The following is a 121,896-nucleotide window of genomic DNA, read 5'->3' as shown; positions in this document are numbered from 1 at the left end:
GCAAAAGTACCGATTTTCCACCCGCGTTAACTGATTAAACAACGAGTACTATTTTCTAGAAAGACGAATAGCGTCTTATCCTTGTTCATTATTACGATATAATATTTCAGGAGCAGAAAAATCGAATTATTTGCCGTCGGTAGTAGTATAGTCACTGTTTGAAACAACTTTTAACAAAATTATAATTTTATAAATTTTGTCGCCATATAAAATCACCCATACGCGCGAATTCGTTCGGTAAACGGATATTCGCATGTACAACCGTCGTTGTGCGCGAATGACGAGTAAAAAAAAAAAAAAAACTCAGCGAAGTATCATACACAGACCGAGACCCGCGGGAATAATTGTTTAATCGTCGTTTGCTATTAAATTGCCAGACTACCGCAAATGTCCAAAATATTTTACGTTGCCGCGATGTCGTTTGTTTTTTAAAACCACTAAACAATATAATATCGAGTGGAAGCGAATTGTTTTTACGCATTATCGAATAATGTGTTATATAATACGGCGGCGTACGTGGAATATAATATATTTTATGTAACTCGTAATATATTACGTTACGCTCGTGGGTAAAAAAAAAAAAAAATAACAATATGACGATCGATTGGATTGACGTGGGTGGCGGGGCGCGGGCGTATCGGCGGTGAGCGTCGACGTGATATATTGAAACAATTATTATTATATTATTATCGGTGTACACCTGTATGGTGTATAATAATACAGGTGGTGGGTTTTCGATTTTTCTAGTAACTGTTTGGGGCTGTTGTGCGCCGCGTCAACGGTCTGAGCGGAAATGCAATTCAGAATTATTTCGGCCATTCGTCGCAGATAAACCGTACGGTAAAACAAAATGGACGAGAAGAAATTATCTCTTTTCCATAGCGGGACGTCGTCGGTACGCCGCGTTATTTGCGCGTAATAATATACGTACTTATATAATACATTGAAACCTAACGCAATATCATCGCGTCTATTGTTGCGAAACCCTCGAGTAAAATCATTCCACACAATAGCGCGCATTGTGAGGTACCACCAAGATTCCACCCGCCCACTCACACCGTATATACGTATACATGTGTACACGATAACCCTAATTAAAAAATGACCGAAGGTTAAATCCTCCAACGCGGAATTCACCGCAAATCGAGTGATCATAGTCGAACCTTTGGTAGCCTTTGCGTTTTTGCGCGGTGTATTTTATACGTCACGTTACACGGCACGATGATAATACCCACGTCGTACAGCATTGTTATTATACGACTGGTCGCGCTCCTATCTGTGCATGTATATTAGGCACGTACGCGCTCGTACGCAGGAAGGTGTTTTTGAATTGACCCAAAATGTATCTGTTTGGGCGAATACGTATATGAATAGGTTTATAGGGAAATCTATTTATAGTAAACTGTATAATAATGCACAGTGTCATTTGAAAAAAATTATGAAAATAATGAAATAAAACCATATACGATATATTCATTTAATTTATAAATGATATATTAATAATAGGACTCTAAACTTTTAAAATGTTATTTGTATAGTATAATAATGTAGTTTGGTAATTTATAGTCAAAAATTAACAAAATATAATCACATGCGCATTGAAGGTTATAAGTATTTTTCACATAAGCAAAAACAACTTAATTTGCTCAAACGGTATAAATGATATAGTCGTCCAAACGCACTATTATTTTTTGGTCGTAATTATCGCAATAAACGATTACCACTCGATTTTTGTTTGTCAATAATTACACGTAGTAATCAGTTGCTTTATTATAAGAAAACAACTATTATTGTAAGTATATATTATTTGTAATTTAAGTCGCCTTTTAGCCGGTACATTTAAGTTGGTGCGAAACGTCACGGGTGTCGTCATATTCATAGACTCAATGATCACAAAAAAGAAACCAAGCTGCAAGCGCAGGCGATGCGGACGTGTGTAATCATTATAATTATTTAGAAAATAAAAACGCCATTAATCATCAACGCCCGTAATAGATCTGTTGGGGACTTGTTATCGTTCTTCACACTTAACCAATTTCTTCTTTTGTTCTCGTTCACCACCCGGTCGAAATAGGAATTTTATTGATGAAAATTGCCAATTTAATGGGGTTTTCTTTTCTCTTTAAGGATTATTTTCGTGACAGTGAACGATGATGATAAATTGATTATTGTGCGTTGCGGTCTATTTACGCGGCTCATGTAAACATATTTTTTTGAAGTCATTTGTTTTATACAACCGATTATCGATAAATAAAGGAATACAATAACTGTACATTTCAAACTCTATATTATGATGTTTGTTTCGCTTGTACATACTCGGATTAATGAAAAGTTTTGAACTTAAAGTTCAGTCGGGTATAGAATTTAAAAAATATATATAATAATATAAAATATTGAAGAAATAGTCCAACAATGGATTATAATGACTTATCTTTCAACTATAAAAATATTGTGTTAAGAGACCGCGTCCAAATCTTTAAGATAAATAGGATTAGATCAGCCAAAAAATATCTAATCTAAGATATTTACTGATGGTTGAAATGTTCGAGTATAAAAAAAAAATAAACACAAGAAAACCAAAAGGCGGGTGATATAGGTTAGATGTAGAGGATAAAAGAAGTTGAGGAAATGCCAGGAAAGGAAAAAATACCAGAGGATAAATTTAGAAAAATATTTGTGAGCAATCCAAACATTTTTCTCCCCACGGGGTCATTATTTATCGTAATGGTACACTTCGTTGTGTGCATTATAATATATTGTATCAAGTACCTCTAACAAGTATACACTTCTTTCTTAATTAAGTGTATTTATTTATTTTACCGCTGTTTTTAGTCATATTTTCGTTATTTTATTATTTACTTATTTCATCCGTTTGATGGTTAATAAATAATTATTAAATAATTTAATTAATCTGTAATACTGGTAAGTATGAATAAATAAATTGAAATTTAAATATGAAATTAAAATAAAAAAATGATGTGATAATATTTACTTAATTATAACGCATTTTTCAAATTTATTTATCTTATGGTATAATGCATTGTGCATTTTTAAAACATTTTTTTAACAAGCTGGCAATTTTACCTTGTTCTCTTCTATTACGCACAAGCGAACATATTTTATAATATAAATTGTTGATCGTTGTTGTATCTGTGATAAATTAAAACTGTTACATATAAAATAAAACATTGAACACAAAGTAAAAATAAAATTTATTTATTATTTATCAATACGGGTTTTTAAAAATTATATTTAACCAAAACAAATATACAACAACATTTACATTATAGTAGTTATTAGTATTCATTATAAGAAATCATCCATGCTTGAGGATAGAGTCGTGTCAGTGTCTTCTGCCGAAGATATGGAACCGGGATAACGTCCTGGTCCCGAAATTTTACATCACAGTTCAATGGTCTCTGGACCTTTCCACGTTACTCCCAATCGCACCATATTGTAGAACTTTATTACGCTTAATAGACTCAACACCTGCTCAAAAAAAAAAAAAAATTAAAAATAAATTTTTATGTAGGTATATTATAATATACATTTCAATTGAAAACTAAAATTTAAACAAAAACGATTTATCGTTGAACTGGATTTTATAATTAATATAATTTCGTGCATAGTTTTTTTGTGTTAAATAAAATAACAGATCAACCAAAAATATTTGTCTGTATTATTCGGAGTATAATTTATAGCATTATAACGTTATACTAGTCTAACACTTAAATGCAATGTTCAATATTATAATACGTTATTGGTACCGTTTGGTCTTTATTAAATAACAAATGTATGGCTTTGTATTATTTTTCGGTCAATTGTTTTGGAAAATCATCTACGGAACAATATACAATATGGTCAATCGACGAGATAAATTATTAAATTAAAATCGATTTTTAGTGATTTGTATTTTTCGTAAATATTTTACAAATTTTCGATTATTGAATTGTTATCGTTAGCTTGGTGAAAATGTGCAGTTAGTGAAACTTTAATCGGCCAATATCTACCGGCGTACAGAGACGATACATTTTTTATAAACATTTTTGAAAACGATATCACATCAATGTATTATATGGTTTCGTCAGTCGTGACACCGCCAAGAACAATAAACGTACGTCAATTATTTTTTAAAAAAAGAGCTTAAATTGAATACCAGGTGTCAGCGGGTTTTTGTATGCTGGTTTTGACTCTAGCTATTTATTTATAGTTTTAGGGCGAATTTCCCTTAAATTTGTTTCCAATGTTACGGAGAATATTAAATGAACTATGAATTCTCTTGGGATTTTTTTCGTATTAAATGATTATTTGTCGATCATTCGATCAGTGGAATTTTTTTATTTTTGAAATTATATTATTTAAACATTGTTGTTTTGTGTGTAATTTCAGTCATGAAAATGTATCCCTTAAACCAGTGGTTCCCAATTGGTGGTCGGTGGACTCATCTCAAGTGGTCTGCGAATGAAAAAATTAAAATTTTTTTTTTGTAGCAAGTAATTATAAACTATAAAAGTATGAAAAATAAGTAAATAAAGAAGGTTGGTTGAAATCAGGTCGTGATCCATGATGATAAAAAATTTATAAAAGTGGTCCGCGCCTAGTGTTGAGTTGGTAACCACTGCCTTAAACGAATATTATTTTATCCCTAGCTGTCAATATTGTATTATATTTTTGTTGAACCGTTGATAATATTTTATTTTGCGTTGTTCATGACCTGGCATATTAAATCGAACGTTGGAGGTGAAAGGGCGTGATTGTATGTATATATTAAAGTCTGTGAGTATATGTGTATCAGCGAGCAAAATCTACCTACATAAATCTCCCATCATAGCAAAGGCTCTGCAGAGTAAAGGATTTTACTACATGTTTATTAAAACGAGTCATCCATACCGAGGAACTTTTTGCTGACACACATATTAAAGCGAAGAAGTCAAGTTGATTTATTGCATCGACCAAAAATGTTTTTTAAAAAATTAAAAGTTTTTATGGTTTAACCGAATTTTTGATTATTATCAAAACTTATAAACACTAAAATCAAAGCACGAAAAACGTATCTATAATGTAGATACTTAGACCATAAAAAATTCGACTTATTATCTATTACGAAATGATTGTAAAGTAATTTTATTATTATTTAAAGTACTTTATAGTATAATTCCACATTATAAATCTCAAATAAATTTGAACACAAATATTTTGTATATGATAAGAATAAGAACATAATATTTAAGTTACCCATAAAATCGAGTAAAATCTATTGCGATCCTATTCTGCTCTATTGTCAGTCCGATTTCAGCCTTGGAAGCTTCGCCATTCATGATACTAATATACCATATACATGTGTACGGTATATGATATCTTTAATGTCTCCAACACGAATGAAAATACTGACAAAGTTGTCCGTATCAATGTAGAGTAGCGTTTAAAATAGAGTTTCAGTATTACTCTTTTATCCATCCTGATTTATAAACCTAGTAATTTATTGGAACTGGTATATATTTGGCTTTAGTAGTCTAGTATATTCGCGCGCGCGCGCGCACACACACACACACACACACACACACACACACACACACACACATACATATACAATACATATAAACAACACAATGTATGTGCGTAGGCCATCCATTATTTTTGAGTGTACTGGGTATATTGTATAATAATGTGTAGACTTAGCATCTTGCAACGGTCAATATTATGATAAATATCTTATTTCAATTTTTAATTAAATATGTAAAATAACTCTGGTGTGCAGATTTTATAAACAGATTTAATGATGAAAAATCGTATATATAATATCTACACAAGTAATGGAAAAAGTTGAATGATTTGATTTTTAAATAATGAATTCGATTCGAGTAAAAAAAAACTTTGTTCCGAGTTTCAATGTTTATCATTATGTTGGTGGTAAGCATATTTTTTGTAAGTAGTATAGATATTTATGCAGTGTCAGAAGAGAACCTTAGCTCAAGTATGTTTGTTTGTACTGTACAATTTTGAATTCGCGTAATACAAACAGATTTAACTTTATTTTGTGGGTAACTTAAATATATTCTTTTTTATGCTTATAATATTTGTGTTTGTTTATTTGATATTTATAGTGTACAATTATTATACCATAAACACTTTAAATAATATTAAATTATTTTACAACTATTTCATAACAGATTATAAATTAGTCGGATTGTTAATGTGGAATTATTGTATTCATTATTATGTGTACACAATTATACTTAATTTTTTTTATTAATATAACTAATATAAGTATTATTTTTTTGCACTTTTAAATTATTTAAACAAAAATGTATTTTTTAAATGGTCTTTATTTTTTGACGTTAAATATTAAAAATATGTATTTATGTTTTGTGTTTACGGTAAAACTATTTTACTGACGTTTGAATTATTTCGAGAATCATTCTTTTGGTATTCAACAAAAATAATGTTCTTTTGTATATTTATCAAATTTAAGTAGGAAAATTTTTGTTGACATGAAAACCGAGTATGCAGCTTTCGTATTTTTTGTTCAATATTTTACTTAGTTCACGCTTTGTCATAATTCATGAACAATAAACTATAGTCTACTCTGTTGTTGCGTAACTGAAATACAGCTTCTATTTGTTTACGTCTGAATGATGGAACAAAATTTACATGAAAAAAAAAAAAATAAAAACAATAAGGTATTACCAATAACTTTAAGCATCTTCGTTGTGTATAGGGTACTTACACGAAAAATAAAATGTTGTACGCAAAAATGCACTTTAAGGTACAATAAAAACTTGTCTAATTATAAGGGGAATAATAATGAAAAAAACACAACAAACGATTTCGTAGAACTTAAAATAATCCACGAAATCCTTTATATTTCCCAACCCCACTTGCGATTTTGAAAAGCAGCGTTCTGTGTCTTACGACAAGAAGTATTTAATTAACGACGTACATATACTTTTTTTCTCTTTCTATAGTAAAAGTTTGTTATTGTTTTACCAAATGGGATTAATGCGCGCTGTTTACGTTATTCAATGTAGGCCAAGAGATGCCAATGAAATTTTCCTTGCACGTACAAGTTTGTTAAGAAAAACAATTTCAGGAATCGTAACAACTAAATTGTGGCTAAAAACCGCTGTAATTGTGCACATCAATCGACGAAAGTCATATTATTATAAACTAATGAGCCAATACAATGCTTATAATATGATGGAAACAGTCGAAGATTATTACACACAATAATATTGTTATACATAAGTATTAAGTATAGAATAATAAAATAAAGATAGACAAAAGCCGATAACAAAAATTGGGATAATAAAGAAAAAAGTAAGAAAAACAGTCAATTGAAAAACCATACTGATAGCAGTGTTAGCAATGATCGCCTGAACGTTACAGTGAGCTTAACTTCAGTTTAGTTTATCCATAGAAAAACACTTATTTTTTAAGAATTACACGAATGCACTGTAAAACTTCATATTATGTATATGTGTGTATGTGAACGTATAAACGATGCACAAATACATGCGTGCTACGTACTAGTGGCGCATCTATCATTTTATTAAAGGGTGTGTCACCAAAATATAAATTATATTACTACGAGTATATGCGGATTAAAATATAGTCAATGTAATAAATATATACATGAAAAAAAAAACGATCTCATAAAAACAATCAGTCAATCGAGAATATCATACTAATAATATATCATATACGCATGAAAGAAATAATATTAATAATAGTAATATATTTGTACTTAGTAGCAAAAAATTAATTTATATGTAACACATGTTAAGGGGGGAGGAGTTAAGGGAGAGTCATAATATTCCCCAAATACCCCTTGGTACACGCTACCACTGCAGCATATATTATACCGTGCGAGTACCTATACGACGCGGCCGATTAGAAATTTAGTCGGTTTGATTAATAGCAGAGTCTGGTGTAGACATGATGTTTGCCGGCGCCGCCGTTTAGCTCTGCAAGTTAAATCTCACGCATTTTCATTCCACCGCCATATAATAATATTATAATATTTGCGACTTTATTGTTCTTTTCGGGTGATTTCCGCGTACACTCAACAATATTATGCGCCGCAATTCTCGCGCGATTCACCGTCGATTAGTGCACTGAATATTGCTCCTTCGGCAAGCCCCGCCGTTCATTAGGAACGTGCGTCGCACACACACGGAACACACAACATCTCAGCCGTTCATTCCGTCACCACATTGTTTCTACTAATGATTTCATCTCAGTGTGTTTTTTACAGAACGTTTTTGGCGTAAGCGCCCAGATTATTAATAATTAAAATGTACGCCGTCGACGTGCAATAAATTAACGGAGACGTAACAATACAATATTATAATATGAACGCGTGAGCTCTTATACATACTCTCGACAACTCAAACACTTATGTACGCTGCGCAGGGTGATAAATTTAAAATCCTACACATGTTCTTTCTTTTGGAATATTATTTATTACATTATGTGCCCTTAGTTGGGCGGCTTAATCACTCGAATTTATTTTCAATAATTGCCCCCGTACTTTTGTATACGTACGTTTTGTTCAAGTTTATTTTGACATCTGCAGTATATCTGACCGTTTTATTAGTGAATATTATCGACCAGAGATTAGAAACTTAAGAGTTTAATTATAAATTTAAATATGCGAGTTAAAAAAGTAAAATCAGAGCTCAATTTAATTTATTATGCAGGTATGTATTATTATTTATTAATAACTAGAATAATTCAAATAAAAATTAGTCATTTTTAGAGATAGTATACATTTTTTTCTGACTAAGTTGCCATGGGAACCTAATAATAACAAAGTTGATTAGTTATAATATTAGTTACATCGAATAATCGATTAAATTGATTATACTCTTAAGGATTTCGTGTTACAGTTGTAATAGCAAACAAATATTAATAAATAGATAAATAATATTATTAATTGATTTCACGTTATGCGATGAACGAAAACCACTGAATCATAAAAATAGGCTTCAAATAACAACGATCACCAATGTAATATTATGTCATTATTATATTATGATATGTACAGTGTAGAAAATATCAAGATTTTTAAATTAAAAATATGGTAGCTATTTTAGTGACTTATAAATTGTATTGAATAATAATACACAATAAAATGTGTAAAAGTTATAGGACAAAGGAAATTAACCAGTGGGGAATTCAAGGGGTTGTGTACAGATAGAATATGATGAATTTCCATTCGAATTCGAGTTCACCCCTATCTCTATGACTACTGGCTCTTAATATTTCTTCAAGAATTAAATATTTGATTTATAACCTTTAAACCAATAATAAAAAGATCTGATATTAAAATATTATAACGGAGTGCATACCTATACATATGATACACTTTGTTTGGTAGCACACTATCTCAATAAGTTTAAATATTATCAGTTATGTGTGTCGATGTTTTTAAGCGATGAAAAACCGATTAGTTGAATGAAAAAATATCCATTATTCGTGTTACAAATTTTATGGATAGGTGGTGGACTAAGTACACATATAGGTAAGTTGATGACAGCGGTGCGAATAACGACGAACAACAAACTAATGTTGTAGGTAATGTATGACTGTATGATTACGCGCATAACTACACGGGGACGAATCTATTGTTTTGAAAAATGGATATTTTTCTTCGTAGCCCAAGAGATTTGGACCAAAGTTATTTATCGTCCTCATGAAGAATACAAAATTTTCTTTTTGGAATTATCCCTATTTCTTAACTGTCATGAAAACAGAAAACCCAACATTTATCTTTATCTCGTTTATTTTTCTTTCAGAATTATCCGGTGTATGTATGTATGCGAAATATGTGCGGGCGCGTTCATAAATATTGTTATTATTTTTTACCACGTTGGCGGTGATGGAGGCAGTGATGATTGCATTAAATTAATATTATTTTTCTATGTTTAAATTTGTGTTCATTAAGTAATAGGGTCACAGAGAATCGTAAATGCAACTTGACAATAATACATTGAATTTTGCTTACACTCACCCCTGTTTTCACTTTTCATTTTTTCAGACACGTCATTTTCTGATCCAGAGTTATATTTTTTGACAACAGCATAATTTTTATAAATAGGGTTGAGACGCATCTTAGATACAAGCTATGGAAAGTATGTAACCAGCCAAACCAATGTATTGAGTGTTTCATAACATTTTTCCATCAAAAAATATTCGATACATTTAAAATGTTCTTTAACATTTTAATTGGTTTTCTAAGGACTTACAATTGTATAACTAGGAATAATAGTACTTAGTTTAGGCATATTTTTATATTCTTTATTGTTTGGGTGATGATTAGAATTAATATTTTCAGTCGGTTCTATGCGATTTATGTAATCGTCGAATATTCATAATCGTTTTGCTTTACGAATCTTGTAACTATTTACGAGATATAAGAAGTCTTTAATCGCATTATTTTTACTCGCAGAGTCATTTGTGGTTTCGTATTTATTGTAGCAATTTATATTACCCAGTCTGTATGTTTTCAACACACACACAGTTCGTGTACAGTCTAGTTTCTAGTGTTACGATATTCTAAAAAAAAAGTATTTAGTATCACAATATTGATTTTTAAGTACCTTGTTCATATCTCTGATTATAAACAACAACTTATTACGGAAAAATTAATTATATATTATATAAATAAAAAATAACAAAGTAATACCAATCTAATAACTTATAAAATCATAAAATTATTTAATGCAAATAAATCAATGTTTGGTGTTGTAAAAATGAATTTATAATATTATTAGAAAATAAGTTCAGATCATACAACAGGAGTTAATTAATAATTATTATATGCATACAAAACGCGTCATCCTTATAAAAGCACCACCCGAGGTGATCGACCCACACTTTTATCATCGTAATACTTTACTGGATGACGCATAATAGTCTGCATACAGTACAGTTTCATTGCTTAAATAAAAATCACTTACAAAAAACAAGCTGAGATTAAAGTGCATGGAATTAATATTAATAGTTTATATTAAAATGCACTTGACGAAAAATTAATTCTTACGAATGCATTATATGAGGACGATTAACACATTTTTAAACATTCAAAAAGGTACATCATATAATAAAATATAAATAAAGTAGTAATAAATATTATTGTAATAGAATAGATTTACGATTTTAATGAAAAAAACTGTCAAAGTCTAATGAAATATTCGTTCAACTATCCTCTTTTACTACTCTTCGCAAACCATTAAAAAATTAATTGAAAACTTATTGAGTTCAATCAATAATAGACAGATATAAATTATTTTTCTTTTTATTAATTTATGAGTAGGTTTACTGTAAAGTGATAGATATAGTGCGTTGGAATGGTGAACTGAAATTTATTACTATTGTCGGGTTATGAAGGTAATTTTGTGGTTTTTCGAGAAAAAAAATGCAGTTATATTCATGTATGAACGTATCATAAACAGTGTCCGGGTTCCTGTAAATTACTACTTTGGGAGAGTCATTATTTTGCGTTATGTGTGAACATTATTGTTTAAAGTAATAAAAAATACATTTATTGCGAAGTACTATTATATTTGAGATAAAGCCAAATGTGAAATGACAATTATTGTAGCGGTGGTGAATGTCGGAGGGAAAGCATATTAATAAAATTCATGAGTTTAAGTACTTCTTTTTTATTCATAAGTAGTTTTCCGAGAATATTACTATGGAATATTTAGCGTATGCATTATTTTTGAATGATATAAACATAAATCTATATTTGTCTTTCTTAACATTAACAAACTTTATTTTTGAAACAACTTTTTTTTTGTTTGTATATTTTTAGTACAAAAATAATAACAATAAATACGTATTTTCCAAAATACGAATTTATCATGCGAATAATTTTAGTATTTCAAACTACAATTATTACTGTTGTTTTATGATTATTAATCCAGGATATTAATATTTTATTTTTTGTTATCTAAATAATACAACAATAGTAAAATGACTGCGAACTCACACCGTGCATAATATTATTATAGTTATGTAGTTTCATAGCTTAGATAGTTTCTTATTTGTCATAGTATATCCCCCTTATATCTAACCTTGCCACTCTCACGGTTTCTGGGAATTCCCCAAGAAGGCTTAAATAGAACTAGTTTCGTGACTTACTTAATGTTTAATGACTAAACATTTAAATTAGCAAAAAAAAACTATTTAGTCATCCTAGCTATTATAGTTGTACGAAAACGGAAAGTGGTGATATGTAATGGTTATACTTATTTATTTTATGTGATAATGAAATAATTAATATTTTGTAAATTAAATTTTCACAAATATTAAATGCATTTACTTACATTTAGTACTGCCCGTATCAAGTAAAATGTTACTTCAATTTTGCAGAACGAGTCAAATTTCTAGAAACAATAAATTATTTAATGTTTGATTAATACATCAATATATTATTTTGTGCAGAACTCAAGTAATCCGTAAGATATTACTTCTGATATTATATTATTTTATTGTATATAATATATATTATATGAACATGTTTATGTTTACAACTCACCTTATTTACATGGTCTCTGAGTACGTTCGAGTAAACAATGGCAACCGCTTCGAGTGCCATAAAAGTTATGAGACCGACAATCCATGGTACGATTAGGGATATTCGTTCCTGAAACCAGAATATGAATTTATTTAAATATTCTTGGTTTTACAATGATGTGTATTTAAACATTAATTAAAAAAAAAAAAAAAAAATTGTAAACATCTTTATGGTTAGATGCATTGCTCAGAAAGTTTCATACGCCTTTGTAGGTCATATACATTATTCATACATAGTAATAATTATAGCATTTTTATTGTTATTTTAAATTTTAAAACATAATACTTTAAACTGAATAATTGTTTTACCAAATATGTTAGCATTCATATTTCAAAGTACAACATACAAAATGGCATTGGGCCGATATTAGAAGCGGAGCGATACGAGAGTTCTAACATCCAGTTATCACTAAACGTTCAGTATCTTATCTGTAATTTGAATTTTGTTTTTATTTTACAGAAAAAAAAAATTAAGTTTACTTTTTATTCAAAATTCCACGAAAATATTAAGGTGTTTTAGAAGCTCACGTTTCGGTTTCGTGTTTTTATGATTGGTTTAAAAGTTATGTCACGTGCTCACAGAAGACGTGCTGGGCGGTCCACACGTTCAAAATCAACGTTCCTTTGTTTTTGGGAAGTGGATAATTAACTAATAATATTATGTATATTGTATAGTGTGTTCCTGTAGAAAAACGTAATTATCGCTATTTGATTTCAACAAAATATAATTTCATCTCTATGAAACCGTTTTTACTTTAATATACATACGATCACTACTTACATATATGCAGTTATGGTGAATGGTTCAGAATTTTGTGGCTTGAAAATATAAACGTTCGATTCATTAAATCGATTAAACGGCGTATTAAATAAAGAATTCACGTTTTCGTCGCTTTTTTTTTAATATAATTTTTATAAAAGTGAATTTAGGGCCGTATGCGTGATTAGTTTTGAAAATAAATTTAATTTAATTTATGAACTGCTTAATAAAATATACCGTAACTGTGAGTTTCCCAATTAGTAAAGTGGCTTATAAAATGTTAAATGTCTGTAAGCTTATATTAATTATTTATTTACCATAAATATTTTAAAATATAGCTATAAGTTATATAAGTTTTATATTATACAATAATAAAAATAGCTTTTATATTAAAAGGACATACTCAAACATTTTCAAACATAATAATTAATAGGATTAGGATAAACAATTTTAGAGCTTCAGAATAATTGTATGAAATGTATATATTTTGTATATATAGGACATAGGTGTATTAAACATATTATGGTAAATAATGCAAAGTATACACTTTGTTTTGCCATGTTAGCTTTATAACGGGAGTTAGGAGAGTACGGCAGCTCAGACTATAAATACATATGTAGCATGTTTTGCTTAGAATGCACACGTTCCCCTTTTGTCATTTTTTAATACATTTATTTAAATTTAAATTTTCAGGATTTCTAAGTACACTTATTGACTATATTTTTTAACTGTAAATTGTTAATCGGTTTATTTTTAAATAACGTTAATGCATCTATATTTGTTAATTTATTATAGATCTTATAGTTATAGTCTTACACAAAGTTTAAAATATGTTTAAGGTTTATTTTATATTTTTTCTAACAACCTTATAATTATTTCTAAAGTTTTTAAATTATTTAAGTTACCCATATATTATATGTAAACCTATTATAATTGATTATTAGGTATTATCCTCAGTAATAACCTTAGCTGTATTAATCAGAAAATACCCGTTATAAGATCACCTTATTAATAATTTAAATAAAAAAGGTTGCCTATAAAATAGGATCATTTACCATTGACTTATCTTCCGTACCCTGCCTTTCGAATCGTTTTTCTTTAACATGTATAATTTTTAATAAGTTACGATTACAAAATATATTTTAGATACTATTATACCTGTAATTAAAATAGTATGATTTATTATATATGATACCACATATTTTCCTCCAAGTTCTTTCCCGTGGGTGTTTACTGGGTTAATACATAACAATACTGAAAATAGTGATATCATATTATTATGTTAAAGTTTCTAAGTAGGACGAAAGCAAGTCACGAAAGCTAGTGGAGCGCATAATCGTTTTTAGTTACAACTGAAAATGTATAGCTGTAGAAATTATATTTTATGTATTATAATATTTATTTTGTGGTGATATTATTTTATTTTTATTATTTTGCTTTATTGAAAATTATTATGTTAGTATTTCAATTTTGCAGGTTATAAAAAAAATCTACAACATTTGTTTTGTGTTGGTATTAAAATATTACATGAAATTAAGAATAATATTTTGCTAATATATTGTACAAGATAAACACGCGAATGCTGGAAGTTTCGTCCGCAATAATGTCAATGTGTAATAATATATATTAATAAATTGTCATCGTCAGTTTTGAACTGAAACACTACGAATACGTTTCATTGTGATTGTATCCATTTATTATGTTGACACGTTAGTAGTCATTAAAATACCGTGTACCCTTTTAATTACCTACTGTGACCAATATTTGAGTATGTAATCGACGCGCATAATATTGATTTAGTCGTTTCGAGTTCGGATAATATTATATAGGCACGTGTAATTGTAAATTTATTTATTGTCTTCTTTACTTTTCTCGTGTGCTAATTACTGCTTTGTTCTGTCGTGTTATTTATGCTCGACGTTATGTGTAAATCTAATTTACCGACTACGTTACGGGTCAATAAATTAATACATAGTAAATAAACGAGAGATGGCTCATTTATTTTGTTTTTTACATTTAATTTCTTAAATGGAAATACGTTAAACATTTACACAGGGCATATATACGATATACTGTACAAAATGTATACATATACTGAGTGATCGTTTAACAGTGAACAGTCATTACTCATTAGGCATGTCAAATAGTATTGACAAATATTTTTCTTACATAATTTTAAATCTTTTACTGCAGTTTACACCATATTTCGTAATATTTTTAAAGTTTTTACCTATATAGATTGAAAATTTACATTTTCAATTTCATGTTCTGCTAATATTAGTTGAACCTAATATATTAATTATCGATACAATATTATTAATATTTAGTACATACAAATTTTGAAACTCTCGTGGCACTTAATGATAATCGTCATTCGTCAAAACAATAAATACTTATAAATAATTAATTACTTGTTAAAAATAATTCTAAGAAAAATGTTCTGCTTTGGAATATCAAATTCAAAATGTAAATTGTCATTTAAGTATAAAAAATATGATAAAAATACAAAATAGTAAAATTAAATATTTTTAAAAATGCAGTTTTGTAATGAATTCAAATTTTGTAAAAAAATATTTTTAAAATAAATTGTTTGTACATTTTGAGAAAATGAATGTCGATTGTTAAAAGAATCACTTTGTATATATTTACGTTTCATTATTTTGGTATGATTAAAAGCCGGTCTAAAAGCTTTGTGAATTTTTTTCTATAAAATATATATTTTATTGAACTTAAAAGTTTACACAGTTATTAAGATGTTTTTGCTTTATTCATACAAATTGATTGTATTTTAATTGCATATTTTATTTTGATCTACCAACTAATAATAACTTACAAAGTATTTTTAAGGTTTCACCATTATATTTATTACTTACTTCGAAACGTGTAAAAGAAAGTTAGTTTTTATACTTTCATTATTTTATGAGCTTTTATGATGAACACTGTTTGATCAAGAATGGAGATAAAATAAATATAAATTTGAATTTATAATTCGTATACAATGTTAATTTAGATAGGTATTTGAAAAGAAAATACTAGATTTTAGTAAGATTCGAATAAATAAGAATAATCAAAATTGTAACACTTATCATGTACAGTTAGTAAAAATTAAACATTTAAGAATATTATAGAAGGGAAAAAATCGAACCACACAGAATAAGTTTTACAATGATTTATCAATTAAATTTCTGTTTTGAATATTGTCAATCATAAAAATTAAAAAACTACGAAGACGTTAAAAGTACTAGCTGTAAGCTAAATTTAATTTGACGTTAATATATACTTATTATTATTCTTTAGACTATATTTCTTAATTTTCATACTTTTTTGTATAATTTATGTTACTTAACAATCAAATAATGTTTTTGTTTGTAATCAACTGGGATATAATGAATATTGACTTTAAATAATTTTACATATTATATTCTAATTTAAATCCTAAATAAAAATGTAATTTTATTTGTTTATTCATACTTAGCCATTTTTGTTGTATTAATAGTTTTTCAATTTTCAGTAGTTTCAACGTTATAGAAAAACAAGTACAAAGGCTTAAAAACCTCTCATGGTTTGTGGTCAACACGATTTATGAATTTCTAACTTCTAACTTGTTTTGGTTTAGATTTATACAGCACAACAGAATATGACATTTTATATATCTGAAACTAATCTAGATTGTCATTAGCAATTATTTTATTCTTAGGATTACATTAACTATTTCAATTCTATTATAATTATTCAAACAAGTTTAAATAAGTGACTAATTCTATACATATTAATATATGTATTTACTTTTATTGTTATTGCTTTACCTATTTTAATGTTTTTGGGTTTTATGTGGATTTGGGAGGATAAAATAAATGTTATCTATATATTTAAAAATGTATTATCTTATTAATAATATAAACAATAAATACAAGAATATTATAAAATTGATTGACAATGGAAATTTAATCTTATAACGATAATTGACGAATTGATGAATTATTACTATTATTGATAATTTTTAGAAATAATTATCTATTTTACGGACCATCAGAATAGTTTACCTATTATATTTATTTTATGTTCATAAAAATATTAATGAGTAACATTTTATAGTGATATTTTTGTTAATGGTATTATTAAACATTAAAAAGTCAATGATGTCGAAGGATAAAAACAAGGATATAACAGACAAGTTTGTACCTGATTTCCATTAATTATAAGTACCTATAATTATGTCAGTGCTTTTGTAATAATTGTATTGTACCTGTATTAGATCAAAATTTTTCCATGCAACTTTAAGAAAAAATAATAATTATAATGTATTTAATTTAAATTCGAATTCAAGATAACATGGTCCTAATATGATATTTGTGAATTATAATTATATTGTAATGTTTTAGATAACACAGATGATTAATAAGAATTAACACATATTTTTATTTGAAATATACACTAAATTAAATGTAAATTACCTAATTAAGTACCTAATGTGAATAATAATTAATTTTTATAAATGAAGAGTATGATGTTTCATAATTAAAAATCTTAAAATCGTGTCATCATTCTACCTGAATAATGAACAATAAGGTTTAAGTTTTGAACCACTGAAGAATTTATTTTTGAAAATGTAAAACTAAATGTTTACACAATATTTTTTTAGGAGTTGTTCAATTTTATAAAAGAGTATATAATATATATTTGTTTTACTTATTTGTAAATCCTTTTGTTTGTAGGATGAATATAGTGTTAAATATTATATTTCCAAAGTGACTTTATTTGAATTAATGTAGACGAATTTTTAAAATATTTAAGCTCTTTGGTATTCATAAAGTGAATAATATTTTATTATAGTATATGTGCATGTATATTATTAATTTATCATAATCACATAGGTAAATAAAATATATTCGTACATTGTTAATATATACGTATTCAATGTTTATGAAAAAGAGAATCATAATAATGACCTTGGATTTGTGTACCATGTTAAATTTTTTATTTAAAAATAATGATTTATTTTTCGACAGCTAAATTATTGATTTAATTTTATGAATACAACTTAAAAATGAACTAGCGTGTACTTATTTTATTTGTGTTTCAAAATACTACGTGGATATTATGTTTTAAGTATTTAAAATGTTGCATTTTTTGTCATGAATATTATTTTAAGTAAAGAATAAAATATTATTAGATTTTTTTTTTTTAGTTAGAAGAGTTTGAATAAATAGGTAAATCCATTATATTGAAATATAATAAAAGGAGACAGAAACAGAGAGTGAAATAAAGTTATTTTTATAAACCATACAATTATAGGTAAATCATTTAAAAATGTATATTTAAATACTTCTTTTCCTTTATTTACATCTACTAATATTTAGTAACTTAATATTATATTATTATAAGTAAAAGAGTTGGAAATAGAATTGAAGAACAGCTAGATTATGATTAATATGGTTTTCGAAAAAACAAAGATACCAGAGAAGCAATACTAAGCTTAAGAATAACACTAGAAAAACAAATAGATAGGTAAAAGAAAACCTTTATGGCTTTTGTAGATTTAGAAAAAGCTTTTGACAATGTCAATTGGAAAATACTATTTAACATAATGGACAATGTTGGAATAGACATTAAAGATAGAAACATTCTAGATGCAATATATAAAATTCAAGAAGTTGAAATTAAAATCAACTCCACAACAAAGACAGCTAATATACAAAAAGGAGTAAGACAAGGATGCCCACTGTCACCACCTTTATTTAATGTATACGTTGAACAAGCGATAAGAGAGATATAAAACAAAAGCTAGAAGAACAAATGATAGGAGTAGTAATAGGTGGTATATTAATATCAATGATACGCTTTGCAGATGATATAGTTTTTCTCACCACATCTGAAAACGATCTACAAATAGTACTTATTGAAATGGATAACATATTTCTAAAATTCAAATTAAATATAAATACGGAAAAAACAAAAGTAATGGTATGTAGTAAACAAAATAAACCAAATATTAATATATCCCTAAAAGGAAACAGAATAGAACAAATAAATCAATTTAAATATTTGGGAAGCATAATAGATAATGAGGGAAAGTCGAAAAAGGAAATAAAAAGTAGAATAGGGCAAGCAAAAAAGGCATTTCTACGTAAGAGTAAATTACTAACATCAAAAAATGTAGATCTAAGAATGAGAAAACGTTTAATTAAAACATACGTATGGAGTACAGCATTATATGGTTCTGAAACATGAACGTTAAACAAAAAAGATGAAACCACTCTAGCTTTTAAAATGTGGTGTTGGCGTAAAATGGAGAAAATAAAATGTACGGAATTGAAGACGAACGAAGAAGTATTAGATTTGGTCAAAGAGAAAAGAACATTGCTAAATAATTTAAGATCAAGGCGATGACATATGATTGGTCATACGTTAAGACATAATGGAGAACTTCATAGCCTCATACTGGAAGGTATGATAGAAGGGAAATGCAGAAGAAGTAGGCCAAGAACGTGTTATATAAGTCAAGTAATCAAAGATGCAAGAATAGATTCGTACAAACAACTCAAAGACAAAGCACAAGACAGAGAATCGTGGAGAGAAAATTTATTGTAGACCAATCTACGGATTGAATACTACAAAAAAAAAAAAATTATATTATTAATAACTATAAATTATAATATGTGAAGAGTTATTTTGTTGTTTAAAAGTAGTTTATATATATTTTTGAAAAAAAATTGTTTTTAGAAGCAATGAGTAATAATAAATAATTAATATTCTTATGTTATGGTTGGAATTGATGTTATTATTGTTGCTTAAAAAAATACAAAATGTATTTAATTTTAAATCAGTTATGTGGATAATCGTGTAATGTTTATAGTATACAATATTTGTATTTAAATAATACAATATATTGATGGATTCTATTGGTTTATTTTATATACATTGTGTAGTAAAAAGAGAAAATTAGTAAAATACACTTAGATTATAAAACCACTGATTTTAAATTTTCACTTGGAAAATTGTGTTTACTTTTACAAACTGAATAATAATATTTAGAGATAAATCAAAACACAATTATTCTGATGAACGGATTGTTCGAAAAATTTTTTTATGCCTAAATATTTTAATTTTAACATAGGTCATGGCACTTGATATACTTTTATATATTTCATTCAAACCGCACACACAAACACACTCATAAAATATAAAATGCTAAAATTTAAAAAAATTTTTTGAAATTCAATACTAGTTTAATAAAACAAATGTAATTTTTATTACTGCATACTATTACCCGGATGAGAATATGAGTTTTTTGTTTGTTGGGCGGAGAAAAGGGTTGCCTTGATGACATGAAAATAATTAACGTCAAGATTTTGTCACGAAACCTATTATAGCACGTTGAAACCTCTGATGTGACATTAACTTATCAAAATATAATTAACGACCAGTAGAAAACATTAAAAAAAAGAAATTGAAAATATAGCAAAACTTTAGTAACAAATTATACTTAAAGTATTATCATCGACCGGATATTCTATTTTTACTCTGCTAATTACGGTTACTTTTAACTTCTCATATTTTTAAAAAATGATGTAATATTGTATAAGTCATTTGAATTCAAATAAAATAAAATACGATCAAAATTATATTTTATTTTCATAAGGACTGAATCAAGTACCTCATGTCTGTAGTTGGAATTGTAAGCATACTATTAAAAAAACAAGAGCTCATAGGCGTCATTTTGACGAAATATTATACATTTTAAACATTAATATAAAAATGCAATTAAGAATTATAAGCATTTTACTGAAAATAAGTATGGTTTTTACAACACCAGCATTTTAAATTTTATATCGTATAATAAATAAAATGGAGAATTTTTTATGATATTTAAACGACTAGATTTGAAATTAAATTTAACTAATTACTTCATTTTTTATAGTTTATCAATTACGAAGTTATATATACATAGCATAGGGAAATAACTGAAGATATCGGAGAATAATTTGAATTAAATAAGTTAGTATCCAATATAATAAACTACAAATATATTAAATATCTATTTTAGATATCAAAATAGATTGCTTGGTAGAAATGTGGTCAAATAAATTTAATATCAAATAAGTATTTAATTTAATGTAAACAGTTGTTATTTATTGAATAATCAAAACATTTTTTATTTTGAATAATTTAATAACGCATTAGTAAATATTATCTAGTATAGTTCTAAATACTTTTTATATTTATGGGTTTTACTGGCTTAAGATCTTAGCAAAATTGTTTTTAGATTTTGATTAGAAATATATCTGGGTAAAGTAAGCAATGTGTGATGAATTCTTAACCACCTGGTTTTTGTGTCTGGTTTAATTTGTTAATTTAATATCTTAGCACTGTGTCATATGTAGTTAGAACTAATTTATGTATAATAATTTTCGTGTTTATTATAATTTAATAAAATAATATTTTTTTTTAAATATTAGACAGGGCTATAATCTTATTATTGTTGTTAAGTAAAATAATTTAATATATCTTGAATCTTGATATAGCTAGTTTAGATTAAATCGTAGCAAATTCTATTGATGTAGTAAAAACTCTGATTTGGAAAATTAACATAAAATTGAAAACAAGCGTTAAGTTTTACAGTTTGTTTATGATTGATTATCGTCTTGTAAATGAAAGAAGAACGAATAATGTCTTACATAAGTGTGGAAAGCATGACACAGATTGATTGTAACTTTATGAGGAATTTTTAGTTAAAATAATGCAGTTTATTATATACGTAGTACATTGATACGATGTAAGAGTAGGAATGTATCATTGTGACGTAGACTGATGTATGAAGGGACTCATTTACGAAAAATAAAATAAAAGGCGAACATACCACTGATCCAGGTTGGGCACAAGCTGATATATCACTGGGGTCGTTGCGTTAGAATTGGACGAAGACGAGATAGTAATGTTGGGGTTAATATTAAAGTTAAACCATGTCGAAGTAGTAACGGCGTAGCGACAAAGGTGGTGATATATAATCTCAATGTTATTAATTACAATAAGTACTTAAGGCTATGATGATTATTTAGCCGTACCTAATACAATAATATTGAGCATTAATAGAACATCAGTTTTGTGACAAATTTAATCAATATAGTGATTTTAGTTAATAAAGGTAACGTTACTTTTGAAATTTTATTTTTGTAAGATATCTCGTAATTTACTACGTTGGATATGAAATAATCTAAAAGTAGTATTCTATATTATTTATTTTTGAAAACGTAACTATATAAATATTTTAAATAGTTTTTTAGTGAAATTTATATTTTATGTACAGATATTTTAAATTACATTAATAATACAAATAAACGACGTAATAATAAATATTTAAATGATTAATTTTTAAAAATATTTACTACATTTTGACAATTTTGTATTGTTTGAGTTTGATAATCATTTTGAAAAACGTGTGCTTAGAATATTATATTATATTAAGTTAAACGCCTATTTTCTTTGTTACTAAAGTAGTAATTTAATTTTGTATAATATCTAGTAGGCCAAGTTCAATTTTAATAAGAAATATATAATATTTGAATCATCATTAATACTTCAATTATAAAATTATACCAGGGGTCGGCAATAGGCGGCCCGCGGGCCATGTCCGGCCCGCAGAAGGGAAATAACTGGACTGCCAAAAATTTTATTAATTTTCCGTTCGTTAAAGCAGTAGCGGTTTTGGTTGTATTTTTTTTTTTAGTGAGGCAACTTATGTATCACTTCCCCTCCCTTCGTAATAAAAATTAAACTAATATTGAAATCGATTTCATTAGGCGCTGAGACAATAATAACGGTTTATGATTATCTGTGTTGTTGAACATGCCGCAGTCACGGCTGCGGGCCGAGTCGGGTGATCTACTTTATGATTTTTTTGAAATTTCGATAGCGTCCATCGTGTACCGCTGTTTATTAGCTCAAAAAAAATAAATGTAATTTTTCTCATTAAACTTAAGTATACAATTTTTTTATTATTGTATGAATGTATTTACTTAATGTAATTACTTTAAATAATTAAATATTAAATACTTTGTCTTAAAATGTGTTTTTAATACAAAAATTAAGTTTAAGATTTTTTTGGCCCTCGAATTTTTTTTTTTTAAATATCTGGACTACCATATAAATGAATTGCCGATCCCTGAACTATACCCTATATTATATAATATTGTTACACTCTTTATCTCTAACTCGAGCTCTGCTTAAAAGAGATGGATAACCATTGTATTGTGATAATTATAAACTCGTGTATTGTAATTTTTAGATTTTCATTGATTAAAAAAAAAAATTATATTTTTTATAACAGTTATATTTAAAATTCTTTTAAGTGATCAAGAGATATATGATACGGAGATGAATTAATAAAAAAAAATATTTATAATAATAACATTATTATATTATATTATATTATATTATATACATAATGTATTCATTAAAATAGTAAATTATAAATGGACATTTAAATAACTATTATTAGGCTATTGGAGTATTGACAAGGTGATGCAAAACAGAGTTTAGAAATTAATAATTGGTAGCACATTTAATACTTAAACAACTATACATATATTGACATAAAGTGATATTTGAATATTTTGTAATTACTTTTTTGCTCATTAATCTGTCGTTAAAAGAGTTGAGTTATTCTTGGGAACATAAATTGGCAGGAATTTTCAATAATATTTTGGGTTGGCTGAGAATATAAGAATATAAATAAACCAAGTATATCATTAATTAATAAGTTATCTAACGGCGTATTTCAATTTTTTATTAAAAAATGAACATATAGTTAACTCACATGTGTAAAACAAAAAAATATTTAATTTATTCTAATTGTTTAATTTTTAAATGTAGTAATAAAATGATTCTAAAAACGTATTTAAAACAGCTGAATTTAAAAAGTCATTATACTCTTATTATTTATGTTTGTTGATCATTACAAACTACTTATGCTTAATAGTCCAGGCAAATTAGACTTAATTTTGACAAATAGCGGAAAAAAAGCAGGAAAGCTGAATTTTGGTTATACACTTTCATTGAAGGGTATTTAGTAACATACTAAAAGTCCCCAAAGACCGCTACCTCTGCTAGAGCGCGCTTTGTGCAAGAAAAATCAGTTTTTCTCAAATAACTCGGTTATTATAAATTATTTCGATGTCGTGTTATTCAAATAGGTACATTCCAGTGATGATGATACACCTACCACTAGTATTCAAAAACGAGTAAAATTTTATTAAAATTAAAATAATTATATTATAAATAAAGTTTTGTTTAAATTAATAAATAAATAATGTTTTAATTACTGTTTAATTATTTTATGTTTAGATAATAATTATATAAATTATGCATTTGTAACAGTATCATTTAAATTAATGTCATAATAATTATAACACAATAAACTGTTCATTTATAAAAATTTAATACAAAGAAAGAAACTGTGTTAGTCACAATTACGGACACCATAAGACAAAAATTACCAATTCTAAAATATTTTATGTCTGATTATCAAGGTAAATATTGATCCGACAAAATATATTGTATATACATTTTTTATAGGTAATTACTTCTTCTATAATATAGTATGTAGGTATTTTTCTTATAATCTCAATAATAACCGAGTTATTTGAGAAAAACTGACTTTTCTTGCACAAAGCGCGCTCTAGTGGAGGTAGCGGTCATCAAATCTTTGGGGACTTTTAGTATGTTACTAAGTATCCTTCAATAAAGATGTATACCAAAATTCAGCTTTCCTGATTTTTTTCCGCTATTTTATTTAATTTGCCTGGATATTTAAAAATAAAATGAAAATAACCAATTAATTTAAATCCATTGTTATATAGGTTTTAACAAAAAACATATCCAAATTTATATTGCAGCGTTAGCCAACATTAAAAAACAACTCTTCTATTGAATTTCCGAAAACTCATATCAACTTGATCAAATTTAAACAATATTTTACATACTTCTATTGTTAAAAATAGCTTAATTATATTGAAAAATGAGTAAGTTATATTAAATGCCATAAATAAGAACTTTTTATATAAAGACAAAATACGCTCTACTGGTTACAATGGTTACATATCTAGTTTAACATTCAGATTTTATATACCTGCATCGCAAATATTTAAATTATTTATATTTATATTTCTCTCAAGCAAACTATTAGTTGATAATTTAATTGATACATATCCAATTACTATAATTTTAAAAAAACCTAAAATAACTTAACAGTTATTCTGTGGTTCTATAGCAATAGTGTCATTGTTACTGCTTATTATAAAAATTAAATACGTTTGAGTGTATGAGACTAAGAACTCGGTTTAATAAACATTGATAAATTATATAACACCAGAACCATTCGCATTTATTTGATTTTTTATTTGTATTTATTATTTCGGTGGTACGAGTTACCAGTTCAAATATGGTTTGTGACATTTGTGCAAAGGCCATGTGTTTGAATGTAAACTGGCCAGTATGGTCTGAAACGTCTTGTGTACGAAAGATTGAGCGTTCGAACATTTAACGAAGTTATTGTGTAATTGAGATATATGATATAAATGGGTATCACACATAAAAAACTTATTAAACAAATATTTCTAAGAAATATATGTCATAGATAAAACTGAAATGAGGTTGAAAGTAAAACTTAGATGAAAAAAATTCAGAAATGTCAAAACGACTAATACGTCATGGCACAGAATAATAGAATAGGTAATATCCTGGTACGGATATTAAGTAACTATTATTTACATGCATGCGATTTCCTAACTGTATTTGTTTTACAAAAACGTTTCAACAATTATAAAAATATTGAAATGACTTGTTAGTTTGTAGATCATCAAAAAAATTATACATCAAATTTGAAATTAAAAAATATTACTTCTATAAATATATGTTTTATTTTTTTTTGTTTTTCCACAAACGGGTCTGTTTCCATGACTGAGAATTTCCTAGAATTTCTTAGAGTACCAACTGTAATTGTTCGAATTATAATTTTATTTAATATCTAAAAATTAAGATTTCTTAAGATGACTTAAGAAGTATTTCACCCATGGGTTTAAATGCGTTGAATCCGGTCATAAATGTATGTAACATTTAGTTTAGAATTTAATTGGATTTTTTAAACTAAAGAACAGGTGAATGATATGTTATGGCAATATAGTTGAATAGTATTGACTATTACATGTAAAAATTTAAATTCAAGTAAGTGATTATCTCTGTTAATATGTATATAATTATAATTCTATATAAATTATGCTGTGCATGTAACATTTAATATTTTGGATCATATAATACGGAATTAAGTAACTGAATAAACATGGTTTTTATCATTATTGACATAAGTAAGTAAATGTTATTGGATAATTGGATAAATTCCATTCAAATTACATATTATTTACTTGGGTAGAGACACGTATATAACCATAAATGTCTTAGTAATAAGCCATATGTCATTTAGTACAATTATTTGAAAAACAATTTCAAGTATTTGAATTTTAGTTAATGAGATATACCTTGAGCTGAAACATTTGAAAATATGTTTTATATATTATGGGTATAGTATGATGTGTTTTCTATACGGTCATGAAATATTTTAAGGAGGGTTAGTAATATGGCATATAAATTGTATAATTATGTACTTACTCCTTTGAAATCATTAAAATAAACATAATATGGTTAATATTTCAGTTTAAGAATAACAAAAATTATTTGTTATTTTAATATTTTAATAATTTTATTAGATATTTAAATGTGCTTTATTTAAGTTAATGTTTAAATTGTGGTTAATTTAAACATGATATTCAAATTGGTATTAAAGATAAATATAATTTATATGTGTTTTCAACATTTTTGTTTGAGTTGTTTAATATTTTATGAGTATTTATATAGTTGTGTATTAAATAATAAGTAATAAATGTTTTATTCAATCGTCCGCTCAATAAAAACGAATCGGAATACGTTTTTAATTCAATACGTCTTCACACATACAGTGTAGCTTACTTCTTCTTTCAAAATAAAAGTAAATAAAATGGATGTTGCCTTTAGTATTCGGTCTTGATTTTATTTGTAATAGAAACGAAAATAATAAATAAAAAAAAACCAAAATGAAAATAAGAAAAAGATACCGAAGGGAAAAGCATTGTAAAAGTCATGTTGAATTGTTGATAATGGCGTCTGTAAGTTATATGGATTGTTTGCCTTCGAAATAAAACGTTCTGAGTATAAATGAGTAATATTTACTTTGACGATCCCAAGGAGTAGTATGACACTGGCAGCGAAGATGAATAAATTTGTTCCAATTACAGCAGAGTATGCGATTTGAACACCTGTAATAAATTAAAAAAAAATTCGTTAGTTTAATTTAATAATAATAATTGTAATAGTAACACATTTGTATCATTAGCTGGTAGGTACTTTAAATATGTAACAATTATTATTTTCCCTGGATTAATCAAGCTTCAAATTCAAGACAATTGTGAATGCAGCAGACGACTTTAAAATAAAAATAAACTAACATTGGGTATGAGACTAATCTTCTCTCCACATAGAAATTATTTTCGAATATAAATTTAGATATATTATAGCTATTACATTTAAAGGTATTTGTGCAACTTTTTATTATTATATTTTAAATGTGTTAAAATATGACATTTATTTGTTTTGTAAACAAAAATTATTTTCATTAAAATTACAATTATTTTTATTTTTTGTTCCCAATAATGTAAATCTATTTTTAATATTTTTTTTCAAAGGAAATACATAAATTTTCTTTTATTTGAATTCGTTTGTAATTTATGAACAATAAATATTAGATTGAGACATTTTCGACTGAAACATATTATAAAATATTAATGTTTAAACAGATAAAAACTTATGAATAAAAGCAATTAATTTCAAATGGAGACCGAATTGTTATACAGAGTGTATCACGAATTTCTGACAAATGAAATAACTTGTGTTATAATCAATATATTTTTATTTTTATTTTTTTATGTAGAAAATAAAAAATTATAAATTTAATTTCAATATTTTGAAAAAATTCAAATTTGCCAATTTATTAACATATTTAAAAAAATATTTTCAATGTTTACGGTATTTAATTTGAGTAAAATCCGTTTGCGATAAACATTTAAATATTCGTTAACTTTCTGCTACTGTATAGTTTATTAAAACCAAAAGTAAAAACCAGTAGTCAAAACGAATACGATAACCATTTTCTTTATTCTCTATGACTTTTCAGTCATATGGCCACTACAGATTTATCTAAATAATTGTACATATTATTATCAGTATTCGGATAAGATTATCGTTAGATCCAGATAAAAAATTCGTTTTGACTACTGGTTTTTGCTATTTTGGTTTTGAAGAAATTTCACAGTAACAGAAAGTTGAATGAATATTTAAACGTTCATAAATCGATTCCGGGTGACTTAAATCAGTAAAATTAAATACTGTAAACGTTAAAACTATTTTTTTAATTAAAATATAATTTATATTCGATTAATAAAATGGCTATTTTGAAATAAGTTTAATAAAGTTTATATTATTTGTGTTTTACAAGTGTTAATTTCATGAAAAAATTTTTTTTAAGTATTGATTAGAATAAAAATTATGTCATTTGTCAGAACTTCATGATACACCCTACATATATTTTTTATAATGATTTTTATCAAATTAAGTATTTTCTAATAAAAATATTGTAAATAAAATTATTACAATATATTCACTAGGATGTGTATTAAAATAGTTTTATTTGGCTAATATTATATATAGATATAGATATTATATAATGTATTATAATTTATTATGTTATAATGACGTATAATATTGTTGTCCATATCAAGCATACAAATAAAAATAAAGTGTTAACAAATTAAGCTTAAGAATAATAATATTAATGGTTTGGAATTAATTTTTATTCCATGATGAAGTTTTAATATTGAATTAATTTGAATGAAGAATATTTGAATACTAAAAAATAAATTTTTCAAAATTGTATTATAAAAAAAACATGTACATAAATAATATACTTTATATGTAATACTATAATAGGTATGTAATATAGTAAGATTTTACATATACAATTATACAATTTTAATTTGAAAGTGTATTATGGCTGATAATTATTGAATTAAATACACGCAATCTTATAATTCATGCTATCCCTATATTTTTTTTTATATATAAATAATTGTATAGTGTAAAGTAGAAATATGGTAAATTTAATAGAATTTATTCGGCTATTATTATTATAAAATAGAAACGATTTACGATAAGGACATTTTGAATTTAATGTATTAATTTATTTTATTGTTTATGCTATTACATAAAATGTCTAGTACAAATTAAACTCTTGTCATTATATTTGTATTTAAAATAAAAGTACAAAATTAATGACACGGATTACCTAAAATTAGAAAGTCTGTAATAAAATTTGTAAAAACATGTTTTTCTTTAAACTAAGTTGAATTTTTATTGGTAATTAGTAGGTGGTTATTCTACTGTGTTTTACTAGTATTACAATTACATTTTTTTAAAACATTCCATGAAGAAAAAGGCATGTAGTAAATCTTAAAACGTACGTGTTACGGTCGAAAAAATAAGAAATATTAGTTTGAAACAATAGAAAAGGGCCCATTGATAAGTAATGTTTCGATCGTGGCATCCATTAATTGTATATAGGAGGTCAGGCTATTGTATTATTTTTTTTTTTAACTTGACGCAAATTTAGTTATAACATTAATACCTACATAAGTGATTCCCAAGCTATTCTATTCTACGCCCCCATTATAGATTTTCAAAAATCTCACGTTCCCCCTCCTATAAATTGAAAAAATCGATCACTTTTTTTGTATTCTTTAAAAATAAACTATACAATATTCGGAATGACTACTTTTTTATTGATGATAATAATTATAAAATATAAATAATAGTAAATAACAAAATGTTACAATCAATTAAGGTGAAATAGTATAGTAATGAATTAGTATAAAATATTAACAATAGTAAATAAAAAAATATATAACGAAATTAATAATTGATGTTAATGTTGACAACATTTTTCATTAGCCAGTTTCGTAATAACTGCTTGCGCCTCCCCAGCAATGTGTACCTATACGCCCTCTCACAGTTTGGGAACCAGTAAGCCCTAAATGGATTGCATGCTTTTATTTTTTTAATATCTTCTATTTTATTATCTTCTATGTTAAATCGAAAGAAGCATCATGATAAATTACTATTAAAGTTAACTTTTTTTTGTGAATTAAAAATATAATATACTATGATATTTAACACAACTATTTTTGATCCATACGATTAAATTAATTGATTAACATAATTTAAATTACATAGTTTCTGTTTATTTCATACGTTCATGTTATTCAATTCAATCATGAATACTTTTTCAGATCATCTCGTATTTAATATCTCTAAGATGAGATTAATAAAAAGAGTTATACTATCTTGAAAATAATATTGTTCCAACTGTTTGAATGAAACTGGAGTGTTGGTGCCGTATTTCCTATTTAAGCAGTGCTAACGTCGAGGAGATTTAAACAAATATTTGTTTGTTTTAGTCGATTGAATGTCTCAATTCCGATCAATTTGGGATGTATATTCTAAAGAGTTTTGAATTTTTACAATAAAATGTCAAACATTATTGTTACAAGATTCTAAAGATATTATTATATCTTATTGTAAATCCTATGTTGAAGGTTTAAAAAAATAGTAAGTATAGCAAGTAAAAGTAATAGCAAGTAATAGTTTACAAAGATAGTTAACAGTAATGTGAATGTGAACTTTCCATATAACAGAATAAGCGTTTATAAAATAGTAACCTGAATAATTTTATTGTAGGTCTCGGCGTATAAGATGAGTTAGTTATCTAAAGGGTCAGACGGTAGGAGTTGATCATGACATAATGCAAAGGTTATATACTATTGTATAGATTCAGTTCCATTAACTATAGTATACGTCAATTAAAATACTATGGTGACAAGAGATCAATATTAATTTAAAATTACATTATACAATTTTTATTTATTTATTTTCAAATAAAAATCATTCCAAGCCTGCCTAAATATTTTTAGTTACAGAATATTAAATAATGAAAGTTCTGCATTTTTAAAACAATTCAGATTTAAAAATCTTACAAAACTCATAAGTATAAAATACTGTTGAGCTTATATTAATAAATCGCTCAGTGAATTTAAATCATATTATTTTTAAATTGAAGTTTAAGCGATAAAATAATAATAAAAAATTACGCAGTGGGTACCACTTTAATAACAATTGGAGATTCAAGTCCTAAACAGCGGCTGAGTAGTAAATTATTCAATTCTTCTGGGTATTGGTTACAGAAATTCATTAATAATTATGCAGATTACTTAGCAGATAAAATGGAAACAAGATATTAATTATAACCAGCATACATTATGGATAACTGTCTTAACATAATTATGTAATATATTAATTCATCTAATTCCATTTATCTAATACATATTAAATCAAGTATAGACTATAGATATCTGTATGAATAGGAACGATTAATGAATGTTGACCACTTTAAAATAAAAGTGTATTATTATTTTTTAAATTATAAACAAATGAACATTGTATAATAATAAAAAAAAATATTTGATAGCCATCATGAGGTATTTGACATTTTTTATACAGTTTAAGAATCAAATTATAGTGCTGACAGTTGACAATTATTTGATTGATTTGAAAATAAAAAATTAATCGAGAAATAATATAAATCAATGTTAGATTTTTTAAACATTTTATCTTAAGTGATTTTTTTATGAAATACCAGTGCAAGTCATAAAAAAATACTCAACACATTTTTATAAGTTTATATACTTTGTTCCGACGGTTATATTAAATTGTGTCAAAAACTTCAACTTTTATGCCATGTTGCGATTTTTTTCGAAAGTTATTCTCTGGACCAAAGTTTTGGTGATGACTTGAAGTGGTGGCGGTTAACTTTTAATAGTGTTAGATTTAATTACTGTGTGAAAGAACACGTACACGTTAATACATTAAAAAAAAAATTGAAACGAAAATACGCATTTAGCCGCTCCTGTGGCGACTACTTATCATCTGAGTGTAAAAAAGTTTACCGAACAACAACTTGCGGCGGCTGCGGTGTCGATCATGTCCAAAAAAAAAAAAACAGTGAGAGTTCCACATAGCTACATAGGCTTGGATGTGGTAGAAGTATATGTATATGTGATGTGTATGATATAGACAGAGATGATGTGGTGTTTAGATGAGGAGGGGAAGAAAGATTGGGGGAGAGTTCATAGTGATACGATCTTATAACATAGAAGCGGTTGGCTAGCTTATGGAAGGTGGGTTGTAGCGGGGGTGGAAGTGATTGTATAGTGTGTACTATACGTGTCATGTGTATAATACATATACTATGTGTGTACACTGTACATATATAATGTTATACAAAACGCGGTCCAGCGAATTTAATCAATTAGTTTCGTTGCTTCCGCCGATACGTCAGCAGGATAAACTGCACCATACATTACATGGTTTAAGCAATTCATTCATTAAAGACGAACCGACAAATATTTCGCGTGCCTTACATATCCTGTAATTGATATACGTCGCACTAATGGCGAGCATCACCTGTTTTATCCATAATAAATAATTATTAAACACTATTTTATCAAGCTCGTGGTCATAGGGTATGGAGGGGAGCAAGGGTCATTATAGTCCCTTTAGATTCAACCATTGCACTTGCCTATTATACACTTATATAGCAAATTTTCAACTTAATATAATAAAATACGTTATATACATTGTGCGACCGAATAATAATGATGCAATAAAATATTTAAAATAAAATAATATTACATTGCACCAGACCTGTTATTCTAAATTTTTATTGATCTGAAAACTTAGTTTTATCAATTGTCTCTTTAATATTGAAATGTGTGCAGTGAAATTAGACAATATATACGCTTCAGCTAGAATAAAATTGTTGAAAACCGAATTTTCGTATAAAACTTGTAATACATAATTATTATGAAAAACACAAGAAATGTTCCTATCGATACCATGTGAATTCAAAGGTTATGTAAAGATGAAAACGATATAGTTATTTGAAAAATCTTGCATTCTTTTGGTTAAAATATTATAAAAATTGTAAAAAGAAAAAATTGTTTACTAAAAAGATTACACTTAATTATGTTTTTTATTTTATGGGACAGGGATTCTAACAGAATCCAAAATGTTCTATCAAAATCTAGCAACTTCTGCTGAATAATTTTACATATTTTTTTTTTAATTCGTGCAATGTGTTGGCGCGTCCATGAATATGGCACCACCGACATGTTTGTCTGTGGATTTGCAAAGTATAGTGGCTTTAGCAAAATCTAGCAAGTTTTAGCAAATTTTTGATATCAATTACATAGCCCTAATATAATGTTCCAGGCCAACTTGATGGACATATGCATAAGCTATTTTTTCATGATTAAATGTCAACTATTCAAAATGTATGATAATGATCTAATCGTAAATTTTTTGCTTGTTTGGTTGTACAAATAATACAAAAAATATATTGTACAAAAATTGTAAAAGAGAAAATTCTGTATTACATTAATGTATTGTTTATTAATTTATTATGAACGAATAATCATTATTGTGATTGCTTATGATTTATAATGTCGTGTATAAACATTTCAAAAGTATGAGATAATACAAATAATACAAATACATTCTTTTCACACTTCTAATAAGCTAGAAAATAAGATATGTTTATTTTGCATAGTTTACACAGTAAGCCTAGTCGATTGTTGATATTTTTAAATTAATAATCACTTAAATACCTATTTAAAAATAATATAATATTTTAATAATTTTAAATTATTAGTTTATTAGTGGTCTTGTTTCCGGCTCAATTCATTCACCAGTTAACAACATCCATTTTTAAATTATAACTGTAATTTGAAATAAAATTACATATTTTATTATCTTGAATGTATTCATTATATCATTAAAGTGAAGTAATTTAAAAAAAAAATTCAGACTTAATACATTTTATACAATTTGATGTTTTGAATAAATTGCTTAATTATTCATCATAACTAAATAACAATTAATCCTTTAATTTAACGACATATCCATCTTATTCGGGGAGATAAACTTTTTCTTATTCGATGACAACAACTGTAAGCTAATTTAACTTTCTTTGAAAGCCAAAGCATATATTACTGACACATATCAGCCAAATCTCCAACATTTAAATACTCTGGTTTGGTGCTTTTCAACTTTTCTGTTTTGCTTTTTTTAATGATAAGTTAAGCGATTTCGTGAAGCTTTATTTGCTTAAATAATGGTGTATTGTTATTATTTTTGTCCTGAGTAATTAAATATAAACTCAATACAATTTAATTTATTTTTCGTATTTGTGTCATTTTATTTTACCGATAATTGACGTACTAGTTAAAGGTATGAATAAGTTTTTTGTATAAATAGCTTACAATTTAATAACGTTTAGAAGGATAATATTATTCATTGTATATTTTTAATTTGTATGTCCCCTACGAATATTATTTTTGATTTACAATTAATTAAAATATTTATTTTTGTCAACATTTGAAATTCTAAATTTTATAAATATAACTGTGAACATAAGTTTTTGAAATTTTTTGATTGTTGTGAAAAAAATACATAAGGATTTTTGTATCTCATTTAGAATGTTTTTGCCTGATAATTAAAAAAATGTATCATAAATTAGTCGAAAAACCACTAAACGTTTTAAAATGTTTGTAAATTCAACAAAAAATTGAGCTTTATTTAAAAAATTATGTATCGTCTAGAAAATGCTTATATAATTACTAAACTCAATTTTCGAAAAAATTTTGGAAAATTCTATAATTTTGTTATAGGGCCTGAAATAGTATTATTAATCACCGCTCCCTATGTCATGAATTAAATTTATTGCTTAACTAAGTTTGTATTTGCTGGCACTAGTTGTCAGTGAAAATAACAATTTCTTGAGATAAACATTGATAATTGTTAACGAATACATCTTGTTTTAGTTTACCATAATATATTGCTAAAATAAATTGTATCCTTATTCTACGACTTCACTTGTAACCATTTCTTTTGCGGTACAATTTTCTTTATTTATGTAATGCCATTACGTTTTGAAAATATTAGATATTTTTTAAAATAACTTCAAAACTTTGTATTAAAAAATGTAGAAGTCTTATTATATGAAATGATAGCATGTAAAAACGAAATTTTTTCTTACAATAATAATTTTAGTGGTCCAGATTTACTAACGAATATATTTTCGATTCAACTTTTCTCTTTCCAAGGTTTAGTTCAAAAATTCAGTGAACACGTGTATTGCTTAGATTTAGCAACGAAGAAACTATTTGATAATATTAAACATGCACTTTGCATAAAATTAACGCATTCGCACTATTTTGATATTCTCGTATGAGTTGACATTATAAACTATACTATACAGTAATAAGAGTTACTTGAACATAATACAAGGTGCGTTAATTTTGTAGAGAAGAATATTTTTTTCAATAATTTTATTTCAATGTACGATAAAAATCAAAATATTAACAAAACAATAATTTATTTTTATTAAAAACCAATTTTTTGAATAGCAGGTGGTCGAATACATAATTCAAATAATAGATCGAAGAGATAGATATTTTTTGTAGAAAATGGAAGTTTTTTGTTTTTATTGTAAAATCATTAGTAAATGATATATTCACTACAGTGATATTTTTATCATATTTCATTTTAAATAATCTTTAAAGATCGAATATTGGTACTTAACGCACGTCATTCATAACTATGAAATAATAAGTATATGCGCAAAAATTTAGCATGAATTTTTTGCTAGATAAGATCCTTATTTGGCCTTACAAATCATACTACACTATATTTCAAACTAAAGACATAATTATCGATACTATATTATAATTATTAAATCGTAAAGTAAGCAAATATTATATAATATAATAAATTAAAAAAATAGCACTATAATGATTTACTTTTATATTAATTTATCATAAATTAAAGAAGATCAGATAAAAATTACTGTAGATAAGTGTTTCCGTATTTTTGAGTAGATGTTTTCACGATAATGATCTCCAAAACGTCTAGCAAAATAATGCTATTTATGATAAAATTATTATTATTAATAGTAAACTCTGTTGATGAAAAATTGACGCGTTTATATTCGTTTAATCTTTGTATACTTGCGTAGTATTTACTATTTAGAAGTCGGTTAATAAACCGAATTAGTGGAGTTAAAGTAGATATATACTGTATATTATAAATCTATGTTTATGTATAATTTGTAATATCATTATAAATTACAACAAGCTAATAAACAGTTTCCAATGAAACTACATTGAGTTTAATCTTTTTCTAGATTTCCTGGCAAAGACGGAGTAGTGCTTCCGCGACTAACAAGTTTTCGCTCCGGTGCTAAAAGTTCTCAAGCAATTTTAGGTTTTAAATATTTTATCATGCCATTTAATTCACTTCGCATTAAGAGTTCACCCTCAGTTTATCACACGGCTTCACTATATTACAATCTGAATAATTTAATTCATTTCTGCTTGATACAGTATTAAATACAGTAGGTACCACTGAGGCGTTTTTATGATACTGGTATAGCAGACGAGGTATTTTAGTTGATTGAAAATTAGAGCAAAAAGATGCTCTCCGTTTTCGTTATAAGTAATGTTATAACCCATCCATGTTTATAAAATATAAATGAGCAAGAAAATGTATAGTAATGCAACGCCAACATAAATTAAAAAAAAATTATTATTTGATTGAGTTTAGTTACAAAATGAAAAATAAATCGTTGAAAATAAATAACGATGTCTAATAAAGGCTTAAACTAAGTTATAAACAAATAAATCTAAAATTAAATTATAATATCACTTCATTACATTATATTATGCAATTTGCTTTTAGTTATTAATGATGATCAGTTTATGGTTGTATTTTATTAAATGATGTACCGAATTATATGATAAAAAAGTAAGTATTATTTTTAAATAAGAAAATAATATGTGAAACTTTAAATAGTGGCAAATTTTTTCAAATTTATAATCTTATAGTATCAGATTTTACTACCAATTACATATGTTATAAATGGAGATATATTTATTTTGTTGTAAATAATATTTAAAATGTATGTATGTATATATATCATTTTATTAAGTGAACTACGTTTACTCACCATAAAATACATCTTGAAGCAGAAGTGCATTTTTCATGTTTGAACTTATCATCCAACTGTATATTAGTACAACTAATACAGAAATATTCTGAAACACACCAAATTTATAAACATAAAATAAATGTATATTTAAATATTTATTATAAATAATATAATTTCATACTCAAAGATAAAATATTAATATTATTTAATAAAGTATAATGTCCTATTTAATAATTTAATAGTAATTTAAATTATATATATATATATATATATATATTGTGATAGTGTGTGTGCGTGTGTGTGTATGTATGAACGTATACGTTCTCGCTAAAAAAATGATATTTTTTTATCAATTAGTTTAGAATTCTAAAAACCGAAATTTAAATAATGTTTAATAATTTAATGGGTGTAATATGCATTATTATTAGAGTATTACCTAGATAATATGTATTATGTATATAGATTATATAAATATTGTATCATTATTTTTATAAATTCTCACTTTTACTTAATATGTACGAAAAAAATGTAAATTGATGTTATAAATATAACTTATAAAGCTTTATTGAATTCGTTGAAACATACTATATAGATAAAACTAAAATAAATCAATTAGCTTTAAAATAATTTCAAATAGAAGTTTTTAAAGAGTTACTATGTTTTGGTAGTCTTTTCAGAAGTGGAAACCTTTATAAGCCTATATGACATTAAAATTTATAAGCAGAGTTTTGAATTTGGGAAAAAGGAGTAATCGCATTATAAGTTCCTTTGTAAAGGAAATTATTACAATCATCAATAATCTTAGTATTAAATATATCTTCTTATATTCTAATCCAAATAACATAAAATTACTTTTATTCCAACTATAAAAAAAGTTATTTAAATGTTAACTCCTTGTATTAGCTACATAAGTATTGTGACTATAATATATAAAATACAATATTATAAGTGCATTACTAAACAAAATAATTTTTTTTTTATAGTTTATTAATATTCAATAAATGTGTAAACATATATAATTATGAAAAAAAAAACAATTATTAGCAGACTTATTAAATATATATATATATACACGATATTATCTCATAGATTTATAATGACCACAGACCAATTATTATCAAATCAACTTGTTGGATGATACTTTAGTCAAACACTTTATTACAGAATACCGCTAATAACCTCTCGCCATCTTAAATACGAGTATTTATGATATATCACTATATCAGGCAAAATGAATGCAACACTATGACCAAAAAATCCATTCTCATTACAATTTAATTATAATTGAAAAAAGTTTGTACAATAAAGTATAACCAAGTTAAAATATATAATTGTAACAATAGTTCAAAAATTATGCCAATTACTATCTAAATATTTTACAAATCTGCTTATAACTAATGGCCTTTGAAGTAAATATTATTTATATATAAAAAGGAAAATATTTGTACGATACGCTTTTGTTACTTATAAAGTGAAAAAGAGTGCATAACTCTAAATTCTGACAAAAGTATTAATTTTGTTACTTTTCATTCATTTTACTTTATAGATAGTTGGAAAATAAGTGTCCTTAAAATATTTTTCTTGTTAAAATTAAACAGATAGTTTTTATCTTAGGACTCATTAAAAAAAAAAACAGTACTCTGATGTATGTATAGGCATAATGTTACGTATTACGTATTGTATGTTGCCATTTGAGATATTATTTTCTATGAATATGAAATTAATTTTAGGATTTAGCTAATATTAATAAAATTATTTTGATTTATATTGTTGGAAAATATTGAAAAATGGATTAACTTAAAGTATAAAAAATATTATATGATATTTTATTTATATCACCTAAGAAGTAAGATCCAATTAAGTAATACAAATTTCTGGCCAATATTAAAATGTTAATTACTTCATAAATATTTTCAACTTTGCCTATATTGATATGGTATTTTTAAATTGACAAATACGATTACCTAAGCACAGATTATGAATTGTTTTTAATTTCTAGTACAATACAATAATAAAAACTGATTTTTACCACACATTATATGATATAAGCGTAATATTTATTGAAATATTTGAAGTATGTATTCATAAAACTATTAATATCTAAAAAAGAATGTAGCTGATACTAATTTGATAGGTATATATAATATAAAATCAACTACTTTGTCTTACATTTTAAAATAAATTTTTTTGTCATTGCTAGATTTTGATTAAGTCATTTTTTGGGTACTATTATAGGTATGACGTGTGAAAGGCACTACACTGCTCATATAATTTATGTGTTGAGCAGTGTTTAATACTCCACGTTACTCGATTTTGTCACGATGTGCAATTCAATTTTTCTCTTATGTACAATAAATTAATAGCCAAACAGGCATATCAATATTATAAATGTGCTGTATCTATATACGAAAGCAGGCAATATGAGTACGTGTTTTGATGGTTTCGATTTGTGTAGATGACGTTAAGATGTAACGAACGTAACCACAAACGCATGATGACCCACGCGGAATTCTAGAGAACATTTTCCAAATATCACTGCGAGGAAATGGAGTTTCCCAAGTCTTGGAAGTTATTTGTTGAACACAAACTTTTGTCTAACATTGACACGGTACATAACATTATTATTATTATCTAACTTTTTTTTTGTTACTACCGGGTAAACTGTGGTGTGAACTGTTTCGTTCAGCCAACGATGTCCACAACGTGAGATTCGTAACGTGCACCCATACATAATATAGTTTGCAAGTACTCTGGCCATACTACCGATTGTAGTCTTTGTTAATAGAAAAGAAATTTATATCAATAGTTATGAAAAAATAAGCAAAATATAGTTTCCATCTTCGTTTTGGAATAATTGAAATGTGGACCTAAATTAAATTACGTTTTTAATTTGATAGTTTATCATTACTGTGATATATTCTACCAATTAAATTTTCTTCAAGTCACGGTTTCCGCACACTGTGGTGTTATTTATGTCCATCTAACTACGCACATATTTTATATCTCTATAAACAGAAATATTATACGAACGATAATTATGTTACATTATGAATTTTAATACATATAATATTTCATCATTTATTCTGCGTGGAACATTATTATTCTCGATTAATCTTTGTGGTATAAGTAATATAAATACGAATTTTAAAAGACATTTTTTTTTTTTAGATAATTGTACTGTCAAAGTACTTTTTTCAGTAATCACAATTGTATAATACTGTTAATGCAATCTCTATGACGTATTATATATACATTACTGATCCAAGTATCATCATAGTTTATTCGGATAGATCATGTTTTATTTTATAAATATTATTGTGTATCAACTGAGAATAATAGCAATATTTGGAGATTATATGTTTTACAACATAGATATCATTATAACTTTGATTAACATCAATGTGTTAATTATCATTAATTTTTTGGTGTTAAGCTAAATATATATATATAGTATTAAAGAAAGGATTATTATTATTTCAACCACTCACAAAATAGACTTGATATCGCTATTAATTTTTCGTTTTGTCAATAAATAATATAATTAGCTGTAAAATAACTAGAAAAATGTATAGTAGGTATAATACCTTAGTATTAAGGTACTTTACTTTAGTGCCTTAAAATTTGATATAATTACTAATTACACTTTGTTAATTACACAGTTTGAATTACACTATTGCCAGTTGAATACTTAATTCTTTATATTTTTAACGTCTGAACTAGATTACTAGAGTATAGGATATATTATAATGATAATAATCGTAAAATATTCATTGTCACAAACACACTGTGAAATATGTCATAATTTTAACTTTGATGTAGAATACATCTATTTAAACAACTAGAATGATAAACTACAGTCTAAATTATTTTATTAATTTTAGATTACAGCGTTGTAACCTAGTTATAAAGTTGGTCGACACGGACCGCATAGATTATAAGTCTATAACATAATATTTGTTTATTTATTTTAAATATTTTCTAGTCCTGGTTTTGTAAATTAAAATGTAGACATAATTTAACATTACGTGGTTGAAACAAAAACACTGTGTGTTAAAATTCAAATATAGATCACACAATAACATAAAAAAAAATTTTAATAACCTACAGAAACAAATTTTAAAATTTTAAAATTATATAAAATCTTACATATTATAAGGTAAATTATGTCACATAGATAGGAGTTATTTTTGAATGATAGTGGTGTCACATTATAAATGTTTAATCGCATAGAAGGTATTTCATAAACAATCACATAGGTAACACATACGAGGTTTTATTTATTATTTTTCATTAATTATACGATAGAGATAGCCTATAGGCGATAGTACATAGGATATAATATTATAAAATTATAGCTTTTAAATCCGAGGAGACCAAAACTACAATATTGTACATTTGATACATCGGAGATTTTTTAGTTTCAATGACAATTATTTGTGTATGGGATTTGAAAAATGTTTCCACGTTAGAAGTATAATTTTTTTATTTGTCTATTGGTCTTCAATTATATCATAACATTGTATAAGTACTAATGGTCGTAATTAATTTTAATGAAAAGTTTGAAATATAATTTTGTTCTCCTTCATTTTATTAACTCGAGTTTAAATTTAGTTTTAGGATTCTCGGTTATTGTATATTTTTTAGTATATGATTTATAACATCTGAATGTTAATATACCATTTTTTTTTTTATTTTCATGGTCTTACATACATAATTAGTGTAATACAGTCCATTGTCTGGCTTAATAAATAATAATTTACAAAGACATTACTGCAGTATACAAACATTAGTGCTCTTCATCATGAAAAAATTAATTTACATTGAAATATCATAGTAATTTAATTTAAAATAATTTCGAATTTAGCTGAAATTTGATTTTTAACTACCTATAATAAAAATAATCAGTTTGTTTATTATAATGTATTCATGTTTGTAATATTATGTAATAGGTAATGAAATAAGATTCTCAATGTTTTATTTAAAAACATGTTTATTATGCGTATCTATTTTTCCACGAATTTGTCTATTCAATGTCTATTTATGAATAATGGATTAATTTCTTCTAAATAATACTAGAATGTCTGTTATTATTATCATATTATATCATCCAATAAAAATATATAAAATAGTTTTGCTGTGAATATTTATCATAGTATATTGTGTGAAATCATATTATTCTACACATTTTTATAATTTGGTGTAAAAGTATTATATTATATAGTATTTCAAAGTAAAATATTTTTCGATTATTATTATTTTTAGGGTTTCAATATTTATTAATTTTATTTGAAGTATTATGACATCTGATAGCTGTATTTCGTTTTTATACTATTCTAGGTATATAAACTATGTAGTATTCTTATATATAATATTATACGCAATACATTATCAATATTTCCAATAACTTCAAATTTTCAACAATTCAAAAAAATATTTACTCTCTTCGAAACTCTTATTTCATTTAATGTATTATTAATATCAATATTTTGAAATGAAATAACTTATTTTCTTGGTAACTTTAATGTTGGATTCTGATCGTAGCGAGGAAATTATTTGTTTTTTATATATATATATATATACTATACTTACTGTCTTGTTTTTATATAAAAAAATTCAGTTTTCATAAAGGTTTTATTTTATTTATGTTTTTTATAAATTTAAAAAATCGGTTATGTTTTGATAAAATTCATTTTTTCTTGTGGAATTAAAATGAAAAAGTATGAATACTTTTAATAAAAAAATTATTAAATTATTTGAAAATATGAGGAGGAGATTATTTTTTTTTAGTTTCATATAACTTTTTTACTATAATATTTACGAGAATAACGGAAATTTTTGATAGTAGTTTAGAATAATTTTGTAAATGGAAATTTACTTTTTTAAATAGCTACCCTTTATTTTCTCTTTATTATCTTTGAATTTTGAATAATTTACTATTTACTGCATTGAAATAAGTACACCATTTTGATAAATGTCTCTATATTCATATAGTCATGGTTAATGATTATTAATATTATCCTAAGTCATTTTTAGGAATATTATTAATTAATTTTTGTTAAAAGTATTTTTTGAAAATATCTAAATTGTCACTAATATTAAAAAAAAAAAATATTGAGAATAACATTTATTAAATTTTAATAGGTATATGAACAATTTTTGATAAATTCAATGCCAGTAATCTTACATTATAATTTAAATTCTTAAGTAAAACCGGACATATTTTATTGATACCCTAATCGTTAGTAGACGCTGCTGTGTTTCAACAAAAAATATTTACGGAAAATTCGAATGAAATTATTTAAATCGGAATACATTTCGATTACACTGTTAACCATATGCAGTACTAATCATATCAATTCAAAACAATATGTAATCGTTAGAAGCCAAAAATATGACTAGAATATTTATTTCATAGTGTAATGTTTATTATATATGTATTGTTTTTTGTTCACGCGTGTGATCGGTAACATGTGTAAGGTGTTCGGGAATCATATATTATGTGATAAATTTTACGGTTCATGACATTATTATTACGACGGTAATGATTACCCGTTGAACGTACCAAGGATGGTAATACAGGCGGCGCGTTGGGTAGTAAATTTGTCTATACATCTATACACAGACGCACTCTGCAGGGTTTTTTAATTATGCATAATCACGGATTAAAGAATATTGGTCGATGAAGTAGTGAAGTACTTACTGAGTGCTTGTGCGCTTACGTGTACATGTCTAGTCTCGTCCACATATTATTATAATATGGTAGTATGTATTACTACTACTACTATATCAATGGGTCTCCTACGTTTTATTTTCTCGCTGCATGAATAATTTAGTGATTTAAGAAAATCCAGCTCAAGGAATTTGCATGTACATGACTCACGCATTTAAATGAGTTACACAAGAGACATTGGGCTCATGAGATTTTCATAAGCTGGCAAAAGCAAAATTGTTTAAATAGCATTAAAATATTATTGTACTGTATTTTTGCCAGCATAACGTTTTTTTCGGTGTGGATAAAAATGAGAATATATTTTCATACACTTTTTTAATTTGGCATGTGAGTTATCAAAGTCTTATAAATTACAAACAATACGTATAGGTGACAAAAAAAATATTCTATTTAAATATATTTATTTAAATTATGCAATATAGTTTTCGCATTAATTCAAATTACAGAGTTTTTAAACATGCAATAAGTATTACATAACGTAATAATAGTTTAAGTAAGTATTTATGGATTCATTCAATACTTACTAGTAACTCAAATTATCCGTAATTCTATAAAATAATTAGCTATTTTATAGAATTAGGTACAGAATTTCGTACATTAACGCTATCATACAAAAATAATGCGAGTTATGAAAAATAATTTAAGATCATCAATTGATATTAATTCTACAGTTTTTCAAAGTTGCCCATAATGTTGCTATTTTGTGTATATTTTGTGTGTATCTAATTGATCACCCACATCTTCTTCCACGATAAAAATCTTACAGGAATCCAATCTATCATCATTTATAGATGATTTTAAATTATTTTTAATAACACGTAGTTATGAGCCCCTGTAATTATTATCAAATGTTTTATCACATTCTAGGCACTCTAATTTAATCGGTTTTCGTTTACTGAAATATATTTAATTTTTATGGTCAATATTTATGAATCATGATTATTAAAATAGCATAAATATGAAAATATAATTATATTATAATAAAATTATAGAAAACAGTTCATGTCTAGTAGTTACAGAACACAATGTTACCACTTTAAGACGAATAATCGAATAGACGTCAGACGATAATAATTTACTATCGACTGAAAAAGCGCACTTTGCCACAATAATAAAATAATATTTTATAATATCAAGAATAAGTGAATAGAATACCCGCGGGTTGTACAGTCGCGAAAAACTGATAGTAGATCCTCCATTTTTGGAATTCGATGTATTAGTAATATTACCGTCATCGACATTTTTTACATATACTTTTTGAAAATAATAAAAATACAATTAAAATACTGATCATGTCGAATTTCGGAGAATTTTGACCAATAGTCAAATTTGCCGACTAAATATTGAAAAATTATGAGTGGATGGGGGGGGGGGCGGTAGACACCCTCACACACACATCAAAGGACGGCCCTGAATTAACATTTAATATAGTTAAAAAGAGATGGAAGCTTTTAATTTGATTGAATTGTATTTTGTCAACAACTAGTGATTATAAAAGTATTTATAATACTTTATTTATAAAGAATAAGATTAAGCAACATGCATGGATGCTTAGAATTTAAAATGAATATTAAATCATTGTGTTTATAAAATTTTTTTTTTTTTTTGTAAAAAATTAATTAAAAACAAGAAGTTTTTTGCATATTTTTTTATTATTTTTAATTTTGTAAATTTTTGAAATCATGAAGTCCTTAATTATAAACACAATGTATGATACATTATGTATCTAACACAGTGATTTCTAATAACTTTTGATAATTAATGATAATTAAAGATAAAAACATAAATTAGTTATTGTTATAAAATAAAATTCGAGTATTATTTGGTCCGTTGGTGGTTGTTTGATTTAATGGGTTAAGTCTTACAATAGGAAATACTGTTATAATACATACAACCTGAACTCTAAGTTAAATACAAAAAAGAACTTGCTGTTACTTTAATAATTTTGTCTACCCTTTAAAGTATTTTCCAAAAGAACAATAAGCAATTGTTATAAAACCTTTGGTAACAATCTAAAATATAAAAAAATTTTCTAATGTATAATATTGATAATATTAATTGTATTAATCACTTTTATAGTACTATAATATAATAATAGTGTTTTTGTTATGATAGACAATGTATAAATACACTATTAATACTATACGAAATAAAATAAAGTTTTACGTCTTAATAAATTTAAGATATATAAAAAAATAATATTTTATTATGTCAATTTGTTTTTTTCTATAACTAAGTTATAGTATAATATGCATTTTTTTTGTTACAACTACTATATAATAAAAAAATCAAGACTATCTAATAAAATTGACAGGTTTGCTCATGAAAGATTCGAAATCGGCTCTGAGTAAATTCTAAAGATTTCATAGTATTGAATCTTGTCGAAGGTGATTGATAACATTAAATATATTACTTGAATCGATCTCAATGTCACTGTATATATCTTACACGACACTATGTTACGTCTAACACCTTCAATATATGTCAACTAAGAGATTTTGATTTATGAACACTTATTGAATTTCTTCTTCTTGACTAACAAGTACAGTTTTAACTGTAAGAAAAATTGCATTTCTATTTGAATTTGAGTTTGATGTAAAATTCAAAATTATTTTTTAGTTTAACTTGTATTTTTATTATTTTTTAAATAGTTTTAATATATTAATATACTCATTATGTACCTATCATATAACTAGAAATATAAACATTTTTACCTATAAATAAAACACAGCATTAGTTATTATAAGTCATATTATTTACAGCTATTGAATAATTTAATGTAAAGAATGCTATTGAACATAATTATGTAAGTTAACAAATGTAATATAATATTCATAAGTACATCACTATTTTTTTTAGATTCTAAGTAAAGTGACGAATGTATTGCATTTTTTACCTTGGTGTTATAATTTTTTTTATATAGCGCATTATTTTATTTTTCATATAATATGCCACCCATTCATACATAACTATGGTTATGACAGAGTGGAAAATATACATTTTAATAACACGAAGAAAAACGACTAAAATCAATAACAGAATGAAATGTCATTTAAATGTCTGTTTTTAATGGACACATTATAATATATATTTGAATAGCCAATATTCCACACGTAATACATTATTATAAATTTCATTGTTAAACGTTTTATTAAAACGCCAAATATATTCATCTAAATGGTTTTATGTATTATAATATACGTTAATTAATTAAATAAAGAGCACACATTGATGTTTCGGTAACTTTAACCGATTATTCAATATGCTAATGTAAATGTTAATATAAATATGTTTTATGTGCATGGCACATACAAATTTTATTATTGTAGTTATGTAATACTTAAAATAAAATTGGATTTGTTTTATTTGAGAATTAAATTATATAATTTAAGTTTAGACAGTATAATTAAAAATAAATAAAATAAAAAGTAACACATTACTTACTGTAAAAAATTAAGCTGCTTGTTAAAGAATAATTCAGCAAGCTGTGGAGACTGAAGTACTCATATTATCAGTTGTTTTATTCATTTAATTAATTTAAATATAATACTTAAGATAATAATATTTATTATTTTATTATTCAAAGCAATAATAAGTCATCGAATTTATTTTTAAAAATATTCCAAAATAACTTCTCCAAAAGTAAAAATTCTTATTATTTCTCGAAATTGCTAAGGAAAAAAGAATACACAAAACATGGGAATTTTCATTCAAAACCAGTATTTAAAAAAAAATCTGTTTTAGAAATGTTGTTTTTTTGGTATAATTCAAAAACATATAGTTCCTTATACTACGTTGTAATTGTTGAATTTTTATGAAAAATGTGTCGAGTAATTACAAAAATATTTTATATGAGCATTTGAAGTTTAAATTTTTACGAAATTGGATATACCCTTATAGAAAAATGATTTTTCATCAATAATTTTGTTATTTTGTTTTGCAATTCAAAAAAGTATAGCTGTAGATGGTTGAAATTCTCATCACATGTTTATATTAAAATTTCCTACACATTGTATTTTACAGATTTAAGGAAAATCTTTAAAAATTTAGGAGTGACAGTTAATATAGAATACAGGTTATATTTTATGGATATAATGTTTAAATTTATTAGTGGGTTTTTGAGACCGAAAATACTGATAAAATGGAAACAAGTCATTGTTTTTTAATAAAATTTTGATTATTTTTGATTATACTAGACACTATTCGGATTAGTTTTTTTTTAATGTGACAAAAGTTGTGTTTTAAATTAAAATAATTTCATAACATTACATGTAGTGTTTGGTGTTGGTTTTTCAGTCTTATTATATTATTTCAAAATAATTTTTTTTTATCACTATCGTTATTAAAAAAAAAATTAGCTGTCCATCAGCTTTTATTTTTGTTAAAAAAGATTACTATATGTCAAAGGCATCCTAGGGTTTTTGTTGATAATTTTTATGTCTTATTTTTTTCTGGGTTCTACTCTGATCTTAATAGCTATTTCTCTCGATGTGATGTTGCATGATTTACCATGGACTCCCACTAAGCTAATCTTCGTTGAACTAAATGTTAAAGTACTTTGAAGTTCCATAATGAAATGACATAGTCAGGAATCTTTCGCCTTTTAAATTTATATAAGTGCATTAATGTGAATAAATTAAATCTACAAGTAATGTTTGAAAATCAAAATTTAAAAATATATAATATATTATAAACAAAGTATATTTAAATAATAGTTAATGCATTTTAATTATAGTTAACTATCATAATTTAAAAAAAAAACTAAGTATAATATAATTTTTTTAAAAATATAAACAACGGAAGCTTGTAACAACATTTTCAACAACATTTTGAAATTTAATATTATATGTTAGTATATGTTACATCTAAGAATTTATGGAGATACATTCACACTATATTTACTGGCATATGTTAAAAGTATATTTATTTATCTATTAAATAATATAAAGTTGATTCCAATTTTTGTATATGTTTTAAATTATAGAGTTCTAAATATATTTAAAAATATAATTATACATGGTATTTGGCTTTTTATTAATTTAAGAAATGGATAATTTTTCTGTAAAGATTAGGGGGTTCTCTTAGATATTTAAATTAGCCGAAGAACAATTGAAACTTAAATGTGAAATCTATAACACTTTAATAAATATAGACATGGATAGAGGTTTGCATATTTGGTTATTTCAAATGTGTTTTTTTAATTTGATAAAGTTTTATAAAACATTGCAGAGATTATATTAGGCTAGGTAAATAAATATTAGGAGTTTTAATTTTCTTGAGAACTGATAAACATAAGATTAACCACGTTTATAGCTATTGTTTTGTGGTGCTTGTTGTGTTGAGACGTCAAGGTTAGCGTCATTGAAAACGAAGTCACTTGAATCACTTTGTATATAATCTTGTTTTCTTTCTGAATAAATAATGGTTGGATAGTTTTAGTGATAAATTTAGTAAATTTTTGCAGCACAATAGATTATTTAATTTTACGTACCTAATACTCGAAGTAGTTATAAAAAAATAGATGTAAGTGATAATTGTAAACGCTGTTGCGTTATCATTATCTATTTATTTTTTAATGTTTCTAATCGTTAAATTAAGATTATTGAAATCTTGAAACTACGTAGAGGTTTTAGCATCTATCCAATTTTGGGCGAAATATTCGTATTAATAAGGGGTTAACTGAAGATTATACTAACAATAAAAATGATATGAAGATTGTACACCAATTATTTAACATATTTATTTCGAATCATTCTTTTTTTCATTTAGATCCACGTAATATTATGTAGTATCGTCGAATTTAGGTATAATACATTTGAATTATAAGTTTTATAAAATATTGTAGCGTTTTAAGTTAACATCTTATAACTACAAAAAATGATAACACTATCAATTAAAACATACATATTAATTACCATTAAAAATATTTTTTAGTTTTACTATTTAGAATTTATTTTATTTTATCAAACAAATAAACCAAATCAAGTACCTAAATACCTGTAACAACCATGAAAAGCCAGTAGCCTCGAAATTCAAATGACGAGTTTCTATGAGATACTATTATAAGCTATTTTAGTATTATATAAGCTTTGAAGATTACTTAACGGACAATGATTAGACTGTGCTTGAACTACTCATACGTTGTAAACACGTATAATATGACAACATAATACTATAATATCGTTTGAATGCGCGTTACACATAATACATTACCATTCAATAGTTCAACTAACTAGGCTTAGTCATGGACAATCGTTTTATATATAATTATTATAGTACTGTATGGTTTCATCAAAAGCTACGTTGACTAGACAGGGAATTAATAATATTAGCGATAAATATTTTCCCCATTGGATTTATATTGAATTACTAAATTACACATCTATATAATATACTTTGGCATGTACACTATTAGGTACAATCGAAATATCTACTCGGGTAAATGGTGATATGTAAATTATACATCACTTGTCAATAGTAACTTAGTGTACACATTAATGAACCAGTATAGGGATTATTTTTAAACAAAATATGATATTAGACAAACCACGGAGTATTAATTGTGATTTAAACAGTTTTATGTCGAGTATAGTAAAATACAAATAAAAATGAAAATATATTAAGTTAAAAAATAGTGCGAGTAGCTAATATATAATATCATACTATATGTTTATTATTTTTGAGCGTAAATGACAGAATAATAAATCTTGGTTTTTATGATGTGCAATACGGAAATGTCGTTCGTTGCGTCTGATACAATGTTCGTGTTAAATGACCCGTAGTCTGGTGGTCTCTTATATGATCCACTTTTATGACGGTATTATGTGTCAGGTTAATACATCCTTACTAATTCTACTACTGTTCGTGGTGTATTTTATTACACGTGTAGATGAATGTTATATGTGACTGTATATAATATTGTGTACATTTATGCAAAAGGTGCACATGTACAATCAATGTTTTGACTAGATAATATAATGTCAATATATACAAAATAGTTTCTTTCAAAAAAAATTATTCTTGTTTCGAGAGGTGTCTATAAAAAAAAAAAAGTAAAGTTCGATAATCTAAATTACTATATATTTTGGTATATGTGATGATTCAGTGACACATTTTATTTAGAAAACCAAAGTCTTATGCTGACAGTTTAAAGTAACTTTTAGAGAGAGTTATGATATTCATACAATACATCAAGTCTTGCTCAAAAGAGTAGTTATATGTAGATTCAGTTTAGCCGAGTCAACTAGTTGAACTAATTAGCAACTAAGATTTATGTTTATAATTGATATTTAATTGCTGTCATATAGTAGTGTTTGTTTCACATAGAAATACAATATTGAGATTGAAATAAGATGAATGTTTATCAAATGAATATACTCAGAGTACACTGAACTCAGTACAGAATGATTTTCTTATAGTCAATAAAGTGTGGGATGAAAATATGTTTGGAATGGTAAAAACGAATTCATAGTATAGATGCATATTAGTCAGTTTATCATGGGGATCATCGTAGTGACTATGATAAGGTATTCTGTTTCTTTATTCTAATACTGATATTATTAAGTGCACACTAGGGGGTAGCTATTCTAATTAAATTAAAATTCTATTGTAATACTATGTTTTGTAATAATATAATATAATGTCTTGAGGTATCTGTAATTTTATAGTTTTATTATTATTCTATATTAAATGGTAGAAAAGTCTTGCACTATGTTATACTTATTATTCGATAATATTTTTAGTGGCTTAATCTTCTAAATGTTTCATAGTAAACAATTTCCTAAATCGTCTTTTAATTAATTGCCATTTGAATTCAATACATTTTTTGTTACAAATTAATTTCGATTACCTGTAAATACTAACAATTTTTTTACTCTGTAGGTCAAACAAATTGAAGTACGTATAGCCCACAGCCGATAAACTCGCATCTCCTGATTATCACAAAAGGCGATTAAAAGGATATGACTAGGAAGGTAGAACTGCTATTACTAGCCATGGGTTATTTTCGAATTGGAGATAATGACCATACTCCGGATTATGTCCGGTCTGTATTTCGTGTATCGACTTAACAACTACGATGTAGATTATAGAATATAAGCGAAAGCCTATACTTCCACATTCTCGGTTTCCTATCAACAGAATGACCAATCGAAATGTTAAACTATTATGGATTAAAAAATAGATAAATATTTTTCTTATTTTTATTTAAGTTAATTTGTATTTTATCATAACTTAGTATGGGGTGTAAGTTACATTCTACTATACTTAATTTATTATTAGGTAGGTAGTCATAAAAATTAAAAGTTTTTACCAAAAAGATAAAACGATATAATTTGTATAAAATATATTCTCGTTTGATGTTATAAAATAAATATTATTAACTGTTTTTAAAGATTATACATTAATACAGTGACATATTTAGGGCCCTCCAACATAAATATGCCTTAATATTTTCTCAAGTGTGGAAATATTTGCAATTTTATTTATAAATATAAATATAATATAATAATTATTTAACCCTTATTATGATTGTAGCTTATATTAAAATCATACGATTTAACTTTGAATTTATTTTCTACCTTTATATATTAAATATATATATATATATATATTATGTATTAAATATTTATTGCTTATTTAAAATAAATAAGTAACTGTTTTATTTTATTTTTTGAATTTGTTTATAGTATTAATAATATAATATTTATAAAAATAGTTTTTATAATAGACCTATAGTTATTGTAAGTATTTTTTTTATGCATAATTCTATAATTCTATTTGCAAAATTCCATAACCAAACTTGTTTTGAATTTTTCTTTCATTTCAGTTCTTAAATCATACATATTTTATTGAATTGTATATTTTAATATTAAGTTGATATTATATTCATTAAATATCAATGGACAACCACAGCACATAACGTAACTATTCCGCTTTGGTTAAGCTTAGCTTTACAAACTTATATGTAGTGTATGTTGTATAGGGTATGAGTATAACGTTATATTATTGTTATCATAAATGCATTAATACAATAAACAAAGCGACGATAATCCATAGTTATATTTATATTTATATAATATTGTATTGTTCTTAAAATCGTGATATAGCGCATAACTTGGTTATTTTACCAAGTTTTAACTTGAAAACTACAAATGAATATAATGATACACTGTTAACAATACCAATAATCGTCATAAAAGTATACAAATAACTGTTTATCCCTACAAAGAACAAGTGTATAATATAAGTGGCATTATGCGTGTAACGTATCTTTACCTTACCTTGATCCGCTACCCTTGACTCGTACTCGTATCCTCTGGAAACGAGTAACGCGTTTCGTCCGATCAGAAATTACATTGCTCCACTGATAATGCAAATTACATATACCATTGTTTATAAATACCATAGTAGGTATGATACAAGACTTGTTCCATCGGAATTTGGTTTAGGCATTGCACAATATCACCATTAATAATACGCACTCGCGGACACTGTTCGATCACGGGAATCGTTGAAAATCAGACGGCATGGCGGAAAGATAACGATCGGCGGAATCTTCTTCTATTAATAATAGCCGATGATGGAAAATATCGTGGTTACCCGCGCTCCAAAGTATACCATGTACAATGTGGATCGCGGTCACCGAATTTAAACCGTGGTCGAGGTAGCAGACTTTATACCACGACCGCCGTCCACATGGTTTACGTTACTCACGAACTGATAAACCCGATATATTCCATTGGTCTAACATAACGACAAAATGGGTTTTGCATAACATTAGGATACATGTATATTTGTGACCAGTATTACTTCCGCGTCACCCGTTTACGGAGGATTACGATCCAATCATGTACATGAGGTTGGTGGATTTATTGTTTACACTCTATGTTCGATAATGTTATTTTAAAATACACAAGAATTTATTGTAAAATGTATTGATTTAAGAAATAGGTAAACACCTGCACCATTCGATTAAAATAGGTAATTCAAAGAATTAATGTATAATTTAATTATAGGTAGGTACTTATTGTTCTAGGTAATAGGTTTACAGTTTTTTTAAAAATAACGAAGAAACTGAAATATGGTATTGTAACAATCCATTAGTACATACCACGTAGGTATTCAATTTTAATACGGTAAGTAGGTATAAGAGGTGTTGCAAAAAATAGACAGGTACGTGAATAATTGTTTATTGTTATTTGGTTTGTTACTGATATAGTGATATGGTATTGTCAATAAAATGTAATAATACTTGATTTTTATTAAAATTTAAAAAGTTTAAAGCTAGAAATAAATTGAGTTTTTAAATAAAAATAACTTTTAAAAGTGACCAAATCAAAATTAAAACACTTACAAAATAAAATGTAAAAAATGTATTTTAAATTTCATTAATAGGTTAAATGAATTAAAATTAGTTGTATAAAAATAGGTTAAGAAACTTTAAAACTTACTTTAATTCAATTTTTGAGGAATTGAACATAAAAACAATATAATAATTATTCATGAGATAAGTTTCCTATAGAAGAACAGCAGATTTAAAATTTAACAATATGGCGTATACTATATTATAAACAGTAAATAATATATTAATACATTTTAAAAAATTCAATAAAAAATGTTGGAAATAAATATATATACCTATTAATTTTTAAACGAATTTAATACGAGCAATAAAACTGAATATTATGTATGTTTAATATTAAAAAGAGACTAAAAATATGGTACTTACTTATATTAAGGTCATCTGTCGTCACCATATAAAAAAAAATAAAATAAAAAAAATACCAAATAATTTCTGATTTTGTAAGCATCTTATAAAAACAAAAATATCAACTTGTAAGACATGAGTAAATACTTTTTCTTTCTATTTATAAGAATATTACATATATTACGTTAACGATTATTGTAATAATACAAATGAAATGCAAACATCATTGACTTTATAATATACTAGTATATTATTATAAAATCAATGGTAAACATAAATAAACGATTCCAAAAATATGTCTATTTTTATTAATTAAATTTCCGATTGGATCACGATTGCCGTTCGACATGAAGCTATAACCAACTTATTTTCACCGATATCGAATTTCGTGATTATTTTTGTACGCTATTATTATATTTTTGTTGACTATATTATTTTATTAAAAATAAAAATAAAATATGTGTATACGTATAATGCATATTATTTATATTTATTGTTATATAATATACAGATAGTTGGATAATATTATTAAAAATGTATTAATACGGTAATATAAAATCTTGAATCAGCGTTATTATTAGCCCTCATATTTTTGAAGAGAACAAGAGCCGAATGGACAGTTACAGTCGATTTTCAACGTTATGTAAGCATGGTTGAGGAGTTATTTTTACCTACACTCGAAGAAATGAATGTGTGCAATGTGTGGTTGCAACACATGGCGCTACGGTTCACACGGCACGAAGTTCCACGAATCTCTTGCGGAAACAATTCTTAGAATGGCACATCTCTCGTAGTGGCGATTTTCAGTGGTCATTGCAATCGCCAGTTTAGTTCCTTTTAACGGCTTCAACTATTTCTATTGGGGCTATTTTAAAACTTTGGTTTAAATGAATTGTTCAAAAACCCTTGGTGAGGCGGAGGACAATACTCGTGCTGATATTCCCGACATAGGCACAGTTTAAATATATATTGTTCAACACGCTTCTTCAAAATAAAAATTATAAAATTAGTGTGTGTGTAAGATTACTTCAGTTTTAATGATAATAATAATTAGCACTACCTATTCTTAAAATATAACAAAAAATGTTAAAGGAACTCTATCTTCCTGAATTTAAGCGTTACATTTACTTATTCTTTAATCAATAACTAATTGACAGCCTTTGTTCATTTTTTATTTTCTTGATTATTATACAATTAGCATTTATATTTATTTTTATTTTTACTCTGATAATACTATTTACTTTATTTATTTTTAATATATTCTATTTTGTGACTTGCTTTTAAAAGAATTCTCAATGACTTTAATGAAACAATGGAACAATAGAACATTATTGAAAAGAAATTTTTCTTTGGTTGACATTTTTTAAAACTAATTAAATTTTTAATATTTTAGAAAATGATACCCATAATAATATAATAATTTAATTAATTATGTGTTGAAGAATTACTGTTTGAACGTAATTTTCATATATTATTAATCGCTACTAATTGTATATATTATGCATTTCAGATGAAATGGTACAAACTATGTCTATTGTCTATCTGATTTTATAACTGAAATAAATTAAATAAATTGGTTATTATTAAAATGTTTCTAATGGTAGTTCGGGGATTGTAAGTGGATGGTATTCGTATTCTGTTAATCGTCTAAATTTTAGATTAAAATGTTAGAATCTAAAACATTAGCAACATTTTTCATTTAGATGTGTTATAATATTGATGAAATATCGATTGATCGAGTGAAGCAATAATAATTCTGAAAATAGATTTGAATTTGACGCTTGAGATAGACTTTTCAAATTTTTAATTATGTGATCCTAAGTTCTAAAAAGTTATAGTATACAATATTCATATCTCAATTTAAATTCTCTTATTTTAAAATTATGTAAGAATTTTTTTACAAAAAATTAATGGTTATTGAGATAATCAATATTTACTGTTTTTACTGTTCATAAAATCACTCTTTATTTTTTTATTATGTATATTGTATACAATATATATATATATATATATATATATATATTATTCAATATTTAAGATATTATATGTTTACATTTATTTCTATACCATACGAAATAATTAATGTGAAGTATGTACCTACATTGAATAATTGTATAAATAATCGTATATTTTGCACACACATATATATTTTTTTAAATAGTAAATAATATATTTTTCGTGTTTTATAAATCAATGAGGGGAAATTATGATAAGATGGTTGATGTATAAAATAATGTGGAGCGTAGAAGGGATCCAATTATAAAGTCTTTGTATTGCGTGGTCAGATCCAAAGGAAATATGTATAAAAGAGGGTCTGTCTGTATTGATGATAAGCGTTCATAGAATTTATTTGATTCCCAATCTCAACGGAAACCTATTACACTTTGGCAAATGGATTTTTTCGCTATACGTCGCTATAGCCTTACGAATTTTGTCTACTCTTTTCTTATAGATACGATATATATTGCATTTTGTGATCACTTCAGCTGTATGAAATGAAAATACATTTCTCAATAACAGATATAATGTCGTAAATATATTTATAAATGCAATTATAGAGTTTTGTTTTTTCGTATAGTTATTGTAGTTATTATTTACAGTATTTTTTTTTCTTAATGTGAAATTATTTTTAAATCTTATTGAAGAACAATATTCTGTTAAGTAATTTAATTTTTTTGGTTTGAAAACTGTATGGCATTACAATTAGAATTAATACATTTATGGAGTCTCTTATTTTAATTAATAAGCTGACATTTCAACACAACATTTGTATTATCAAATAGTGGTAATTAAAAACCGATGCCATGAATAACATGACAAATTTTAGTAACGTAATATAATTGATTTTATCGTTTTTACAACTTTAGTTTCAAAGATCTTTATCATTTTAATACATCTGTAGAATTTCAAACATCTGAATATTCAGCAAGACAAGTAGGTACATTTTATTTTTGTAAGTATTTAAAATTGTAAATACTACAAACGCTATAGTGGTGTGAAGTAGTGAATTCCACTCAGAATATATTGTTGTTCAAATATTGATATTTATTTAACTGCTTTTATGTTCAAATTATCAAATTATAATATAACATTATTGTGAGTTGAGGTATGTGTAGCAAAATAAGATCCTGACATGTGGCATACCTGTAAAGTGGAGCCTATATTGTTAACATGTTAGTGTAATCTTGGACTGTCGTATAACTCAATATTTTAATTTGTATCTATTTTTTTCAATTACGCTTGGTAGTCTAAAAGTAACACAGTAACACATCGTGTTTAATTTTTGTACAAAACTTTAATTTGCTAATTATTTTTATGAATGATTATAAAAAAAAGTCATTTTATTGCGATTGCAACATCTATAAAAAAAAAATATAGCTTATGGTTATCTGTCATTTAAAGGGTTAAACCCCAGAATAAAATAAATCTTTAACTTTTTGATGTATGTAGGTATCATATTATACCGCAACTAATTTAAATTGAATATAGAGGTTGTACTCATTATTTTTGGTTGACTTGTGTATAAAGATATCATATTATGGGTACACTTGATAATAACCGTATCGTAATATTCATTACTATGTTCATATCATATAAATAATGAGTGATTAAATGTGATAACCTCTAATATTGATTATACTAATATGAAAATCTCATGCATGAATGACTGATTTGATTATTTGATTAATTTTAAGTTTATTATAATATTAAGACAGAAAATTACATTTGAATCACCATCGGTCTTTTCATAATTATATTTATCACATTCTGATAATAGTCGCATGTACAAAGGTATATTTCTAAGACAGTAATATAATACCACCAGTCCTACAATAGTTACGAGAATAATTACTGAAATGAAATTTAAGCAGAAATACACCATTTATTCTGTTAAAATATAGAATTCCAACCAGTACTGATGTCGATAATCAATTGAACAAAACAAAAACAAATAATCGTTTTACTGCGTATTTATTTACGATGTGTAACAAACTACATCCGCTTCCATAATAAACATTAGTAATTGAATCAGATATTTTTTCTAAAAGGATTCTGCATATTTCCCGTCATTATCGTTCAATGTAAAAATTGCCAATTTTATGGGCATAATATGTTTTGGATATCTAATAACGCTGCATAAAGCGTAATATATGTAATCCGTCTTTTTCATGTGTTAAATCCAGAAGAGAAATCCTCAAAATAATATGTGACATATGTAATGGCAATTCCAACGGTTATTATAAAAAAGTCAACATATAAATGTATTGTGAGTGCTAAAAATTAATTAAAAACAATAGATAGCTGACATGCACTTATAACAACCAGAAGAAGTATATATAAAATTGTAAAATCAGATTTTTTTATGATTTAATCAGAATACATTAATTAATTCCACTGTGGTACGTATCAAATCTTAAAACTATTATTACGTACACATTAATAATAAAACTACTAACATTTTTCAAGTTAATTTTTTTGTTACTAAATTATATAGTGCAATAGCAATACCAGAGTAATATTGTGATAATATGTTGATCCATTACTTATATTACAAAAACCTTGTTTTAAGTAAAGCTAATCTTGTATTGTATGATATATTGTAATCATAATTTTGTCAAATTATTTTAAATTACTAATTCATTCTATCATTTTAATTGTTTTGAAGTTTTCGTTTCGATATTATTATTTTATAACGTAATACTATGTGTATTTTAGATTCGGAGTAATATATGACATTTGCAAATAATATAATGACGATTTAGAGTAATAATAAAATATATATTTTCTTGTATACTTTTTTTAGAACAGGAGTTTCAGAATCAAGCAACGTTTTTCATTAGGAACTTGGTGAAACCTACTGGAACTTGAGCCTATTTAGTATATTTAAGAGATCGTTGTTTAAGAGATATATATTAATTTTAATTGTAAAGAAAAATCAGTGTGGAAAATATGATAACAAATAAGCAAGTTTGGTTTGTTCAACTAATATATATTATTGATTTTAATTGTAATATCTATACAAAAATTATATATGTTATGCTCGTTTATTTGTGACCTGCCTTAAACCTACATATTAGAAAATTTTATTTTTGCAAATATTATTGTGGTTATTCTGAAAGAACGTAATTGGATTAAAAGTTTTACATTGTTCATAGTACATAATTACAATTTAATGGCCTTAGATTTTCTTCTAAATTGGCAGAATGTCAACTTATTAAAAAAATATCATAAGAAGTTGCATTTTACATAGTAAAATACGATTATATAAGTATATAATACCGTGTCCCCCAGGAAACAGGGCATACTTTATCACTCATTACCCTTTGAGTATTTTTAAATTCTGTTTGTGGGACGTTAAAATTGTAATGTAATTTCTATAATTTTATAATGCGTACAATAATAAAATAAAATAATTATCTATGGATAATAAATAATTTATTACTCTAATAATAAATGTATAATGTATCAAATGGTGTTTAAAATGAAAAAATACGTCAACTAAAAAAAAAAAATTAATTTAAAACATTTTTTTTAAAGTTAAATCTAGCTCTAACTTTATCAATTTTGGATTTAAAATACATGTTGATAAATAAAAATTGCTTAAAAAAGGTTAATTAATTCTAAATTGATATTCAAAATAGGGGTTGTCATTTAAAACAAAAAAAATGAATTTGTGTTGCGCATGCGCAAAATGTATGAGTTAAAAAAAATTGTAAGTCATAAGAATTAAGATCCATTAATCTATTAAAACGTCCTGCAAACAAAAATGAAAAATATTTAAAGGGAAATGAGTGATTAAGTGTACCCTGTTTTTCGGGAGACACGGTATATATATATATATATATATATAGTAATATACGATTTATTATTATAAACAATTGTATATTGGAGGACTGTGTGTTTCTATGTTTACATAGTGTGTAGATTTATATCCAAAGGAAACCGTCTGGAGATTACATTACACATCAGTTCAGAGTTTTATATAATTTTGATTGTACGTAAGGTTGACCTAAGGTAAAATGTTTGTTGAAACTTGAATTTATTCTATTTTATAAAATATTATAATGTTATAATATAATATGACATTGTGGGCTACATAATACTCATATAGATAAACCGCTTATTTATCTTTCTATACTATTTTCAACTGTACTTAACTTTAAACTGTTTAGTCAAAGGAAAATATATAACTCATTAAAATAAAACATAAATAATTACTGACAAGTGACAATACATTATGAGTAGAATAATTTTCTATTAAATAATTTATATTTTAAATATCCAAGGTTAAAGTAAATGTTATAAGTAAAATAACATAAAATAATATAACAGAATATAATAAATATTATTATAACTTATAATAGTGTTTCTTTGTGAATTTATAAAGTATAAGCAAGTTATTGGTGGAATCTAAAAATATAAGTTATGTAGTGAAAACAAGATATTATGGTAAAATCGTACATTTTTTTTTCTAAATCGGTGTGCACCAAACCTTTACCATAAAAAAGGTACCTACAACATTTTGATATAGATCTTTTTTCGTAAAAAACTCCATAACTAAGTGTATATTTGTACTCACCAACGTGTAAATAGCTCCGGTAATCGCCGCATGTCTTATGTTGAGGCTGTAAAAACCGTTTTTACGACTGATATCATTGTATCTGTAAAGCACGGTTGTCGATTTCATCTGAAAAAAAAAACATAAAAATAAGAAGAAGTACATATAATATTCTCAAATAGTTTTGATGGTACAAAGAAAATATTTGTACGCATATTAATATTTGAATAAAAACTTTTTTAAAAAGCCAGTACCACGGTAGAAAAAGGTAATTTCAAGTAATAGTGTAATATATAATAGATTATATTTGACTATATAATTAATGTTAGTGAACAACATAGTATTAAAAGTAAAACAGTATTTGTTGAAGAAATAATAATTAAAATTTACCAATTTATGAGGGCTATAATAATTTGAAATTGATATTACAATTTGTAAAAGATGCCCAAGTATAATAAATACTGAACTAAATATTATATCTACTTATTATTTTATTAATTATTATCTATCCATTAGTATAATATAATATTACGATTATTACCAATTTTGAATTTAAAAAATATAGATATATTTGCAGAATTTAAATTATGATTTTGTATTTAGTTATATGTAAAAATTATATAATTTGTATACAAATTTTAATAAGTAAAAATTGCTATGAAGTTTATGTTACTAGTCTCTAAAGAATAGTTCTTAATTGGTATGAATAATCTTGATATTTATACATACTTAAAAATTCCAGAAAAATCAGAATTCAAATAAATTCATTAATACAACTAAAAAAAGGATTGAACATGCTTGATGAATTACCTTGTATAATGTTAATGTATATATTATGTATATGTGTATGTCGCTAACTTTTGTCGAACTTGTGGAATGAAGGATGAGTTTGTAGTTGTAAATAATATATTACCCAAATAATATTATTAATAGTGAATATTTTATACGTATTACTAAGCATGTATATTATTATATTGTCCTTAAGTAATAATACCGAAAGCATTATAAATATATTATATATTCAAGATTTATAGAAATGTTAATGTTTCGTTGGAATTTTGATTTGTTTAATTAAAATATTAGATATAATTAACTAAAACACAAAATTACGAAAATCAAGAATAATACTTAATAGGTATATTGTTATCAAAGTAAAACAAAATTTACTAACATAAACGGTAAACGCCATTGAATTTATAGAATTGAGAACATAGAATACCAAAACAATTGGTTCTCTTGACCCTACTATAGTATTCATTAGATAAATTATCAGTACTTGTCTATTCATGTATTGATTATTTTATATTAATATAACTCACTGATGAATAATCATATTTCCAAATTTAACTTTACTAAAATACATTTCACATTGAGAATGATTCAATATGAGTTTACCATTTTTATATTTTAATATCTATATATATATATATATATATAATGCATATTATAGTTTTCATATAGTTAAATACAAAATAAATTTTTACTGTTAATTATCTGCAAATATTGTTTTTTGAATGAGAATATTATAAGCATAATATATATAGCGTATATTTAATTAGGTTATAATCATAAATTCATAAAATACTATGTCTTATAATTTTAATCACTAGAAAAAATATTTTAATCATTTAGATATATATTATGACATGATTGGAAGCTTTATTTGAAGTAGTGTTCATAATGTTTTTTAATCACATATACATCTTGACTTCATATGAGTTTAAATTTTCTTTATACTCTTATGATCGTTATTTGCCGTACTTAGTCTTAATTTTAACCCATTTAGAATATTATAAAGGTAATTTTAAGTGCACAAAATTATAAATATTAAAGTTAATTGTATTTGTGTATTTTTGTAACATTAAATTATTTTAAAACATTTAAAAATAATCCAATACTATAAATTAGATATGATTTATATAAAAGTTATCAATCTGAAGCAAAATATTATTATGCACAACTTCTAAGATTTCTCTTAGTTTTAATTTTGATTTTATTTTAAGCTTATTACCTGTTTAGAAATAAATTATTATTATTGTATTTTTGTAATAATGAACTGTAATATTCAAGCTAAAAGGATGTATCCATTGAAGACATTTGAAATAAAAATGAAAAATTATTTTAGTTTAAATAAATAAATGTTTATTTTTGTCTAATATTTGTATTGTATTCATTAATAAAAAGTATATATTTTAAATTTGTATTTTCCACCATAGATTGAAATACATTTCAAAATAATATTTTTAGAATTTTGAAAATATGCAATACATAATATGATTTAATTAATTATAATAGTTTGCTCATATTGTACGATTATACATAATTAAATTGTAATTAAACTTTATTAATTATCATTTAATAAAAATATAAGGATGTTATACCTTAAAAATACCAAATATGAATATAATTTAAAATTACATTCGTTTGTTTGTTTAAATTAAGATAGAAATTAAGATATGAGGTATTTTATGTATATTCGCGTACAACTTGATTATTGGTATGTGGAATTATTATAAAAACTATAACTGATTAAAAGATAAATCAAAGAAATTGAGATATTAATAAAAAGTTTAATCGTGTTCGATTTTATTTATGTAGCGAAAATGAGTTCAAGAATATGGAAATTAACATGTAAATCACAAAATCTACATAATCTGATAATCTGCATGCGTCCAATGAATTCATAATATGACATGTATATATATTATAAAATTTTGTTTTAATTATCAATTAATTTTGTCATTTATTTTCAACCAGTAGTAACAATAATTTATTTTGTATGATAATGCAGGCGCTACTTGAAATTTCATTATAACCCAGAAATATGATAAGATTTTCTTTTCTTTAATCAATCTACGCTTAAAATAATAAAGTATATTATTTTGTGAAATTGTAGGTATTATAGCACTAGTGAATAGTGATATAATAATACTATGAAATTGTATTTTTAATTTAATTATTTTTGAAAGATGAAAATGGACATAATTAGTAGATTAAAAAAAAATTAAATAGTGTTAGAACTTATGAGGAAAAATGTATTTTAAATTTTTAGGTGTTGGTTTACCATTGACGTGTGTATAGTTTTTTTTTTCAGATAATCATTTCATAGTGATAAAATATAAAATAGCTCAACATAATATTTTAAGTTTCAAACGAGCCTGAATGGCTACATCGTAAAAAATAAAAATTTGATATATCAGTGATTCAATTAAGTGCCTAAATTTATTATTTTGAAAATTTTTAGTTTGTTTGAGAATATTTTGTTTATTTAACTTGATGCCATTAACAAAGTTTTAAAAAAAAAAATTATAATTTTTAAAATTTTTCTTTTTTTGAATAATAGTGTCATTTGTAATTTCATATTCCAGATAAAAATACTTTTGGAGTATATATAGGAATGAAAATCGAATTTCGAATCATAAGTTAATTTGTTAATAAGTAATACATATTTTAAGTTTCGATGAACAAAGTAAAGAACGTAGATAAAAAAAATAATAATAACATACATTTTTTTCGGTACTCCTGCCTAACTACTACATTTATTAAAACTTTAAAATCTTATAACTAATTAACTACTCATTTGAAATTCAATTTTTATTCATGGAAATACTCCAAAAAATATTTTGCTTTAATTTGTATTGCAAAAATTACGTTATCAATTAAAATAGTAAAGGACTTAAAAAATTAAAATGATAAAAAATACTGTTTTCAAATGATTTAAACTTATGTATAAAAAATATTTTTAAAAATTTAAGAAGTATAGACACTAAAATTATGGTAATAAGATTTTTAAAAACAAATTTTCAAAACTCTTAATAATATTATAAACATTTCGGAAAAATTGAAAAGCCTTAGTAAATATTTTTAATTTTCTTTGCTTCATACATTCATGGTCGTGAATTATGAGTTCAAATTCAATTCATTTCAAGGTAAAATTTTGTATAAATTGAAAGCCAAATTTAAATATTTGTATTTGATTAAATATTACCATAATTTGCCATTCCATAGTTTAAATTTTATGACTAGTTAAAAAGGTTATACTTGTGGTTGTTTATATGGGGTTAGAGAGAAAGAAATTAAAATATCTTATATTAAAATAATTTGCTATCAAAATAAGGAGCTTTTTTTTCCCTTTAACCATTATGAAGAATTAATTTAAATAATTTTTGAATGTATTCTTTATGCATCCTTATCCATCCCACAGTATTACATTTGTTTTTAAATTTCGATTAGATTAGACAATATTTTTTCTCCATCCATTTAAAAGTCTATCTTATACTCAATACTTTTAAATTATTGAAATTAGAAAAAATTAAGTCACATACTAAGAGTTCTAAAAGAATAGTACGTGTTCAATATTTTATACCTACATGAAGTTTATTTTTTAAAATATCTTTATCCATAGTTTGGTACTTTGAAAAACAGCAGAAAACAGACATCATGGTGAAATAAAACAACTACCAGTATATTTTAACTAATTTTAAAATTTTCATATTTTTTAAAAACTATAATCATAGATGATTTATTTTTAAAACGTTAAGTGTATTTTGGTGTACCTATATGTTTAGACTATTATATTAATGTGTTAAAGTTATTAATTTTTTTTTCTCATGAATGAAAAAAGTTAGTTTTTAATTTTTATAAAAGTTTTATGTTATCATACAAGAAACATACGTGAAAATAACAATTTATATTAGGTATGTTGTTAAAAACTAAAAACTAACAATTGTTGATATTCAATTTTCGCAAATTATTAGTATAATAATTATATGTAATGCAAATAATAATTAATAGTTGAAATGACTTAATATTATATTTATTTTGTATAAAAATATTTTAAATCGTAAATATCATTAATTATTAACAAATGGCGTATTCAATAACTAACCTGATATTAATATAATATGTTGGTATGTTAAAATAAATATAAATCACATTCGTTTTGATTAAGATTTTTAATAGTGATGTATATCTAATAATATACATTAACCTTCTAATATTCAATGAAATTGAATTACTTTTTAATTTTTTTAGTACAGTAAGTTATTGTACTCGATTTACTTATTATAAAATATATTATTATTATATTCTATATACGAGTATTATAATGGTATTAAACGGAGCATTGTGTATGCAATTTCGGTACATTGGCGTGTTGGTGCATGCTAAACAACGAATTTAATATGAGAATATTATATTACTTTCTGAAGAAAACGCGTGATATGTATGACTTAAAATTTATATTTTCGGCGCCTTTTAACGGATTTAGATAAAAACGGTTTATATTAGGCTTCAGTGAATATTTAAAAACATCTAAGCACTCAGCAGGTTTGTGATTAAAAGTGCATTTACAATAGTATTATAATTGTTAGTCTGTTACAATTTCTAGAATAATATTCACGATGGTTTTTAAATTATCAAACAAATGTAAATTAAATATTTTAAAAACTATCATGAAAAATATAATACAAAGATAATAATATATTAGATGCAATGTAGTAATATACAAAGAATTTAATAAATATTCAGAAAAAGCAGCAACCTCACCAACATACAGTGATTAAAATCGTAATAGTTTATTTAAATTTAAAATATTGTTAAAGTACATTTTAATTTACATTAAAATAATTATAAAATTGTTTTTATAATCGTTTATTAAAATATTGATGATAATATTGTAAAAAAAATTATATTTAATTACAATGATTTTCTATTAAAATAAATGTACATTATAAATGTTTACTTTTATTATTTAAATTTTATTGCAACACCTTCGTATTAATTGCATAGATATATTTAGTCTGTTAAATAGTTTATAATTTTTTTTTAGAAATTATAATAGCTATAAAAATAAGTTTAATTACATTAGTAGTAATTAACTTTTCCATAATTTAAATAAAAATATACATTATTGATGTTTATTTTGTAATACATTTTTTTTATTGTATTTTATGAGTTTTACAATTTTAATCATATAATATTAATAAAATGAATATTTTTTATTTCTGCTTTTTATATTTTAATTTAGTACCAAAAAGTTTTTTTTTTTAATTATACAATTTGTATAGCTCTTGAACTGCATACTATACCTACAATGTAGGTCCTACGTTTTACTTATATTGCAATTTACAATAAAATGTTATGCAAATTATTTAGAACAACCTTCATACGATAAATAACCTTATATTTTCAAAAAATAATAACTACACACTAATTGTGTATTTGCATGCAATATACTCAGTTTATGTTAAAATGAAAATACCGATAATATATCGTGCTGTTTTATGCTTGTATGTATTGCAGAACTTTGTATAACAGCCAAGTTAAATATCTTAAAATAAATTAGAAACATACATATAAACACTAAGAAATTAAAATTATTATCTATGATAAAAATTACATAAAAAAAAGTATCTTTATTATTTAATGGTTAAACAATGTATCAAATACTAATACAATTAAAAATGTAATGTATTTAATAAAATTATTTCAAAATGAAGATAATTATCTTAGATATACCTAGAATATTTTTGTTTAACAAAATGTGTTAAAAAATAAGTAATTAATAAACAAAATTACATAATTATGTGTGTGATACCGTAATTTTCAGTTCACCTATAATGTTCAACCTAATCAGTTGTACTTAATTAGTTTAAAAGTGCTTCGCTGATAACACTACGAATACGATTAAACTGGTATAATAGGTATGTACACAATAATAAAATAATAAAATGTACACAGGGAAGAAATCCTCTATCCCGTGGCCACGAAACCTCAACCCAAAAACACCCTTCAAAACATCTCTGCTCACCAATTAAAAATATGCGAAACTACTGAATCAACTTTTTCCACTATCAATCAATAACAAAAAACTCCCGAAAGTTAGAGCACGTGATTTAAAAGCACCTACACCTCTACTGAAAAATACTCCCCCCCAAACACAAAAATCATTCTCAATAACGGTAGAAAATAGCAATTTTACGAAAAAGATCAAGCTATATAATCATTGATATAATTAATGAAATTAACCAAAAAAAAATGTGTTTGTAAAATTGTAAAACTATCAAGTATTTCAATATTTAACTCTCATCTTTCCAACGACTGCTATCGCATATTCTTCTTCTTAAAAAACATAACCAACAAAATATCAACTTCTCTGTACCGATATTGATGTAACAACATACCAATCAAAATTAGACCCCGACAAAAGAGTTATTGTATCAAACGTATGCACTTCCATACTTCATGAAATCATTATAAACAAAAAAAATTAAATATTATACCTACCAGTAACACTTCATGTCTCAGATTAGGTATCCTAATAGAAAGTTTCAACCTCACACTCAGTTTTTAACGTCAAATGTATATAGGAACCGGAAATCTAAATAAATTACTTGATTCAATGTTGATCAACTATGACAATACAAATCACAGAGTATTCTATTCCGATGACTCAGTAGTATTTTTTATATGCAAAGCAACCCCGGATCTATACTTGCAAACTACCATAAAAAACCAACCGGAAATCTAAAAGAAACTTGACACAAAAACCCCTACGAATTCCTTTTTGATCAAATAAACAATACTCAACATTACGAACAACCACATAAAAATACAGAACATAATATTATAGATCTAATGTACGAAAATAGTATAGTATCAAACAACGCAACAATACAATTGAATTTAACTACAGAATTAAATAATGCCAATACGATAACTAACGGTAAAAATAATTATGTAATTCAAAGAGCAGCATCATCAACCATAACACCCTCTTCACTGACAACACTTTATTTTTCAGAAACAAATATACCATATTTGTAACACAAATAAAAGAAAAAATATCATAAAAACAACCTTACCACACATTATACATGATGTCCATAACAAGGAACAAAACTTCACGTCCACAAAGACCTCAAAATATGTAACCATAGAGAAATCTAAAACAAGTACAAACATTAATACATTCATAGAAAAAATAGATGGATATTTAAAACTCTGCAAAAATGTTTTCGAAAATTATATTGAATAGAACAATTAAAAAACATTTTAATATAAATACACAAGGAAACATGGATCTAACCGATATATGTGAAACACATAATATTAATGCTTAGAAACTCTTAATTTTTATAAAACAGATAAGACCTTCCATTACATCACAAAGCATGAAAAATCGATTAATTTGATTATCTCACTCATTAGCATTCAATGGATAAGCAGGTAAATGAAAGAATCGACACCGATACTGAAATATATTAAACCTGAATAATCACACACATCCGCTCGCCCGAACATTCACTTGCACAAATACCCTACTCCTATACTCATAAATATATAATATAAATAACAACAACCTACACGGAAAATCAATTAAAATGAAAAATTTTACACAAAATACCATTAACACTAAACACAGTATAACACAATAAAACATAAATGGCCTTTATAAAAAAATTGATGACTTGAAGAGACTCGTTCACAAATGCGTTCATATTGCTGTACGAGTATGTCTATAAGAAATAAATATTATTGTTGACCATATGGGAGTTTTAAAAAATTACAAAGGTCACACAAATAATCAAACAATTTAGAAAAGAGTCAACAGAGGGACAAAAATATAAATAGATAATTCTTACCCAACCAACATATTAAACATTAAGTCCACTTTCGAAGTAGTTGTGATAACAATATATTTAAAAGAAAGATTTACAATCTGTTATAATATGTTTATATATAATATATATTGAACCATTTGAACAAACAACAATTTGGCACAGACTAATTATTAGCAAATATAATCGAACAACTCTCGCATCCATTTATCTTATTAGGTGATTTAATAGGCATAATTCATTATGAGAATGTGAACGTACAGAAGAGAGAGACAATAAATAGAAAAACTGTTCGAAATGGATGATATATTCCTCCTAAACGACAAAATTTCAATACACATCAGTACACAAATGGATCACTAACAGCCATTGATTTAACTATAGCTTCAATAACACTATCGACCAAGTTGGAATGGAACTATACAATAGTGACCACTGACTGAATACATACATTGCGTTTAAAAATATACCATACCCGACTCACTTATGCATATCTAATGAGCAAAGTGGAATAAGCTATTTGCACAACCTGTGGAGTTCTGTGTATAGTAAAACACTTACACATTGAATGTATACAAGTAAGAGCAGACAAAAATATGTATAATATCACTGAGTTTCTCTACCAGTCCTTAGGCCAAGATGATGTATCTTCATAAAAAATACACTTCTATTCATAAAAAAAATTAATATTGATAAAATCTCATAAACAAATGTTTAGTAGAATTTAAGTAATAATTTTAGTAACATACTACATGCAAATATAAATAAAATTCCAGGCAATGGATAAGCAGCAAAGGCTTAATTTTTAATAATAAAAAAAAAATAATTAAAAATTTATCAAATAATCAAAAAAGTCACTTTATGGGTGTCTATAATACTTGACATAAAATTCCTAAAATACCTTTAAATACAACCACGAAGGTAGTTATTGGTTTTTTTATTGGATTGGGTGTTTATGAATTATAGTGTACAAATTAAACTTGGGATTTTAAATAATATCTAATACAAATTGAGAAAAATATTTATTTAATTTACGTATGCAATACATGAAATAGTATAAATATTATATCATGAACTCCAATTAAATTTATTATCGTGTATTATACTGGAAAAAATTGAATAAGATAATAGCATAACAATTTTTAAATAAAAAAAAAAACGATAAAATAATATATATACATACTTTTTTTTATTGATATTAAAGAATATCAATTGTAAAGACCAATAGTTACCATTTTATTTCATAACAATGTTGATTAGGAAAATGTAAAATTAAATTATTTCTTATATTGTTGTCACATATTAAATTATTATAATATATGTATTTTTAATTTTTTGTTTTTATAGTTATAGTTCTGATATTAAGTTTTAATTTATTTTATGAACCTTTATAAATTTTTTATAATGACGTGATAAGGATAATAAATGTTGAATAATTTAGAAGCAGATAAATAGGTGTATGACGTAAATTAAATTAAAAGTTCTGCCTACAGGCATTTGAAATCACATTATGGTTTTCCAAAAGTTCTATAGGTCCAATTTCTCGATAGATTGTCCCACGAGATTAAGCAAGCAATATGGAATACGATTCGATTCAATGTCACTTGACTTGATTGATACCGGGATAGTATAATATTTATTTTTCTTATACATTTGTATTGGATGAATTTTATAAAAAGGGTTGAAAAATAATTATAAAATTGAAGAAAAAAATTAATTAATTATAAAAAATATTTCTTTTTAAAAGGGTTAATAATAATAAAGGTTTTAATTCGAATAATTAATTATTTTTGTAAATTTTTTTATAGTTTATAAATAAAAATATTTAAGTAGATATATAATACATTTTTCTCTGCGAATTTCTTTTTTTTTTTTAAATATATATTTAATTTAGAATTGACTAAAAACCAAAACATAATTTTGTGTATTTATTTTATGTTATAGGACTAAAATTTATCTCTGTAACATACTTTGATAGTTATTATTTTAACTAGCTGGAATTCTAATATGAAGTATGAATACATTTTAATTTTTAGTCTTTTGATGAGATAATACTTTAATATCTGAGCCTATGTGACAGTTACATACAATGTTAAAAGTAATATTATTGGCATATTCATCATGATACCCTCTCATTATAGATGTTAAATAATAGCTGTTTAATTATATATTTTACACAAAGATGACACAGAATGTAATTTCTAACTTGAGATTTTAAAATAAGTGTAGATATTATTGTTGACGATCAAACTAAATCATTATTAATATTTACCGTTTAGTACCAATTACGAATTGCATTATAATATAGATTTTTTGAGTTGAAAGATGGTATAACCACGTAAAAAAATGTATGACAGAAAACCTACGTCAGGTTCTCAGAGTAAGTGTATATGTGTTATAAGTTGTGTCTATATGTAGATAGATTAACCATTTACTTTGTATTTAATTATATCAAACATACATTTTATTGAAAATAAAAAGTTTATAAGATGAACCAAAGGATCAAATCATGAAACACGACGATTATATAATGAAGGTTGTATAGGATTTAGAAGGTCTAAAGTATCTTAACAAGGCAATTAGAAATCAAGTGTCGCAGATAGTTCTATTTTAAATCAACACATCGCATATAAAAGCCTTACCTATATTCAAACACAAGTAAATAAAAATATATTCTTAAGTTACCCATTAATCTTAATTGAATAAAAATAATGCAAAATAACTGATTTTAATAATAGAATCAATAATTGACAGAAAATACGAACTTGAAATAAAATAAAATAATATAATCGAAACATTTCACAATAACCATTGAACCTAAAATTCAACCAATTAATGGAAATATGTATTTATTAAAATTATAGTTATAAACAAAACTGAATAATGCAGATAGATAAATGTTTATTGATATTACAACTACTATAGTTTAAACTTAAAAACTTTTTACTTAATGAATCAGATATCGCCTTCATTTTTTAAGAAACATCCTAATTTAAAAGTAAAAAAAAATAATAAAATTGTAAATTAAGTAAATTATAAAACTAGATATTTCATACACAGTAAAATAATAGATTTATTTTTTAATTTAGAGTTCAGTGTAACAATATTTTTTAACGTTCTAGATTAAAATGTTTATAACAATCTATCGTTGTGTCCAATGTATAATTATTATAATTATTGTAATCCAAACTCAGAAATTAATTAAAATGTTGTATATATAAAATTAATTAAAGTATTCTATTCTTAATTTGAAATAAAAGGTTTAATTATCTTATAAGATATAACAGTTTACAAAAAGTTTATCTGTTATCGTTTTAAAGTGTTATAATCTTATAAAATATATCTCGTAAATAAAATGGGATTTGGTAACTGTTTTAAATATATAGTTGGTATAAAAATAAGTACATTGAAAGTGATTATTTTAAAAGTAAATACTGATTTTTCAAATTATAATATATTATATTCCATCATTAATAAAGTAAAAATCTTAAGAATGCTAATGAAAAAATTATTAACGTAAATATTTTTTTTAATAAATACGTAGAGTATATTCAGTTATAAAAGTTAATATCTTTCAAGAAATGTATTTTAAAAAAAAATTGTTATAATATATAAATATAAATTTAAATCATTAATTTGTATTATATTAATAAAATATTATAAAAAAATATATCCAATTAATTTATTTGTCAAATAAAATTTTTCGCATTTCAAATACGAATAAAATAATGTGAATGTAATGAGATAAGAAAATAATTAAAAAATAAAATTATTAAATCGATAATTATCTTACATTAATAATAAATATTTTTATTATTTATTCATTGTTATTATATTAAAAAAAATACGATAATCACAAAATGAAATGTAAATTTTAATTCTAGAATACAGTATTTTAAATACGGGAATTAAATTTTTTTTTCATTTTGAGCATGTATAAAAAAAATATAATAGAAAATTTGATTTTTAAAACAATTATTTTAAAGCATTATTTTAATTGTTCTTAGAAAAACTTGGATGACCTATGGTTTTACGATATTGTTACCTAAAATAATTAAAAATATACTAAATATACTAACTAAAAGGTTTAAACTAATTAAATCTAATATTTAGATCTCAAAAAAAGTTCTCAATTGTGTATTTAAATAAAATGTTTGTAAGATACAACATACCTATTTATTGAAGTAAAATATAAACAGAATTTTGGATGGTTATAATACCATTATGAGAGTGACGAGTTTTTATTACTCTAAGAGACGGCAAAAACGTATAATAGCTCACTTTAATGTATTCATAAGATTTTATCGTTTTAAAGTAAAATCTAAAACTTTTCTACGTATTTTGTTTTTATTTATGGTTTTTTTTTACACTTTATTAAAAATAATAATAATAATAATAGTTTTACAATCCCTTTTAACCAAATACATTATCATTTTTTATTTTAAACACGCACAGTATATTTATAAATATGTAGCTATATATTATTTTTAATGCGAATAAAAATTAATATTTTCTTTTAGAATTTCAAAGGTTACTAATGTTTTTGATATTGATACTTTAGTAACTTATTATTAAATAAATAAAAAAAAAAAAACACATAAAAATATAATTTAACATTCATTATGTTGTAGTTGATTGTTTTTTTTTTGTAAATACAACATGAAATTGAAAAATATTTTCACAATAGTTAAATGTAAATCATATTTCTTTAGATAAATTTTTTTATGAATACGTTAAGTATGCGATTATTTAATATTAAATATAATAACGTCACTGCCTTTTTACACTGTTGTAGTGAGTAGTGGACACACACACACACACACATCACATAATATTGGTTTCAGGATACGTATTTATTTTCATACCTCACCTGGGTGTTGGTCAATTGACGTATGCAACTTTACTCACTATGAATACCGAGGATTAACTACGACATTTTCTATATAGGCACTTGGAGAGCAAGGAAAGTTTGGTTCGTTAAGTTGATATAATTAAAGTCCCTATGGTTAATTTATAACCAGCACATCTACGTTATGTCCAAAATGTATAACATGGTAATTTTACATTCATGAAAGATTTGAATTGCAATTCCAGTAATATTTAAAAATTAGTCATGTACCTATTTATTTTATTGCTTTTATAGACAAGCTGACAACTATTTTGATACTCATATGATTTTAACGTATGTATTAAATTTTTATTCGACTCCATCATTGAATATCATTATTTAAAAACATTTTAAAAGCAATTTTATGACTAACCAATAACATATAATTGTTAATTTTTTCCATTTAAAATGTTATTAACTTTTATTATTAATTAGTTATTTTTCATTTTAAAAGTTTAAATATTGCTGTCACTATGTGCCTTTAGCTTTTTAAAACGCAAGAACAAAATTAATTTTCAACTCGAACAACATTATCTCATCAGTGGAAATACTGCCTCAACTGTTAACCAACATTGTATTTCGTATCGTTACCAAGGTTATTACAGGGGTTTTTTATTTTCTAGTATGTATTGTATGTGTGGATAAAAAAATGGTTTAACAAAAAATCTACATTTATATTATTACTAACTATAAATATAATGTAATATACGAGTAATATAAAATGATTTTCTTTTTAAGGCACCTTGTCATCGCAAGTCACAACAATAGCAGTGGGCTTTTATGTTATTCGGAATTTTACTACCGTGTATTGATTTTTATAATAATTTTTCATAAACTAAACTAAAAATTCAATGTGCACATAATGCCAATATACATTGTTTATAAAATTGTTTTTCTTAGATTTCAAAACTATTAAATTATATAATAAAAGTGTTACGGGTGTGATATTTGCACGCCACTTCATATGATCTACTAAAAAAAAACAAACAGTAAATAATTAGCAAATAATAACAAATTGGTTTTTAAATAATATATACGTTTAATATAATTAATTTTCAATTAGATGGATGAAGTATAGGTAACCCATCCATTACACAAAATCAACTCATTAATTTGTACATAAAAAATACCTGCCAAAACAGAATTTATTGCAATAGAAAAAATGTGCTATACATAAGTCGGTATTATCATTATAACATTATTTTGTTTTGAAAAATATGCGTAAATTGTTATGTTAGAATTCATAGTTTAAAGATCTACATTTGTATTTAATCGGTTAATTAACCAAAACTTATTTTTTTGATAGTGCGATATTGGTATATGATAAAATAGATAAGCTTTGAGTAGAATCTCGAATATTCAACACCAACAACAATAACGCCTCGATTACTAGGTATGTCAGCGGAAGCCCCTAGTTGACACATCGATTTCAAGTCAGTATTAATATTTTTTAAATTATTCGCAATGTTTTATAATCGATTTCTTGTATACTCACCAGTCTCACGATTATTTATATTGTTCTTATAATTTGAAAATTAATAAATAAAAATAATGTAGTACATAATCTAAAATAGGTCAACATTTACACCTACCAGTACACTGATTAAAATTTAATAGAACAATGATTACATTTTATTCAACATTTGAAATTATTTGATATTTTTTAGCATACATTTTTATTTGATCGAATAAAGTGATAATAGTGCGTGGGCATTAAATTCTTATACGTAAAAATCTTCTTATTTTTTTCTTATCTATTAAAAGCCAATTGTTACTAACCATTTTTGTCTTCAATAATACAATATTATATGGAATAAAGCAGAACTTAGAGAAACTAGGGATACCAGATTGGGAAGAAAAGTACAAAATCGAGAAGAGTAGAAAGAGGTGTCGGTGGCGGAAAAAACTCTTGAAGAGTTGTGATTCCAATGAAGAAGAAGAAAGGTACAATATTATATATTGATTAATATAAAATAATTATTATAATTTATAACTTATATATTTTTTGTGTTAAAAATAAAGTGTATGGAAATTGGAAAATAATTGATATTCATTTAATAACGTAGTATCGATATCAAATAATTATTTTGTTAGACCTATAAATAGTTATTAATTTTTTTTATTCCTTTTATTATGTATTACATATTATAAAAATGTTAAAATATTATTTGTGATTTACGAAACATTTTCTTTACAATATTATTAAATGTGTTTTTATTGTTTGATTAAATGTGATACATGTTGTGTATCACAAGATATTCGTTAATTGTTTATAATTGTTATACGGACGTTTCATTTTCTTTGAAGGGACAATAAACGGAAAAGTGAGAAAAAAAAAGTTTCCGTTCAAAAAATACATCTTCCATCGACAACCATCATTAGATGATAATGACCGTATCGTATCATATTATTTGTCGAACAATAAAATCCGCTGGGACCAATATTCGCTTGTATAACATGGATAGAACTCTCTAAAAATGTACAGATAAAATACGATAGCTTGTTTTCTTCGACCAAGCGTAATTGATGTTCAATTAATGTCTGTATAGTAAAAAAAATGCAATTTGTTCCAATCGTTTTGATATGTTCAGTTTATCTCTAGTAGAACCTAACAATAATTATTGTCATTTCTTAAACTCCTCTTTTAGATTTAAAAAAACGCCCTTTGTATAGCTAACAAGTGTACGTTTAATCAATTAAAGCGGTGGTTTATGTTTTCTGTAAAATTAACTTTTTGCAAGAATATATTCCTTTACATCCAGTATTGTAAAATAATTATAACATATATATATATATTATGTTATATGTGAATTCAACTTTTATTTTATTTATTTTTATATCTACTCAACAAGTCTTAAGATTGTAAACACTTAAATGTTTTTAGAAGAATTTAATGTCATACAATTCAAAATAAAACCATTATATTACATTATTATTATATAGTATACGTGATGATTACACGGTGGTTAGAAATATATTTTGAGAATTCGCACATTATAATAAAACTTGAAATATAAAATTCTTATGAAACACATAACAAGTTTTTATTTCTGACTCGTCTTTAGTCTGTACATACTAATACAATATACGAGGGTGAAGATATCTGGATAATTGAACAATTATTCAATTAGATTGTTATTACAATAAATTGTACTTATACATTTAAACGTGTTAAAAATAAAAATAATCTTATTTTTGGGAAATATTGAATATATTATATACTTTATATTTAAAAATATAATACTATTAAACCAATATTTCACTTACAATGATCTAAAAATCAGCTACTAAAGCTTAAACTGTATTCATAAAACTTTTCGGGTAATGATATATTTCCCTATATTATACAAGTATACGAATTTTATTCCTCATACATGACATATGTCATGGATCAATTGGATATATATATATAAATTTTATATATGATATAAATATATAATTTTTTTTATTTCGTTAACAACAGACGTAAACATATAAAAATAATAATAGTAATGGAAAGAAAAAAAAAGCAACAAACCGTTAAATTTGATATTACTCTCAAAGTAATAAAATATATTTGTACCTTAACATTTTTTCTTTTATTATTTCTTTCTCGAAAAAATGATGACGTTTAATTGGATGTATTGTGATATTCTGACAATTAAAAAATTCCAAAATATTTGGTTTTCGTGTTTTTTGATACATTAACCATTTTTATATTCCAATCTTAAGTTTATAGGTATAATTCCCTATAATTCTTTAAAAATATTATTATTCAATCAAGCATTTTTAAATAAATAATAAATTAATAACTATAACTCATAGTTTGTTGACAATTAAAGTTACAAAACAATATAATTTTATTGCTTTGAACTAGTTATAAATTGATTATTTCATTCAAGCGCTCACATTTTTAGATTTATTCATTTTTTTTTTCACTACTTTAAATATACCATCTAGACTGGATTTTTAGTAACATAATGTGTATATTTTAAATAACAAATATAAATAAATATGTAATTATTTATTTTCATAAATGATCCGTTGACGATTAGTTTTAAGATAATAATGCAATACAATTACTTATGATATGATATTATATATTAAATTTAAAGGCAAATTATTTACATCATTTTTAGAAGTTATTAATTGGAGCTGATGTTATAATATAAGTTATATTGGTACATATTTCGATGAACTGAATAATCATTATGCAGAGTCCATTGTTTACTCAAAATATAATAATGTGTGGTTCATTTGACACGCAAAAAAAAGGATTACTTTTAAATTGTTCATGTTCAAAGTAATTTTGATACAGCACAAAGGAAATATTCTAAACAATTTGTATAGTGATTAAAAATAAAACACTATTGTATTAAACTGAACTATATGCTTATATATTATTATTATTATTATTATTTTATCTCAATTTATTGTTAAACATAAGCATAAAATATGGTTGTGAATTTTATACTTTATTTTGATTCATAAATTAATGTTAAAAACCACATTTAATTTTTTTTGAATTTTCAATTAATTCTTGAAGCTATATATATATATTTAACCAAGCAATGATTAGTTAAAATGATGTTAATCATTTGTTTAGATATTTAAAAACACTAACTATTTTACTTTTAACTCATCACTTGTACACATAGTTAATGATATGATAAATAATTAATAATTTTGCTTGAAGTATAATTTATTTACAATTCATTGAGTTATAATGCTATACTTATAACTATTGTAGAATATTATTTCCACACTTATTTTAGTGCTGATGAATATGATAGTTTTACTATTTGTACACGCAAATGGTTTTCACTTTTCTAGAAATTTATTCATTGGTAATATAAATATATTGTTAGAATTGTTTTTCTTTATTGTGTTTTGATGTAGTTAAAAGTTAACCAATAAAGTTGATTCGTTCGTTCAGAGAGCAAAGGGTAAGTGTTTATGTTTTGAATTTCAAAAACTTCCTCATAAAGTTATGGATGGAGTAAACAATATATCATTCTCTCATACGTTATTAAACTGTAAGGTAGATTGTTTTAGACCATTGACGTAGGAGTTTGTTTTTCTCGACATTATAATACTCTTGTCAGTTATGAACCGTATCTATAACATTTATTTTTGTTTTTTTGTTTCTATTGAAACTCATTATTGTACCATAATACTATATGTACTTATGATATGCAATCGAAAAAGTAATAAGGAAATACATTAATATAATTTTACAACGTTTTTTAATTAAATAAATATTAATCAATGCAGTAAAAGACTATTAAATATGTACAACTTATTTTAATTACCACCATTAATGATAAAAATAATATTGTCTTTTTATAATATTCTGTAACATGATATAATTATGTTTTTAACGGAGCTATAATATGAGTATAAATATAAAGATATTTTATAAGGTCACTGTTTTAACAAAATAAAGATAGTAAAAAAAAATTATAATTTCAGATAATTATTAAAAGTGAAAATACTGCATAATTCAAATATTTGATTTTTTTGAAGTAAAATTGAAAAATCAAGATCTAAAGGGTATACATAAGTATACAGATTAAACAAAATTATTATATTTTAATGACATAGCATAGTTTTTTGTAGATAAATTATAACGTATCTCGTCGTTGATTAGGTCACTTTAATAAATGTGATAAATTTTAAATCAATGAAAAACCATTGCATATTAACAGCGGTTCTAAATGGGAATGGTATACCAACTACTACTACTTCAAAGATAATTATATAAGCTATTTATTGTTATATTAGTAATCATGTCAGTTTAACAGTTTTTTTCGAAAAATGTGCACATTTTACATAATGTTTTATCGTGTATTATTGTTATTACCTAACTTATAAGTCAATACTGACATATATTATAATAAATGTTAATGGGTTCTTTGTATAAATAATATAAAATTAGTCTAAATATTTTGTAAACTAATTTATCGTGTATAAAAAATAAAAATAATAAATATTAATATAAGTACACAATGGAAAATTGTTTCACGTTCCTACAATTAATCTTTATTTAATCGCAATAAAAAAGAAAAAATGTTTAAAGAAAGAATGGTAGTTTTTGTTTAAATATCAATTTTTTTTCATTTCAAATGTCTATAACAATGTATTATTGGCATTACATATTTTTGTAAAAAAACTTATGAGGAACCTTGTATTGCATTTTTCCTCCATATGCATTGTCATCGTCTTACATACATTAACGATTATCACAGAGAATTGTCGTTTATTAAAACCTAATATGTTGTTATAGCTTTAATAATAGAATGAATTTACCAATTATCAATGTTTATAATTATTAAACTGGATATGAGTTTTTAAAATTACTAATACTTTTACTAATACTTATATACTCATATCTTGCTTAAGAACTCAAACATTGAAAACAATCTAATGCCAAAACTCTAAAAATGTTCTAACCTTAAACTTTTATAATTGGTAAATTCACTTTAAAATTAAAGCTTTAAAGCTAACAATACATAATGGGTTCTAATAAACGATAATTTTCTATGCCATAATATGTATTTAAGACAGAGACAACGCATGTGGGTATGGTGTTTTTTTTAAAACGTTTCTAAAAAAAATGTTAACCATTTTTTTTTCCTATTTTTGTGGGATTTCGGATTTGAAATAAATGGTTAGCATTTGGATTACATAAAAAACAGTTAACCAAAATACAAAATTTGCAATAATTCATAATATATACAAAAAAAATATGGTGTAATTATTAAACACGGGTTTATTTATTTATTTTTTGTTTTAACAATTTTTTTAATTGAATGACCTATTGCAGGTACCGTTATTGTATTCAATTTTAAAACTATATTAATATTCTTGTTAAAAAATATATACACAGAACAATTTTAAACTAATATAGCTCTCTTTGCTCAGAAGTCAAAACCTATATGTGTACACTATACAATTATACGTATACACAAAAGTATAGTAATGGAACTTATCCAGACCTTTTTTGTAAAAAATTCTAATAGGAAGCCCTATTATAGAAAACGATATTCAAAACTCTATTATCAAAAATAGCTAGTATTATTGTTAGATTTTTTTAATAAAAAAAAATATATATATAAATATATTAAGTATTTTAATTAAAACCTATTAAATTGTTATGTTGGAAAATACAATTTAAAAATTAAAAGAGAAAAATAGTTATAATTATTTTGGGGAAAAATACATACATGTTTTGAGCTGTAATAAACAATAAAGTTTTACCGCTTCTTTCAGCATTAATATTTAGTTATAATAATGTGTTATTATTTGTTACATTTATATTTAATTTTTATCCAATTTATTAAATACCTATGTGTTTACTTAATATTATGTATTAACATTATTAATAATATATACATAATGTATAGCGTCAATTATTGATTGGCAAAAATAATTTGTATCATAATTATTTATATTTTGTCTATTTATAATAATAATGTCCAACTAACACCGATTGTGATCCCCAACACAAGTTTGTTTTTAACATTTAATTTGTGTAAAATGTATTGTTTATATATGATTATTTACTTAAAGTTATATCAGAACTGAGTATAATATTTACATAGCTAAATGTCATTAGATCTAATTTATTTGTATGTTAGTTTGAAAAAAAATACATAATAAATAAACCCAAAATGAGAAGAAAATGTCTGAAGGGTTGATATTTATCTGTATACTTTATCCAAAATTATGTGAGAAAACGTTTACTCTTCTTCTTGGTTGTACGATAATTCTATTTGATGTCTGTACACAATTTATGGCCTAATTTCCCCGTTAATTTAAAATAAGTGCGTATGTGAGTCGTCGATAGGATCTGGAACATCTCTGTGTTATCAAAGATCTTTTCCTTAAAAGTTTTATGTATATAACGTTACAAGTAATAACCATATAAGCCGTGTTTTTCATAGTTTTTATATAAATGCTGATATGTAACGACGACGACGAAGAGAAAATATCGTAAGAACAAAACAATTCTATAACTGGATTTATTACATTAATTTCAAAGAGTCTCCATCGATACATACCGGACATATAAACCAAAATTATACAATAATGATATAGAAACTATACAAATACAAATAACAGTTTATGAACTACTTCTATTTGTCAGTGTCATGAGATTATAAAGTAATAATATATTAATTATTATTTATTTTTTTTTTTTTTGAGGCATTACAAATTTAAAATATTGTTGAATACTAAGTATACATAGATATCTATGATTATCTTATAAAAACTATTAACAAGGAATTGATAAAGTTAACAATATTCATATACGTATTTTCTTAGGTTCTCAGCTAATGAATGTATTGATTTTACAATGATAAGTATTATTATTTTTTTTGTGTGTCTCGTGTTTGTCATTACCTTTTGGGGTAGTGAAACTGTTTCAATTTTAAACTTTGGGGGTAGTTTTTGATAGAAAATTAAATCTATTTGGTACTCTTGTGGGTCAAAAATAAACATTTTCTTAATAATTGGGAAAAAATTGAGGAAAAACTTTTTACGTCAAACTAATTTTTGACAAAGCGGATTGAAACTTTAAAATTAATTTAAAAATGTTTTATCAAGTGTTTAAATTATCATTGTATATACTTTATATATGGTATAATTTTTAAAAAATATTTTGACTCTCTTGAGATTTATATACAAGTTAAATTTTCGATATTTTTTTCATTTATTTCAATGCAATTTTTTCCGATAGTTAATTAAATTACTAACAGAAATATTAAAAAAGATATAATGAAATGCACTTATAGTGATAAAGGTAACTGATTGCTCTGGCTTAGAATAGTTTTCTATACAATGATACATTATTGAATTCACATTTAACACATCCATTACTGTGACTCATTTGACATATATACTATACAGTAGAATGGTACCTACTTATTCACTTTTTTTTTTGTAGATAACAATAATATTTACTAGATTTTATAGTTTATATTAAATATAACGAGTTGAGTTTTATTTATACTTAAAATTTATTAATACATTTTATAGATATAAATTCATTTTTATAAGGAAACATTTGAAATACTCATCATTGATTTATACTTAACTTAAGCAAGGCCATTTTAAAGAATTTATATTAATATAGGTGTACACTGTATAATATATTACACCATGACTTTAAATAAAAATATCAAAAAGCATTAAAATTAATTTCAATTATTATAAAATATGAAATCATTGTTATCACTTTATAAGTCCATAGTAACAATAAATATTTTATTATATATAATATATATTTTATATTAATTATCATTCGTAGTGACGATACATTTTATAAAATATTTTTAAATTTTTACTGAACTTAATTTAATTTATTTAATTTATATATTATATATATATATATATAAAAAAGTATTTAAAAGTGATTCGGGTATGCGAATTTCTGTATAGTACAAAGGTTTTGAGTGTACGTGATAATTGATTTAGGTCACAGTAATATAAGTATTGGATTCAATACAACAATTCTGTCGAAGGTTTCATATATAACATTATACATACCTATTAATGTTATAGCTATGTAATCAGTATATTTAACATTAAACGAGAAAATTAATCTTAAAAAAAAAATTAAAAATAATGAAAATTGTATTAATGTCACTATGATATTAATTTCTATATTATGAGTACATTTGTACATTTTGAAATTTTCTTAATAATAATTTATTTTTTTGAAAATATGCAATAATAATTGAATAACTAGATAAAATTCTGTTAAAATTTTTCAAACGGTTATCGATAGTTTTTTCTTAAAATTCATTAAAAATATCCAAAAAATCGTAAAACGACTTCTCTAGAGTATTAATATTTATAGATACAAATTGTTACTGTCTTCTGGACGAAAAGTTGTTCACATAAGAATAAAAAACAAATCGTCATTGCATAACCATCGTCCATCACTTCTTATCTCACTTGTTTTACTTAGCATATAATACACCATTTAACTTGGGCCTTGGCTAATACATTTGATAGATTAGGTATTGTTGATGTATTCAGTTGAAATATACCTAAATTACTGATGATTTCATTTTATTTAATAATGTGAAATGTTACATTCCATTTGAAATAAATTATCAATACTCCATAGAGTATAGGGAATAGGCAAATAAATCATCGTCATCAGATATACATATTAAAAAAATATTATTATTATTATTCGTTATTATTATTTTATTTGCTTTTTTATTATATATAATTTAACACAAAAATTTCATATGTATAGACGAAAAAATATATAAATGCTAATAATGATAAACAATTAATGATTTAAATTATTAGGAAGCCAGTAACTTTTTGATAAATTCCATTAAATATAAAATGACAGGGGGGTCTCGAGAATCGTTAAATATGTTTGTATTTATATAGATATATTAACTCGTGTAGATTGTAATTGGTGTAGATTATAACTGAAATTTATTGACTAGAGAAATGTTAATATCTAAAACTAATTATTGATATTAAAGCGTGAAAATTTAATGTCCATAGTATAGGAATAATTATCGAAGAATCATTACAATAATAATAATTTATTGTGAGTAAAATATTAATTTTTTTTTTTGCTTTAATACTCCCAACAACAAACAAATTTGTTTTCTTTAATTTTCAAATAAATTAACCTAATCTAATCTATAATATATAAAGTAAGTGTCTACAAAACCTTTTAATTTACTAATTTGTAAAAGCTAGTAAGTTTCTATGATATTTTATTTTGAATTTTTACAATTTAATGAATCACTTGGTGTTTTTAAAGTTATGGATTTTTTTTCCACCCAAAAATCATACAATATGTCTCCCGTGAATAATTTAATAAATTCACTTAAATGGCAAAGGCTATTTTCCGAGATTGACGATTTTATTTTTTGCTTTATTCTCCAACCCCGCTCTTCTCACTTATTTATGCGAACCAACCCCATAATTAAGTTGATGTTACATAACACGGACGAAAGTTACCAGGCAATTTTCTAAACAGCGAAAAGCTTTTAAGTTAAATAATTTCTTTCGTCCGCACTTCTCTTTACCCATATATTGTACAACATATACACAACGTATCAGCAACTTTTGTTTCTAATAACTTTACTGCACTAACAATTAATTATTATTGTACTAGAATTAAAACTAATATTACACGTTCAAAATTATAATACGATAGAAAATTTGAATAACACTATTGTGCTCATATATTATTGTAGTAACGAATTTTATAATATAGAAAATATTAACGAATTCTAGAGTTTACAAACACCTAGTAATTGCCTGTTGGCGTTAACTTGTAGAAACAAGTTACAACTGTTATAACAAGTTTTTATTAATTATAAGGTACATTTATAAATGATATAACTTGTCATGTTGTTACAGCTCACAATAATTAATCTGCATTTTTTTATGTTTTCGTCTAAATACCTTGATTATGTACACTTATAATTAATCTTACTGATGTTCCAGTTAACATGGTGATATGTATTTCAAATAAAAGATTCAACTGAAAATTTATGGTTTGCCATTTTACATATAAATATTAGAAAATTAAAAAAAAATGCTTCATGTTTTTATACACTAGTCAAAGTCAAGAATATATTATTAGTTTTACAATTATTATGTTTGAAGTAAAATGTTATTCATAATATTTATTTGTGAATACTTTATTAATGTATATACTGAGAATAAGTTAATTAATTCTTACAAAAATTATTTTGATAATTTTTTTACAAACGGTTTTTTTTTACCTATTATAAAAGAGCACGATATAATTAAATTCCTATTACATTGCGGAAAAATATCAAAATACATAATAATATTTTATGTATAGCTAACAGTAAAAAATGGAAACAATGTTATTCATTCGGAATTGGCAAAATTCTTCCCGAGAATTTGGTATTTTGATCTATCATCGGAGTTAATAATATTCTCCAATACAGTTAATGGTTTGCAAATGTAATGTGAATGGTTAAAACATATTCGATTAATAATACAATACAATATAATACAGCCAGTGGAGTGTCAGACTGATTGAGTATGTTTAAATTTTACACAAATTATATAATGAAAATGATATAATATTGGTGCGTTATAGTTTAACAGTGTCTATCTGAAATAATATTATAGATTACTATACAAGATTGAACCATTCGAACCTGGGTTTAAATTTTCTTGTCGGTTTAAATAGAAAATTGTTTATTTTAGAATTTTTTTTTCCAGTTTTATACAATAAACAATTTTTATCTAAGACCTGTAGACTTGAAAAAAATTTGATAACAATAATATAAATAATTTCAAAAACCATCGTAGATCTTTTGAAAGTCGTTACTAAATCAAAGAAGAGGATTAAAAAAAAATTATGAAAATAATCATTTTTAAATTATTATGTATATACTCATTCTTTATAATATTATATTCAAAATATAAATGCTCAGACAAATTACTTTTTACTATATATTAAACTTCATAGATATTAATAAAATAATTTTTAAATTATATTAAACAATTGCTATTTATTATCACTTTAGTTTTGTAAACAGTAGATTGAGTATTTATTTTATAAAACATAATGTTAATAGGTAAATATTTTTTTCAAATTATTTAAAATGACAATAATAAAATAAATAAGGGCCTGAGTTTAAATAAAAATAAAATTTATAAATATTTATAAAATCTTAGTATTTCATAATGTTTTTAATGCTAATATGTGTACTTGCATGTTTTTGCATACTTCTAAGAAAATGCATACTATTTTCATTAGAATTTTAAATATTTTGAAATCTCATATCGATTGTTGTATGGCGATGTCTATTATTTACAGTTTTTTTTCCATGTAATATAGTACACGAAATCATTAATTACCTATAAAATATTATAATATATTGATTTGATTTTATATGATATTTTATTCAAATAATTTTATGCAAGGCCATACTAATAATAATTATTATTATTTTTAAATTTTTAAATTTAAATTTGATTCAATAAGTGAATTTTTAGTGATAATAATTTTCTATTACTACCTATTACTATTAATTAATATAAATATGCTCATACGTGATTTGATAATAAGTGATTTATTCCATAGTCTTGTATTCGCATGCATCTGTCACTGCATATTATTTTACGTGTTGTATTACATATAAACCCTGACCTTAATAATAATATACTGGCATACTGAGTTGAAGGAATCTAACATCTGCTATGTCTTATTTAGTATTTGGATAATGCACTTTATCATTCATATGGGCTTCGATGAAAATAGTAGTGTTGTTTCTTTGATTAATTTTTTCAATTCTTTACTTGTGACATAACCTAAGGGTAAAAATGAATCATGATATTATAGCACAATATCAGTATACGAGTGTATGACGTCGGCGAAAATATTATTCGTTCTTTTGTGCCTCTCCTCAGAAATAACCATAATTATAAAACGATTATAATATTATTTGTCCGAGATATACTAAAAAAAATATATTTACTTGTAAGATTTAAAAAGACAAGTTTCGTTTAGTATGTTTCAATATGCTTAGTTATATTAAGTATATACATTGTGAAAAAAACCATTACCGGTGACACGTTGTATTTATTTGTAGCTTTCCTTTTTATCAAGATTATTAACTGTTACCTACGAAAAGATTTTAATCGTATGGTTTTTTTTTACGACGTTATTTAACTTATATTTGCACTGGATACAACTAAAATATAATCTCAACATTTCATGTACAAAAAATGTAATAAACGCAACAGAAACACTAATATCGTGTACGAATAATATTAATGGGAGATGTAGTTGGTTAATGTAACCAAGTACTTGCTTAATATTATTTCTCTTGCAATAGTATTTTCAGATTTACAGCTATTTATGTTATTTTTTTTACTTAACTTCCATAAAAATATACTTTATAATATAAGAATGACTTACGCCTTTTCTAGAATTTCATACGTGCATCACATTCTCATTGTAAATTTAATTCACGACATAATGTGCACTTTATTCGTAACCTATTTGGTATTCAATACTAATAACTGTGAAAGACTCGTTCAAATGCTATGTACACCAAATCCGTGATATTAAATATGTTTACTGTAAAAAACTAATAAAGATCTCGGAGCACAGAATTTGAGGGAAATAGTTCAGGGTCAAGAAAAGTGAGTGATTTGGTGATTATGACAAAAAATTTTAACAAATGTGTTGTGTCCTAATTACCGTTTTTTAGATTTATTTAATTTATAAATATGCATTTATATATACTTCATATTAAATCAGCTGAACTAAACTATACTAAAATTGTGTGAGTTTCTGTGTTAAAAAAAAAAAAATAAATCCTCATACAAATCGTCATATAATTGTCTTTGTATAGTTTATAATTTTTTTTTTTTACATGAAAATTGATACATTATTCTGAAACTGTATTTACGAGATAAAGTTATTTGATTGATGAAGTATGTAGTTAAAATAATGATATTAAAATTAAATTATAATTTTGCAATTATAATATAATATAGTATTTATAAATTTATTGTATTAAATTATGGACATGGACTTTATTAAGTATATTTTTACAGTGTATTTTGTAGTTAAAAATATTAACATTATTTAAAAAAAAATGTAACCATTGAAATATACTTATTTTATACTTAAATTAGGTCAATATTCATAATTCGACGTTCATTTAGATAAAATCCGTGATTTTTTTATTATTGAGTACAATATTAACATTTTTTCTATGTCTTAAAATGTATAAAAATTTCTATGAACTAACTGATAAACATGTTTTTTAAACCATCGTTGGCAATTGGATGACATGTTAATATATATATATATATATATATATATATTACATATTCATATATTAACAATTTTAAATTTTGGTTTTGCAGTTGTGAGGTGATTATGAATTTGATAATAATGGAGATTGATTGAAAATAGTTTTAATTCAGTGTTAAAAGTTTTTCTAATTTTTCGTTCAGCATTAAAAAAAGTTAGGGAATTATACTTATTTTTATATGTTTACATGTATATTGCATAATGTAATTTAGCTTTTTTACAGTAGCTGTATTTTTTCATTATTTTTTACAAATAAAAAAAAAAATACGATTCAACTTAATAAGCAACCTACTTTTATAATCTATTAATTTCTTGAATTTAAATTAAATTTATTCATATTAGAAGTTTTATGTAGAAAGGAAATCAAAGAGAATTTAAAAGTAACTTGAGAAAACTTAAATGTTAAGATTTCAAAATAAACAAAAAATATTTCACTGGTTATATTATTTTTATTCATTATTATCAACCAAGTGTTTCAGAAAGTATCTTAAATTTTTATTCAATAGTTTGAGGGAAACAGATTTAAATTTCCTGTTTCGAAACTACGATAACTTTTCTCATTTAGACATTGGGACAGTTTTAGTAAACCGTTAGTGTTTTTAATATTTAATATTTCTTAAAAATAGTAAGCTGCCTGAAATATTAAAAAAAAAAAAAAAAAACAATATAATATTTATCTAGAATACCATTTTAAAATAGAAACTGATTAATATTAGTTTTGGATACAATTTTAGAATAACCATAAAGACATTAATATGAATTTAAATATTTAGAATCAATTCCTCTATTCCCCAAGAATGAGAAATACTAATACATTTGATGAATGGCCTTATTTAATAAAAATAAGTACAGAAAGTTTTTGGTTTTGAGATTTAATCGAACAAATTGAAATTTATAGTTTGGTTTAAGGCAGCTGTAAGTAGTATAACTGTATAAGTAGTCAATCTCATAATGTTTACACAGTTTAAAATTTCCTCTATAATATAATATAATATCAAAACTATTGATAACTAGATAATTATAAAAAAAATAAATTTTCTCTTTTTATATTTTAAATTAAATATATTTTATTATAATAGTATTATAATATCTATAATTTCAATTGAAATCTCACAGTTTACACAAACTATAAATTACGAATAATTTTGTTTTGAGCATGATCTATATAATGATTATAAACATGTAGGCATATTTTCAATTTAAATAATAAAATGTATTTGTAACGTTATTATAAATTGAATTGTCACATTTACGTTTCGAAGACGCCAGTTAAAAACAATATAATATTTTGTATGAATATTTGTTTATCTTTAAAATATTTATCTATACTACCGCGTTACTTATTTTCCAACTTTAAAATATTGAACATGTCTCTCTGTTTAAAAATAAAAATATATTATCCATTGTTCGTAAAAATGATATAAAATTATTCTGTAAAATGTTTGATTGTGAGATAGAGATACAATATTATTAGCTGTATTACAATAGTCAATAGTATAAGAAATTAAATAAAAACTATGTATTGTTTTTTTTTTCTAAGATAGGTCTATTTTCACAAATATAAATATAATGTTTGGGTTCGAAAAATATTACTATGATAGGTATCACTGTAAATCACATAACATTTTATTCTATAGGTAATTTATATTGTATTAATGCACAATGAAATACAAAATAATCTAAAAAACATCACTTAATTATATTCGACGAATATAGATGCCTTTAAAACTAAGCAATACAAAACTAACCGGTACAATGACTAACTAGTTAGTTATCATTTATTTTACACTTTACTAGTTCTTTTGTTAAATTATAAAACTAAAATGTTTAAGATAAATATGTGTGCATACATTCTAAATTCAGTACACGCCTTAATGCACAAAATAGCAGTTTCCTTTGTTAAAAATCTTGAGAAAATAGGGTACAATATATAGGAATGTGCAGTACCTACATAAACTTTAAATCGATGTTAAAAAATTCTTTGATGAGATCACAATATATCAAGCGTTTTACTAGATTATTTATCTTTAAACGTAACCATTCATGTTGGTGTACAAAGTTGTTTTTGTTATTCTAGTTCTCATTCCTCATTTTTAACCAATAATCAGTATCTGAATTGTCTATATGAAAAATAAACATTTTAAATTTATTGTTAGCATATTATGTATTTCAAATCAAATAACAAAAAACGAAACTTGTATCATTAAATATTTGAATTTTATCGAGAGTAAAACCTTAAATTCACTCAAAATATTTTCAACAAATATAGTGTTAAATAATATTATAGTGTATAAGTGTTTGGTAAGTTATTGTCCCTAGAAATATTTTTCATTGATATATTTTCGTGTTTGTCTTTTTTTTCATAACCAATTATTTCACATTTTTGATTAAACGACGACGTATATTTTGTAAATATTTTTAAAATGTTATGATTTAATATAACGTTTTATTTTTATTATTATTATTCTATGGTTTGATCTTGTTTTTTATTTTACTACACATAGAAATATTTTTTTTATATATATATTGAAGTATTTTAAATCGAATATTTATTTAATTTCATATATTTTAACATAAATATATAATACAACGTTTTATCATAAAACTTAATCCATCCAACCAAATTTGAAATCGAATTATAATTAATGGTTTTTATTATTTTTTTTTCAGTTTTATTCAATAATGTATGTATTAATAAACATACCAATTTAAACAAAAATAATAGTATTATATTTATGTGTATGTGAATTTCGTTATGACCAATTTGAATTAGATGAAAAAAACATAGAAGTAATGATTATCAAAAACTATTCCCGTTTCCCGAGAGAATTATAATATAACGTAAAACCAATAACACGACAGATATATATATATATATATATATATATACTATATTATGTTAATATATTATCATTTGGTTAAGTTAAGTTTTATAATTACTTAAAATAATTTTCTTTTTGATATGATTAATTTAAAAATTGTTCAACTAATTTAAAACACAGTGAGTTATTAAAACACTGTTTTTGATATTAAAAATGTATTCTTACATTTAATATAGGCAAATTGTAAAAGTTAATTTTAAAATATAATTATGTATCTACTTATGAATATGTATTTTATATAGCACACTAAAAATATTACAATAAAAATAACTATTTGAGTATGTTATAAGTATTACTAGTAGGTTAAGATTGGAGCACGAATTTAAAGGTGGTCAAAAAATATACAAAAATCATTTAAAAAATTTAATTAACCTATACTATTTTTTAAAAAACTATACTTAAATAATATACATATTATATGTTAGATTCTGAGTGAAGCGATAAATGTATTGATTTAATTATGTGTACACAAATAGTTCTTGATAAAATGCTTCAAAAAATGGGGGATGGTTTTGAATACCAAATTGGATTACGAATACTCATAGATACTTACAATTTTCAACAAATATTTGAATTATCATTTTTCATTTTAACTATTTCAGTCAAATTTTAAGTTACTTACATACATAAAATATTTTTACTGGATGGAATTGCTTGAAAAATTAATACAAAACTCCTTATAAATTGTTCATTTTTCGATAAAAAAATATCGAATATCTAAATCAAAAAATTTTTTATAAGCGTTTAAAGTTAGAACTTTGACAAAATTTACAAAAATTGCAAAAATTATTAAATTATTTTGTATTGAAAACATTTATAAACATTTTTATTTTAAAATCTAAAATTTAAAAATATATTACAACGTTCTTTATTAGTTGTTAATTAAACATTTATTTGGAAAAATAAATACTACCAGAAAGCCAAATTAATTTTTTATGAATATTTCAAGTTAAAATATTTACTCGCATTATTATTCACTCGTTAAGTTAGGTTAGTTACTTGATATTTTTACAAGATGTTTATATTATTATTTTCATTAAACGATAAAATTTAAAAATACTTTTAACTCTGTTTGAGCAATTTTTTTTGTTGAAATTCTTAAAAATGTAATACAAGTTCCCACAAAATTAATTCTTATAACTGTATAAAATATTGAAAATATATGCACTATTTTTTTATATGCTTATATGCATTTAAAGTTAGATTTTTAAGGAAATTTCTCAAAATTGCAAATAATTACAAACTATTTTTAGTTAAAAATTTACAAAACCTTTCCTTTTTGTATCTAAGTTTTAATAATATACTAGACGATTCTTATAAGTTGTTCTATTGAAACCATAAAAATATAAAACATGTATAAGAACAATATTTTTTTTTATAAACATTGTAAATTCGAATCTGGACGAAATTAATTATTTAAACAATAAATAACGTTAATATAAATTTTCGCATTTTATCGCATTTAAAAATATTATTAGTTGGAACTTATAAACTATTGAGTATTTAATACTATTATGAGTTTAACTATATGCAATAATATTTTTGATTAATTCTAAAATATTATCTATTTATAGGTACTATGAATTTATTTTTAATGTTTTACGGTAAGTATAGAAAGATGTTATTAAATGTTATATTATATAAGTTTATATAATAATATGGTATAAATAAATATTATAATAATTACTATATAAATACGTATAATATAATAAATGCAATATTTTCTAAAATATTATATAAACCTTCTATAATATTAAAAGTTAAATAAATTATTTTAATAGCTATAGCCTATATTAAAAGAAAATATCACTTGGCAATAAAGGTTGATAGACCGTTTCCGCCTAAATTTGTTTTTTATATACAATGATATATAATTTAATCTAAATTTAACATCCTCTTTATAGTGAACCACTCGACACCTAATGTAGAGCTGAGCGATGCTCATTTATTTACCTTTTTTACTATTAACAAGATGTTAGTTATTATTTATTAACAAATTATAATACATACATACATAAGTTCATATTAGATTTCACAAGACTGTTATACAATTTTTATTTTATAGTTAATTTGTAAATTTAATAGGTACACTTATTTTTAAATAATCTAAAAAATAAATTAAATAATGATTGGGTATAACTCTGGTAGTAAAGTGTCTAGAAGGTACTTTTCAATAATTGAATCAGTTTATAGTGCATTTATTAAAAATTGGAATATATATGCATAAAAAAAGATAAAAATATTTTGATTCTTTATGAGCTATTTATAGATATTGTAGATTTTTAATGTTTTGGTCTTTATTATATAAACACTGATAAAATAAATTTTGCCTTATCAAAAATCTCAAAAATGTAGTACAAGGTTTTACCTAAATAACCTATTTTATAATACATTTTTTTTATTGACTCAAAGTTAATAATTGTAATAATAATGATATAAATATATTATCTAATAATATTTGAATATTAGTTATATTATAAATGTAATGTTGATTTCAACATAATAATAATAATAATTAAAAAAAAACAAATGTAATTAAATACTTACACGAAATGTAATATTAATAGTAAAATAAATTGCATTAAAAGCATTATCATGAAATATACTTAGTAATGTAGACTGAAAGTTGACAGACCATCTTTGCTCGGAATCGTTTTCCATGTGTAACACTTTATCATTGAATTCAGATTTGATACACATATTACAGTTACTTATTCAATGAAGATATCTATTGTAGAGCAGGCCGATAACCCAATTTCCCTATTATTTTTTTTTTTAAGTATTTAAACAAAAATTTTAACACAGTGTACTTTGAAAAAAAGTATAGAATTGTCACAAATGCTTTTCAAAATATGGCATAAAATATAACATAATATATGACTTATGAATTTGAAACGATGATATTATTGTAGTCTTGTTGTAATTATTATATCGTGATGCATAATATCGAGTTGCGATATTATTTATGTATATTGGTTTAACCTTCGAACTGACTGTATGATATTATAGATTCTTCGTTTAATATTAATTATATTATGTATTCTCGCCAAATAGTTTAAAAAGAAAACTGGCAAACTTTTATTTTTGATTATCTTAACGTGTTTTAAAAATAAGTGCTATGAAGTCATAACTTAATCAAACTTTTCAGTCCTACAAGTATAGATCCATAACTTGGCATATTATGTACTATTTATCGCCAATTAGACGATTCAATTTTAAAGTACAGTAATAATAAGTTATAATTTTATAAAAATCGTTATAATAGGTATTTTTATTTCTGAGTTAGAATGTTAAGGCTTTAAAACCATTTTACCTAATAGTACATTAATCATATGACGTTTTGTGTACACATTCACGCTGATGGCGTTTGATAACGGTAAACAGACTTTCTATTCACGTCCTATATGTAATAACATAATATAAAATACTCATCAATAATAAATAACTACTTCAATTAGCGGTAATTGAAAAATATATAGTCATTTAGCAAGGAAATATTAATAATTTAATACGACGAAGAAGTTCCCAAATGTAATGGTTTATATTTAATTAATAATATTATTAATAATAAATAGAGAATATAAAAAAATAAAATCATAAATTTATAAAAAAAAAAAAAGTATATAAAAATTGAAATAATTTCAAATTGATACAACTGTACAATATATCCATAAAATAGATAAAGAAAAATAAATAGATTTATTATAAATAAATTGAATATTGAATTGTTCTTTTTTATCAAAAATATTTAAAAAATATATTTATGACTTAAATTTTTATACATTTTAAACTTTCTAAGTATGTACTTCTAACACTATATTATTATTTTAAAATAAATACATTTTTGTTTACAAAATAACCCAGGATTTTCAAATTGTATACTTTATTAACGTATATTATTATCGAATATTAAACTAATATAAATTCATATTTATAAGTATGCTTTATGTTTGTAAAGAGTAGTGAAGTGACATTGATGTCCTAGTAAAATATCAGTGTACATTACTCCGTACAATTTTACATACATCAACATTTCAAAATACTTGCATATTTAACATACCTTGTTGTGATTCTTGATTTACAGCATTTTTAGAAAAATTAAAATTGATCAATGGTTACTATTTAGATGTACTATCATACAGAACAGTTTTATTAAAAATATGGGTAAGAAAGTATATATTTTTAGAATACAATAATGTATTGAAAAATTAATGTCCGGTACTTAGTGGACTACTATATAGGTAATAAAATTATAAAATTAAAATATATAGCTAGTTGAAATTAACCAATTGAGCGTGATGGCCAACCGTAAAACAATTTATTATAGTGATTTCATTTTATTAAAATTTATCAATGTCTGTATAAATGGTCTCAAACAATCCCGCCAAAACTCTGTCACTCGAATTGCAAAGAATAAGTACCAAGGAAGTCATGCGTTTGAAATTCGATTTATTTTAATGTGGTTTTAACGTAAAATAATAGACGTTTTATTTCTTCTTTCAGATAAAATTGAAAAACCTCTTTTTTTTTTAATCAAATTAATCAGTCGTTAACTCATCAAATATTATAGTTAAGTAACGTTTGTTATAAATTTGGTTCATTGAATTTTTTTCATATATGATTAAATCTAAATTAAATGATCGAAAATGCTCTTTTTAAAAAAACAATTTCTAGGATTAGGAAGTCAATCTGCTATGTAGTTGTAGTTGTCAAGTATACATCGTCAACATTTAATACTCTTTGGATATTTTAAATTTGAATTTGATGATTGCCATTGTATACAAAAATTATTTTAAGCGGAGACGGTCTGTCATACTATAATGTATCTTAAGATAGTTTATTATATGTTTATAATACTTTAAGTGATACAAATATTTTAAATAATGTTTATCAAATACAAAAATACAACCATATAGTCGTACTATAAATTATCATATTATTTTTTTTATAAAATTATTAGCTGTTATTAATTTTTATATCAATACTAAAAATACGCAGAATGTCCTGCATATGGCATAATTGTATAAATAGTTATAAATCAATATAAATATTTTTAAAATTGCATTGTGTATAGTAAAAAAATAATTGCAAATTCCTATGAATATCATTTTTTTTTTTTTACCAACAATAAAATAACTGAGATTGTTATTTCTTGTTTAAATAGCCAATTTTTTAAAAATTGAACTTATTAGTGTGTATATAAAAATCTACGCATTTGTATTTTTAATTTTTCAGACTTCTTACCAAACTTAACCTAACCCCTTAGGCTTTTGTAAGAAAAACTTACGAAGAAGATGGAAATTTTACTAATTTTTCAAGCATTATCTATTATAATGAAAACCTTATACATTTTTAACTACAAAATAATATTTAAATTTTCTTTATTATGATAAACTTTGTAGAACATTGAATTTTATATGATTATAAAAAGTATGTGATTTTATTTTTCAATATTGTTTAATTATAATGAGAATATCTAACGAGGAACGTTGTAAAAAAAATAAATGTTTTATACATAAATAAATAAAAAACTAAAATTTGAATTTTAAAACGACTATAAATAGATATAAAATGCCAGATTATTTTGAGGATTATATCAAGTCTAGAAAATACTTATCTAAATATTTGGTTAAAAATGCAAGCCTCTACAGCTATTTATTTCTGAAATACAACAAAATTGATTTTGTAAAAATTGGTTTCCCGTAAAAATGTTCATATTACTCGATTATTTTTAAATGTACTAGAAATTTACTATACCTTAAATAATTATCAACTAGATCCGATTATGTACCATAAATCATATTAAAGTTGAAAATTTAAGTATGAAAGTATTTTCAACGCTCCTTATGAAAGATTTTTATTGTGTTAATTGAGTAACTGGTTGCCGCCCTAACCTATCGTGATAACGATGGGCCCATGTGGTTCAGGGCCCATCGTTATCACGATACAAAATAAAATAAAAATTAGTGAGGAAATAATAAAAAAAATTCACTAGTCAAATTGGTGATTAAAAACTTACGAGTACTGGATAATGCTCAAACGTTAGAGACGTTAGTAAAGGGAGGAGATGATAGCGACACAGAAATATTTCACTAGGTCGATTACTGGATCGTGTAGGTATTGAAAGCAAATGACCATTATGCATGTGGTATACACATTATGTACATACATTGGTATTTATATTTAAAGATTTTTTATCTTTTTTCTTATGTTATGGGATTATTAATATAAGTTAAATAATGATTAGCATAGACAATTACAATAATTTATAAATTTTAGTTAAATTATTTACGTTGTACACACAAATTGTAGTAAAATATAGAATATTTTAAAATTGTAGTATTAATCGTATGATTGATCATCATAATGATCCACTACAAGCCAATTTTAAAGAACATATTCATATTTTTATTTTTATTCATACTACTTAGTATATTGTACACATTTTATAGAAAATAAATAAAAATTAATCAAGTAATACATTATATTATGTAAACTCAATACATTACGTATAATAATTAAATAACAAGATCTTCCGGTCGGCAACATTTTAAGCGGCGTTGAATATGTGTTATTAACACCGTATTCATCGAAATGTAGTTTAACGAGGTTGATTTAAGTATTGAGTTTTGGAAATATTTAGGGTCAGAATTTTTATATAATGATGGACTTCTCGGATATGGAAGTTTTTATTGGAGACATAATTTCTTATGAGTACATAAATCTTTTCCCTTCTCTCTCAAGTAAGTTTTAAAGTTCCGCCTCATCCCACTAGATATAATCTCTCATTTTTAATTCCATTGTATTCTTTATTATTTAGCTAATTGTCCTATTAACCATCTTATGCGAATTGCTAATGATGACCCTCACCTTCAACTATCCTTAAATCTGTTCAACTGGGTTATTGTTAATATTATTTGAAGCATTATTATCTTTTGTTATTGATAAATCAATAACTTTTATAATTGTTGCTATTTATATTTATTTATTTGTTATCTATATTATGTATCTCATTTGTCTTGGGCCCAGGCCCATAGACTCATTGAAAATAAAATAAAACAAATCATGGAATATATTTTTGTATTATTCATAATACTTTATTTTGAGAAATTTGAATTTTGTTAACGCGTGTGACGTGCGAAGAAGTGTATTTATTCCAAAATAGGGTTATGCGTAAGCAAGTTGGTAGGTGCGTAGGATTTGTTTATGTATTAATATACCTAGTATACCTTTGTTTTTGAGTAGTTGTTACAGTTCAAAAGTCTCAACAGCTATATACAGTAATAGTTTTCACTTACTAGTTGATTCTCAATAAGTCAACTCGACACGAAGAGACCAATATGAGTGTGACTATAATTGTACAACAGTCAAGTCTCAAAACTCATCAATTATATGGTTCGGAAAAAAATCAATCGTAACAGATATGGTGTGGTTTTTTATAAAATCTTCAAAATGATTATTGTTTTTTTTTTTTATAGACTACTTTAGTAATCTCAAGATAATTTTGTTTTTTTTTGCCTACTGGCTAGTGTGGTTTTTACCGAAAGACGAAACGCGATACACGGACCGAAATGTCAGAAGGTGCATTGATGAGCGATGAACATGCGAATTATTTCCTCGAGTTAGGTCAACGACCTAGAAAGCTAGAAGCAGGTAAGTTCAAACTACATATTAACTCCAATATCAAGTATCAAACTTTTATTTTGAGGGTCGGCTTATTTTACATGTATTTTATATTCTACGTTGACCCAACTCAAATGTAAACAACGTCTTTGAAGAATTTTATTGAAATCAAACGTGAATTTTTTTCATATTTTTTTCTACTTCAATTAAAAACAATATACATGATATCATGTCCGTAATGAAAAAAATGTGACATTTAATAATAGAAGACGTCATGCATATTTGTTTAATATTTCTATTATAGTATATTCTATTTACAGAAAAACCTTGTTATAAATGTCATGATGTATGTTATGTAATAGACGAATACAATTAACTATTGATGAGGATATATCTTCTTGTTTCATTACAACAGATACCAACGTAACATACTATCATTTTCAATCAAATGTTACTCTCGTTTTTGACTTTATAAAAAAATAAAAATAAACTGTTTTGAAGTATAGAATTTAATTTGTTCTTAACGAAATATACAATAATATAATATACAATGCGTTTTATAATAAAATATTTTAAAATCTGTGAATACGTATTCTATAATGGGATTTTCACTCCCGTGAATTTCGTCCAATATACATTAGGAGTTTGAGCTTAAAAGTTTATAAGCCTTTCTATTCGTTATAGGGGGCGCCTAAAAACTTTGATTTGAAACTTAAATCTACACTACTTACAATAGATGTGAATAAATTATTTTGAAGTTCAACTATTTTTATCAGTTGTCAATTTTTTTTAAACCATTATCAATGTTCATATTATTTCAGAAAAAACAATAGTGAAAAATTAATTTATTTTACACACAAAATCTTAAGATGATACCACATCCGCATGTGTTGTCTCCGTCTTAAAAACGTAGAACATTGCAAATTGTTTACATTAAGTAACGAACTTTATTATTGTCTTTAATATTCGCACAATATGTATTATATGTATTATTTAATTTGCTAAATGTTATTATGTTTTCATTCAGTTTATATTTCTCTTATGGTTTAAATTTATTATTACTTTATGCATACGATGGAATTTACAATTATTAAATGTGTAAAATATTGATTGTGCTTAATATACATATATGACAATAACATTTTTTTATTCACCCTTCGAGTGTAGTTATAATAAAGTTATACTTGAGTTTTGAAACTTTAAATTCGTGTAAATGAAATTACTTTGGGGCTTTGATACAGATATATGTGATGGTGGCTAAAAATTTTACTTTGCCAACGAATTCTGATGTTAACTGTCTGTGTAAGTATCATTTCTAACTGTCTAAGAACACCTGTTTTCACAAAACTTGTGAAGACTTTATTCTATAACACATCGAGTGAATTAAATTAAATTATAATTGTAAAATTAAAATCACTTTAATAATATTATGTAAATTTGTTTAAATAGAAACAAATGTATTTAGATTTAAATAATTCCAACATTGCATTTAAGATTCTGAGAAAAGCAATATATTATATATACTGATTTACAATGATGTTTTTTACGTAGGTACTAGTATACAATAATTTGTCGAAAAAATGCTTTGATTTCACTAGTTTGTACTTTGAAAGGACCAAAATTAAAAAATCTAACCTAAACTTGTTTATAATTGGCAAAGCCAAACAAAATTAAGGAAAACTCATAGTTTTTATGCTAAACTGATTTTCAACTAAAATTTATTTCTGTTTTTTATTTTTGATAAAAATTGTTAAAAAGCCTTTAAAATTGAATACGATATATATAATAGTCAATTAAAAAATATCATGATTTATAGTCACATTATTTGTTTATAAATTTTTAAATTTTGAATTTTAACAAAATTGGTCAAAACCTCGAAAGTCTCGAAAATTAATAAATTATTTTGTAGTTAGAAATTCATAAAAACATTTTTTTTTCCTAAGACTTAAAATTGTTATTTAAGATTTGTTATACTAAGTTCTTTACTAAAATCATAAGATCTAAAAATATAGAAAATAAATTATTTTTTAAATATTTAAAGTTTAAATTTGGACGAATTATGGTGATAATAATTATTTTGTTATGACTTAAAAACATTTTTTGTACGAACTTAAAATTTTTACGTTTAATATATAGTTATGAAGTTTATTATATAATGGAATTTTCGATTTATTTTAAGATATTTATTTATATAATGAACCTATTTTTACTTATTTTGAGTTATATAGGTTGATAAAATGTCATGTAAATATATATTATTATAATAATTAATTGTTAATAACATAATAAATACAATAATTTCGAAAAATTGTATCAATCTTCAATATAAGTAAAACGAATGACTTTAATAGTTACAGTTATTAAAAATACGTGTCATTAAATGTACTTGGTAATATAGACTCACAGACCATCTCCACTCAAAATAGTTTTTCATGTACAATGATATATGATATATAGTAATATTTTTTCTACTTACTTTTCTAAATCAAAATATTTATACTAAAAAATAAAATGTAACAAAATTAATAGTATATTTCTATTTTTACTAATATTGAATTAATATTTTAATTCTAAATTTTACATGTTATTAAAAAATAATATGACTTATTTTCCCAAAATTATAAAAAAATAACTCATACATTTCGAAAAGTCTAAAATAAAAATTTGTAATTTGTAATCTGTAATAACACTTAACACTTTATGGTAACACATTTTTAGTTAAATGAGAAACATTTTAGACAGTGATAATTGACTTTATTGTACTCTTAACCCATTTTACTTATCATTATTTTATTTTTATTTTTTTGTGACTCAAATATTATTATTATTTTTTTTAAAGAATGCTGATTAGTGAATACTTTTCTGTATGTAAAAAAAACTGAAAAAAATGTAATTATTAATTTGCGTTTATTATTATTATTATTATTTTATCGATTTCACATAATTGAATGAAATACATTTTCACCACATCACATATTATTTTTAATAATATTAAAAGTATATCGTGATCTAATTATATAGTCCATCCTAATCCATAAGTTAAAGACCACTGCTCTAAGAAATACAAATAAAAAGCGTAAATGAAAGTTATAAATTTCTGGACCCTAGATATTATTTATTCGAAAAGTATTTATTAACAAACGAACTTGTCTTATGATTATTCAATTATTTTAATATTAAGCGATTGCTATAGGTAGGTATAATGCACTTTAATTTCACGTAATTGTATATTCCATATCGTGTAAATGTGTATTATATTTGATATAGTTCAAATTTACCAACATGTTTGGTGTTTCACATTGTAAGGTTGGTCATATTTAATTACTGTTATAGTAACACATTATCTACATGCTATATTACTATATTTCCCTTGTGAAATACCTTTATAATTACAAACGGATATAATAATAATACGCATCCAGAGGAAAATGTTCTTTTTATTTACTCATTTTAGACCCCCTCCCCCCAAAAAAAAAAAAAAAATTCAGTTGAATATTATAAGGAATGTGGGTGTTTTTTTGAAAAATGAAATCTTTAATACATTTTTTTTTTTAGATTTTTGTTGCTGAATGTTACTCATTAACTGTCTTTGACACTTAATCATGTTATATTTTTATTATGTATTTTAAATTATTTCGTGTACTTTGATTTAAAACATCGAATGCAGTGAAAGGATTTTAACTACATTTATAAATATCCTATTAGAAGTGGTCAAGGTCAACAATTATTTGAAACGTAAGTTTCATTTTCATTCATAAAAATGAAAATAAGTTTCAAATTCAAAGAAAATTATAAAATAAAGACAATTTACCTTAGTATCTAATTTAAAGTTATAACATTTGAAATTATTGTGTTTAACCTTTATATTTTAAAAGTTATTTATTTATAATTATTTTCAAATGTAATTAATCATGGATTTATCTAAGATTAATAATATATATATACATTAATTTATTTAATATAATACATATTATTATGTATGATGATTGTTTTTAATAAAAAATAAAAAAAAAATATCCATAAAATTAGTACCAAAAATAATGCGAAACTTGTACACTAGTAAGTTGTTTAATGAATTTATGAGGCGTTATTATTACATAAAAGTACATTTTAAATTAAATAATAGAGGCATATCTACAATATTATGTATATTAAATATAATTGATATGAAGTTAAATAATAATTTTAAGTATGACTTTAATATTAAATTTGAAATTTAGTTGTAAGTAATGAAGATCCCATATTATATTCATGAACAACTAGTGCACAAGTTTTGTATTATTTTTGATACACATTTTATGAATTGTTGACAGTATAATTAAATTATACAATTAAAAATAATTTATACAGTGGGCCACAGGTATTATTCATACGTTAAATATATTATATAAATAAGTACTGTATAGAAATACGGGAAAATGCGTTTGCTTATCACGTTTATGCATTTACAACACAAAACAATATTTTAATTTTAATATAAAATAAGTTTTACAATTTTCATAATTGAATTAATACTATTAACAATATATAAGTCCTATGAAAAAAAAAAAGATTCCGTAAATAGTAGAAAACAATACAATATTTGGTGGATTGCTTTGAGCGAGGTTACAATCCTCTATTTAAAAAAGTAATAAATCATGAATTCTTCGGCTATATAAAAATTGTATCAGTTATCCCATTTTTGGCAAACTTACTAATGAGATTTTAATTATTATTGTTATTATTATTACTTTTATTTATTTTTTAAATACACCAAAGAATATATTTGATTTTCCGGCGATATTATTATTATATTATTTACATCGTAACTCAATTATATTAACGAAATGACACCGAGTTATACGCAAATGGACGAAATATTGCTCAATTTGTTGACAGTATTTTTCCAAATAAATAAATTTATGTTCATGAATAGCCATTATGATGGTTTTCAATATTGAACCATGGTTCTATAGAATGCATATTTTTTCGATATCTCATATTTAGTAAGCAGCTTTATTTTTGGATACAGTTTCTAATATTAATACTTTTTGAATGTACTGAAATGGAATATACTTCTGTATTTACAAATAACTACATCTTTTTTTTTCGGTAAGCTGGAAATCTTTGTTTAAAGCATTATACAATATACTCTTCACGTATTTATTTTAAAATAATTAACATAATTGGGCATTGTGATATTATTATAATGGTTTAATATTTGAGTGTATATCCGACTAACATAATGCACAGATAAAATAACTTAGAAATAATAGTCTGGGGTGCTGCAACTGAGTGGAAATAATAATTTCCACGCCTAACATGTGTTATTATTAACTTTTTTTTTATTAAATAACTATTATATACAATAATAATGTGTTATATTATATATCTCGGTTATTTATTCTTTTAGAAAAACATAGCTTTTTATATAAGTTTGAAGTAAAATATTGTAATAGCCGTTTCAGAAAATATAAATATTTTATAATGTTGTTGACTTTCAACACATAAGCTAAGAAACAGTAACTCTTATTCTAACTGAGAAAATAAATAACATAATATGCGACTTGTATTGAATTTTAAAATAATAAAAATAAGGCAAGAATAAATTCAAATATAATTTAATAATTATAATAAAAATATATTTACAAAAAAGTTAAAAGTATATTCTATAATATATTTTAGTAATTAATAAATATATTTAACATAATTTTATAAAATATCTTTAGGAATAATTGATCGACTTTGGCTAGTTCAAATTAAACCAAAATCATTAAATTATTAATTATTTTGTATTCAATCCAACATGTCATAATGCTATTTATAATATAAGTATTGTTATTATACTATAATATCGAACATCCTGGTAGGTAAACGTATAAAGTTATTATACACGTGCATGGTGCTTAATTGCCTAACTATGACGCCGCGTGATCAATATTTCACAACTACAAATTACTTTAAAATTACACTGTATATTTTGTTTGTGCTATATAATAATATGCTAAAAAATGGAACTTTCCATTATGATTTTTTTCGTCTAATACGCACGATGCATGCATTAGTTTAATAAAAAATTGTAATTTAATCAAATCAAATTTTTGAACATTCGAAAAGAGCTTTGCAAATATTATTTATCGTATGAAGACATAAGTACTCGTTTACATTTAGTATTGTACTATGAACCAATATGGAGTGAACATATTGAGTAGGTATGTATTAGTACTATGTGTTATGTACGAACGTATGTATTTATACATATATAACCACCCCATTAGTATTCTGTTTGCCAAGTAAATATTACTATTATTTTTCTAAATATGTATTATTTATGAAAAATTTAAGCAACGCGAATAATTTTTTCTAGTGTTTAACCATACAACGACAATGCATACTCAGAATTATTTAAGTACCTATAATATTATCGATAACATATTTATAAACTATGATTTTATCTTATTCTATTTGTATCAATTTTCGGATACAATTGTATAAATATTTAGATCATATAGATACAACAATGTATTTAAATATTGTATTATTGAAGGAAAAGTACATTTTTAGGTATTTTTTTATGTAGTCTGATTACTTGAGAGAAATTGAAAAGTGTCATGTACTAAAAATTGACACTTTTAAAATGAAAATGTTACACCTTCAGCTCACAACTAATATTCTTTTAAAGTGTATTAAACTTATTTCATTTACTGTTATGGGTTATTATTTTACACGAACACCTAAGTACTTATACAACAAAATTACTTTTCAGAAATTAAAAATTTTTTTTATACAACATACCTTATAGGTGAATTTGATATATTAATTGTTATTTAATAGTTTTATATTAATAAAAACAATGCATGTAATAAGTAAAAGAAAATTTCCTTAACTCTTAAGATAGTGATAAATAATGAAAATAATGTATATATATATATACATAAATACCAAGTTTAGTTATTGACAATAATTTTCATTTACTTATATTTAAGAATATATATTTATTATTTATATAATATAAAATACTATTAACTTATAAACTTTGTTTTATTATTTGATAAGATTTAAATAAATAAGTTAATACTATAAGTTTTAAGATTTTATAATATTGATAGTACTTATATACTTTAAACCTATTCAATAAGTAACCGGTTTGTCGTATAAAAAAAAAAACTAAGTATTTATAAGACTTTTAAAACATTTCAAAATAATTTAAATATGAATTACAAAGTTTTTTTATATACTTTAAAATTAAATAATTTGTTGAATTGATCATTACTCAAAATGAAAATTTGGTATTTTAGTAATATAACCAGAATGGAGATTAAATTTAATGTTAATAAAAAATTAATTCTTTAATGCTTTAATTCTAAATAATAATGAATCAGTAGAGATTTATATGATTTTAACATCTTTAAAAAAAGAAAATTGTTAGGTAACGCAATTAGTACTTGGATCCAACGTGTCAAAAGTCAAAGAAGTGGTAGTTTCAAAAATAATTTTACAATGACACGATTTACACGATCGACAATGGAAAAAGGAGAAGAAAACGGATATAAAAGTGATAAGACTCCGAGCAGTTGAACATCGTAAGATAAGAAAGAAGAAGAAAGCGTATTAATAAAGTTGAATACTTTAATTTGATCACTGAACAATATATTATGTTATGCATAGTATTGTATACATATTATTATACAGCGAATGCTGCTCTCGAGGAAATGTTATCGAAGAAATTCCGATACCAATAACTCTACATATTGCGTCGATATCGAAAATTCTCAAAATTCTGAAACATTCTGGGATCATTATTGTATTATACGTTTATACGTGTGTCGAGATATAATGAATTCGTGAAAAACACTGTGCGCGAGTTCCAGATAAATTTAATTTAATTTTTCGTCTTCAAAGGTTTATTGTTCAGATGATGTGTATACAATAATATTATGTGTCATTACTCCGTGTTTTTTTTATATATATATATATATTGTTTTCCAATTAAAATGTTATTTCCTAAGATTATTTGTCTAATTGTGAACCATTATTCATTATTTGCACTTAATATTATATAACGTTGTACACAAAATTGTAAAATGTATTAAATTCAAGGAAAGATAGATACTAAACTAAATGGATGTGTTGACCAAATGAGTAGAATGACTGACAGATTTAAATTATTATTATTGGCGTGGTTATTAAATATAATGCTTAATCAACATAATATATGCATTAAAAGATAATGTTTATTTATATTTAATTATGTTGAACAAAGGATACGTAGGCGCATAATAGTAATTGTATTGGTTTATAATAAAATTATGTTAGTGTGAAAATGTTGAGTGTATATGTGTGTACCTGTGTAATGGTACATAGTAAAATATAAATCAAAAGATAGCGACCTTCGATTTTTCTAAAATAATTTTGGATAGAAGACGTATGTGTGGTTGAAAGTATTTAAAAAAAAACAACATTTTATTTATCGGTTTTTGATGATGAAACGAATATAATAAATTGTAATGGGGCCATGAAAATATATTATATAAAACAATAAGAACACAATTTTTTATCGTGTCTTCTAAAATATATCAACTATAGTCTATAATATACCACGATATGTACTATCATTCTGTACTTGTTTACTGTTATAAACCATATATTTTTTCAAATAGTTTTATTAATAATTGCTCTGCTGTTGGTATAATAATTTTCAATTTGTAAAAATGTATTTTTTAGTGATTTTATCTTACTTTTACTTGGGTCGTTATTTTGACGAACAAAAATCGATAGATGTGCAAAGCAATTATTATCACTCGACTCGGACAGATCCGATTCGTACAAAGAAAATAGTGATCCGTGTGTTCGGCAAAAACCAAACGCAATATTATGGTCGGCAAAACAAAGGTCTGTGGGTTTTCGGGCTGTGTTACTGAAGAAGATGTGGCATTCTAGAATATTGATGTTTTGTTGTCCATACAGCAGTGATCGTGATACATACCATTTCATTGTTAGACTATTCAATCCTCGGTCTTGTGGATACTATGTCTAAAACCCGCGAGAACAATATCGTAAACGTTACCAAAGTATATTATTATTATAATAAACACAAATGTTCAACTACATGATATTGATTAACAATCCAAAATTTGATGATTTTCAGCTACATTCTGAGAAACGTTGTAATAGAATGAATACGAAGATTATCAAGCATGACAATAACGATAAGTATGTACGGTGAAATTATGTAACTTTACCATGTCATCAGATCGATTATCAGAAACATCCAAACTGACGCAACTTAACAGCGACATTATATTTTTTTGATTTTAAACATTATTAGCTAATATTTGAAAAACGTATTTTTGATTGATTATTTTATTTTTTAAATTTTTAATAGATAAATATAAAACAATCAAAAAATATTTTTAAAAAATAATTCATAAATAAGCAACGCTAGATGATTTTTTTTAAAATTATTCATGAAAATAATATTGTTTTGGATAAGCAATCAAGCAATCATTGCTAAGAATAATTTTTTAAATATTTTTTTTTGTACTGAAAGAAAATAAAATATTTTGTATTTTATCTTTTTAATTAAACGTTAATTATATTTATTTCTCAAATTCCTGTCATGATTATATTTAAATAGTTATAATAATAATAATATATTATATCATAATGTTTATAAAACAACAGTTAATTATAAATTTCATAATTACTTTTTTATTTGATGAATTTAAATTAATTTTTCAGTGATATTTTGCGTTAAACTACTGAAAATCGCAAAAAAGCACGCATAATAAGTAATAACGATGATGGTGATAATAATAGTAATAATAATAAACATATAGGTATATAATTCACTTTTTTTTAGTACAGCTTAAACTATAAATACTTTTATTAGTTAATAAAATAATAATTATTTATATTAAAGAAGTGTAAATATTGTATAATTTTTATATTTAATTGTAAAGGTATGTAATTTTTTTTTAAGAAAGTATAATTGATCAAAATGAAAAGTTTTTAAAGGATTTAGATTAGTGAACAAAATTTAGATTTAAATTTAATATTATACTATAATATATGTATATACTATAATAAAGTATTTATAATATAAATGGTTTTAACAATTATAAATTAAAATAAACTAATTGCCCAAAAACGATAGAAATGTACAGTAAATAACACACAGATGTATGAGAATTTGACTCCTCGAACTTAATTTCTTAAAATATAAAAATGTTTTATAGATAAATCCCAATTACGATACTCAATTAAACACGACGATTGGGCGTTGTAGTTTAATTACAGCGTTATTCGACGGCGATAAAAATACGAAATCGACGCCAAGCGTTTTATTGAAAATTATTTTACTATTACACCAACGTGTTTTCTTTTTAATATAAGCATAATAAAATACAATATAATATACCTTTCGACCAGCGACAATCGTTATTCACTCGTTCGTTTAGCGATCAAATAAAATCACTAAGTTTCGAATAACATACGTTTTATTATTTGTTTGTTCTGGTTCCTGCGATACGGCTAAAAACGACGTAATGATACGTGCATAACGTCTATCGTGTATCGCGAGAATTTTGGGGGCTTGAAACAAAATATTTATATCTTTATTTTTTTCGCTCCTATCCGATAAAACTTCGACGAGCACGTGATGGCGGACCGATCGGTGACGGGCGGCGTGTCGTGGGTCGCGGTGGGTCTAAGTCAGACTGAACGGTCCGTTCGGGCGTGTGCGCTTCGATGTGTAGGGAGCGCAAAAACCGACGCGCACTCGCGGACGCGCCAGCGGCAATTTTCGTCGTATATTTCGTATGGACATATATATGGTGTGTGTGTGTGTGTATACACATTATACAGCACCTTCGGTTTGCAACTGCCTGCTCCAATAATACACGTAAAAACTTCTTCCCTCGACACCACAACCTCGTTGAACACGCTTCGAACCTGTGCGTTTGTCTATAGATCAACGGCGGTGTAAGCAATGGGTTCGCATTGCACGGGTCGAGTTAGGGGCAGCTATGTGACGTGCATTAGGGTTTTTAAAGCGCAGTGTTACTCCGCGGACTTCTCGCGACAAATTGAAACAACCATCTTAGGTTAGGTCTCCGTGGTCCATATCACTATATATAGTGTCGTTGTCGTGCACGTTGTTGTCGTCGCGAGGATCCGCCTACGCGGGAATTCGTTAAAAAGGACCCGTCGAAGGGCGGCGCGTTACAGAACGACGCGGGACCGTTTTGGGTATCGAAACGGGCGAATTAGCCGCGGGAACGGTTGTCTCATACATACGCGAAGCCTCCCTTTCTCCTCATCTATAATGTTATGCAGTGATCACGGTTCGCCGACGAACCCGCCAGTCACGGTGGCGACGACGACACAGCTTGCAGGTCGCTGGAGATGACGGCAGAAGCCGTTTTTTTTCACGCTGTTTTCACTTAGATGTTTTGGGATTAAAAAAAAATATATATAATATATACCGCGCGTGGTTGTTGAATTATAGTCAAAAGGTTCATGATTAAATTTAAACGGCCAAGTGTCGTCGAACGAGGGGGGATTCTTTTTTTTTTTTTGTCAATGATAAATATGGAAAAACGTGGTAAATGAAGCAAACCATTTATAAACCGCATCTTATTACCATATTGTGTAAAAAAAAAAACAGAATAGGAACTTTTCAGCTCGGAGTAAGTAGAACATACGAAATTTATGTTTACGAAATATTATACTAACGGTGAAAAAGAAAACTTTCTTATTGTTCAGATCGTCTTTTGTTCGTCAAAAGCACCGTAATTCAGATGGTTAGGTATAATATGATACGTTTAAGTCGTTCAGGACCATGAAAGGTTCGTTAATAGTTTGCCAGTTTAGGGCTCGTTGTATTAATATTATGGTTTCATACTCAAAAATCTAACATATTATATTTTGTTAACTATGATAATGACGATCCACTTATCGATCGATGATATTAATAAAAAGGTAGGTAGTTAGATGGTTAGCTTAATATGATTTTTTTGAGGGTATAAAGTATACCTACTTTTGTGTAGTAGTATCCGATATTTTCCATATTACACATAATGAGACTATAGAGCCACAAGGCAATTTTTTATTTAATTTTTACCGTAGTAATTTATATAATTTTTTTTTTTTTTAATTTTATTCTTTGAAGCATATTCGCTAGGCTGATTTGACGAGGGATACAATTAAGTTCGGTGTACAATACCAATTAAATCGAAAAAGGTACACGCTGGTTGTTCAAACTGATCGCGCACATAATACCGCGCGCGGATAAATTCTACATGCATATTATTGTAATGCACACTGTTGACTATAGAGTTCCGCGCGTAATTCGAATTTATTAGCCGTGTTCGCGTCACTTACTTGTTCGGCACCGATTCATTACCAGTGATTGAACACAAACTCCACGACAGATTGCCCTGATGGCAGACTGGGGGTAGGAGGACTACAATATGTGACAAGTGACAATATCCGGAATATTTGCGCGACAGAGTTTTGCGTAAACAGAGTTTCGATGACGCAGTTGAATCGGCGTCGAACTACCGCCATTACAGCAAACATTCGGATGCACCGTCGCAATTATTTCCGAACGATCGCTGGTTCTCGATGACAATAAGCGGATGCATGTTAAACGTAAATGCCAATCATTCGCAGACGGCTATAAAATTTATCTCGACATGATGTTTTATATGCGTCGAGATATTGTATCGTATAAAATGTATTTCAAAAAAAAAAAAATAAAATAAAACCGTGAGTGAAAAACTATATTACATTTTTGTTTATTTTCGTGTTCAAATTAGTTTGAATTCATTAATGTCTGTGCGTTCGTATGTGTGTGTGTGTGTGTGTGTGTGTGTGTAATGATCGGAGAAGCACAATCGATTAAAATATAACTATGTTCGATTATTACATAAATTATGTACTATTTAAAACTATTCATACTTTATTTTTCTTGATTATTTAACTGGTAACCTTTACTCGCGTACAATAATAGTACGAGTAGAATATAATATTTTAATTCTTGGTAACCAGAACGTTGTTTGTAAATTTACTTTATGTGCGAGCTACAGTTTGCCCTTAAGCAATATCTAATGCATTAAAGTGTAAAAAGAAAACAGTTTCTTAGAATAAATTATTTTAACATTTCAATAATAAACATAATCAAAAAAAAAAAGAAAGAAACACGTACGCTCATGTTGTTAAGAGTTATTTTTATTAATAAAATAAGGTATAGAATAAACGAAATTTAATTATACTAAATATTATTTTTCTCGCATAGGAATATAATATTTCATTATTTTGTTTACTTTCTTTTCCACATAGTATAAAACCTTTTCCAGTTTTAAAATGCTTTATATACTATCAATAATAACCTTTAATTTAATTTTTTAAAGGATTTTGAACGTTATACTTATGTAAACACGTATATGAATATTATCTAGCTGTAAAGTGGTGTAATAGAAGAATTTTTTTTTGATTTGATAAAATATCGAAATAGTTATTATAAATAATATAACTTATGTATAATATGTTTGAATATAATAAAAATAATATTATTTAACCACTCTGGATCTATTAAACCTATTCAACTATGGGTCACTGCAAAAATCTCGAATGTAAATCGAATCCAACGATTTCAATCTAAAACCCTCCAAGCTATAACCAAAGCACCTTTTTATGTATCAAACCTTTCCATACAGAACGACCTTGCTATATTCACTATCCATGATGCAGCTAAAGCGTATTACAAACGATTTAAACTTAATGTACAAAATCACAGAAATTCCCTTATTAAAGGACTCGCATCAACAAATATACCTGGTAACCCTAAAAAAAGGCTAAAAAGGCGGTGGCATTAGGATCATCAAATACAATAACACCCATAACTATACTTGCTGTTGTCCACATACCGTTCACCTCTCTTAAGTAATAATTACTGAAACCGTGTAGAAAGTCCTTCAACCGGAGGACTCTTCACTTGGACACTTGTGATTTTATATTTTTTTCTCTCTCCTCGTGTATCATTAAATTCACTTATTGTGTAATATAAATATTTATATATATATATTATATATCATTAATAAAAAAAAGAGTAAAACACTATCCAACTACAATACCCCACTTAACCGAACCTAAATTGTATACTTTACATAAACAATAATATAATATTAAATGGAATGATTAATAAGAATTAAAGTAAAGTTAATTAAGTATACATCTGTTATAACTTAAGATGTACACGAAAAAAAATGTATAAACTGAAATAAAATAGAGGTATTTTAGTATTTATTTTATTTGAAAATGTACTTACGAGAAACAACAAAAATTAAATACAATCTTCAGAACAATCATACGATTTAAAAAACCATACATTCACAATGATATGCATTCTGAAAATGTAAAATGAATGTGGATATGCAAAATGTGAGTGGTTAGTGGATTTTGGTTCGTAGCGTATGGAATATTATAATGACAAATAACTAGCGATTTAAAAAAATAAACACAATATTCGAATAAATATAAATAAGAAATATATTATATCCAATACAATTGTATACACAATAATAAAAATCAAGAAAAATGAAATAATATTTTTTGCTCATAAATGTTTAATTTGTTTTTGTATGCCAGTTGTTTTGAATTATTTTTTAAATTGGTTTTAATGAAGAAATAATGTACATTATTAAACAAGAACATGTACTTTTTGCATTGCAGTTCTGACCTATATTTTTGAATTTATGTACCTACAAGGCTACAACTATTTATGTACCTTACAATAATTGCTACCAAGTAGGTAGCTTTAGTCACAATAAAATATTCATTTTTGACTTTAAATTGTATATGAAAAATCTATGAAAGTCCCATAACCGACTAGAAACAAACATTTCAATAGAGAGAAAAAAGTAATAATATTGTTAACATTTTGAGAAACTTTTTTTTTTAATAATTTTGACAAAGGTTATGCGTGTAAAATTTATATATACAATCGATCTATTTCAAAATTAAATATTGTTTTCAAATAAATAATGTATTTCATAAATAAAACAACAACAAAAAGGTTGGAAATTGTTTACCGCTCTGCAGTATAATAGCAGTGGAATGGGTCACTGCTAATTGATATTATGTTTAATTCAAATCAATAATATATAATTGTATACCAAAAACGAATCCGAGCGGAGACTGCTAACTTATATCACTAAGTTAATTTCGTAATAATATTTTGTTTCTTGATATTGCTATTAAAGAAATTTATAATATTATTAGTATTAAGGTAGAATGATTTAATTTTTGACGAAAACATTGCACTTATAAATATCGGTAATATTTAATTATCATAATAATATCCATGTTTTATTATTGTTATTAATTTATTAGTAAATACCACTTTATTGTAAACAGCATGAATAGGTTCTATAAATAAATATTATTTATAAATTAATCTATATATTTTCAAAATTCCATTACCTATAATAACATACAATATCATTGATTATACAGTAGACAGATAAACAATGCAATGTTAATATTTGGTAACCATTCATAATATGATGCAGTCACTATGAAGCGTTAGTGTAGAAACGATGCAAATGTGGTGATACCCTCTCGTGGGCAGGTGAGCAACGCGGAGGGTGTCTAGATTCAAGGTCATTGTATTTATACAGTGTATTAATGTAGTCTCGAGGGGAAAAGATGGTAGATAATCATTTCCGTTCTAAAAATAGAATATTTGTTAAAAAGAAATGGGAAATTTAAATAGAATTTCTGGTACAATTATTTTGCTATAGAACATAAATCGTTATCACATATCGATATCGTTATTAAATTATCCCTTTTTTAAAGTTCATTTTTCTGAAAATATTGACGTTTCAATATTTTAATTTCAGTAATCTCCTGGTTTTTAATATTTTTTTTCTAGTTTCGAGAATCCGGCCGGTTAGTTCGGCAGCCGTACGAGCACGTGAGCCACATGTTTGATACAATGATACCACACTATCGTATTAAATAATTCGCAGTTTTTTTCAAAACTAGAAAAAATATTAAAAATCAGGTGACTAATGAATTTAAAATGTTGAAACATCATTATTATTTTCAGAAAAATTAACTCTACAAATTGGCTATCTTAAATTTTTTTGAAAATAATTAAATAAAAAAATTTTTTTTAATTTTTTACAAAAACATTAAAATAAATTAAAACATAAAATATTTGTATTTCTTGTTCCTGTGAATCTTATTAAAAATCCATGTTATTATGTAAATCCATTATTTCAGGAGATATCGCAATGGGTAAATCCTCGTGGGACATCCTGTATACATATAAATGACTATAACTACTTCTTAATAAGAATAATATAATTCATACAACGCTACCTATTGGCAGCTGTTATACATATAAATACAATTTTAGTCACCGAAAATTCCTAAATCGGCTATATCATTAGCATTTCATTGCCAACTTGCCTAGTCCACCCTATATAATCAATGATTTTAATATATATATATATATATATATATGTATAAAAGTATTAAGTCCTCATACATAATGTTTTTGAACTTAACAAAATTATTGACATTGATAAAATATATAATCTTGTCCAAATTTGAACTATAAATGTACAGAATAAAAATCATACTTATATATTTTTATAGATTTTTGTATGAATTACTTATAAGAAACCTTCTTTTAAATTTTCAATCATTAGCTCTAAAAATTGAACATTAATAAATTTTAAGTTGAAAAAACGATTACACATTAATAACCATTTCTTATAAAGTTAAAACTTCAAATACTTATAAAAATAAATTGTGTCAATATATTTTAAATATTTTTGTATAGCTAAAAAAATAACAACTCATATGAGAATGTTTTATTAAGTTTTCAAAACTTAAAATATTTTATAATATTTTACAAAAGAGTAAAAAAAAAAAAATGGAAATTTCAATTAACTAAAAATAACTCAAAATATTATCATGTATAGAAAATGATCATTTAAATATTTATTGAATATTCCAAGTATCTACAATTTTGTACTTTTTTGAATCGTTATAAAATAATAACAAAAAATGTTAAAGGAGAAATGGCTAGTTATTTTTCTTGCGAATATCCAATGTCGTAAAAATTTGAGCTTCAAACGCTCATAAAAAATGAGTGTGACTATATGGTAAACTTTTGAAACGAATATTGTATTACATCTTTAAAACTTAGATATAAAAAGAAACTTTTTAAGAATACCTAACTACAAAGTAATTTGAAAATTTTCGATGTTTTACGAATTTTGTCAAAAAGCCATTTTTAAATGGTTAAACAATAATACCGCAACTTAATATTTTTTATTATTTTTTTTTATTATAACAAAAATAAAGGAAATAAATTATTTCAAATAATCATAATAAACGATGAAGCTCGTTTATAATTACAACCTTGAATATAATTATTTAAATTCAAAGTTTTGTAATTAATTAGTGCTCGTATAGAACAAATGAGACAATACCCCTTTTGTCAAACCTACACATCACGTTAACGAGTTATTCGGAATTCACATATAGTTTTCGGGTAGTGTTGACGTGGAAAAGAGAACATATAAAAATCTTGGACAAAATTATAGAATATGATGATGCCCCGAAAGTAACATAATATACAAAAATACAAAAAGATTGTCAGACGCCCACGTTCCGCCAACTTATTTAGTCCCGCTGGTCTATAAGTACAGATATAAGATCACGATGTAGACAATTTATTTTCAAAATGTTGGTAACAAAGTTTAAAGAAGTTACGTCGGGCACACTACAACTGATAGTAGTCACCAGTATCACACCACATATTGCAGTACCCTCTATAATACATGCTCCGCAAGATAACAATAAATAGGGACTTTAACGATCATGAAAGTTTAGGATAGGTTGCTACTCTTTTGACGAACGCCGGAATTTTTAGTGCTTTGTGACAAACTTTTCCAATATAAATACGGAAAACAGTGAAATTACAAAAATGAATGCCAGATTCCAAATTAAAAGTGCGGGTCAATAAGCTCATTCATAAAACGGAGTATTAGGATTCTATAGTGATTCTTTGACACTTAAACGTCATTGAGTGAATAGTGCTGACTTCCAAATAGCGTTCACTAAAATTTAAAGTGAATACAGACCCTTTAATCTATAAAATTAAATAATTAAAATCTGTCGAGAAGATCTCATCAGTTATTGCATAATGTTTTCAACGAACAATATTTAAGTTATAATTGGTTCGCTAAACCAATCAGAATAGAAACTGTTGATGATAAAAATAGAAAAAAGTGGAAGTGTAATGATATAAACTCCTGCTATAAAAGATATCTACGCTATTAATTTGGCAATTATTTTGTTAACGAAGTAACAGCTTAAAAAGTTAATATTTTTTTATTACTATCTATAAAAATGATTATTTATGGCTTGTAGCTACGATTGATAAAAATTCAGAATTATGTATATAAAAAAAGGTTTAATTAAAAGTTCATACTAGTTTTGCGTCGAATCAAAATTTTAAAACACTTAAATGACGAACTATAATGTGGGTAATACAATTAATTAAATCGACACAATTAGTTTACTGTTATACATAATGAGTTTAATATATTTGGTTTAATTAGGAAGACTTAGTGAATATCCGAAACAATTTTAAGTTTATTTTAAAACAGGTACTAGGTATATGATTGTTTTTAGGTTGCAAGTTTTAGATTTTACTTTAAAATAAGTTTAACATTAAAATTTCTTTTTGAAAATATTGACAGCATGTAACAATTTAATTTAAAAATGTATTATTTTTAATTTTATTAAATATATAGTGTAAAAAAATACCTGAAAAATAAAAATAGAAATTTAAACGTATGAAAAACATTATGAATATTATATAGATAATGAATAATTTGAGTTTTTTTTGTCTGAAAATTTCGTAAATAATGTTATGAAAAAAATTGTAAAAAATAATTACGTGACTTAATAAATGTTTTTATTAGTGAAATATTTCTAAAATTTAAATTACAAACTTGGATATTTTAAATTGTAAATTATTTTTCTGTATTAAAAAAAAATTGATAAGAACAAAAGTTATTTTATACTTCGTCAGGTTTTTCTATATATGTCATAGTACTATGTATATGAAAGGAAACTGTTATAAATAGAAATAAAAACTGAAGGAAATTAATGATTAAGAAATACCAAATACAACACACTAAAATTGTATAAATATAATGATTTATATGACTGACGGAAATTAATGAAATATTAATGGAAATATAATATATTAAATTCATTTTTTTTTTAAAGCTTTATTAATAAATTCAGTTTATTTTTTATTTTATTTGAAAAAGTTATACATATTATATTATATGTAATTTGTTTATTATCTTCTAAAATTGCAATTGTATAATTAATTATACAACATATACAACATAAACATGCTAGTTGTTTAAATACAATGTTATTTAAATATAAGTATTTTAGTACTTGAATATTCTTTGATATACATAGTGGATACAATAATAGTAATTATTTGATAAAAATTAAAATAATTGTTATCACAGTAGATAGTAAACATAGATTCAATTTTATAAATTATGAAATATATGTTTTAAAAATATTTAAAGTAGAATATTTTTTTTTAAATTTAACTCCACCGATATTCATTTTGATAAATGTTTTTTATTATTATACAAATTCAATTATAAAAATTAAAATATATTATCTTAGACTTGAAACTTGTATTTTGTGACAAGCTATAATAAAAATTGTATTATAAGTTTATAGGCTTCAATATAAATGTCAACATATATTTTTTTTTTATTGGTCTTTCTAAAAACTCAAAAAGCAGAGGCCGTTGGTTAAAATTACTTAGTTAATAAATGATAATTAGGTCATTATTAAAATCTAATTTATTGGTTAGGTTAATTAAAAAAAAATATTTGAAATTTTCATATTTTATTTAATATGAATTATTAATGTGAATGTAGGTTAATATTGTTTGAAAGAGAATATGTTTCATTTTTAGCATAACACTACATATTTCACAAAAAGGAGTTTTTTCTTTTGCAACGAGTAGCCCGTGGGTTACTCTTATAATAGTTCAATTCTTAATCAACTTTAAACAGTTTCTTCTAAAGCCAAATTTTTTTATTTACTTTGAGAAACATTTCTATATTTTTGTTTATATTTCTTTAATTTGTTAAATGTTAATACTACAAAACTTTGTGAAAGCAATTATAATGTGTGTTGATCTAAACTATTATGAATGTATTTCAGTAGTTGTTGTTGGGCGTTTTGCCCAAAACAAATCTTAACTATACCAATGATAAGAATAATAAATTAACATAATTTGTAATTTAAGTACATTGTTGAAACTATGACGTTTATTAAAAATTATTTACGACCAATTAATGCATTTAAAACATAAAATTTAATCTCCTTCTAAAATGTGGTCATAGGACATTAAACCTACAGATGCTGTCAATGTCTAGTGTTGCTAGCGATGTCGTAATTGGTTCAGCTGTGTTTTACGATCAACAGTCATTTCAACGCTTATTTGAATACTTGTGTCATGAAATGTTTAAAATTACATATAATTTGTAATTACTCCTACGAGGAATGTTAATAGTTACTGCAACCACATTTTAAGTGGTCCGTTTAGTATTTAGTACTTTGTAAGACGTTATAATGGTTATTGTTTTTCTTAAGTTCTTCGGATTAATACTAACATTTTATTTTCATATAATTTGAATAATTGAAACACTTTTATTTATTTTTATTATTATTATTAAATACTAGTATTTTCATTAGTACAAGGAGTGATTATGTTATTAAATATTGTATTAAGCCTTCTTGGTTGATTTTTTCAATCTAGAATTTTTCATTATTTTCCATGAGCTTAAAGAAAAAATACCAAGTTATAATTTACATGGCATTGCTATATTTAACGAAATCGATTTATTTATTACTGTTATTCAACAAATATTAGTCCCGAAGACTTGGTATTTTTACTGATAATTTGTTTAAATAAAATGTTGTGGATTTATTGAGATATAATTCCTATATTATATCAACGAGGTATTTTGGGTTAATAATACAAATACTTGGTTCAAATCATTGGCGTTCCATCAAAACTGTTTTGCGGGTAAGCACAAGTATCTACATCTTTATTTATACAAGAAGATAAAATATTGATACCTTTTATTATAATAAAGACTACCTGACATTAATACTATCTTGTATAATATGTGTGTGGTACCACTAGTGCAAGATGAGTGGATACTAGAAAAACCATTCAAGTGAGATTGCATCACAATTTATATTACAGAAAACTCAATTTAACCAAGGCAAACGAAATACATTATTTCATTGTGTTTTGAAAACGATTGTGAAGTGAAAGCAAAAACCGAGATGGTATACCGATAATTTTATAATTTATATTTTATTGACAATATGACTTTATAATATTTTCATT

The 121,896-nt window shown here is 24.5% G+C and overlaps 1 protein-coding gene across 2 annotated transcripts; it reads right to left on the bottom strand.

The window, feature by feature from the left end:
* Nucleotides 1–3,238: 3,238 nt before the first annotated feature.
* Nucleotides 3,239–111,107, bottom strand: LOC113549255. Of its 2 annotated transcripts, XM_026950465.1 has the most exons (8): nt 110,827–111,107; nt 69,443–69,523; nt 61,599–61,706; nt 37,599–37,686; nt 27,602–27,687; nt 12,545–12,652; nt 12,333–12,392; nt 3,239–3,489 (listed from the first exon to the last, which is right to left on the bottom strand). In XM_026950465.1, exons 3-8 carry the CDS (start codon nt 61,704–61,706, stop codon nt 3,403–3,405), a joined length of 537 nt encoding a protein of 178 aa, XP_026806266.1. In that variant the 5' UTR covers nt 69,443–69,523; nt 110,827–111,107; the 3' UTR covers nt 3,239–3,402. The 2 variants fall into 2 exon arrangements, with proteins under 2 accessions (XP_026806266.1, XP_026806265.1); XM_026950464.1 differs by lacking the exon at nt 69,443–69,523.
* Nucleotides 111,108–121,896: the final 10,789 nt, after the last annotated feature.

The sequence above is a fragment of the Rhopalosiphum maidis genome, chromosome 1 (genome assembly GCF_003676215.2).
Source record: "Rhopalosiphum maidis isolate BTI-1 chromosome 1, ASM367621v3, whole genome shotgun sequence".
In the NCBI taxonomy this organism is placed as follows: Eukaryota; Metazoa; Arthropoda; class Insecta; order Hemiptera; family Aphididae; genus Rhopalosiphum; species Rhopalosiphum maidis.
Note: the sequence above shows the minus strand (reverse complement) of the source record. Positions and strands in the feature narration are given on the sequence as shown.

Coding starts and splice junctions, on each gene's coding strand:
- LOC113549255 (XM_026950465.1), bottom strand. CDS start 61,706: ATGAAATCGACAACCGTGCTTTACAGATACAATGATATCAGTCGTAAA. Junction 37,687..61,598: donor CCGGAGCTATTTACACGTTG/GTGAGTACAAAT, acceptor GGTGTGTTTCAG/AATATTTCTGTATTAGTTGT. Junction 12,653..27,601: donor TACTCCTTGGGATCGTCAAA/GTAAATATTACT, acceptor TTCTGGTTTCAG/GAACGAATATCCCTAATCGT.